General features: G+C 41.7%; 1 protein-coding gene across 1 annotated transcript; it reads left to right on the forward strand.

Annotated features, from left to right (window-relative positions):
- Nucleotides 1-7903: 7903 nt before the first annotated feature.
- EMP1 (epithelial membrane protein 1) lies at nt 7904-100721 on the forward strand. Its single transcript, XM_073592714.1, has 5 exons — nt 7904-8054; nt 68630-68740; nt 81931-82033; nt 90854-90997; nt 95531-100721. The coding sequence occupies exons 2-5, from the start codon at nt 68663-68665 to the stop codon at nt 95683-95685; spliced, it is 480 nt and encodes a 159-aa protein (XP_073448815.1). The 5' UTR covers nt 7904-8054; nt 68630-68662; the 3' UTR covers nt 95686-100721.
- The last annotated feature ends 43458 nt before the right edge of the window (nt 100722-144179 follow it).

Consider the following 144179-nt stretch of genomic DNA (forward strand, 5'->3'; position numbering starts at 1 on the left):
GGACTCAGACAAACCTGGAAAGCTAAAAGAGGGGCCAGGTAAGAAGAAAGAGTCCATCCAGGACCAGTGGACTCCACAATGCGAAGAGACCTTCAAGCGGCTGAAGTGGAGCCTTACCACTGCCCTGGTCTTAGCTTATGCAGACCCTGCCAAACCCTACGAACTGCACGTGGATGCCAGCCAAGACGGGCTGGGCAGAGTGCTTTACCAAGAACATGACGGGCATTTAAGGCCCATTGCCTATGTGAGCCAAAGTCTAGTCTCTGCTGAAAGGAACTACCCTACTCACAAACTTGAATTTCTGGCTTTGAAGTGGGCTGTGGTGGACAAGCTGAAAGACTATCTGTATGGTGCGGAGTTCGTGGTCAAGACGGACAACAACCCCCTCACATACTTGCTCACCACGGCAAAGCTGGATGCCACAGGCTACAGGTGGTTGGCTGCCCTCTCGGCATTTACCTTCAGCCTGAAGTACAGACCAGGGTTTGGTAACCGAGATGCGGATGCACTGTCAAGAAGACCTCACTGTTTTCAGGGTCACCCAGATGAGTGGACCCAATTTACCCCAGAAGGATTAAGAGCTCTTTGTGAAGGGGCAGAACAGCAAGGAAAAGGCAGAGCCAGAGCTGAAGAAGTCGGAGTGTCCGCCGCAGAAGTGCCTAAATGCTACTGTAATGTCACTCAGATCATAGAGGAGGGTCTACCCAAGCTATCCAGAAAGGACCTCCAGAGAGACCAACAGGAAGATCCACTCTGTAGCTTGGTATTGAAGGCCTTGGAGAGTCAACACCCTGATTTACTTCTCAAGAGCACTCAGAAGGAAGCTCGCACACTACATAAAGTGTGGGATAGGTTGCAGCTGCAACAGGGGGTGGTCTACCGAAGGGGCCCCTCCGAAGACTCTGAAGAGAAGTGGCAACTGTTTCTGCCTGAGAAACATAGAGAAAAGGTGCTGATTGCCTTGCATGATCACCATGGCCATCTGGAATCAGAGAGGATTCTCTAGCTGGTAAGGGACAGATTCTACTGGCCCTACATGAGGACCGAAGTGGAGAACTACTGTCATTCCTGCCTCAGGTGCATACAGAGAAAAACCTTACCCCAGCAAGCTGCCCCAATGGGCCACTTAGAGAGCCAAGGGCCAATGGATCTAGTCTGCATAGACTTCTTATGTTTGGAATCCGACCTGAGTGAGCAAGGAAACATTTTAGTGGTCACCGATCACTTCACTCGCTATGCTCTGGCGTTCTCTACTAAAGATCAGTAAGTAGTGAAGAATCTAGTGGAAAAGTTCTTCATCCACTATGGCCTACCTCGATGGATCCATTCAGACCAGGGGAGGGACTTTGAGAGTACTCTGATCAGAAGACTGTTGGATCTATTAGGTATCCAGAAGTCTAGAACTACTCCCTATCACACACAAGGAGACCCTCAACCTGAGAGGTTTAACAGAACTCTTCTCAACATACTGGAAACCTTGACCTCTGAACAAAAGCCGCATTGGAGCAAGCACATCACTGCTTTGGTACGTGCTTACAATAGCACCAAGAGTGATGCTACAGGATATTCACCATACTGGTTGATGTTTGGGCGAGAGGCCAGACTACTGGTAGACTTAGCCTTCGGAACTTCCTTGGACCACACCTCAGAGACCTCTCATCGGGGGTATGTAGATAGGTTACGAAGAAGTTTGAAGATAGCCTATGAGAAGGCCCAAGCCCCATCAGATGCCAGAGGAAGTAGGAACAAAAAGAACTTTGACTTAAAAGTACAGGTTCAGGACCTACAATCCGGTGACCGAGTCCTACTAAGAAATCTGGGCATCCCAGGCAAACACAAGTTGGCTGACCACTGGAAATCACAGCCGTATGTTGTATGCAGACAACTTCCAGGGCTCCCAGTGTATAAGATCAGACAGGAAGGGAGCACGGGACCAGTAAAGACCTGGCACCGAAACCACCTCTTACCCCTCACAGAGGCAGTCAGGATGACCTCGAAGGAAGCATTACTGTCTACATCCACTGCTGTGCATAGACCAGTAACTAGGTTTCAGCCTGGACCCTCAGTCACTGAAAATGGTGAGGAAGAAGAACTGGAAATAAGCTGGCTGTGGCCATCTGAAGTGTCAGAAGCTAAAGCAGACTTTTCATTTCACACAGGAAGAGAGGATAATGGGACCCTTCGACCAGAGGCCCCTGAGTTTGTACCTCAACACAGGTCAACAGAAGACTTAAAGGAGTCTCACGCTCCCCTGTTGGAAACAGACTCAGAGGGCCTTAATGCTGATGTCGGATCTGGAATACAAGAGGTGAAAGTGGATGTACCGGAGAGTGAAGGAGTTGAAGAAAACGCCAGTCTGCCTGAGACGCCAAAAGCTCAGAGGACGAAGAGAATAATTCACCCGCCAAAAAGACTGGTTTATGACACCTTGGGTGAATGCTCTGAAGGAACTAATTTTACTGCCAGAAGAATTTCTGAGAGGCCTGGTCCTTCTACTGCTGATTCAGAAAGACTCAACCTCATCTCACCCCTTGACACATCTGTACCAGACACCATGGTGTCAGCTGTGAGTGCACAGAACAGCTCCCATCACATGAAAATTGGTGGGAGGCTCCTCTGTCGGTATTATGCAATCGCTTAGAGGCAAAAATGTGTAATAAGAATAAGATTCTAAATATATTTGGGGACCAAGGACTCAAAGCAGGGGGAGTGTGTAGCGCTGACAATTTTTGCTTGTCTTTCTAATGTTAAAATGTTTAATGTAATGTTAAAAGTATGGACAATGCATTCTTTGGTATTTGGCACCATCTAATGGCCAAAATGTGAAATGGACTTTATTTTACATTCAGTTTTGAGAACATTGGAGGAATGTTAAACATTTTACAAAGAACTGACCTACCCACAATGCCATGTGACCTCCCATGGATACTCAGCACTGAACTGCATGCTGGGTAGGATATAAAAGGCCCCGCGCGGCCATCTTAGGTCTCTTATGGACGCGTGGCCTGCCTACAAGGACCTGTGAGGAGGTTCCCAGAGAGCGCGGCCTCCACCTGCTGCGGTGCGGCACGACCAGCGACTCTGCCTTTGTACCAGTGAGCTGGAAAGATGGTGTGACACCACTAGAAAGGATCCAGAGACACCTGTCGGAGCCATCTGAGGGTCCCGGTTCATCTTGCAGAGCGGAGTGGTGCAATGGTGCCGGCTTGCAAGGAGCAAGACCAAGTGCACCGGAGCGGAGCTGATTCGTTCTCCAGGCCTGGTTGGGTGAGAGGGCTGCCACCCATAGTTTCTTAACGCACCTTTATACACCTAGACAATTAATACAGCGTTGCTGGGACCTGTAGTCCCACAGAGAGGATCTTATTCAAGAAGGACTGAGTTTAGACAGGCCTCAAGCCTACCTTTCACTGTACTTCTGACACTGTGTTATTCAAGCCAATTGCACTGGAGACAGTTGCAGGTGTACTGCACTACAAGAATAGTTCTAACATTCATTTTCCGTTAACCCTTGTTTGTTCAACTGTCGGATTAGAATTAACACAACACAAATAACTAGCAGAAGACAGAAGACTGAAAGGACTGCATCTCTCATTGTAAGGCCTTGCATCCTACTAAAGATAAAATGAACTGCATTATAAAGTAGGGGGAGCTCCCTAGAAATTGTGTTGTGCTTTATTGATTAGCTTTACCTTCCTGTGGTTGCCAAGGTGTGCTGGAAGTGGGAAGGTGCTCAGAGTTAAGGCGTTTGTGCTCTGAACATTAGTCCCACTTGGAGACGCACTCTCATGGGTCATCTAAGACAACTTTATATGTACAAACTGTTGCGAATACCTATTGGGCTGTTGCATTACGTTTGTGTGACAGTGCAAATACTGTAATTACTATTTTATATCAGTTCCAGTAAAAATACGTTCCTGGTTAAGTACAATTGGTGTGGAGTGTTGTTCTTTTTCCAGCAGGTGGAACATTTGATACCCAGTTAATAACAAAGGTATACTATTGTTATATTGCACATTGTGGGGTTATCCTTCACTATTAGCTTCACACTAAGACTGCACCACAGCTGTGTCAAGGGGATTGAGCCAAGTTATAGGGGGTGTAAGAGCAGAGTACAGGCCCAATCAAAACCAGCAGCTCCTTCAGGGGTAAGTGCTACATATAAATCAGCTGAATACTGCTTGGGAGGTAATATTCCCAAAGAGGAAGGGGGTGGAATATATATATTCCCACTATAATATACCTTTGTTGTCCCAACGTGTATACTAAAACAACATAGCTTCCCTGCATGTCTGTATATACCTTCTCTATTAGGCCGGAAAAAGATTTATTTATTAGCACTGAAACCCCTCTCACATAGGAAGAGTAAGTAGCGTGATTTGATTTTTGAATCCATGCATTTTTAAGGTCGCTAGTTTTCCTCCCACTAGATGTGTCTCTTGAAGTAAAATCAACTGTGGGTTATATTTTCTTACATATTGGAACATCAATGCTCTTTTAAACTCAGAATTTAGACCTCGGACAGTCCAAGATATTATAGAATAGCAATTGTTTTCACCTGGCAGCAGGCTTGCACAACGGAACAAATGGAAATCTCCACAGTATCTTGAGCCATGTGGCTCCTAAAGCAAACATCAATGGGGCAACAAAACCACACCATCCCTGAACCCTTATACACCACACATCTGCACCTCCCTTTCCTCCCCCCTCCCAAACCCACCCTATCCTTTTTCACTCCCCTCCCTTATCTACAATCCCATCCATCCATGGGTGGGAGCAAAAAGGACCTTTCCCCTACCCTTGACCTCACTGACTATAGGTTCTGTTCTATACCCAGTAACAACTCCACACAAAACAACCCCCAAACTGTACCGCAACAAACCTTCCACCCAATTTGTGAGTCAGGCTCTCTAATAGATAATTTAACCCAAGAGACGGATTTGAATCTAAATTATATCTACACACCAAACATCTTGTATTCATTTCTATTGTTATTATTTTAAATCATAATCATATACTCCCATAATCACACCTCCCTATATCCCTCTTCCAAAAAAAGGGGGGGGGGAATAGAAGGCGAAAGGAAAACACCCTCCATCCTTCCCTCCCATTCCCATCACTCTCATAATCACCAATTTCCACCATTTATACTTTCTACTTTCTACTTTCCTTTTTTTTTAATCACCACATGTGCTATTATAAAATGCTGTGCTGTTATGAATATTAATAACTTGTGTTGATTTATATATGTAATCTTTCCCCTCCCACACCCCTCCCTCCCCACCCCCTAAAAAAGGGGAAAGAGAAAAAAAGGGGGGTGGAAGAAGGGGGGGGGGGGGCAGGGAGAAAAATTAGAAAAAAGGGGGGAAGAAAAGAGAAAGAAAAAAAAGAAAAAGGAAAAAACAAAAGATTTTCCTTTCCCAAAATTGTGAGGGATCTATTTATCTAGTGTCCAACCATTCTACTGCAGCCGTTGGTATCTCAAAAAAGTGGGTGTATGTTCCATCAATCACCCGCAGTTTACTAGGATATAAAAGACTGAATTTTATCCCCTTTTCTCTCAATCTTTTCCGCACTTCCGTATAGGCTCTTCTTTGTTGCTGTATTTCAGGGGAATAATCCGGAAAATCCGGCATTTTCATATTGTAAGTCTGCCCTTGTCCTGGCTGCTGACAATATACAGTCTCGATCTCTACAATTCAGTAGATGTAAAAGAAACGGACGAGGGGGGCCCTTGCTTTGGTGATTGAAAAGAAATCCTGTGTGCTCTTTCAACCACAAATGTTAAAGACATATCCAGTAGTATATTTATCAATAATTTCTCTGAAAATTCAGTTGGATTATCTCCTTCCACTCATTCTGGCAATCCTATGGTCCGCATATTATTTCTCCTCAAACCGCTTTCTGTATCGATTGCTCTGTCCTGTAGAACATTAATATATTTTCTCAGGCTATGCCATTCTCTGTCATCCATTTTTACTTTATCTTCTACCTTTGAGACAGCCTGTGCTTTTACAGTGCGTGGCTTACCTGGGGCCATCCAGACCCACTGTCAAGGGAGCCTTAAATTTCCTGAAAGTCTCCAGCTGCAAGGCAGACTCTTCATTCCCCTCACCACTTCCCCTCTTCTCCTCCTTCTGCAGCCTTCCACCCCTTCTTACGAAGCAGCTTATAGCCCACAGTCTTGTCCACAGTCCCACCCCTCCTCACCGCTTCCAGATGTGGTCTTCTCCGCTCCGCCACTTTGCCTGGCTATGCCTCCGATATCCGTCAGACCCGGAAAAAAAAGGGGAAAAGGGGTCAGAAGATGTACACCATCCACCGTCGGGAACCGCCTGGAGTTACAGTCTACAGGGGCGAATGCCGGGGACCTTCCACTGTCTGCCCGCCGTACAATCCTCACTGATCCTCTCCTCTCTCAGCCATCGCAGGAAGGAAGACAGCTGCAGCTGTCATCTCTCACTGGAACCATCGCGAGATTAGAGCCCGAATCACTATGCTCACACACTCTCACATCCTCACCCGAATGCTCTCCTCGGGACCCTTACTTTTTAATACATTTATAAATGATATAGGGTCTAGGATTAAAAGTACTATTTCAGTGTTTGCAGATGCAAACTATGCAGTGGAATAACGTCCTTACATGATGTCTCCAATGTACAAGCTGACTGACCTCAATGCACTGTTTAATTGGGCAACTATGTGACAAATTAGGTTTAGTGTTTATAAATGTAAAGTTGTGCACTTGGAGGAGAATATGCATGCATCATACATACTAGGGGGAGTACAACTGGGGACTCAATGGTGCAGAAGGATCTGGTTGTTTTGGTAGATCAGAAGCTTAATAAAGCATGCAGTGCAAAGCTGTGGTTTCCAAAGCAAGCAAAGTCCTTTCTTGTATTAAGAGAGGTATAGACTCCAGAGAGAAAGATATCATTTTGCCCCTGTACAAATCATTAGTAAGACCTCATCTGGAATATGCAGTTCAGTTTTGGGCACCTGTTCACAAAAAGGATATCAGGGAATTGGAGAAGGTACGGAGAAGAACAACCAAGCTGATAAGAGGCATGGAGGAGCTCAGCTATAAGATTAGAGGAACTGAAATTATTTTCTCTTGAGAAGAGGAGATTAAGGGGGATATGATCAACATGTATACATACATAAAGGGTCCATATAGTGAACTTGGTGGTGAGTTATTCACTTTAAGGTCATCACAGAGGAGCACTCTTTACGTCTAGTGAAAAAGAGATTTAATCTCTAAATATGGAAAGGTTTCTTCACAGTAAGAGCTGTGAAAATGTAGAATTATACTAACATTTATAGGTAAAGTTAATCCAGGGAATATCCGATTGCCCCTCAGGTGATCAGGAAGGAATTTTTTCCCCTGCTGGAGCAAATTGGATCATGCTTTGCTGGGGTGTTTTGCCTTCCTCTGTATCAACTGTGAGTATAGGATTGTGTATATGGGATTGAATGTATATATATATATATTTTTTTTTTTTTTCCCTTTTTATAGGTTGAACTAGATGTACTTGTGTCTTTTTTCAACCTGACTAACTATGTAACCTTAAAAATTAATGGTTAACTATGTAAAGAGAATCTTGTGGAAAAAAAACAGTTTCCTTTTTAACCTTGGCTCATTCCAGTACCACATGGTCACCCACACATTGTTTTTCTTCCTAGTTGTGAATCTGTGTTTTTGTAAACAAAGATGTTTCCCGATGTTTCTCTGTGCATCATTATGACATGGTTTAGTTATTCTTTTTCAGTCATTCTACCAAGAAAAATGTAGCTATGACTAAGACAGAACAGAACATATTACAGCTCTCAGTCACCTCCCAATTCTTCCATCTGTGTGACTGCCAAAAAAACAGGGTGTAGCTGAATTCTTTCTCTGCTATTTCTTTGCATATAGGTTCCTATAAAACACACACAGGCACCTCCCTAATTGCATCACAGAAATCCTATAACTGCTTGTGAAATATTACTATGAAAGTATTGTCATTTACACTAAAATAGAGTGAGGACTTCCCAGGCATTCCTAAACGTATAAGGTAAGCTTTGCAGTGTTTTTTTTTTTTTTTTATTTTATTCAATGACAAAAATGTAGTTTTTTTTTTTTTTTAATGTATTCAAGGATAGCACACTAACAGCAAAAGTCAGCAGTTTAAACAATATCATCTTTATAACTATAAATTATTTTATTGAAGCCAGATATATGAAAACAAACTAACTATTCAGAAAACCCCTAATTCAATCCAATTAGTTACATAATAAATTATAGGCCCTCTGGTAACAAAATAGTTCTGTAGTTCAGAAACCATAGGGAAGAGGAAAAAATTTAACTGTTTTGCTTCTAATACCTTAAACGGTTTCTATTTTGTCATTTTAAATGAATAACACACTAATATTAGAGTCAACTCTAGATATTATTTTCTTAAAAATAGATTTTGCAAAAAAAAAATGCTACAAATTGTACTAATAATGTTGGCATAGTTGATATAGATTAAAATGCAAAAAAGTACTTTTTCAGCGATAGATAACTAATCCTAAACAGATTTTATTATTAACTTTTGTTTTAAAAAATGGATAATTGTATTATTATCTGAATGCACAATATTTTTCTAATAAAAACACTTCTGGGCACAATGTAATCGCTTACCCCAGAATGTAATGTAGCTGCTAGTTGTTCGTGCCAATTAATGCAAGAGAAAGGTAAAATGAGTATGACTGAATCCTTAGCAGTAAAATCCAGAAGGCATTTAACTTATGATTCCACCTTTGGGCTGACAAAATTGTGACAGCTTGAGATTTTGTTGTAATGATATTCCTTGTAAAAACATACCATACCATTTTGTAAAATAGTTTGTTATAAAATTATACCTCCATGTGATTTTGCAATATTGTTTATGCTGTATATTTTCCAGCAAATAGAAGAGAGTCATTGGCTATGATTGATGAATTGTGCAAAAAGATGTGAAGTGCCCCTCTTACCTCTCTTTTGCTAGACACCCGTGCATTTAGGGTGTTTGAGGCTTTCATTTTGCAAGGAGTATGTTCACTTACCTATTATTGGCTGTTCAAATCAACACAAGTTCACCTTATTTACCAACATTCACTTTGTAAAGAGAATATTCACTCTTGTAAAGGAACAGCCTATACCTCTTTATTAAATCAACCCTAATGTTTTGTCATACATTAAATTAATGTGGCACATTTGCTATATGAATGACCTTTTTTAACCTCCAGCTTTTCAGTGAATATAGAACAAATTCTGTTGTTACAATGTCTTGGGTGCATAAAGCTCAGCTTACATTCTGAGCTATGTGGTCAAGACATCCTTTCTGGGAGTATGACTTTGCATTTAGTTACAAAAATCAGTCATCGTAATACATTAGCATTACATATGGGAGACCAAAACTTTCTGCACCCTTTAATACTATTGCTTTAATACTATCGTTCAGTCTGTCTTCTACTAGTACCCCCAGATCCAATCTGGAATCCCCTAGGGGTTCTCCCCCTAGTGAATAACTTGACATCTAGTTGCCCACTCCATTAATTTATTCAGGTCCTCTTGTAAAGTTTCTATATCCTGCTGTGATGTTATTGCCCTACTTATTTTTGTGTCGTCAGCAAAAACTGAGATTGAGCTATTTCTCCCATCCTCTATATCATTTATAAATAAATTAAACAGAATTGGTCCCAGTACAGAGCCTTGGGGTACGACACTAACCACTCTAGACCATTCTAAATACACATTACATAGTAGATGAGGTTGAAAAAAGACACAAGTCCATCAAGTCCAACCTATGTGTGTGATTATATGTCAGTATTACATTTTATATCCCTGTATGTTGCGGTCATTCAGGTGCTTATCTAATAGTTTACTTACTTAGCTTATCTAATAGCTCACAGCAGAGGTCCGGTGTGTCGCCCTTCACCGTTTCAGGTCCGATTTCAGACTAATTTTTGTCTGCATTCGGACCTGATACAGACCAAAAGACGCACAGGGCTCCTGTGCAAATTCGCACCAGAGCCGCAGCAGAGATATGTGAACCGGCTCCATAGAGAGCCGGTCAAAATCTCCTGCTATTGCGAAATTGGATGTGGGGACACCGCATCCAATTCACAATAGTGTGAACCCAGCCTAAAACAAATAGCTCTACACTTACAAACATAATCTTGGTATTTTTAATTGAAGGTAAAGATATGTTTTTTCAGTAGTAAAGATGTCCTATAAACTGCTAACTTGGCTTTAAATCTGTCTGTCATTGCTTAAGGCAGATTATCTATATAACTGGTGTCAGCAGTGATGACTTTATAACCTAAGGGCTTCTGACATTTCATTGTCATCTATTAGCAAAGGAGTGAAGGAATATTCCAGCAAGCTAGAACATGCACTGGAGTGTTATGTCAGTGTGACAAGGAGTTCTTGTACAGAATATAGAACTGTGTATGTGCATCTGTTTAGTTTTAAATTATGTTTTTTTTTTTTTAATTCTGTTGGAAAAGTGTCAAGTGCATTCTAAGGGTGTGTATGAGATACATATTTCACTGAATTTGACAGAGGCATGTGAATACTAATAAAACTAATCAAAAAAACAGTCACAGTCTAAAAACAATAAAATATGCCACAATATAGGTTGGGTTGATTAGGATTCTGTTTTGAAATATACAATGAGTCAGCCAATTGTGAATCTGCCAGCTGGGTGGGGTAGGGTCTGGTGTAATAGCTGAGATTTGGTATCACAAAATAGTTCTAAGTCATTTGCATGACCTAACTTCTTAACTTGACATATCCTTTTAAGATACCTATAGAAATTAAATGGCACGTGAAAGGTCAAGATAGCTCATGTTTGTTCAGTAGAACGAGTGTTAAAAAATCGTGCATGCTCATTTTAGCCAAGCGCATATGGTTATGTACTGGGCAAAAATCCCTGGTGCTGACCTGTTAATTAGATGAACAGCTGCAATGTACAAGAAGATTCAGTTAAAAAAATGTTTTTCCACGCCTAGATTAACTGGCCCAGTAGTGTCTGTTGTGATTGCATAGACATACACATGACTCTGCTGCCTCATAAAAAAAAAAAAAAATTAAAACAGGAGATTCCTACAAAAAGTAGAATAGTAATACTTACTGTACATGTTCCATTTCTGGTTCTTTAGATCTTCCTTCTCCTAAAAAGCTATGCAGACTCAATAACCTTCTACATCTCCATTCACTATACCTCCATACAGGGTTACCGCTGGCCCTTACAATCACCCCTACCCCCTACATGCAAAGTAGTGATGTAAAGGTCAATGGATAGAGCCAAAGAGCATAGTGGTGGAACAACCATCCAATACACCCAAAACTATGTTAGTTGCAAAAGATTAGGCAGATTGCATAGTTCTTAATCAGAGCAAAGATGTGAAGCATTGGCAAGAAAATGACTGTGTAACAATAATAATATTGATAGTATTTATAATATTTTTATTAGCTGAGATGAATGGGAGCTACTTGAAAATGTTACCAAAATTTGCAAGGTGATGGCAATATAATGCAATGGTTTAAGTAACGTAAAAAGAGTATAGATTATTGTGCTATCATCAATTGTAGAGTCCAATGATTTCATATTTCCCATGTTAAACAGACAGAATTCAGGTTTCATAAATTCATTGTATGAAAAACAATGAAAGATGATTTTAATTACTTACATTCAGTCACTACCCTTTGAATGTTGGCCTTTGCTTCACTAGAAGTAGGTTAGTACGTGTAATAAAGTCTAATTATACTGAAACCTGTTATTTCAGTTTTTGGGTGGATAATATATGACTGAGTTGCCCACCCTCTCACTAGATTTTTGGCAGATTTGGTTGATGAGATCTTGTTACTTATCTTATTCCCAGCTCCACCCAGCTGTCCCTAGCAAGAGATATCCCATTATAGGTGGCAGAAACAGTATACCATAAACAGAGTAAGGTCAAATTCTACTATACAGACACATAGTTACATAGTTAATCAGGTTGAAAAAAGTCACTAGTCCATCTAGTTCAACAAATAAAAAAAATTGTTTGTTATAAAATTATACCTCCATGTGATTTTGCAATATTGTTTATGCTGTATATTTTCCAGCAAATAGAAGAGAGTCATTGGCTATGATTGATGAATTGTGCAAAAAGATGTGAAGTGCCCCTCTTACCTCTCTTTTGCTAGACACCCGTGCATTTAGGGTGTTTGAGGCTTTCATTTTGCAAGGAGTATGTTCACTTACCTATTATTGGCTGTTCAAATCAACACAAGTTCACCTTATTTACCAACATTCACTTTGTAAAGAGAATATTCACTCTTGTAAAGGAACAGCCTATACCTCTTTATTAAATCAACCCTAATGTTTTGTCATACATTAAATGAATGTGGCACATTTGCTATATGAATGACCTTTTTTAACCTCCAGCTTTTCAGTGAATATAGAACAAATTCTGTTGTTACAATGTCTTGGGTGCATAAAGCTCAGCTTACATTCTGAGCTATGTGGTCAAGACATCCTTTCTGGGAGTATGACTTTGCATTTAGTTACAAAAATCAGTCATCGTAATACATTAGCATTACATATGGGAGACCAAAACTTTCTGCACCCTTTAATACTATTGCTTTAATACTATCGTTCAGTCTGTCTTCTACTAGTACCCCCAGATCCAATCTGGAATCCCCTAGGGGTTCTCCCCCTAGTGAATAACTTGACATCTAGTTGCCCACTCCATTAATTTATTCAGGTCCTCTTGTAAAGTTTCTATATCCTGCTGTGATGTTATTGCCCTACTTATTTTTAAACTGAGATTGAGCTATTTCTCCCATCCTCTATATCATTTATAAATAAATTATACAGAATTGGTCCCAGTACAGAGCCTTGGGGTACGACACTAACCACTCTAGACCATTCTGAGTCTGCATTACATAGTAGATGAGGTTGAAAAAAGACACAAGTCCATCAAGTCCAACCTATGTGTGTGATTATATGTCAGTATTACGTTTTATATCCCTGTATGTATCCCACTTACATCACAGCTTTGTGTCAGCATAGAAAAGTAGAAAGCAGAATGTATTCCAAGGTAGGGGGTGGGATGTAGCAGCATCAGTGAGTGATCCCAGAGCTGGCTTAGGAGGGAACCCCTACAGATGACAGCTGGTTTTCACCCTGTTTAGCGTCTGCCATCACCATTCTTCCTCATGGCTGCACTCTGCATCTGACAGGGGGCAGTACTGCGTTTCAAAGGAGTTCCTTCTTTTTCAAATCAGCCCCCTATACGGTAACGATTTTTTCTTATGAGCTCGGGAGAGAGGGGAGTGACGTGGTAACAGTAAAGCCAGCAGTGGGATGCCGATGCCAGCCTTTCTGTTACTGCCTCTCCATACTGTCCCAGGCTTATTTAAACAAGTGGTTTGAAAAAGAAGGAACTCCTTTGAAACAAGCTATCACAACCCCCCGTCAGAGGGCAACCACGAGGCAGAACGGGGTGGCAGACGCTACACATGGTGAATACCAGCTGTCATCCAGTGAGGGGGACACTCCTGAGCCAGCTCTGGGATCCCTCACTGCTGCTGCTACATTCAGCCCTTGCCTTGGAATACATTCTGTTTTCTACTTGCCCACTCTGACACAGAGCTTCTGTGATGTAAGTCCTTTTATTTGTAGTTAATAAATATGGCTATGTATTAAATGGGATCCCACGTTCTTGCCTCCCTTTTCTAAGAGAGACATTAATAGCCAATAAGTGCACACTCATTGTACAGGGGGAGGGGGAGTGTGTGTGTCTTAGCTTTGATGTTCAGGAATATGATCACTTAGATAACAAAATGAATACCCAGGGTCAAAGGGAACACAGAAAAAGTTTTTCTTGCTAACAAAGGTAATAGCAGATACTGTAGTTGCATAGTTAGTCAGGTTGAAAAAAGACACAAGCCTATCTAGTTGAATGAATAGAGAAAAAAAAGCACAAGCACATAGAAAACCTCCATATACACAATCCTATACCCACAGTTGATTCCGAAGAAGGAAGAAAGACAATGAAGCATGAACCACCAGGAGACAATCTGATATTATCTGGATCAACTACCCCTGGCCCCTGGCTACACCAAGTTCCCTATATGGACCACTTATATATTTATACATGTTGATCATACCCCCCCCCCCTTAATTTCCTTAATTTCCTCTTCTCAAGTTAGAATAAATTATTTTCCTCTAATCTTTCCTCATACCTGAGCTCCTCCATACTACTTATCAGTTTGGTTGCCATTCTCCGCACTCTCTCCAGTTCTCTGATATACTTTTTTGTGAACTGGTACCCAGAATCGAACTGCATATTCCAGATGAGGTCTTAATAATGATTTGTACAGGGGAAGGATTATGTCTCTCTCTCTCCTCAGAGTCTATACCTAATACAAGAAAGGATGTTACTTGTTTGAAAACTGCAGCTTGGCATTGTATGCTATTATTAAGCTTATGATCTACCAGAACACCCCGATTCTTGTGGTGCCTATTCTTAGCTGGAAACCTACTTTCCAAAATGTTACAATGATTGCCCATTTTACTTCAAAATACGTTTAAAATAGATAATGGGAAGCTGAGCTTGGAAGGACCAGAAGGAATGGCCCAGCCATTCAGTTGTTTCAGGTAACTCTTGAAAGCAGTTTTGAAATGAGCAAAGGAAGTAGAGCTGTATGTAATGATTGCTTCCCTTTAAAAACTTTGAAGTTAATTTACAAAAGTATTGGAAACTGTTCACCACCAAAGTGAATGCTCATTTTGGAAAGTGTATGTTCACTTTACAAAGTAAATGTTAGGGGATAGGGCGTGGCATGGAGAGCAATGGAGTAGGACACATATAGTGAGAGCTCCGCTTGCCCACACTACTGTATTCAATATCCTGCCTTAATCCTGCCTACACACCAGCAGACCTGCCCTGTTCCCTGCGCAGTCCTCAGAGCCTTCCAGCTTGTCAGAGCGCCGCTCGAGGCCGCCAGCGCAGGTCCTCTTCCTCATCCTGCATTATCTGGCAGGACAGACCGGGGATTCGGCCTAACTCCCGGAGCGGCGGCCATCTTGCTCCACCTGGCAGCAGCTCTTACAGGTTTGACTGACCTCCCTGGATGCCCTGAGCCCGGTCTCCGCTTTCTACAGCCACCGGACAGCCTGGGGCCTCTATCGTGGTGCCTCCTTCTCCTGTAGCTGCCTGAGGGATAGTCCCCGGCTTCGGCCTAGCTCCCGGAATTGCGGCCATCTTGCTCCACCCTGCAGCGGCCCTGGCAAGTAATTACAGGACTTCCCGAATATGCTGAGCCCAGTTTCCTCCTTTTACAGCCACCGGACCTCGCAGCTAGCTGATCGCTACCTACAGTTCTTACTGTGTTACTCCTAAAACACGGTGGGAGGAAGATATTGAGGATCCAGCCTAGTAGGCCATCTTGGTACAACCGGGGACCCTCCTGCCCACCTGTCAAGTATGTCTCCGCTGAAAAAAACCTCAGAGGCTGCTGACAAACTCGCCAAGTACCGCAGGCTTGGGGAAGACCAACAGGCCAAAGATGGTGCCAGCGCCTCCTCGGACACGGAACATTCCGAGGCAGCCACTAACAGGGTGCTCAATGCTATCGCCCTGTGCCAAAGCACGCTCACCACCAAAATTGAGGAGGTCAAAATTAATGTATCCCTTATCCAGCAGCATCTCTCTACCCTATGGGACCGCGTAGCATAGACGGAGACCCGGATTAGCAGAGCGGAAGTTATCTTGCACCCCCTGCAACATACTACTGCAGATGTGCGCCATCAGCTACAACAGATTAGTGTGAAACAGGACGACATGGAGAATCGCCTCCAGAGATGTTATCTCCGCTTTATCAGCCTTCCCGAGACTGTCGAGGGCAATGACCCGACAAGCTTCCTTGAAAACTTCCTGACATCCAACTTTGGCAGAGATGCATTCTCAGTGATGTTCGCGGTGGAGAGAGCCCATCGAATCCCTGCCAGTCCTCCTCCCCAAGGAGCTCTGCCGTGTACCGTGATAGCGAAATTCCTACATTTCAGAGACCGCGACAAGATTCTTCGACTGACCAGAGAAAAGGGAAATATCCCCCACACCAACACACATGTGGCCGTCTTCCCAGATTTCTCCAATGAGGTGCAATGGCAGCGGTCCAGGTTCCAGGATGTTAAGCGGCGCCTCTGCGTTCTACACCTTAAATACGCTATGCTATACCCTGCAAAGCTTCACGTGGAGTGTGATGGCCGAACCCACTTCTTTGAGGACCCCAAACTGGAATCCAATTGGATCGATCAGAGGGATCGCCAAGCCTGAACATGCCATACTGCCTGCAAGGTGTGAGTACTTTTCTCTTCCCCCCCTGCTCCCCTCTGTACCCGCAATGCTGCCCGTTTTCATCCTAATGTTTAGCTCCTTAGTGGGTGCATTGTATGTGTATGTCCCTTGGTGGAGCTGGAAATCCTCCTCTGTACTACACTGGTCCTCACAGCAAGCCTGCCGCCTTGGGGCGACCTTACTGACTTATGGTTCCCGTTCTCCCCACACCCGAGAGAGACCAGTGGAGGATAGTATACTGAACGTTGCTGAGACTTCCTCCCTTGCTTTACTTATTGCCCGATGGCAAGCGGGGCCCCCCTCCTACACAGCTACAATAGTGCTACATTTTTGTGGCTCCTACACCCCATGCACTTCTCAGAGAAGAAGTCGCCCCCCTAGGATCTTTGTGAATTTTCTTACCCCCTTGTTTACCGGATTATTATTTTTCCCCTTTTTTTTTCTTTTCATTATGGGTATCTATGCTTCCTTGAAATTAAGTCCCTTGCCTCCAATGGGTCCCACCCATTGGATGTCCCCAGTTGATACCTGGTTATGGGGTACTATGTCCATGTTGAGTTGGGGTGGCAGTGGACTGGGAGGGGAGGAAAATGTTGTGGGTATTCGTTTTCCTACACCAACGTATTTACAAATGCCTGTTTATGCTAAAGGTACTATGTTATTGTCATACATGCACTATAGATATTGGTTGTCACTGTGTTTTATGTTATCTAATGTGTTTATGTCTACTCTGCTGGTCCTGGTACAACTGCGGTCTATCATACATGCCTTATATCCGCCATGAGTTCCCTGAAGTTTCTCACTTGGAACGTTAGAGGCTTGCGCAATACGATTAAGCGTACAGCCGTCCTGACGTTCCTCAAGTCTCAGCGTGCTGATATTATCAGGCCACCTACAATATTACGGGCCACCTACAATCCTCTCTTAAAGAGCATTGGATAGGCTGGGCCTATCACGCCGCCCACACCTCATACTCCAGAGGGGTATCGGTCCTGCTTGCAAAAAGGGTTCCGTTTGATCTAGTGTTGCGCCAGACGGACCAGCAGGACAGATATGTGCTTATACATGCCATCATTAATGGATCCCCTATCCTGATACTAGCTTGCTATGTCCCCCCCATACAACTCGTTTGTAATTAAGGAGGGTCTTGCACACTAAAGTTTTCTCATGCTTCTCAGCCAGTCACAACTCGATGTCACGCATCAATTTCATTTTAATCTCAAAGTCCCTGACACCTAAACTGGGAGATGTGGGCTTTGCTCTGAGAATACTTTCAGATCACGCCCCCTACTGGGTCACGCTCCAGCTCCTGAAAGCCTCCCCTGCTCCATCTTGGCAGTTAAATTCATTTTGGCTGACAGCTCTGCAGGACCAGGATGACATCCCTGCAGAGCTGCAATACTATTTCACAGCCAACAGGGACTCAACCACATATGACATGGTATGGGAGATGTTTAAACTCCACATCCGCTCCCTCCTTTCCACGCGTATCAATAGAGATAAAAGGTCATTGAAAATTATTGTCCAACAGGCTACAGAACATCTACAGGTGTTGGAGGAGGTGTTCCATCGGGACCCCTCGCCCAGCACTGCCAATAATCTTAAAATACAGACGCGACACTTCTCCCAATTATACATCGAAAAAGCTAAGCAACGCATCTCTTTCTGTAAACAAAGGGTGTTTGAGTATGGAGAAAGATTGGGCAAACTACTTGCGTATCTTGCTCATCTAGATGCGCGTCCCCCTGTTGTGGTGTCGTTGATAGATCCGCAGGGGAACGACATTACTGATCCGCAACAAGGAGGAAGAATTTGGGAAATTCTACCGTGCACTCTACACTTCCCGAGTCACCCACACCCCCCAAGACACCAGGGACTACCTAGAGGGAGTTAAATTCCCTAGACTGACCAACGACCAGCTTGAACTCTTGGAGGCCCCTATTACTAAGGAGGATATTTCTGATATGTCCTGTTTGGCCGCATCTAAGGCCCCAGGATCAGACGGCTTACCACTCGAATTCTATGCCACCTACTCTGAAATTCTAATCCCTAAACTCTACGACCTGTAAAAATCCATATTTGATAAAGGTATTTTGCCCTCCTCCATGAGAGAGACCCAAATTGAAGTAATCCCTAAGCCCAGTAAGGATCCTAAATACAGGGAATTGTATAGACCTATTTCCCTGCTACAGGTTAACATTAAGATACTGGCTAAGATTTTAGCCTCCCGCTTTAACCAGGTCATTCTGTCACTGGTCCACCCTGACCAGACAGGCTTCATGCCAGGGAAAAATACTGCAATGAACATTTGCCGCCTATTCATGAACATTTAGGGGTCCCATGATGAAATCGGCTCGAGGGTCGTGGTGGCTCTGGATGCTGCCAAGGCCTTCGATTCTTTGGAGTGGAACTACCTGTGGGAGTGCCTCTCAGGATTTGGATTTGGCCCCAACTTTATTCGGTGGGTTCAGCTCCTATATCAATCCCCAAAGGCCAAGGTGTTTGTGAACAGCTGGCTTTCCGACCAATTCCCGCTAGAGAGAGGGACCCGACAAGGCTGTCCTCTTTCCCCCATGCTGTACGCACTGGCTGTAGAGCCATTGGCCATCATGATTTGTGAAGACACTAGCATCCGAGGCCTTAAGATAGGGAACCTGGAAGAAAAGATTGGGATGGATGCCGATGATACTCTCCTATACCTGGCGGACTTGGGTCCCTCTCTGGTTGCAGCCCTCCACTCCATAGAACGTATCGGTAGCCATGGGTTTGAGTATTAACTGGTCTAAATCCCAGATCCTTCTGATTAACCAATTTCCTTCCTCATCCACGTCCCCTCCTCTCACCCTCCCAAGGGTCTCCTTGATCAAGTACCTTGGTGTGCAGGTCACCAGATCGCTTGCAGACTACATTCTCTTGAACAATGAACCCCTGTATGCCCTGATCAAGACCAAGACTCAGTCTTGGGCCAGACTTCCCCTAGGTGTTATGGGACGCATCAGTTTAGTCAAAATGATACTCCTCCCAAAGATACTTTATTTAGTGTGGCATGCCCCCCTATATATACCACAAAAATTTTTCAAAACAATCAAATCCATTCGTAGCCTTCCTGATGGTATTCCCGAGTGTGGCTTGGGGTTAAATTTCAGCACCATTAGCGGTAACCCCGAGCCTCGGGATTGCATTGCAGGATCCTGGTGCAGGTTACTTACCTTGTCCCCAGGATCCTGAGATGTCCCCCCACGGTGTCCATGGGCTCTGTCCTCCTCCGAAGCCTCTCTGTGCCAGGTTCCATTCCCTGCGAGCGTTGGAGCGGGTGGAGCCTGGCGGCAAATTCAAAAAAATTTACAAATCATAACACATACAGTACTGTAATCTTACAGATTACAGTACTGTATGAAATCATTTCACATCCCTTTTGCCCCCAATGCTTTTTCCAATGCCTTGCATGCAATTTTATATTATATATACTGTTCTGCCTGAAAACTTGAAATTGTCCATAGCAACCAAAAAGTGTCCCTTTACATCAAAAGTGGCTTTAGACCAGCTAGAAAACAGTGATAGTAAATTAGAACACTTGCAGAATTGAGTGATAGTGAATTGTGGGGAAATTTATTTTATTATTATTATATTATTATTTTTTTTAATTATTTACATTTATTTATTGTATTATAATTTATGATTTTGTGTTTCAAACTTTATCATACCCGGGATGTCTACTAGACTCTTGCTTGGACAGATTTAAGTGTGTTATTGCTAAGAATTACAGGCCTACAATATAAAACGCCAAATTTCCATGCAAAATAATTGTAACGCTTTCAGCATCTAAAATTCAACATAATCATACCGCCAGGGAGGTTAATTAGTTTATATGCGGGCACAGTAGACATAAATTATCTTGGAAAACCCTGAAGAACCCGGTGACGCTGGGAGGAGCCGCACTTCTAGACTTTCAGGAATATTACCTTGCTTCCCAACGGTCCCATTTTTATTATTTTGACAAAAGTGAGCTACCACGATACCATTTGCTACTCTGTGAGCACCCTGATGATCTAGCACGTACCCCGCTTCAGTCCGCGTCAGTCCTCAGAGCCCCGTTGACAAGACGTTCCCCCACCACAAAACAGACATGCTGATACATCACTGGAGGGTATGGCGGGCAGCACTACAAAAACTCGGGACCCCACAGGTCCACTCCCATACACCTCTCTGGTTCAACACGCATCTACCTGAACTGTTGTCCATCCCAGACCCTGCGGTGTGGCTACGCCATGGGATCTTGTACATACACCAGGTCATGACCATTACGGGACTTAAAACATTCCAAACACTAAAGAACGAATTTTCCCTCCCCAACTGCCTTCTTTTTAGATATCTACAACTCTGCCACGCTATACAAACCCAGTTTGCTGGCTCCAAACTAATCTCCACTCTACACTCTGCCATCCATCTCCCCAGTGCCACGGCCTTGGCCTATGCTGCCAAGACAAAATGGGAGGTGGACGTTGGACTGATTAAGGATGAGGACTGGGATGAGATTTTGGAGGACGTGAAAAAAGTATCCCCCAAACTATCAGACCGCCTCACGCAGCTGTATATCATACATAGGACGTATCTAACACCCCAGAAGCGCGTTTTAAACCCATGTACAATCCAGGATGTCACCAATGCGATCACACCCCAGGCTCCTTCTACCACCTTATATGGTCCTGCCCAACTATCCAAGCATTCTGGATGCAGGTGATACGCTTCTTGCATGACCGGATGGGCTCTCCTGCTACCCTAGACCCAAAAATGTGCCTGCTCGGTCTGTTGCCGGACTTAAACGCAGACAAACCCCTCCTTATCTTTTTACATGAGACGCTATTCTTGGCGAGGAAAGCGGTGGCCCGTAAGTGGATGCAGGCCCTGCCCTCTACAATCCAATGCTGTAAAAAAGAGGTTAATGACACTCTTCCATATAAGAAGCTGATCTATGTACATAGAGGGTGTTCGCTTAAGTATGAAAAGGTCTGGAGCAGATGGTTACCAGATGGTTAAACGTGTACTTAATATGCTCACCCCTCATTTCCCCCATTCCTTTTTTGTTTTCTCCCTTTCTTTTATATATATTGTGTACTGGCTCTACCTCCATTGGGTGTTTTGCTTTATGCTACACAGATACTTCAATGTGTTCATGTATGTACTATTGTTTTGACCATGTTGGTCTATATTGATTCATGTACCATGCATACGCTTTTCAATAAAGTTGGTTTTTCCAATTAAAAAATGTTAGGGGATAGGATGAAGGTGTGTATATCCTGCATACTTAATCATGTACTAGCAAAAATCCTGTTTTTTCCCTTTGCACATGATTGGGTATTCAAAGTGAACACAGGTTCGCCCCATTCACTAACATTCACTGCTTTCTGAACTAGACCCATAAAGGCTAAGCTCACCTTCTGAACGTACTACATGTTACATCTGTATTTAGGGTGTAACATATGCAGCATACCCACCTTACTCCCTGATACACCCCTTCCCTGGAACAGCGGGCAGGGGTTTTTCTCCCCGCAGCCACTGTCACATTTTAAAGACTCCACCCATACAGCCACATCATTCATTCACAGAGATCTATGATTGACTGATCATAAGTCCTGTCTGCCACCACTGCAGATGGCTTGTAGTTTTCAATGAACTACGATCTACTAATCAGCACCCTCGTAGTTCATTCTTCCTGCAGCTTAGTAACTGTTGGCCTTTACAGAGGTACAGGCAGAGAGCTGTAGTAAGGCTGGACATACATTATACAATTTTCTTGTACAGTTTTCCTTTAGATTTACCAAAACCATATAATATGAGATCAAACCTGAACACTTTTAATTTGTATGCAGTCAGGTACTGTAGGCCTATGTACTACATAGTTAAAGGTAAATTTAAAGAAAATTGAAAAGGAAAATTGTATAATGTATGGCCAGCTTAAGTGTCTACAGGAGTTTGGCATTGCGTCCATGATCCATTGATCACAGGTGCAATTCTTTGCAGGCACCAGTGTAAAAAAAAATAATAAATGCAAAAGCAAATTTTTTTAAGTCAAATAAATGTTTATTTTGATATGACTGATTTCTGATTGGGACTCTAAAACAAAGTTAATACTGCAGCTGCAGGAACAGATTCACAGGACTCAATCACTGTGTTTAAAATGTCCGTTCAGTGAAAAATTTATTATTACATGTTATTTTATACATAGATAAGAAAGGGGTGGTGTGAGATGTTATTAAAAAGTAACAAATAGCAATATGTTATTAAAAGCTAACAAATAGAAATATATTATTAAAACCTAGCGAATAGAACAATTGCAAAAGTTAAACCTTGAAAAGGGAGGGGGGAGTAGAGAGCGTTTAGTAGGAGAAGTGTCTGTGTGTTAGGTGAAGGTTACAGAACACATTTCAACAGTGAGAACAAAATGGATTCTCTTGTGCTTAAATGAACAGTACAATGAATGTCCATGTCATTTCCCCCCTTTTGTTTATTTGACACCATTCTTCTCCGCGTTACGTTCAGCCGATTGCTGGTAACTCCTGTTACATTGGCGCAGAGAGACGGCGTCCTGTTCAGCTCTCTCCTAGCTTTCTCACAATAATGGGTTCATCAGGGCTGGTGGTACATTTGTTGGTACAGCGGGTAGTCACACAGAGGCATAGCCTGATGAGGAAGTAAATAACAAACATGAGAAATAGAAACATCACAATGTAAGCGCCTAGTTTCTGTAACCATGTTGCTATGCCATATAAAAAATCACCAAAACCTCCTAAACCCTGAAAGGGGTTCCATCCATCTTTAGCAATATCTCTGGCCTTATTCTGTAGTTCTCTTATCTTAGCAAGATGCCCTTTAATAATGTCCTCATTATCAGAAATGTATATACAACAGTCAGTGTGAAATATCTTACACATCCCACCTTGAGCTGCAGTGAGATAATTTAGCGTTAATCTGTGCTCTAATACTACTTTTTAAGCTGAGCCATTTCTTCATTTAATAAACCTATATCAGTGGTAGTAAGGTTAATAATCTCATCTACAATTCTAGTGTAATTATTTAGTCTTTTCATTGCTTCAATTCCCCATCCTGTCCAGGAAGGGAACCATGACCATGTCATGTCACCTTCAGTGAACAGCTCTCTTTTGAACACTAAAGGGTATTCTGGACTTTGATCTGGTCGCACTGTATCTTTGCGAACAGCCAAAGCAGGTACTAACTTCCCAATATAACATGTACCTGTAACATTAGTAGGAAGCCAGGCGTAAGCTTTATTTCCACATATATAATATAACCCTCTACGTATGGACGGTATGCCTGCTCCTAAAAAACTGGAAGCAATAACATGGAATCTCAGGAAACCGATATTTTCACATATTGGAAACTGTGAGCAATTTGTACTATAAAGGGTTCTATTTAGTTCTGGATCTGGGATATAATAATATTGACCATAGTCTCCTCCATAAACTGTAATTTTTGCTCCAGTGCAATCTGAATTGCCCAACCGTCTACATTTAGTGTTAAACGGGCATGTGATGTTTAAACAAATCTGTGGAGTGTTTATCTGTTTCGAAACCATCATAGTTACTGATCTGTGCTCATTGGCTGTGGAGACTATGTATGAGCCATTTATTCTGGTCCTGTTTAGATCAGTGAAATTGAGAGGCATTGCTATCATGGGTATTGTTCCTGTTTGGGGATGTAAGTGAGAACACACCCAGCAGTTACTAGCGTTGCTATGGGTTGCATACAATTTTAACATTTGGATGAAAGGGTTATTTTTCCATGTCTCAGTTCTCACAAACAACAAAAAGAAAAGAAACATTATCATCTTTTTTTCAAAGGATATCATCACTTCAGGATTTTCTTGCAGTGACTGGCGTGAATCCAGGTGGGTTTTCCTTCCAACTTGACAGCAGAACCGGTTGTCAAAAGCACCAAATGTGGTCTGTCAAATTTTGGTTCTAGTGGCTTTCTGACGTGTCGCTTGACCACCACCCAGTCACCTGGTTGGATTCTGTGAATACCTGAAACAGAATCTGGGTCGGGGATAGATTTATAAACACCTTCATGTATTTTATTCAATGTTCTTTGCAAAATCTGAACATATTCTAACAGATTAGAGTGAGAAGCCTGCAACTGTTGGGGAAAATATAGCCCTGTTTTGGGTGGCCCTCCAAATAAAATCTCATAGGGGGACAGCCCATGTGGTTGTTTAGGGGTAGTTCTTACAGAATATAGGGCTAATGGCAAAGCTTCCACCCATCCTTTTCCTGTATCTGCTTTAATTTTTGCACATCTGTTTTTCAAAATTCCATTTAGTCTCTCAACTTTACCACTACTTTGTGGATGATAAGGTGTATGGAAAGCTTGCTGTATGTGAAGTGCTTCCATTACCTCTTTCATTACTTCCCCAGTAAAATGGGTTCCTCTGTCACTCTCAATAGTTTCAGGAACTCCATATCTACAAACTATTTCATTCAAAATTTTCTTTGCTGTTGTTTTTGCATTTGCTTTGGCTACTGGCCAGCTCTCGGGCCAACCTGAAAACATGTCAACACACACTAAAGCAAACTCATAGGTGCCTATTCTGGGCATTTGAATGTAGTCTATTTGAATTCTTTGGAAAGGGAAATCTGGCTTTGGAGAATGCCTTTGGGGAACATGAACAGGCCTCCCTGCATTGTACAGAGCACAAGTGAGACATGAAGCACAAAACCTGGCTGCAAATGCACTAAATCCAGGTGCTATCCAATAGCAGTCAGTAAGTGCCACCATCGCGCCCTTAGCAAGATGACTGACGCCATGTGCCAGCTGTGCTAAAACTGGGTACAAACTCCTGGGTAGACACCACCTGTTGTCAGCGCTCCACAGGCCCTGCTGATTTTGGGTAGCATTACATTTGATCCACTTATCCTTCTCTTCATCAGGGGCCTGGTTCTGCAACTGAGTTAGAGTTTCTACATCCCACTGCTCTTGATGAGGGGAATCTGTCCCCGCTACCTGGGCGACCCCTACAGTGGATGTGACTCCAAATGCCATAAGGGCAGCATCCTTTGCCGCTTGGTCCGCTAAAGCATTTCCTCTGGCTGTCATGTCACTTCCCCTTGCATGCCCTTTTACCTTCAAGATGGCAACTTCTGCTGGTTTCTGAAAGGCCTCAAATAGCCGCTCTATGAGTTTTGCATGTCTCACTGGCTTCCCTGCACTAGTCAGAAAGTGCCGTGCTTTCCAGATAGGCCCAAAATCATTCCAAATGCATATCTGCTGTCAGTGTAGATGTTTCCCCTTTGATTCTCTAGGAGATGACATGCTTTGACTACAGCATACAACTCCGCTTCCTGTGCTGACATCTGGGGTTTCAATGCTTCCTGATGTAAAATGGTGTCTGTAGTGGTTACAGCAAACCCTGTGTGTGGCTGACCATCGTCAGTGTAAAATCTGGAACCATCTACGAATAAGTGTGTGTCACAATCTGATAAGGGCTCATCTTTTGCTGGTGTGACAGAGGCCCTTTCTACCTCCATAAGAGCCATACAATCATGAGAAAAACTCTCAGGTTCTACATCAGTACCATTTGTTGCATCTTCCTCATCAATTATAGGAAGAAGAGTAGCCGGATTTAAAGTAACACATCGTTTGATTGTTAAATTCGATGGAGCAAAAAGAGCAGACTGGTACTTGTCAAATCTACTGGCAGACACATGTGTAGTATTTACTTGATTCATGATTTCCTGTACTGCATGTGGTACATACAGGATCAGAGCAGAATCTAGTACAAGCTCCGTTACTTTGTCTAGCAGCAAAATGCAGGCTGCTATGGCTCGCATACAACTGGGGGAGCCTTTGATGACAGGGTCTAATGAGGCTGATACATACATCACAGGCCTCTGTTTGTCTCCATGTAGCTGGGTGAGTACACCTGCAGCAAATCCATTGACTTCATGACAGAACAACGAGAAAGTCTTAGTATAGTCAGGAAGTCCAATGGCGGGAGCTTCAGACAAAATTTTAATAAGCTCCTTCATCTGCAATTCATTGTCCCATGTGAGTTTGAAAGGGTTTCTAGTGGTAGCCTCATATAGAGGAGCCATAAGTTCTGATGCATTTGGAATCCAGTCCCTACAATATCCCACTAACCCCAGGAAGGCACGTAGTTGCCGGACATTTCTTGGCTTTTCAAAGTTTTGTAGAGTTTTAACTCGATCTGGGGTTAGGTGACGGATTCCATGTGAAATGCAGTGACCCAGGAAGATCACTTTCTCTTGGCAGTATTGTAGCTTATCTTTGCTAACTTTGTTGTTACTGTTATAGAGAAACATGAGAAGGCTTACTGTTTCTCTGCTACAAATGTCCTTTGTATCAGAACAAATAAGCAAATCGTCTATGTACTGAAGCAAAACTGTGTTTGGGTGTGAGGGGGACCATTGGTCCAATACTTGCTTTAACGCAGTATTATATTCAGAGGGGCTACTCACACAGCCTTGGGGCAATCTTGTCCATGCTAACTTTTGGGCATCATGGGTAAATGAAAAAAGGTGCCAGCAATCTGGGTGCAGGGGCACCGAAAAGAAAGCATTTGCAAGATCAATCACTGTAAAGCAGGTGCTGGAGGCAGGTATTCCACTTAGTAAAGTGCGGGGGTTGGGCACGATCGGGGTATCTGCCTCTATTATATTGTTAATGGCTCTCAAATCATGCACCATGCGATATGTCACCTGCCCACCCTTCTTGTCTGGCTTCTTTGCAATTGGGAACAGGGGTGTATTGACCTGGGACTTAATGGGTACAACAACCCCTGCTGCTTTCAGTTGAGTGATTTGATCCTTTATCCCCTCAGTCTGAGCAATACTCAGTGGGTACTGTTTAATCTGTGGGAGATGGGCTCCTGGTTTAATTTTTATCATGACTGGGGTGCAATCCAGCAGACCTACATCATATTTGCTGGTGGCCCATAATTCAATGGGAATCACTTTCAATTCTGGTGGAAATGACAGAGTGGAGTCTTGGATTAAAAATACTCCACAGGCAGAATTTAAAACTTCTCCTGATAGACTACTGACCACTTGGACTCCTGTAGGAGTGTAGTCTATGTTTGCTAGAATTTGGTTCAAAATGTCAGCTCCCAAAAGATTGGTAGGAACTGTGTCTGAAACTAACACTTTAGTGACAATTTCTGTTTGCTGTCCTAGCCTAAGTTTAAGTGGCTTGGACTCAACCAAATCAGTAGAGGTCCCGGTTAGGCCAACACCAGAGATAACATTTGTAGATAATAATCCTGGAGGTAAGTCCTCTATATTAAAAACACTTCGGCTTGCACCAGTGTCAATTAAACAGGTTAATTCTGTTTCTCCTCCAGGATAGGGGAGTTCTTGTAAAAATACTTTTACTCTGGCCTCGGGAACATTGTCTCCCCTATTTAACATGATTGATACTGGCATGCCATTTTCCTATGCCTGATCCACTGCTTTTGGCAGAGAACTGGGATCAGCATGAGGGGCCTCTAAGCTCTTTTCTAGTCTACGGTCAGGAAGATGGCAGAATTTGGCTATGTGTCCTTCCCCATTACAATTGTAGCATATAATTGGTCCCCGATTGCCATGATTTCTGAAATTGCCTTTGCCTCTTCCTCTTCCTTTTCCTCTCTGCTTCCCCATGTACATTACCTTGGGTTTGCTGTCTTTTTGGTTAATCCTGTTTTCTATGGACAACAGGATAGGCAGGACGTCTCGAATAGACATATTGCCTGCCTCAGGCCTTGCTGTGAACAACTTTTCTTTCAACTGGGGTATTAAACCATCAAGAAACCTTTGTTTCACCAGTTGTGTAGATGGACTTGCAGTTTCTCCCGCCTTCTCTTCCTCTATTTTAATGCCTGCTTCCTCAGCCATCTCACTTAACCGCCTCCAATAAGCCCCTGCTGCTTCCTCTTTCCCTTGCTTAGCATTCATAAATTCAGCATGTCTGGTTTGTCCATATATTTGGGGCAATTTTTCCTTCAATTTCTCACAAACCTCCCGTCCACTAACCATCTTACCTAGATTTTTGACGTCTACACCACATTCTTTAAGTATATAGCCAGACATGTTGCTTCCCACTGCTTTAATAAGAAGCTGATGAATGTCAGTAGCAGAAGCCTCATATGCTTCCTGTGCAGCACTAAGTTTGTTTGCAAACCCAATTGGATTCTTTCTAGGATCTCCCAATCCTTCTAATATGGCTCTCATATCTTGGGGACTAAAAGGTACATGCCATTTAATTTGAGACTTACTGTCAACAGCATCACCTTCAAAAACTAATTGGGTTCTGACAGGATAAACTGCAACAGATTTCTCTATGCCAGGGGCAGAAGGGCTGGCATCTCCCTTCCTTCTCTCTTCATCTTGCTGCCACAATTTGAAAATTATGGTTTGCTCTGGAAGTTCAGACTCTATCTCTCTTTCTCTGGCCAAAGCCTTAAGTTCAGAGAGATCCAGGTTTGCATATGTGCCTTTTGATTTATGCCAATCATCTGTTTCTAGGATACGAGCCAAATCCCTCTTTGTAGGTTGATATGGGGCTGTTAAACCTCTGCTCTCTACTATATTGCATAGCTCATCTTTTGTGTGTTCCATGTAATCTAATTCTTTTGCTTTTGTGCGTGGTCCCCTTAAAGCCAAACTGGCAGCCACATAAGGTGGGGGGTCCTCCTCTACAGAGTCTTCTGGCCAAACGTAGTAAATTTGGGCAGTACTTTTATTAAATATCTCCGTCAAGCCAGTTTGATTTGCTACTTTAGCTTCTGTCTCCCATGTGCAAGCTATTCTCCACGTTCCTTCACTGCACAGTAGTGGGCCATAATCATGCAGAAAAGTTTGCCATACTTTTAAATCAAAAGTCCCTTCAGATTTTAAAGGTTTAGCTGTTCCCTTTGTCCATTCTACCCATTTATCTAGGGGCTCAGTATAGGCAGAACCGTACCTTCGGTTCATATATTCTCTAGCGCTCATCTTGCGCTGGGCATTTTCTGAAGGCCTCTCTCCCTTCATTCCCTTAATTAATTTAATGCCCATAATGACTGGCCAGTCTTCTCTCTTCTCTACTTGTGCCTATACCCTCTTGCCTCTAAAACAAATAGTACAGCAAATCTGCAGATTTACAAGAATAGTCTCCACTTATCTACGTGGATAGAAGGGGTTTATGACAATAGACAAAACACTCATTAAGAGACCCTCCTCGTCTCTTCTCTTCTCTGTGAGTTTTATCTGACCCTACCATGCGCCTCTGACCCAGGTCGCCCACAAGGAGTCAACGCAGGGAACTGCAGAGGATTTTCCCTATCCACACACAGTCCAACCCGTGAAGGGGGACACAAACACATTCACACACACACACACGTTACCCAACCAGAAAGGTCCGAGAGTGGTCTGGTTTCCTTGAGAACCGACAGATAGGATACATAGGAAAAGGCAGAAATATAGCAAGCTTAAGGGCAGCTTACCTAGCCGGCATTTGAGGTCTGCGTTTCCCGATGATCCCGATCGAAGCGCGGTTCCTTCTGGAGACTCTGCCAAACTCCTGTTATGGCTCGCCAAGACTGATATGACTGATTTCTGATTGGGACTCTAAAACAAAGTTAATACTGCAGCTGCAGGAACAGATTCACAGGACTCAATCACTGTGTTTAAAATGTCCGTTCAGTGAAAAATTTATTATTACATGTTATTTTATACATAGATAAGAAAGGGGTGGTGTGAGATGTTATTAAAAAGTAACAAATAGCAATATGTTATTAAAAGCTAACAAATAGAAATATATTATTAAAACCTAGCGAATAGAACAATTGCAAAAGTTAAACCTTGAAAAGGGAGGGGGGAGTAGAGAGCGTTTAGTAGGAGAAGTGTCTGTGTGTTAGGTGAAGGTTACAGAACACATTTCAACAGTGAGAACAAAATGGATTCTCTTGTGCTTAAATGAACAGTACAATGAATGTCCATGTCAATTTAAAGATTTTAAGAGTATTACAAGGAATAGATAAACATCCCATAGTTGAAAAACATTACACTGTATTCAAAAAAATGCCAAGAATAGAATAAATGCACATTTTAACTGCAAAATCATGTGCATTTATTATATTTTTTTTTTTACTAAAGACAAACATATCCTTTAAAGTGAACTAGCATGAAGGGCATGTAATGATAAAATGAAGTGCATTTTCAAGGAAATCCCGTAATTTCAAGTCAACATTTTTTTTCCCAAGGAAATTTATCCCAGAGTATGTTTAAACTCTTTGTAAGAGTAGGGCCTCAAATAACATCTCAGCATCATTTTGTTTTAGTGTTAAGATTTTAGGCTTGGTGACATTTCTGAACATTTTGAGAGATATCAATATGTTAAAATAAATGGCTTGTTTATTATATAGAGCAGAGATTGCATAGTCATAGCAGATTTTAGCAAGGTACCTTTGATATATCTTTGGTAATTTAGCAGCTAACATTCCATCATATCATAGGTTATGTATGAATATCCAGCGCACAAATTAATTGCAACAAAGATTGAGGCTTAACGCCAAAGTAAATGGGAACTTTTAAGGTGGCATTTTGAGGATGCACCTCAAAAGTTCCCCTCCACTTTGGCATTAAACCTCAGTTTTTGTATTAACCTACCTGGAATGTGGTGGTATCCCAAAAGTCCTCAACTACTTTGGAATTAGGCCTCAATTTGTGTATATAACTACCTGGGATGGGGTACTAAGATGAAACTGAGGGGTGGGAAATTAGCATTTTGATTACTACAAAGCCCAAAATAGTATAAATGAACAATTACAATGAACACACTTGCACTTTAATTTGTTGAATTATTTGTCTAATTGTTTAATATTTATATTACTGTAGGGGTATACAGTGCCTTTTGTGCTTGCTGTTATGTACAACAGCTTGCTCTCCTGTTAACTAATTTAAAAACACAAGCATTAAGGAGACTATGGGATGAGTCATCATCATTACTCATTCTCATCAGGGTGTGGCATGTGTGGCCCATGCCAAAGAACCTGACATTGTTTCTGACAGTGAAGCTGTCTTGATACTTACCTTGAATGTGCCATGAGCACGCTCACCAATGCCTGGGACTGGGCGGGGACCTCGGTCATGTGAAAGCCTAATATTAAGGCAGTTTCCCGACTAAGAGATGAGCCGTAGTAAAGTACAGAGCTCCTCTGAAAAGTGCATTCCCATGACACACTTGGAGCTTGATGTACACTATATTCCCAAAAATATTGGGAGGCCTGCCTTTACACGCACATGAACTTTATTGGCATCCCAGTCTTAGTCCCTAGGGTTCAATATTGAGTTGACTCACCCTTTACAACTATAACAGCTTCAACTCTTCTGGGAAGGCTATCCACAAGGTTTAGGAGTGTGTTTATGGCAATGTTTGACCATTCTTCCAGAAGCGCATTTGCGAGGTCAGGTATTGATGTTGGACGATATAAACAAAGACAAGGCGCCTCTAAGTGCAGAAGTTTACATATTTTAATATCCCCACCAGGACTAAAACACTTACAAGATGGGATGATAAAAGCGGCACATCATGGAAATTCAGTATATAGCATTGGAAGGGGTCACGGCTGTAGGGAGTCCTCAGGCTTAATAACAAATATAGCGTCAGTCAGCAGCAGAGTAGTGTGTCTATCAACCTACCTAAAGGAACCAGTAAGCGTTCCAAAACGCGTCCCTTCTTGATGACCACATCCGCCCAGCGCTGCGGTCCAGGCTGGTTTGCTGTCTCTCCTGACTGACATCACTTCCAGGCTTCTTCCTCCTCTCTTTGGATGACGTCAGTTCCGCCGGCGCTTCAGCGTCCAAGACACGCTACTCTGCTGCTGACTGACGCTATATTTGTTATTAAGCCTGAGGACTGCCTCCAGCCGTGACCCCTTCCAATGCTATATACTGCATTTCCATGATGTGCCACTTTTATCATCCCATCTTGTAAGTGTTTTAGTCCCGGTGGGGATATTAAAATATGTAAACTTCTGCACTTAGAGGCGCTTTGTCTTTGTTTATGTCTCCATAGAAACTGCTTCTTTCTGCTAGCTGCTGCCATAAGTGTTGAAGAATCCTCCAATTTCTGCCATTTCCACTAATGTTGGACTTTTTTAAGAGACATTAATTTCCTTGAAGCCCTGAGCGCCCTTACCATCCACTTTTTGTACTGATGTTGGACGAGAAGGCCTAGCTCGCCACTCTAATTCATCCAAAAGGTGCTCTATCATGTTGAGGTCAGGACTCTGACAAAACAGAAGCACTATGCTGTTCAACATGCTTTAAAGGAACGGAATCTTTTTTTTGGGGGGGGGGGGTTACATCTACTTTAACCCTTTACCCCCTCAGCCTGAGCCAGCAACTACATAATACACCTGTAGGCAAGGAATATATTCTTAAAAAGTAATTGTAAAGGAAACGTATTTGAAGATATAGTAATGTGCAGTAATGAATATATAGTTTAACATAAAAATTACTTCTTCAGTAAATCACCAAACCATGTACAGTAAAAGGTGCAACTAATATCCATGGCCAGTATAGCAAACCCACACTTGGAATATGTCAGTTATACTGGGGTCTTATGATTCGGATAGCCCTGTCACAGTTGCTCCATCTACACCTCTTGAATTTGTATCCTAGGGTATAAATTGCATATATGCTGAGCAAGTCTGGAGCCACCAATTTCAGAGGAGTACAATGGATTGTCAGTGCTAATAGCAGAAAATTTGGAAGAGGCTTGTGACTACACCCTTTGCAGATGGGTGTTGGCTCACGCCAATAAATATTAGAGAGTGTTCTATGGAGCAACCAACTCTGACTAAGCAAACACATTAAGGGCGTTGAGATACAGTGTGAGTACAGAGTGGGTTTGTGCCAGCACTTGTACCCTAGACATTTCTGCACGTTTCCGTATAGTAGCTCCAAGTTTCTTCAAGTGTTTTAGAGCACTATTCAGCACATAAAAATAGACAACGCCTAAAATATCATCACACTTTTGAAAAAAAAAAACAGTTAACTGGAGGATTTTGGTTATCCAGACAGTCAGTAACAGAAGAATGTGACCTTTTTAACTTCAGGGGGCCAAGTAATTTAACTTTTACCTTGCTATATTGTAAAGAACAATTACCTGCCACTTACTTCACAAGGGTGGAAGTTGTTCCATCTTCTTTGAGCACACTTACCACATCAGCACTTTTTCCTTTGGTCAGGCACACTCTTAGGCTTCTTTCACACTGACAGTATGCTTACCGCCTTCTGAAAAGTGATCCATGCTACTGCCACCTCCTGAAGCCTCTTTTTGTTTTTTACTGCCAAATTGCACTTTTACATTGCGGACCCGCACCACAACCATAGTTGCCAACATTGTCAAAAAATTTATAGGGAGACTTTTTTGTCTGTGGGCGGAGTCTTATTATCATTAGGGGCGTAGTGGGGAAAGGAAAATGCAGCGAGCTTAGCGTGGCGCTGCAAAAAATGGGCGTGGTTTAAATGAATAATGGGTGTGGCTTAAATGAGGCGTGGCTCAAGGGGGTGTGCTTCAAGTCTGAGATGAACGAGGGATGGAGAGAGAAAGAAAGAAGTAGGGAGGGAAGGAGAGAGAAGGAAAGAAAGAAAGAGGGATGGAGGGACAACAGGCCCAGATCCTGCACCACAATAGCAATATGTGTATTTCAGGGCGGCACAGTGGTGTAGTGGGTAGCACACTCGCCTAGCAGTAAGAAGGGTCGCTGGTTCGAATCCCGACCACGACACTACCTGCCTGGAGTTTGCATGTTCTCCCTGTGTCTGCGTGGGTTTCCTCCGGGTACTCCGGTTTCCTCCCACACTCCAAAGACATGCTGGTAGGTTAATTGGATCCTGTCTAAATTGGCCCTAGTATAGGTATGAATGTGAGTTAGGGACGACCTTAGATTGTAAGTTCCTTGAGGGTATAGGGACTGATGTGAATGTATAATATATATATGTAAAGTGCTGCGTAAATTGACGGCGCTATATAAGTACCTGAAATAATAAATAAAGTTTAACAATCAGCAGATACTCTAAACACCTGGTGTTGGCGCTTCAATCATCCCATTATTGTGTCAGGATGATTGAAGCGCATTATTTCTAGTATTACATTGTAATATAAAATGAAATCATTCAACTCACCATAATGCAGAATCAGTGGAAGCCCTGAGCTTGTCACTTGCCACCATTGCCTGCCATCAGGTGTCCCCAGCAGAGTCCCTCCTTACACCAGACATTCCCAGCAGAGTCCCTTCTTACATCAGGTGTCCCCAGAAGAGTCCCTCCTTACACCAGGTGTCCCCAGCAGAGTCCCTCCTTACACCAGGCATTCCCAGCAGAGTCCCTTCTTACATCAGGTGTCCCTCGCAAAGTCCCTCCTTACACCAGGTGTCCCCAGCAAAGTCCCTCCTTACACCAGGCGTCCCCAGCAGAGTCCCTCCTTACATCAGGCGTCCCCAGCGGAGCCCCTCCTTACTACAGACGCCCCCAGTGGAGTCCCTCCTTACATCAGATGTCCCCAGCAGAGTCCCTCCTTACATCAAGTGTCCCCAGCAGAGCCCCTCCTTACATCAGGTGTCCCCAGCGGAGCCCCTCCTTACATCAGGTGTCCCCAGCGGAGCCCCTCCTTACACTAGTAGTCCCCAGCAGAGCCCCTCCTTACATCAGGTGTCCCCAGTGGAGCCCCTCCTTACATCACGTGTCCCCAGGGGAGCGCCTCCTTACACCAGTAGTCCCCAGCGGAGCCCCTCCTTACATCAGGTGTCCCCAGTGGAGCCCCTCCTTACATCACGTGTCCCCAGCAGAGCCCCTCCTTACATCAGGTGTCCCCAGCGGAGCCCCTCCTTACATCAGGTGTCCCCAGTGGAGCCCCTTCTTACATCAGGTGTCCCCAGTGGAGCCCCTTGTTTCATCTGGGGTCCCCAGCAGAGCCCCTCCTTACATTTGGTATCCCCAGCGGAGCCCCTCCATACATCAGTGTCCCCAGCGGAGCCCCTCCTTACACCAGTTTCCCCAGCAGAGCCCCTCCTTACATCTGGTGTCCCCAGCGGACCTCCTCTTTACATCAGTGTCCCCAGCGGAGCCCCTCCTTACAGCAGTGTCCCCAGCAGAGCCCCTCATTACATCAGTGTCTCCAGTGGAGCCCCTCCTTACATCAGTGTCCCCTCTCATTGGACACACAGGACAGAGGGTTGATGGCAGCTCCATTTCCCATCTTTGCCAGTGTGTTCAGTGGAGAGGGGAGCGGCTGCATGGATTGGAGGCCCCTTCCCTCCTCCACTGAACACACGGGGAAAGCCATAAAGAGATCTTGTGCCGGCCATCTTTTTGTAGCCCGCTGCGGTCTTTGCCAAAAACAGTCCCAATTCCCGGGACAAAAGCAAAATCCCGGGATTGCCATCGGGACTGACTCCGATCAAGATGAGGGTCCAAGAATCGGGATTGTCCCTGGAAAACCGGGACTGTTGGCAATTATGCACAACTGAAAGTCATATGTTTGGCTTGCGGTTGCAGTGCGGCCCCATTTATCTCAATGTGCAAGTTTGACAAGCGGTGCCTCCTGTCAATCTTTTGCAGCCCAAGTTAAAATGCTGTGGCCATGAAGCAAAGTATCACAACGGTGGCATGTGTACAGCCCTGTCAGGCTGTAATTTCAGTATTTGGGTGGGTGGCTGGGGGAGGTGGAGTCACAATCTTACTATGATCACAATCTTGACTTTTGACTAGAAATATAGATCAGCAGGCACTGTGGTTGATTTACTAAAGTGATAGAGAAGGTTTACTTAACTTGGTGAATGGTGTAATCATTTCAGTTATCTAATCATATTGAAGAAAAAAACATAATTTGTTTTGTTGTTGTTTGATTCCCTATGATATCATATGGTTTTTAAGCGATCACAGTGTCAAGGTATTTACTAAGATAAACAAAAATTATTTTTTTAATTATTTAAAATTTAACTACTTGTGTCTCTAGAGAGTGCGGGATGTTGGAGAACGTACGGGTATGACTACCCGCATCTGCGCTGTTCCCGTCTGGCCATTTATGTACAATAGTCAAACGACAGCAACGCCGAAATGGGTGGACATACCCATACATCCTCCCGCATCACCTGCTCATGTGCACTCTGTAGAAAGGATCAGTGACCCACTGTGTCCACCAGACACAGCCAATTACTGATCGCTGTACGGACCACTGTGAGTGGCCTTAGTACCAAGCAATTGTTGAAACCAATCACAGCAAGCACATGAACCATAGTAAACAATGCTGTCATTGAGCTCTGTGATTGGTCACAATGATCACATGGTACCAGTGCCAATCTCAGCGACATGGTACCATATAATAGTTGTTACCAATCATAGCATCACAGTAGTACAAAAGGTTTCACGAATACAAAACATTTACAATCTTTTACTGATTTCTTTCTGCTTAAAAAAAATAATCCTGATCACCCGCCCCCCCGAGTAGTACAGTGTCACTATGATAATACTGCACTGCTCTGGTTACAGTATGTACAAAAAATTGTATATATAAAAAAAAAATATATAGTTTTGTTTTTCATACTCTCGCCAGGCATTGTCCCTATATTGTCCCTAATCACTGCCACACCAGTTACAGTGTCCCTTATCACCATTACATCAGTTAAATTGTCCCTAATCATCGCCACACCAGTTACAGTGTGTACAATGTGTTCTGTCCTTGTGATCCAGGGCCTTCAAACATGTGATAGGTAGTCTGTAAATTAAATGTGTAATTTATGCGCCTAGAACGCCTGAAGTTGCTCTTTGGATTTTGAGCCCCTCTATGTGGCTAGGCTGTAAAAAAAGTCTGACACATGTGCTATCCCCATACTAGGGAGGAGTGACAGAATGTATTTATAAGTATGCCTATGCTGTGCATGAGAAAGAACTTGTTAAAATGACAGCTTTGTGAAAAAAATGTTTTTCTTAATTTTCCAAAAAATTGTGACAAAAATTACAACTTTAAAAAACTCACCATGCCTCTTATTAAATACTTTGGATTGTGTACTTTCATTTGGGGGGTATTTCTACTGTACAGGCATTTTAGGGCCTCAAGAAATGAGACAGTCGGTATATCAAGACTAATAGATTTTTATATATACCATAGATTGTAGACCAGGGGTCTTCAAACTACGGCCCTCCAGTTGTTCAGAAACTACAATTCCCATCATGCCTAGTCATGTCTGTGAATCTCAGAGTTTTACAATGCCTCATGGGAAGTGTAGTTCTGCAACAGCTGGAGGGCCATAGTTTGAGGATCCCTGTTGTAGACTCTATAACTTTCAAACAGATTAAATAATGTGCACTGATTTGGGTGATTTTTACCAAAGAAATGTAGCAGAATACATTTTGGCCTTAAAGTAAAAAACCCAGTGGCAATTAAATACACCAAAAGAAAGCTTTATCTGTTCCAAAAAAAACTATAAAAATGTCATTTGGGTATAGTGTTTGCATGCCTGAGTCATTCAAAGTGTGACAGTGAGTGCTGAAAGTTGAAAACTGCACTGGAGTGGAAGAGGGTGAAAGTGTCTGGACTTCAGGTGGTTAAATTGATTATAAACCTTTGTGTTGTGTAGGATGCATTAAGGTGAAAAAAAAAACCTGGCAGTGACCGGCCCCCCAGCCCCCCCGTTTTACTTACCTGAGCCCTGGCATTTCCCACGGTGGAGATGAGCTCTTCCTCTGCCCCGGGTTCTCGGCTTTTGATTGGATAGATTGATAGCAGCGCAGTCATTGACTCCCGCTACTGTCAATCAAATCCAATGACGCAGCGCCCTGGAGCGGGGCCAAGTCCTGCGTTCTGCATCTATGGACGCAAATGCTGGACTCGGGAGTGTGCCCGCAAGGTAACCCCCCCCCGGGAGAGCGCTTCTACTAGGGGGTTATACGAGGAGCTACCAGCGCCGCCGGGGGACCCCAGAAAAGGAGGTTGTGGGCCACTCTGTGCAAAATGAACCATTTGTTATTTAAAAAAAAAAAAACGTGATGCTTTACAATCACTTTAAAGCATAACTAACTTTTTTGTACATGCTTAGGAAGAGTAAATTCTTTCTCTATTCTCTGTCCAAAATCCTGTTTACTATATTAGAAAAAGTTGTTTGCTTATCCCAACTGTAACCTGTTTTTTTTGTTGTTTTTTTTAGCATTGAGTTAGGGAAAGTAAATAAGTCCTGTGGTGGACAGCAATAAAAACTCGACAGAAGGATTTATTCTTCCTAGGTCTATACAAAATAAGAATTTCAGTTGGTGTTGTGCTTTAAATGCAAAAATATACTAAAAATGATTTTATTTACTTTCAGTATTTTTTTGTTCTTTGTATCTTTTGGTATAGCATACATTCTAGGTTAAATACTGTCTGTTATACTGCTATTTAAATATATGCACTAACAGTAACATTTTCAGGACAATCACTAAGTTCTTGATACCTAACATGTAGGCCGCCAGTTCATGGCTGTGCTGTGTTTAGACACAGTACAAGCCAATCAGCGGGTGGTGCCGGCCAATATAGTCATGTACTATAAGCAAAAGTGTGACTACTCAATGAATGGGATGAATGCTGAATTTCATAAACTTTTCTGAATGGTTTGAATGTGTTCAGCAGTGGTTTGAATGAGTTCAGCAGTCCATGTTTTGTAATGTATAGCACAGTGTACATAGTACAACAGTTTGTGGTGCTTGGTGCGCCATTACTTTGATAATGGTCAGTGGAAAAATGGTTGACTGCAGGGGCACTTAGAAAAGTGCATGATTCCAGTTGCCATCAGTAGGGAAGTTTGCAGGTGCAGTTGCAGCCAGAGAAGAGTCCAAGGTTGGGTTCGAACACAGGTTCAGACTGAACCTTGGCTGTACTGGTGGTTTTGTTAGGAGCCGAACCTCATATACACCACTATTACATATGACAGTTTCCCATCTGTCAAAGGTGGCTAAGGAAGTTGCAGGTGCAGGCACCCATAAAATCCTTAGTAACCAGTGACATTACATGACCCCATTCATTTACAAGCTTGGGAATTTCCAGTCATGTAAACAAAGGAGTGGATATAGCATGACATCATCTGGGAGACCCCACACCTTTTCATCATTTTTAACAGCTGGACTTTGGAAGATGTAATTCAGAATGAGCCAGTGATGGAATCAGACAGCAGTCAGCAAGATCTTTTCTTTCAGCATGTGTTGGGCGTCGCTCCCCATGATTGACAAGGATGTACATGGTGGGACTTTTTTTTAATTAAGGGCTTGTCAAAAACTGTGTAATTGTCTTTATTTATTGTTTACTTTTTTGTGTGAATGTGTAGGGGTCCGAAGTACCACTTACTCATTTACTTGGGAGGTCTCTATCTGTAGGGCCCCATGTATTGTTTAACCATTTCAATACTGAGCCTCTTTACCCCCGTCCTGCCCAGGCAAATTTTCAGCTTTCAGTGCTGTCACCCTTTGAATGACAATTGCATTGTCATGCAACCCTGTACCCATAAGAAATTGTTATCATTTTAGGATACAGATAGACCATTATTTTGGTGGTATTTAATTAGCACTGGGTTTTTCATTTTTTTGCTAAAAAAAACAAAAAAAAGACTGAAAATGTTGAAAAAAAAATGTTTTTCTTAGTTTCCGTTATAAAACTTTGCAAATATATAATGTTTCTTCTTCACTAAAGTGCACTGAAGAGGCTGCATGGATGCCCACCCTGAACTGCGCGACCATGCTATATCCACCTTTCGACTTTAGCATGCCTCTGATCATAGGAAATGGCCATTACTGGCCATTATACAGTATTTTCTGCATCCGCACATTCAAATTGCAGAGAATATATATAGCATTCTCATGCGATTTTACCCCATTCGCACAGAGCAAAATTACATGCAATTTTGATGGATGAACAACTTTGCAATGTTTTCATAAAGACACCCCTATATATATTTTGCAAAGATACTGATGTAGTTTTCCCATAGGATATCATATATACCCATTTGTAATGCAGTTAGTTTAGCAATCAGTCATTGGCCAAGGTGGCTTTAGAAAGTAAACTGACAGATCACAGGACAGCCATTGGTACTTAATAAATAGTTAGTACAGGATTATTTGGTTTCTGAGATTAAAATGCAGTTTTCTGCACTTAACTAAAACTAGAAAATAGCTATGACAGATTAACCTACAGAAATCCACATAGAGCGAGAATGATAACAGTAGTGCCTTGGGCTTTTTTCCTGCTTAAATAACGTGTATCCTACAAAAATTATTGTAAGCTTCAAAAATGGTGACCACGTGTTTGCTATAATTAGTCTTAAACTTAAACAGCCCCGGGTTCCTTTCCCTAATTTTAAGATGAAAGGTTGGATGCCTTAGGCCACTGTGCAATGACTACTTCTGACTTAGACAGAAGAGCTCATTCACAGAACATGACAAATCACATTGCTGACCATTTTTATTGAAAAGAATTGAAAAGAAAGAAACCTTTCACAGCTCTACCATTGCTGCAAGGATGATAGTAAAGGCCATGTACTTGTTTTCTGTTCCACAATGTTTAGTGGAATAAACAAAAACAGGATGCACAATGAAACTTCTGAAAACGCTCTAAAAATGCAAGTTACACTTGGAAAACACTGTCTTCTGACTTTGCCAGAAGTTTTCCCAACTGTTTTTCAGGCACAGCGCAAGACTTGTAATTCTCTGACCTCTCTGTTTCAGCCCTGCTGGCCTCTCAGCTCAAAGATCATAAGCTTTCCACCCCTCCCTCTTTGTATGTCATTATGCTCTTATATTGGCGCAAAGGGCATAGAGCAGCCTGTCACAAAACCGTGTGGCACCTCCCAGTTCTGTACTGTGTTCTGTCTTCTCATTTGTTCACTGTTGCATTTTTTAGAACAAGTAACAAGTCTGTAATAATAGAGCAGAAGAAAGGGATGATGGGGTGGGGATACACCTGCCCTATTATACACCCAATGTATGGCAAAGAATAATTGTTTGTACAGAGAACTTCCTGTGACACAATTACATCTCTTCACTCAGATGGTGGCACTGCCCTCCTCATCTCTCTCCAATGCATAGGAACAGACTAGGCAAGATGGCATATGGATAATATGAAACATAGATAGTACAGAAAAGGGAACACAGATCACCAAGTATTCATGCATGCACATGTTTTTAAAATTTTATTTTTAGAGTGTTGGCAATAAAAAACATCATTACTTTAGTCCTGCTTTTCCAAAGTTTTACTGGCAGGGCCTTTTTTTTACTTTTTTAAACACTTGTTAAAATGCACATGGTAGGCCTGGAGATTAATAAGTTAGTTGTACGTTTTTTACTATGTGTGAAAGTGATTGGCCAGAATTACTTCCACTAGAAAGCTGACTGTCAGCTGAAATATAAATAGAATCCCAGCTGCTATAGCTGCCAGAGCTGCCAGGAGCCAGTTTACTGGCTCAGTCACTGACAAAAGCCTTACATTGGTGGCAATAAAAGTGTTAAAACCTAATTGAGCCTTCAGTTAAAAGCAGCTACAGTAAGAACATTCCAGGTGAATCAAAACAAAAGGTATTCAACGTTTTAAGGTTTGTTTCCTTTCTAAAGTCGCCGAGGGACAGAGTAGAAAAGCCCTCCCGCTGCTAGCTGCTGTAGAGTTGGGTCCTTGCTCTGTGTGTGGAAGGAGAGGTCTGATAGACCCCTTACTGAATCAGACCTATAGCTCTGCAGTTGGCAAAGCTCATGCTTCCTGCAGATTTGAGAGCTCTAGCTCTGACTCATTAGAAGATGTGTTGCATTTCTGCAGAGATATTACTGCTTACCTACAGAAAGCATGTGCCTCACTCTGTAACTTGCTGGCAAATACAGGCTTTTCTACTCAAGCTGTGTCTACTTTAGAAAGAAAACAAACTTTAGGACAATGAACGCATTTTGTTTTGATGCACCTGGAAAGTATTTAGCTGACTTAAACTGAAGGTTCAATTGGACTTTCGGTGTTTCATACATGACTGATACAAGGAGTTTCTAATACTCATAAAAGTATTATTGTCTCAGCACAGGTAAAGGCCGTCCCGGATTACAAACGAGATGGGGTCTGTAGGTTTGTTCTTAAGTTGAATCTGTTTGTAAGTCAGAACAGGTACATTTTTTAAGTGTAGCTCCAGCCAAAAAACAATTTTTAAGCGTTTTAGGTAGCATAGGGAAGGGTTAATACCCCTGTAATGTGTTTTGCTGTCTGTACCCCTGTTCAGAAGATTTCACCCCACTTTCTGCCCCAATGACATTTTGGATTTTGAAAATTTTGGGTTGTTGTGGAAACAAGGATTGGTGATAAAGCATCAGTGGAGAGTAGACGCCTTTTTCCCATAATAACTCTTACAGGAGTGAATTTCCCTTCCTAGGGGTAGATTTCCTCTCACTTCCTGTTGTTTCCCTCCATTGGTAAGTAGTAGTCATTTGTAAGTCGGATGTTTGTAACTAGGGGACCGCCTGTATTTCTGCAACTTGTGGGCGTGTTAGCCCTACAGTACCTGTATTCTTTCATGAAACCTATTTTCTCATTACCTGGAAACTCATTAAGGATAATATGGACCTCATTCCAGAACATCATATTTTTATCTGGAATTGCTGAGCTTGCACTACTTTTCCATGTTCCTGTGTGTTAAATGAACCTATTTTGTTCTCTAAATATTATTACTATTATATTATTAATATTTTCTAAATAGCAGAGACAATAACTTAAATAAATAAAATAACTTTAGCATCTGTTTAATATAAAAAAATACAATTTTGGGGTGAGATTAAACCTTGGAGAATATTTACTAAAACTAGAGCATGCAAAATCTGGTGCAGCTCTGTATGGAAACCATTTAGCTTTCAGGTTTTATTGTCAAAGCCTAACTGAACAAGCTGAAGTTAGAAGCTGATTATCTACCATGCACCGCTGTACCCGATTTTGCACTCTCCAGTTTTAGTAAATCAACCCCACTATGTTTTTTGCAATTGTTTTTAATTAGTGAATAGCAATTATATATTTAAAGCTATATTTAATGCATAGGGGTATTTCATGTCATAGAGATTTCTGTAAATAATGAAAAGAGAATTAATATACCAACCCAGGCACAGCTTGGGGAATTCCTGATGTGAAATGAGTCAGTTCAATAAAAATAAAATGACGTAGCAGAAAGTGTAGCTTATTTTAGTTTTATAGAGAGTTTTCTATCCTGGTTACAAATCAGGATAGAAAAAAGTCTAAAAAAGTCTAAAATATCTACTGACGCTTGCCACCCTTCTTGGTTCTTTACCCGATGATAAAAAGTATTGTACATAGAAAAAAAATAAAAATAAATTAAAATGCAAAATAACAAATATCTTTCATCTTGTACTTTTTTGAAGACTGAAATGGGAGAAATTTAAATCACCCAAAGACATACCCTGTGGAATTTCTGATACAAAATGATTCAGTTCATTTTAAACAGAAGAAAGGGGCTTTGTATGGTTGTGTAGACAGTTTTATAGACTGGCAACAAATGCTCTTTTCCGAACAAACCCTTCTATGTGCCATTTGTGTTGTTAAAACAGTTAAGAGATTCATTATGATTTGTTAGATAGATATATATTATATATATATATATATATATATATATATATATATATTACTAAACATAAATTAAGAGAAACATATTCAGGTTTTATAATTAGTAAGTTCAATTATTAAACTATTATACTGTTCATTGTGTTATGGTTTATTATTATAACAGTTGCTAACTTTCAGGGTTTTAAAATATCAAAGGGGTTGTAAACCCTTGTTTTTTTTTTTTAAATAACAAATTTGTCATATTTACCTCCACTGTGCAATTCGTTTTGCACAGAGTGGCCCAGATCCACCTATTCTGGAGTCCCCGGGGGGGGGGCGCTGGTATCTCATCCCCGCAACGGGTGTCCACTTCGGAGAAGCGCTCTCCTTGGTGGACACCCGGGCGGGCGCGCTCCCGAGTCCTGTTTCTGCGTGTATTCAGACAGAAAGCGGGACTCAGCCCCGCCCCCCGGCGCCTGCGTAATTGGATTTGATTGACAGCAGCGGGAGCCAATAGCTGCGCTGATATCAATCTATCAAATCAAGAGCCGAGACAATGGGCAGAGAGGTAGAGCGTGTCTCTGCCATGGGAACGAACGGGCTCAAGTGAGTAAAACGGGGGGGCTAGGTGGCTGGTTAGTGTCAGAAGTTTTTTCACCTTAATGTATCGAAAAACAGGAGGGTTTACAACCCCTTTAAGGATGCATTTCTGACTACTACTCCAAATGTTTTTTTTTATGTCCCAGTAAATTTCTGTAGCTTTGCTTCCGAAGCCAATACTGTTTGTAATGTCCTCCATTACACCAGAATCATTAAGGGCCTCTCTGTTACAGAAATCTCAATCTCCAAAACATTTATACACGAAAGATTCATAATGCTGTTTTCATAGTAATTGTATAGATGTTTCTAAATAATATGTACATTGCAAATATATTATACAATGCTATTGATACTTGCATAACACACTGTGTGTGGCCATAAAAAGTGATCTTATAATGGCCACTAATCATGTTCCAGATTGTTGGGATTTATGTATCTTAAAATGCAAAGAATGGGATCTGGAATTAATGCAGTTATCACATCTAATGTAAATACATCCTGCCAATACCGGTGTAATTTTGGACATCTCCAAAACAAGTGAAAAAAGAGCCAGGAGATTGGGAACATCTTGAACATTCAAGATTATCCTTCCTACCTATCCTATGCAGCAGCTCTGGGGTTTGATAGGACTTATGCAAGATGAAGAGTTGAGTGACTCTATGAGTTGAAGACAGCGGGGCCAACTGAACGTTCTTTATTATTTGATCCCATATGTCTCCAAGAGCCACATCAACGTACAACTCCCATTTCTGCCTACATGGTATAGGAACTTTGAAAAGCACAATCAATATCAATAGCTTATAAACTTTAGAAATTGGGCCATTTGTGTTATTAGCTTGGACTACACTGTTCAAGATGGGAGTTACAAAAAAAGGAATTCGGGACCAAACAGTGTAATTTCAGAGAATCCGGGAAACTTTAGAGATCGCTCTTTTTGACCATAATAGTGTAAATCTGGTATACCCTATAATACTCAGCAGTACGAATAGATAAGTATATTGATTAAAAGGTGGAGTAGATGAATCCAAGGCCAATAAAGTGCTACAATTGTGAAATAGAGAACTGAGTATATTATAACAGGATATATGAAGACCACCTTTTTCCAAACCTACAAGATGTTGGAGTTGGGCTAGAAAATTTAACTAGGGATTTGGTGCCGAAAGCCTCCCTTGATCATTTGATTATTGTAAATATTTCATTTTTGTAGACCTATTACCCCATATCAGGTCTTGAAAAGTCGTACCAAGTTTTCTAAAATATTTCTGTGGAATCCAGCAGGGCGAGTTATGTATAATACTTTAACAATGTTAATAATACATTAATTGTGGCATCCAAATTATTTTCAAGAGATTAGTATGGCCTGCCACAGAGATTGGCAACTTACACTATACTTTACTGTGAGATCTAAATTTCTGAAGTAGTGATAGCAAATTATGGGGGACATATTCCTTAAGATGAGTAGAGATAATCACCTCTAGAAATTCAACCGCTCCATCTACCTTAGGCTGTGATACTGCAGGAGGGAGAGGGTCCCAAAGGGGGTCCAATGGGAGTAATATAGACTTTTCCCAGTTGATATAAGACTAAAAAAAAGTACCAAACTTCTCTATAACAGATGTTGCGGTAACCAGTGAACCTTGAGTATCAGCCAGATATAGCAGCAGATCATCTGCATAGAGAGCTAGTTTCTCCTCATGTTTGCCTCTACAGAAGCCTCTCGCCTCCTCCGTTTGTCTCAACAAAGCAGCCAGAGGTGTCCCCTTCTTGTGATGCTGGCATGCAGTAGCTACATGAGAACGTACATGCTCACCCTCGTTGTCGGTCCCTGTATTCTCCAGAGATTCTGCTCCGCTCTGCGAATCCTGCTGCCCATATCCCCTTCTTGAGACACAGGCATGCAGTAGCTAGATGAGAATGTACATGCCACCGGCTGCCTTGTGTTTTGCTGTTTGTCATGTGACAAGGAGAACTACTACACAAAAAAAGGTAAATAAACAGATTTTTAGCTTTTGGGGCATACAAAGACGTTTAGTGATTGCATATGATTGCCGTGGCCCATTCATGGCATTAAGGGTTTATAATCACTTTACTTATATAATAAATACAGTATGTAACACTTAAGAACAAGTGAAAATACTCATTATTATAGGTATGGGGGAACATGTGATCATCTTCTCTTCCTCCAAATATGTAGTATACAGGCATACCCCACTTTTAATTACATAATTGGGTTTATTTACTAAAGCTGGAAAGTGCAAAATCAGGCTCACTTCTGCAGAGAAACCAATGAGTTTCCGGGTTTTATTACCAAAGCTTAATTGAACAAGCTAAGGTTAGAAGCTCATTGATTTCTATGCAGAAGTGAGCCTGATTTTGCACTTTCCAGCTTTAGTAAATAAACCCCATTGTGTACTTAAAAGTGGGGTATGCCTGTACATTACTCGAGCAGCTCACTGTCACTTGAGGGTTGGGGGAAGGTCTTTAGCCCTGTGTAAACTATGACAGAGATAAGAAGAACCATTCACTTTGCCCTGATTTGGGATGTTAGCAGGTTTGCTTTAAATTGTAATTTGGATGTACCAAATTGTCTTTAAGCAATGTGCTCTGTACAGTTTCCCAGTCTATGTCATTACAGAGTTACATGTCTTCTGTCAATGGATCATATACGATTTGTCTTTTCATTGAAGGCTGCATCTATATTGTTGTAACTTGTTTCTGTACTACTACACAACCTAACCGAGGTGTCTGCCCAGGCATGCTAACACATACAATGGTGAAAAGCAATGTTTTCATTATTATTAGGAAGGTGAGACATTAGTTTCCCACACTAGGATGTGGTAGCTTTTACTGATTAAGAGTTGATTATACAATCCTAGTCAAAATGATGACAGTGGGAGTGTCAGCAAGTAGAGTGCTCTCATTGACAAGATATTTATATTTGATTTATCCTTCCTGGGTATTGGTACATATGTAAATGAATGATAAAAAGTATGCATTTAGGTTATTTGAAGATATTAGCAGACTTTTTAAGATTTTTGTATGTTTATTGTTTCACAATGGCAATGTCAGCAGTGAATAATCAGTTTACCCAGAACATGAAGGTTTACCCAGAACATTTTTTTGCTTTTTTATTGAAAAGAAAAATCAATAAAACCAACATTGATTTACATTATTTTTTTCTTTTGGAGCAGCAGTTTTGGGGTAGCACCAGCAGATCCAGAGAACACCGTACAAAGTGATGACACATTTTTTTTTTTGCAAGCAACACATGAAGCAGCAACAAACAGAACATTAACCACTTGCTTACTGGGCACCTAAACCCCCCTCCTGCCCAGACCAATTTTCAGCTTTTAACGCTGCCACTCTTTGAACGACAATTACGCGGTCATACAACACTGTACCCAAATTACATTTTTATCATTTTTTTCCCACAAATAGAGCTTTCTTTTGGTGGTATTTGATTAAATCTGGGTTTTTAATTTTTTATTAAAAAAATTAAAAAACACAGATTTAAAAAACAAAAAAACAAAACCGTTTTATATTTTGTTAATACATTTTGCAAACAGGTAATTTTTCTCCTTCTTTGATGTTCGCTGATGAGGCTACACTGATGGGCACTGATAGGCTGCACTGATGGGCACCGATAGGCTGCACTGATGGGCACTGATAAGGCGGCACTGATGGGCACTAATAGGCGACACTGGTGGGCACTGATGAGGTGGCACTGATGGGCGGCACTGAAGGGCATTGATAGGTGGCACTGAAGGGCACTAATAGTTGGCACTGATAGCTGCCACTGATACCTGGCACTGATGGGTGGCAGTGATGAGCACTGATCGGCACTGGTAGGTGACACTGATAGGCAGCACTGCTAGGTGGCATTGATGAGGCACTGATTGGCACCACTGGTGGGCATTGATAGGTGGCACTTGTGGACACTGATAGGTGGCACTGATTGCTGGCAGTTACTACTGTGGGCACTGATTGGTGGCACTGTGGGCACTGATTTTTGGCACTGACAGGTGGCACTGGCAGGTGGCACTTGTGGGCACATATGAGGCAGCTTTGCCTCTCCCTGCTTGGGACCGATGTCCCTTCAAACAGAGGCCGGCGATCAGCTTTTTTTCTTCACACGCTGTCAGCGTGCAAAGAAAAAAAGACGATTGCCTATTTTCTGTTTACATCACGTGATCAGCTGTCATTGGCTGACAGCTGATCACGTGGTAAGGGGCCGGGATCAGGCCCTTACTCGGATCTGTGATCACCCAAGTCTCATTGACTCAGATGATCACAGCGAGCGTCGCGTGCCCCCTTCAGGGGGGCGTGGCCAGCTTGCAAAGGGGAGGACGTCTATTGACGGCCTCCCGGCAAAGCAGATACGCGTTGTAGCCGTCATTCGGTAGCTGACTGCTAAAAAAAGAAAAAAAATTCTTTATTGACAGGGAATGGTGTTCATGGACATTTAGTTATGTTTTGTTGGTATTAGAGAAGAGGTAACTGAAACACCAACAAAAGTTAAGTGTGTATTTTTCAGATACACAACGTTTTTAAAATTGTCATTTGCATTAGTCAAGTTTTTATTGAACACTGTATAAAAAAAAATCAACCCATGTGACCCAGTGCAAACTGGAGGTCTTCCGTCTATCTTTCCATGAATGCTCTCTGCTGTCTGTACAGAACCCTGTTTCGTAATCTGTATACAACGCTGCCTGCTTTCATGTCAATGGAAATCGTGAAATAGCATTGAGAGGAACACAGCTGGGTAGGGGGTGTGTGCAGTCATGTCATGGGTAAAGGGAGGGGCTGCAGTGTGAAGGAAAAAGATTAATTTTCCACTTTGTCTGACGTTAAGATTAAGTACAACTTGATGAATGTGTTGTTCATCTCTGATTCTCGTTTTAGTTCTCATTATGATCTATAAGGGCGTAACTACCTGCACATATATAGTTTGAGTACATGCACATTTTAAGCAGAGGCTGCTAATAAAGGTGGACAGAAAACAGCAGATTCAATATCACATTGATCAAAGTCTGTTCATGAGGCTCATACTTGAGTTTAATTGCAAAATCGAATTATAGAAGAATCGCAGATCACCTTAGAAATTTAGTCTGCAGGTATGAAAAATGACTCAAAATGTAGCACTGTGTTTTGTATTATTATGATCTTGATGTCCAGGGTCAGGGTTCCAATGCGACTCATGAAAATCAAATTCATCGATTGGGAAGGAGTGGCACAACAGTCCTCAGTTGGTAGTTAACATGCATGCAATTTCTGAACTTCTTATATCTCATTAAAGAAAGAATGTTCTACAGATAAATAACTACACATTAATTAAAACAAAAATGTAATACAATTTAAAAGGTATACCATATTCTGTGCATAACAAATCAACAACATTTTAAAGTTGCTATTTCAATACTTTATACTGTAGCTCTCTTTTTATTCCCTTTTCACTCAATATTTAAAGTATGTTAAAACCTCGCTGTTTCTATTCCCATGTTAAATAATGCTCTGGGTCAGGTTTGAATGGCCTTCTATGTGATTGAGGTATTTCATTCTACTGTGCACTTTTCAATGAATTTGATAGATACTCTAAAGCTATTTCAGTACTTATATTTTGCAGACACTGTCATGTAATTTTTTTTTATTATGTACAATAAATGTTTTTTTTATAGGTCAGAGCCCCCATCATATCAGAATTCTCCCAATCACATCAGAGCCCCTCCTATACATCAGTGCCCCACCCCATCACATCAGTCTCTCACGATGTCCAGCCCGTCCACCAATGTTGCCAACCGTCAGTATTTTTACTGGCAGCCAGTAAAAAACAGGCATTTTTCTCCTGCCAGTAAATGCCAGTAAAAGGAAAAAAGTTGCCAGTAAGAAATATGGCTGTGATGTTCGGCTTGGTCCAGAGCTGGCCAAGACCATCCGAGTCCCCGCTACAGTGTGTTCGGGCGGTTCTGGTGGAGTCGGTGCCCGAACGTGTCGTGTGATGTCATGGTGCAAGGGAGCCAAGCAGAGCGGCCAGAGCCTTGTGTGTGGATCTGCAGGACAGGAGCAGAGCAGGTCGGGAGCGAGACTGTCAGTGCCGTTTAGACTGGAGTGGACTGAAGGGACCAAGAGTCAACTTCATGTGTGTGTGCCTTCCTATTCTAATTTCTTGCCCTTCTGAGTCCTGTCCCTGAGCTGCTTAATTACTATATCGAAAATAAAATAAGAAATATTTTTTTTGCCCTAATATCTACCTTAAATCACATTGCTAATTGCATATTGTACTTGTTTGTAGCCTAAATACTAAAATTTGCACTTAAAACTGTAATTTTGTAACTTTTGGAAATGCCAGTAAAAACGTGGCTGTGTCAGGAAATTTTGGGTGTTGTGTCAGGAAATTTCAATCTGGTAGGTTGGCAACACTGCCGTCCACACTATGACAATTCGTGACGCTGATCCAGGGAAAGCTAGGTCCTGTACTTGCAGCAATCTGGGAAAAGTCAGATGGCACAAGGTTGAGAAACACTGATTGCCTCTCGGGGAATCAGGAAGGCATTTTTTCCCCTGCTGTAACAAATTGGAGCATGCTTTGCTGGGGTTTTTATTGCCTTCCTCTGGACCAACTGTGGGTGAAGGATTGTGTATATGGGATTGTATTTTTTATTTTTTTTGGTTGAACTAGATGGACTTGTCTCTTTTCAACCTGACTAACTATGTATGTAATCTCCAGACTATATGCAGCTTTCTTCATAAGTGTAGATAGTTTATATCATTACAGTATATAGTTTATAAGTTTGAAAAAAAGACACAGATCCATTCAGTTCTGTGTGTGCATTTATTTTCTAACAAGTCCCATAGCCCTGTATATCCTGCCTTCTGAGGAAAAGTTGTCAACACTCACAGCTAGTACCACTTCCAGGTTGAGGGAGTTCTGTTTTATTGCTCTAACAGTAAAGAACCCTTTCCACAATCTTTTATTCTACCTTTAAATTGTGGCCATGCGTCCTTTTCAGGAACCTTAGAGTAAACAATTTATTACAATTACTGGAGTCACCTTTGATATATTTGTACATTGTAGTGATGTCCCCTCCTATGCTTTTTCTACGATGCTTCAGTCTGTTCTACAACACTGTCATCTGCCATCACATGTGATCAAATCATTTTAACTTGGGACTAATTAATTCACTTTTGTGTGCAAAGCAAAGTGTTACCTTACACTCAGTTTAACATAATTATACATAATTATATTGTTGCCTCATATATTATGCAATTGTATCAATTCAATAATACATAACAGATAGTTCTCCTATATGGATAGTGTTGTTATGGCTCTTCACTTCCTTTATTTCTACTCTGTCACTGGACACACCCAGTGGAGTGGCCCTGGTGCGTTATGACAGAAACCACTGGCTTAAATCAGAACAGATACAGGCTTAGGTGTGGCATCAGTTTTCATTCAGCTCTTGTAAAAACAAGCCTACAAAACATAAGAATTGTTTTCCTCTGCTGTACATCTAATCAACTATTTACCTGGAATGTTATATTACTATGCAAAACAGTGAACATTTCTTTTTCTTTATTTTAATTCATTCGTTTTAATATAGGACAGTTGTATGCAGATTTTCTCAGTAACCATGCCAAAAGGTGTAGATAATAACAAGAGCTGTTAAAATACAACTAATCATAATTACCAGCAGGTCTGACACTCACCTATTTAGACAATGAAATAAAAATATTTCTGGAAGAGAGGTGTGAAGACATGCAAACATTGTTAAAGTATATGTGAACTCTTACCCTGTAAAACAAGTGCAAGGCAAAGAGTTTGTGTAGATAAAAAAAAAATGTATTTATAATTTTTTTTATATAAGTGATTACATGACCTCTGTGATCACCTGCATACGGGGCTTAGAGAGGAGGGAGTAGAAATTCCTTGTGACTATGGAGGGGGCCTGGCAGCAGCAGCTTCATTGGAGCACAGACGCGGTCCAGTAGAAAATACTGAGAGCAAAAATGCACAATAATGAGCTGGGCAGGGGGGGTATCAGCAGGAGACAGGGAAACAGCTGCACAGTGATCTACACTATGATTGGATGTTCAGGGGGGCATGCCAACGGAAGACCAACCACTAGGGTACAGGCAGGCTGTGCTCCCAAGTAGAATGCAAAGAAGAAACTGATCACACTGGAATGGATGTGCTTCCATGGTCAGTTTGAAATAGGAAAGGAGGGTGAATGGCAGGATCACCAGGTATTCACCAGAGACGTACAGGCAGAGGAGGCAGATGAGGCAGAGCCACACCTGCCATGAACATAAAAAAAAACTATCAAGCTTTGAGGGTCATAGCTCAGCGACCTGGGGTCAAACATTAGGGTAGGTAGCCAAACTCCTACCCCACCACTGGTCAAAATTTGGGGTTCCAAAGGGCTCCTTGTGCAGTCTGTCAGAAGCTACATACAGTGTGGCCCATTTAAATACAAGCTGGCACATGCTGTTTGCAGCAGACTGAGAGGATAAGCTCACAGTGCCTCTAACTTCTTGTCAGAGGCACTGAGCTCAATGGACAGCTTGGAGCCTTGGCCCAATGGTAAAGCACCATTGGTCCAAGCTGTCCAATAAAAATTCTGCAGTGGAGGCTCTACTCTTACTGCAGTGCATAGAAGGGGGAATGTGTCAAAAAGCCCTCCTAAAGTGATTATAAAGGCTCATTTTTTTTTCCTACAAAAATAACAAACATGTTATACTTACCTCCTATATGCAGTGGATTTGCACAGAGCAGCCTGGATCCGGGTGCCTATTCACTGCTCCTGGCCCCTCCCCCCTGTTCAGTGTCCCCACAGCAAGCAGTTTGCTATGGGGCACTTGAGCTGAGTCACAGCTTCCTGTGTCCATTCAGACACAAAGCCCCGGCCCCACCCCCTCTCTTCCCTGATTGGCTAGCTGACTTTGACAGCAGCGGGTGCCAATGGCGCAGCTACTGTGCCTCAGCCAATCAGGAAGGGGAATCTCGGGCGGCTGAGACATTTGTGGACATCGCTGGACAAAGATGGGGCTTAGGTAAGTATTAGGGGGTGCTGGGGCAGCTGCTGCACACATAGGATGTATTAAGACTAAAAAACGTCTGCCTTTACAACCCCTTATGCCGTGTACACAGGACCGGACTTTTCGACCGGACTGATCCGATGGAGCAAATCCGTCGGACAATCGGACCATGTGTGGGCTTCATCGGACCTTCAGCGGACCTTTTCTGTCGAAAATCAGACGGACTTCATATTTGGAACATGTTTCAAATCTTTCCGAAGGACTCGAGTCCGGTCGAAAAATCGGTTCGTCTGTATGCTAGTTCGATGGACTAAAACCGACACTAGGGCATCTATTGGCTACTGGCTATGAATTTCCTTATTTTAGTCCGATCGTACGTCATCACATTCTAAACGATCGGACTTTGGTGTGATCGTGTGTAGAAAGTCTGTCAAAAAGTCCTTCGGAGTTCAGTCCGTCTAAAGTCTGCTCGGGTGTACACAGCATTGAACTACAAGGACAAAACATGGGTTTATGGGTAGAAGGTTTACTCATAATCCCATGTTTTTTTCATACAGTTAAGAGGGAGAATCTGCTGCTGCTGAAAATGTACTTTTTTTTTAATCAAGCTAAATAATATATTATTTTTCTATATGTTATATAATAATCATTACATAATAATAATAATAATAATAATAATATAATTACTAATAATAATAATAATAATAATAATAATAATAATTACATAATAATAATAATAATAATAATAATAATAATAATTACATAATAATTTATTATTTATCTATTTACTGTGACATTTACTGGTTGAAGTTATAACAGTTTTTGAAAATATAGTAAATTACCTTAAAAACAATATATAATAATTATTTATATATTACTTACTTATGGTAATTAACCCCTTGCCACCCAGGCCAATTCTGACACTTCTCTCCTACATGTAATAATCATAATTTTTTTGCTAGAAAATTTCTTAGAACCCCCAAACATTATATATATATATATATATATATATATATATATATATATATATATATATATTTAGCAGACACCCAAGGGAATAAAATGGTCCAACTTTTTATGTCACACGGTATTTGCGCAGAGATTTTTTAAATGCGTTTTTTTGGGGAAAAAAAGTTTTCATGAATAAAAAAAAAAAACACGAAAGTAAGCCCGATATTTTGTATAATGTGAAAGATGATGTTGTGCTGAGTAAATAGATACCTAATATGTCACGCTTTAAAATTGCGCACACTCCTGGAATGGCGCCAAACTTCAGTACTTAAAAATCTCCATAGGCGACGCTTTAATTTTTTTTACAGGTTACATGTTTAGAGTTACATAGGAGATCTAGTACTAGAATTATTGTTCTCGCTCTAGTCCTTATGCTGTTTAAATTAGTAAACCATGAGAACTAATGAAGGTGCTACAGTGGCTCTGATACTAGCCAGTGCCTCACTAGCTACTGACCTCACCCCACGTTCCTGTTATTTACACAAATAAAGCAATTCAAACAGAACATGGTACTTTTTCATTTGAGTACATGATACAGCAGACACATATCAGGAATATGAAATGCTGGGGTATCATATACTTTAATGTCTACATTAAAGGCAGCAAGTCTACACATTGGTTGTGCTGTGTTTCCAGTGAATTACCCTAAGCCCTAACAAGCTTATATAACATATGTAATATATGTAAAATGCTTATATAATATATGTAAAATAAATATTTGAATAGTTTGAATGGTAAATCAAGGATTAATAAAGGGAACATGTGTTTACTCTGAAAACTCCACAAAACAGGATTTTATTAGCACATGATTGGTTGGTTGGAGTGAACGCAGCTTTACCTTATTTACTTTGCCCAGTGGACATTCAATTATCAAACAGTCTCCAATCCCTATACAATGATCAGCCATAACATTATGACCACTGACAGGCAAAGGGAATAACATTGATTATATCATTACAATGGCACCTGAAAGTGAGTGGGCAATATTAGGCACTAAGTGAACATGATCTCCCTGAAGTTGTTTTTGAAAGCAGAAAAAATGGGCAAGTTTAAGGATTTGAGCAATCTTGACAAGGGCCAAATTATAATGGCTAGACGATTGGGTCAGAGCATCTTCAAAACTGCACCTCTTGTGGGATTTTCCTGGTCTGCAGTGGTCAGGGCCTACCGAAAGTGGTCCAAGGAAGGAAAACCGGTGAACCATCTACAGAGTCCAGGCTCATTGATGCACGTGGGAAATAAAGGATGGTTAATGTAGTCCGTGTCAACAGAAGAGCTACTGTAGCTCAAACTGATGAAAAAGTTATTGCTGGTTCCAAAAGAAAGGTGTCAGAACACACCGTGCATTGCAGTTTATGTGTATGGGCTGTGTAGCTGCAGGCCGGTCAAGGTGCCCATGCTGACTCTTGTCCTCAGCCAAAAGTGCCTACAATGGGCACATTAGCATCAGAACTAAACCACAGGAGCAATGGAAGAAGGTGGCCTAGTCGGATGAATTCGAAAATGGTTTGAGGAACATAACAATGGGTTTGAGAAGTTGACTTGGCCTCCAAATTCTAGATTTCAATCCAATTAAACATCTGTGAGATGTGCTGGAAAAACAAGTCTGATCCATGGTGGCCCCACCTCACAACTTACAGGACTTAAAGTGGTTGTAAAGGCTCAAAAATTTTTACCTTTATGCCTTCTATGCATGAAAGAAAAAAACCTTCTGTGTGCAGCAGCCCCCCCCCCCCCCGCAGCCCCCCTTAATGTTTACTAGTTTACTAGAGCCCCATCTCTATTCAGAATTGTGCAAGGGCTCTCCCAGGTCTCTTCCTCCTTATTGGCTGAGACAGCAGTGAGAGCCACTGGCTCCTGATACTGTTAACCACAGCCAGTGAGCCAGTGAGGAGAGAGTGGGGGTGGGGCCAAACCACGCTCCATGTGAGAATGGACACACAGTGCAGCAGCTCTGGAGTGAGCCTGCTCGGGTGCCTCCATAGCAAGCCACTTGCTATTGGGGCACTTGGCAGGAGGGAGGGGCCAGGAGCACTGGTGGGGGACCAGAGAAGAGGAGGATCAGGGCTGCTCTGTGCTAAAACCACTGCACAAAGCAGGAAAGTATCACATGTTTGTTAATTAAAAAAAAAAATCTGCCTTTAATATCACTTTAAAAGATCTGCTGCTGATGGCTTTGTGCCAGATAATACAGCATACCTTTGAAGGTCTAGTGGAATTCATGCCCTGACAGGTTATAGTGGGTGATCATAATGCTATGGCTGATCAGTTTGTATATCAAGCCCACAGACTTACAAATCTTCTTGCAGTTTAAGCTGAAAGGCCCTGAGGTCATAAGACCAATTCAAAGTGCTGCTGAATCACATTTTTCTGAATCCCCTGCTTAAAGAATCATGAGAAGAACACCAACAGAAGCATAAGAGAGGTTGACAAATTTCAAAGTAACATCCTGGAACAATTCTACAAATCATGTCAGAACTGTGAACAATCCAGGATGGACTCTTTCTCCTGAAATCTAAATAATATCTGACTTCTGCCAAATACATCATCACTGCGTTTGAGGTATTCTTGCTACTCATACCACTGATGTCACATCAGATGTCTTTTTAAAGCTACATATACCTGGAGGCTTTTATCAGTAACTGAGCCATGCTGAATAATGGTTTAAGAAAGTATTGCACAAACAGAAAAGTTAGTAGGGAATTACATTTTGCTAAATACACTGAGCAAAATTATAAAAGCAACACTATTGTGTTAGCCCCTATTTATCATGAGCTGAACACAAAGATCTACGACTTTTTCTATGTTCACAAAAGGCCTATTTCTCTCAAATATTGTTCACAAATCTGTCTAAATCTGTGTTAGTGAGCACTTCTCTTTTGCCAAGATAATCCATCCACCTCACAGGTGTGGCATATCCAGATGCTAATTAGACAGCATGATTATTGCACAGGTGTGCCTTAGGCTGGCCACAATAAAATACCACTCTAAAATGTGCAGTTTTACTGTATCGGGGGATCCCAGTCAGTATCTGGTGTAACCACCATTTGCCTCACGCAGTGCAGCACATCTCCTTCACATAGAGTTGATGAGGTAATGGAGATGGCTTATGGTAGAGAAATAAATATTTAATTTAAGGGCAACAACTATGCAGTTAGCATGCCAATTGCACGCTCCCTCAAAACGCGTGAAATCTGTGGCATTGTGCTGTGTAATAAAACTGCACATTTTAGAGTGACTTTTTATTGTGGCCAGCCTAAGGCACACCTGTGCAATAATCATCCTGTCTAATCAGCATTTTGATATGCCACACCTGTGAGGTGGATGGATTATCTCAGCAAAGGAGAAGTGCTCACTAACACAGATTAAACCCTGGTTCACATTGGTACGATTTGACATGCGACTTGACATGTCAAATCGCATGTCAAATTGGTGGCAATTGCCGGCAATGGCACCGTCCTAATCGGTGCGACGCTGCATTTGCAGTTCCGCACCGATTTTAAAAAGTTGTTTCTTTACTACTTTTTGCGATTTTGGGTTGCAATATACATTGATATCTTTGCAGAAACCTGCAAAGATGTCTCTGAAATTGCAGCCAAAATTGGGACTGACGTGCGGGAGTGAAATCGTGCGAGTTCAGCTGAACTCACACGGCTTCATTCCCACAGCTTAGTGTGAACCTGGGCTTAGACAGGTTTGTGAACAATATTTGAGAGAAATAGGCCTTTTGCGTACATAGAAAAAGTCATAGATCTTTGTGTTCAGCTCATGATATAAAGGGGCAAACACAAAAGTGGTGTGTTTATAATGTTGCTCCGTGTATATTTGCAATATTTTTGAGAAAATATTGATGATTAATACTTGTGTTCTGTTATAGCAGAAATATTTATCTTTTGCCCAATTCTGCAGTAATGGATTTTGAATCTTTGCTTCATCATCTTGATTAAAATAAGGCAGATATGCAATTGCAGTCCTGCAGTAAAGTTGTATTCCTGTACATTAGGTATGGTAAGCAAATGAATCAGTATAACACAGATTAACATGCAAAGGAAGGATTGGCTGTTTTCTGATAACCTAATATGTTGGGGTTGATATACAAAAAGAGTAGACTTCACTAAAGCCCCGTACACATGGGCCGAATGCCAGGTGACATCATCGGCTGGTTCAATAAAAACCCACTGGGTTGAATGTAAAAAAAACTCATAGTGTGTACCAGGCGTTAAATGAACATTGACTTTGCTAAGTGAACAATCCTTACTTCTTTAATAAATTAGGCCCAATGTATCACCTAAACACTTTCTGGATAGGAGGTGTGCCTGCAATTTACACATACCAATGATGAAGTGATACCACCTCACCCATAAGGACACTCCTTGAGGTTGCAAGTTCAGGTGAAACTAAATCTAGGCTAGCATTCCATTAATTTGTAATATTTAGAGTGTGTAATATTTTTTCCTGTCATTTACCTACCATTTATATCTAACCACTTGCTGTTCACCCTGTTTCTCTACTTTCCTTCCTGGTCATTTTTTCTTATTTTTTTATTTATTTTTTTCGTATTTTTCCAAATCTCTTATAACCCTTTGTAATGTTCAGACAAAATTAAACTGCTTTATGTGTACATTCTTTTGTGTACCTTTTCTAATACACCACATTGGGATTGATTCAAAGGCAAATAGACTGGTAACTTTGCAAGTGCAGTTACAGAGCTTAGTAAATGAGGGGAAGCTGTTGACTTCCATCAAGCAATCATGTGCAATCAAACATTTTTTGTTTGTTTGTTTGTTTGTTTTTTATTTCCCTTACATGCAATTGGATATTGTTTGAAAAGTGAAGCTTCAGCTCATTTGCTAAGCTCTGGAGTAGGGATGAGCCGAACACCCCCCTGTTCGGTTCGCACCAGAACATGCGAACAGGAAAAAAGTTCGTTCGAACACGCAAACACCGTTAAAGTCTATGGGACACGAACATGAATAATCAAAAGTGCTAATTTTAAAGGCTTATATGTAAGTTATTGTCATAAAAAGTGTTTGGGGACCTGGGTCCTGCCCCAGAGGACATGTATCAATGCAAAAAAAAGTTTTAAAAACTGCCGTTTTTTCAGGAGCAGTGATTTTAATAATGCTTAAAGTCAAACAATAAAAGTGTAATATCCCTTTAAAGTTCGTAGCTGGGGGGTGTCTATAGTATGCCTGTAAAGGGGCGCATGTTTCCCGTGTTTAGAACAGTCTGACAGCAAAATGACATTTCAAAGGAAAAAAGTAATTTAAAACTACTCGCGGCTATTGCATTGCCGGTCCGACAATACACATAAAAGTTCATTGATAAAAACGGCATGGGAATTCCCCACAGGGGAACCCCGAACCAAAATTTAAAAAAAAATGACTTGGGGGTCCCCCTAAATTCCATACCAGGCCCTTCAGGTCTGGTATGGATTTTAAGGGGAACCCCGCGCCAAAATAAAAATAAAAAACGGCGTGGGGTCCCCCCAAAAATCCATACCAGACCCTTATCCGAGCACGCAACCTGGCAGGCCGCAGGAAAAGAGGGGGGGGCGAGAGAGCGCCCCCCCTCCTGAACCGTACCAGGCCACATGCCCTCAACATTGGGAGGGTGCTTTGGGGTAGCCCCCCAAAACCCCTTGTCCCCATGTTGATGAGGACAAGGGCCTCATCCCCACAACCCTGGCCGGTGGTTGTGGGGGTCTGCGGGCGGGGGGCTTATCAGAATCTGGAAGCCCCCTTTAACAAGGGGACCCCCAGATCCCAGCCCTCCTGTGTGAAATGGTAAGGGGGTACAAAAGTACCCCTACCATTTCACTAAAAAACTGTCAAAAATGTTAAAAATGACAAGAGACAGTTTTTGACAATTCCTTTATTTAAATGCGTCTTCTTTCTTCTTTCTTCTATCTTCCTTCATCTTCTTCTTCTTCTTCTGGTTCTTCTGGCTCTTCTGGTTCTTCCTCCGGCATTCTCGTCCAGCATCTCCTCCGCGGCATCTTCTATCTTCTTCTCCTCAGGCCGCTCCGCACCCATGGCATGGGGGAGGCTCCCACTCTTCTCTTCATTTTCTTCTCTTCTTCATCTTCTTCGTCATCTTCTTCTCTTCTTCTCTTCTTCATTTTCTTCTCCGGGCCGCTCCGCACCCATGCTGGCATGGAGGGAGGCTCCCGCTGTGGGACGCGTCTCCTCTTCTGACGGTTCTTAAATAACGGGGGCGGGGCCACCCGGTGACCCCGCCCCCCTCTGACGCATGGTGACTTGACGGGACTTCCCTGTGACGTCATGGGGAATGCCATAAGGAAGTCCCGTCATGTCCCGTGCGTCAGAGGGGGGTGGGGTCACCGGGTGGCCCCGCCCCCCGTTATTTAAGAACCGTCAGAAGAGGAGATGCTGGACGAGAACGCCGGAGGAAGAACCACAAGAGCCAGAAGAACCAGAAGAAGAAGATGAAGGAAGATAGAAGAAAGAAGAAAAAGAAGCATTTAAATAAAGGAATTGTCAAAAACTGTCTCTTGTCATTTTTAACATTTTTGACAGTTTTTTAGTGAAATGGTAGGGGTACCCTTACCATTTCACAAAGGGGGGGTGGGATCTGGGGGTCCCCTTGTTAAAGGGGGCATCCAGATTCCGATAAGCCCCCCGCCCGCAGACCCCCACAACCACCGGCCAGGGTTGTGGGGATGAGGCCCTTGTCCTCATCAACATGGGGACAAGGTGTTTTGGGGGGCTACCCCAAAGCACCCTCCCAATGTTGAGGGCATGTGGCAGGGGGGGGTGCTCTCTCGTCCCCCCTCTTTTCCTGCGGCCTGCCAGGTTGCGTACTTGGATAAGGGTCAGGTATGGAATTTAGGGGGACCCCCACGTCATTTTTTTTTAAATTTTGGCCAGGGTTCCCCTTAATATCCATACCAGACCTGAAGGGCCTGGTATGGAATTTAGGGGGACCCCCGCGTCATTTTTTTTTAAATTTTGGTTCGGGGTTCCCCTGTGGGGAATTCCCATGCCGTTTTTATCAATGAACTTTTATGTGTATTGTCGGACCGGCAATGCAATAGCCGCGAGTAGTTTTAAATGACTTTTTTTCCTTTGAAATTTAATTTTGCTGTCAGACTGTTCTAAACACGGGAAACATGCGCCCCTTTACAGACATACTATAGACACCCCCCAGCTACGAAATTTAAAGGGATATTACACTTTTATTGTTTCACTTTAAGCATTATTAAAATCACTGCTCCTGAAAAAACATCCGTTTTTAAAACTTTTTTTGCACTGATCCATGTCCCCTGAGGCAGGACCCAGGTTCCCAAACACTTTTTATGACAATAACTTGCATATAAGCCTTTAAAATTAGCACTTTAAGGGTGTTCCGTGGCATTCGAATTTGCCGCGAACACCCCAAATTGTTCGCTGTTCGGCGAACTTGCGAACAGCCAATGTTCGAGTCGAACATGAGTTCGACTCGAACTCGAAGCTCACCCCTACTCTGGAGCAAATGCCCTTGGAGAATGCAATTGAACTTGCGAAGTACACAATCTATTTGCCTTTAGTAAATCAACCCCATTGGGGCTATAGAAAACATTAACACTACAATTTCCATTGCTGTTAAATCCCAATCTACTACAATATACCATACCTAAAAATCAACAAATAATGAAAATAATACTTACCTGTTTAGAATTGTTTTAACCGTTTTGTAATCGTTACTTTGGCACATGCCCTGTCATGCAACTATGATACATTATACTACTGTCTGTTTTTAGTTTTATATAAAAGGTAGTTGTAATCCCTGCCATTAGAAAGTGCACAAACAAAACATTTGCACCTGTCATTGTTTTAGAATAAAGCAGGTCTAGGAGCTGCAACTCTGTAAAGTGGCTTAGTGATTAGAGTTCCCATCCCCATAATGTTTTTATTGTGGGACCAGTTAGTTTCATATGATCCCCATATTAAAGGAAACCTTTACTGGGAGAACATGTACATAGGGATGGCCCGAACAGACTCCTGTTCGGTTTGCACCAGAACTTTCGAACACCGCAAAAGTTCAAACCGAATAATGAACACCATTAAAGCCAATGGGACCTGAACGTCAAAAATCAAAAGTTCCCATTTTGAAGGCTTATATGCAAGTAATTGGGCATACAATGGTTATAGCAGTCCGAGTCTTGCCCTGGGGGACATGTATCAATAAAAAAAAGTTTGTGAAAAACATCATTTTTAAATGAGCAGTGGTTTTTTGATTTTTAAAGTGAAAGCATAAAAATGAAAAATTCCTTCCAAAATAGTGCCTGAGGTGTCCCCTTAGTCTACCTGTAAAATGGCAGATCTGTACCATGTCTAGAATCTGCTGCAGCAATAATTGCATTTATAAAGCCCAAAAAAATGTCATTTTCCCTGCAAGCTGCCTTTATTTTGCTCAGCAACAGCTGGGGTGCCAGTGTGTATGATGAGGCCAAAATGTAGTGCACTGGGAACAAGATTAGAGATTTCTTGGATACATTCTGGTGTCACTTTGACTTTGTATAGAAGTAACGGGTGCGTAAAAATTGGTCTTTGGGTGTCGGTGGCACCTTCCCACCATAACCCTTTAGAGGTACTCTTGATGAAAGCAAGAATTGGCCTTGCTGTAAAAAAATTGCATCATCATTACCACTGGAGACAACTTGGCAATACGCTGCGGCTGGGGGAACATGAATGCCAATTTGTCTACCAGTGTTCTCCCCTCTCTCTAGGCTAATGTTCCTGTCATCCTCAACCTCAGAACCAACATCTGAATCCAGTAATGACTGGGCATCATCAAGGGGCAAGGGGCTGACGCTGTGGTCAAATAACTCAACTATGGCAAGAACAGATGTGGACAAGGAGGCAGGTTTATCCTGGCAACTGCAGGGGACTGCACACTTGTCTCTGCTTGCACGACAGAGGATGAGGAAGGTTTAGTAAGACAGTCCACCACCTCCTCTGCATGCTCAGGCTGGATAGCACAGGCAAACTCACTAAACAGAAGAAATGATGCCCTGCCTGAGGACTGACCACCACATCCACCTTTGCCTGTGGACATATTTGTTGCTGGCCCACTTACAGTGCCAAGGGAACGTCTGCCTCTCCTTGTTGTCCTCCCAGACATTATTGGGAGGGAGAGGGTGGTGCTTAAAAGCAAATGTAAAGAAGAAATGGAAATCTGTACGTAGATGCACTTTAATCAATGTAAAGTGAAGTTTGTGGCACTTTAATTTGAGTACTCACACTACACAGACACACTCCACGGATACACTATAATATAGTGCAATATAATGCGTCAAACGTACAGTGACGCACAGGACTATATGGCATTAAACTGGCAGTAACGCACACAAAACTATATGGCGTTAAACTGGCAGTAACACACACAGAACTGTATGGCGTTAAACTGGCAGTAACGCACACAGAACTATATGGCGTTAAACTGGCAGTAACGCACAAACTATATGGTGTTAAACTGGCAGTAGCTCACACTAAAACTATATGGCGTTAAACTGGCAGTAACGCACAAAAAACCTATATGGCGATAAACTGGCAGTAATGCACAAAAAATGATATGGCGTTAAACTGGTAGTAACGCACACAGAACTATATGGCGTTAAACTGGCAGTAACGCACACAGAACTATATGGCGTTAAGCTGGCAGTAACGCACATAGAACTATATGACGTTAAACTGGCAGTAACGCACACAAAACTATATGGTGTTAAACTGGCAGTAACGCACACAAAACTATATGGCGTTAAACTGGCAGTAACACACACAAAACTATATGTCGTTAAACTGGCAGTAACGCACACAGAAGTAAATGGCGTTAAACTGGCAGTAACGCAATCAAATAGACGGTGCTTGACTGTCACTACACTGACGCTATCTGAACTGTCCCTACTCTAGCTATACAATAGTGTCAAGATTATTGACACGGTCTCACTACACTACACTGAAACTATCTGAGCTGTCCCTACTCTACGCTAATGTATGTATGAATGACACGGTCTAACTACACTACAGTGAAACTATCTTAGATGTCCCTACTCTAGCTGTACAGTATGCAAAGCTGAATGATGGTCCTCCTCACAACACTCACACTATCCCTAGACCGACACTAAACTAATATTCTACACTGACAATTGAAGCAAAACAGCACAGTATAGCACACTAACTAACTAATATCACTGAACAAAGCCCTGTTCTATCTCTGTCCACGCCAAAATCACACTGAAAATGGCTTCCATTGAAAGAACACTTTTCTACTGTGGAGCAGGAATGAGCCATGATTGGATAAATGACAGTGTCCAATCATGACTCTAACAGTGCTCTGTGCCCTGATTGGCTGAAGCTTTCACTGCTTCAGCCAATCAGGGCTTGCTTTGCAGTGTTAAGCGCCACAATGCATTGTGGTCAGTTCAGGGGGGGCGAACAAACAGCCGAACGTCCAAACAACAAAAGTTCGGCCCGAACTTATGCTCGGGCCAAACCATTCACCCATCCTTTCATGTACATTGCCATTCTCTTACTGAAAATGCTACTAGTCTGGCTATTTCAATCAAGCATGTAGCAAGAGAAGTCAAAACTGCATATATTTTTCTGAGGTGCTTATTTACTATTTTTCAGTAAGCTTTGAGGTTACTGGAGCAGAAATACAAGGATATGATACATATAGAGATAAAAATAAAGCATTGCCATAACACCCCCACATAAGAGAATAATAAGTAGCAAATAAGACCAAGAACTATAAAACAGAGAAAGAGATAAGTAAAAAAAAAAAAAAAAAAAAAAAAGAGACACTTGGAATAGACTTTAAAGTGAATGTAGAGGCTCGTTTTTTTCCCTATAAATAACAACAAACATGTTATACTTACCTGTTCTGTGCAGTGGATTTGTACAGAGCAGCCCCAATTCTCCTCTTCTTGGGTCCCTCTGCTGTGATCCTGGTCCCTCCCTCCTGTTGACTGCCCCCACAGTAAGTAGCTTGCTATGGGGGCACCCGAGCAAAGTCACAGCTCCCTGCGTCCACTCAGACACAGAGCCCCAGCCCCGCCCCCTCCCTCCCCTGATTGGCTAGATGACTTTGATTGACAGCAGCAGGAGCCAGTGGTGCCACTGCTGTGTCTCAGTCAATCAGGAAGGAGAATCTCGGACAGTTGAGACACTCGTGGACATCGCTGGACAGAGAGGGACCTCAGGTAAGTGTTAGGGGGGCTGATGGGGGCTGCTGCACACAGAAGGCTTTGTATCTTAATGCATAGAATGCATTAAGATAAAAAACCTTCTGTCTTTACAACCCCTTTAAACGTGTTTAACATTATAAAGCTGCTTACTGGATTGTTGTGTCCTACATCTGTGTCATTTTCCAAGGCACAACAGCATGATTAAAGAGCCTATGTTAAGATTTACCATTATTTTACCAAGATTTGGTGTAACGATAGCCATAGCAGCTCATGTGGCCTCTATGAAGCCTGTGGGTGGAAGGGGGCCTCATTGGGGAGCTTATGAGGAAAATTAAACCTAGAAAATTGTGCACTTGTGGAGATACACTTATTGTCAAAAGTATTGGGACACCTGCCTTTACACGCACATGAACTTTAATGGCATCCCAGTCCTGGTCCGTAGGGTTCAATATTACGTTGGCCTACCCTTTGCCGCTATAACATTCTGGAAAGGCTTTCCACAAGGTCTAATGCCCTGTACACACGGTCGGACATTGATCAGACCTTCTTGACAACAAAATCCATGGATTTTTTCCGGTGGATGTTGGCTCGAACTTGCCTTGCATACACACGGTCACACAAAGTTGTCGGAAAATCCGATCGTTCTGAACGTGGTGGCGTAAAACACGTACATCGGGACTATAAACGGGGCAGTAGCCAATAGCTTTTGTTTCTTAATTTATTCTGAGCATGCATGGCACTTTGTGTGTCGGATTTGTGTACACACGATCGGAATTTCCGACAATGGATTTTGTTGTCGGAAAATTTTATAGCAAGCTCTCAAACTTTGTGTGTCGGAAATTCCTATGGAAAATGTGTGATGGAGCCTACACACGGTCGGGATTTCCGACAACAAGGTCCTATCACACATTTTCCATCGGAAAATCCTATCGTGTGTACAGGGCATAAGAGTGTGTCTATGGGAATTTTTGACCATTCTTCTAGAAACGCATTTGTGAGGTCAGACACTGATATTGGACAAGAAGACCTGGCTTGCAGTCTCCGCTCTAATTCATCCCAAAGGTGTTCTATTGGGTTGATGTCAGGACCTTGCTTTGTGCACTGGTCTAAATCATTTGGTAGAGAGGAGGTTATGGTGTGGGGTTGTTTTTCAGGGGTTAGGCTTGGCGCCTTAGTTCCAGTGAAGGGAACTCAGCATACCAAGATATTTTGGACAATTTCATGCTCCCAACTTTGTGGGAAGAGTTTGGGGAAGGCCCCTTCCTGTTCCAGCATGACTACGCACCAGTGCACAAAGCAAGGCGAGTTTGAGGTGGAGGAACTTGACTGGTCTGGATTGCAAAGATTGTTTTTGATACTGGCCCTGTACCACCTGTAACAATTGCAAACAAGAAGAACCAACATCAGATATACAGGAGAAGATTTCAGAGTTGTTTCTCTACTCACAGATCCCTCTTTAAAGGCTGTGCATTAAAGAATTTATTTAGCTGTCTTAGTTGTGTAGCTTTATTGTCCTCAGAGCTTCGGGTCATCCCAGCACTGAAATTAACCCTGTATGCCCTAATGCAGTCTTCCTCGGGTTGTAAAAATCCTAGAGTGTCTCTTCAGGTGAAAATTAACAAGAACGTTGTTTGTAGTCCTGCAAAAAAAAAGCCACTATTTAATGCATGTGTGTTTGGGTTATAAAGTAATTGTGTGCAGGAGTACTAATAATATCATGTCATAATATAAAAAATGATTAACTACAACAGTTTATTCTGTTTTTTGTTTTTTTTTGTTTTTTTTTAACTTACTACTACACCACCTTTTTCAGCCCATGCTTGCTGCATTGGTGATAGGGGTAGGATGACTTAGAATTTACACTGTGGCCCTGATATCTGAGATGCTTAAAAAGTATAGTAAACTACTAAGGACATAGTAATTATCTGAAAAATGAGGGTGTGAAGTTGATTTTATAAACTGATGCCCCCTTCATCCCTGACAACATCAATCCACAGCACTAGAACCTAGTGGACTGACTAAGCTGATGGTTCTCCAGCTACCTCTAAATAATATCAATGATATTGGGAAGAGTATGCCCCTGCCAAAGAGCTATCAGACAAGTAAAGCACTGCATCTTATATTAGTTATATTGAGTTAATGTTTATTTTTTTAATACCATGTATATAGTTTATGAGGCAACTGTGTTTCCACATTAACATATGTGGCACCATGTTAGGTATGATCCTTCTGGTATGCTGTATGCTGTGGAGAAAAGGAACTTGTAATCCAATAGGCAGACAAACATTTTGGAGCTTCACCCATTAACTTCAGCACCTGTGTATAATTCAAAGGGGTTGATTTAGTAAGACTGGGGAGTCTTAGTCAGAGCTTCACCAGATTTTGCACTCTCCAGTTTTAGCAAATCATCCCAGTTTGCCTGTCAGTCTGGAGCAGTGCTGGGAGAAGTGATGGACTTCCTGTCTGCTCTGTAGATTATAAGGATCCTTCCAGATACCTATCAGCCAAGAAGCCCCATCACTGACTTTGTGTCATGGGTATCAATGCAAAAGGGTGGAAATGGTATGATTCAAATAAGACATTGAAACATTGAACTGCACTGAACATTGCATGCAGCATTCGATTTGTGCTATTCTGTTTATACAAGCACAGGGGTGCACCAGGAGAGCATGATCTGCATTTTCCAAACAGATCAAAATGACACTTAAATAAAAAAAATATAGTATATACAGGTAACATTTTTATATATTTTATAGGAGACATATGTACATTCATTTTACAAGTGACATGGATTTATTGAATAGTATCTGTAATAACCACTATCGATTTTATTCTTTGTAGGATCTTTAACGCTATTTTTAAGAATCCGCCAACATGTTGGTTGTGCTAGCAGCTGTGTTTGTGGTCCATATTGCCACTATGGTAATGCTATTTGTTGCCACCATTTCCAATGTAAGTATGAAAATGTTTTTTCCTTATTTTTACTCTGACAGCTATGTATAAAGCTTTAATAATTTCTCATAATATCCAAGTTTTTTTAATAAAAAAGTGTTTGTTCCTCAAAAGAATGGAAATGTATTGCATTACACTGCATATCATTGTATGTTCTATTGGCTCCCACTGCTGTCAGTCTAATCTTGTGAGGAGGGAGCCAGGGGCGGGGCTGAGCCACACTGTGTATGTCTATGAACACACACAACTCAGCTCAGAAGCATGCCCACAAGTGTGCTCTCATAGCAAACCGCTTGCTATGGGGGCACACACAGAAGAAGTGGAGTAGAGAGTACCAGTGGGGAACCCCAGAAAGGGAGGCCGCTCTGTGCAATACCATTATAAAAACATTATTGTTTTGGTTTACATACACTCTAACATACAGTGAAAAAAAGTATAGGAAATGAACAACCTAATCAAAATTAGTAAAGCTGAATTCATATAATTTAGGATTTTTCCAGCAGCAGAGTGCTCTTGGATCCTAACTTGGATCCATCTGAATACTGGACACACACCCAGTGTATGACTCATATTATGACATAGCTACTAGTTAACATGGTTAAAAAAAAGACTGAATTTAATCAAGTTTCTGGATCATTGAACTTCTGTATCTTTGCTCCAGCTTCTGTATCATTGGTCCAGAAGATGACATAAAAATGTGCACTATTGCTACTAATTTTGCTATACAAAAGGAAAAAAAAATCCTTCATGTCCAAGGTCTGTCAATGAATTTCCTTGGGTTAAAATACTGATTTAAATATTAGTTAGAGCTCTGGAAATTAGTATTTGCAAGATAATTCATACAGTCTTGTTTTAAATGACTATTTAAACATGTTAATTAAGTCACACACCTTTTTTACTAGGCTGTAATTTTTGTGCTGTTTCACTGTAAGTGAGATTTTGCATTCCTCTTAAGTAAATTCTAAGCAAAAAAGCCCCAATGACCCCATTCCCCTAATTTCTTGTACCGCTTTCCAAATGGGGTTACACACAGCATTAAAACTTCTAGAGGGAGTTCTGAATTTCACTGAATTCAAAACTGCCTTCATATTCTTAAATTGTTGTCAGTAATACAGGGAACTCATTGTTTTCAGAATATTGCTACACCTTCTGAATACACTGTTAGAAGAAGCAGTAAAGCACTGTATAGCACTATAAAGCAAGAACCTGAAACTGCTTATGTAATGAGTAAATATGGCAGCTCCAAGTATAACGGAACATTCCCTATCATATTCTTACAATACGTTTCCTTTCCTAACTTTAGTCCATTGTAGCTATGATTGGGTGTCTCGCTCTTAACTCATAGGAACCCCATTCTTATAAATCTGAGGCTGACCTAAGCCATGCAGTCCATAACTAAACTTCTCAACAAACTGGGAGGGATCCTATGCTGCCATGGAGTTACATATTTACATACATAGTTAGTCAGGTTGAAAAAAGACACAAGTCCATTTAGTTCAACCAACAGAAAAATAAATAGAATGAATGAATAGAAATCTCCATATACATGATCTATTACCCAGCTGATCCAGAGAATCGTATACCCAGCTGATCCAGAGAAAGGCAAAAATAACTATAAAGCATGGCCAATTTTACATAGTCAAGACACTAGTTCAGGACGGAGCTTAACCATGCAGTGTGATGGCTGCTTGATTCCACCTCTCTGCGGGCACAGAGGAACGACGAGCAACTTACAGCCACGGTGGCCACCTCTTACACTTCCCAGCCAGCGATCAGTGTCCCCAGACCTTCGGGCATACCTCCCAACATTTTGAGATGGGAATGAGGGACACCTACTAGAAAATGTATGTAGGCATAGGACACCCCCTGCCACACCCCCTTAAAGGAGAAATAACCCCCCAAAAAAGGTTAATTAAATCCACAAGTGCTTTTTTTTACCACTACTATTCCTTTATATTGACTTTTAAAATGTACAAATGCAGCAATTTAGAAATTGGATGAAAGGTTTAGCACTGGAAAACACTTTTTTAAAGATAAAAAGTGAATTTTATATACAGCTATATAGATCAGACCAAAATGAGGGACAAATGAGGGGGAATGAGGGACAGAGGGACATTGCTCCAAATCAGGGACAGTCCCTCGAAATTAGGGACAGTTGCGAGGTATGCCTTCGGGCACCATGTCACACAAGAAAAATCCTCAGCCCCAGAGGATCCAAGATGGCGCCGGCTCGACACAGAGATCGCTGCCTGCTTCTCCACATAGCCCTGTGTCACCCTCGACAAAAGAGATGGAATATACAGCGCCACACAACGGGACCTCCAGAGACAGCTCTAAAAGAGCAGCTTCTTCTCCATATGCCTTTCCTTCTCATTCAGCTCCTGTAAGTAAAAGAGCTATTGCTTCTTACAGTACTGACGATGATGAGGGGGGGCGGCAAACAGACCTGGCCCCCTCACTCGCACTCAGTCCTAAGTCCTAAGACTCCCAGCCTGCCCCACTTCCTGATTGGCCAGGAGGAGAAACAGGAAGACATTAGCAAATATTAATTCATTAACACAAGTGAGTGGGCTCGGGGTGCAGTGCTCTGCGCCTCGAGCCCACCCTTTTTTGAAGCCAATTAGAGCCTCAGGCTCTAATCACGTGCTTCAAAAAATAAAAAACCCACATTGAAATCCATGCGTCCGACACCTTGCATGGAGGTTAGGGGCCGGGAGCATGGATTGGGGGGGCGGCGCCCCTGCGCCCCTGCGCCCCTGCGCCCCTAATGGACGGGCCGCTACTGGATACCACTATTCTCCATCTCAAGCAGGGCTGAAGCAACTTCATAACTAGGGTCTATCCCCACCCCCAGGCTCTGACTCATCCTGTCCAAATCCCCTGATGCATGTCTCCGAAACTTGGAACACAGTTATAAACACCTCTGCATACTATTCAAAGCTTATGTGGCCTGTTATGATTTACCACAGTGGTTCCCCTGTGCAGGGTTGGTTCAATTGCCATTCTCTGATGGTTAGTTTTTTAAATTCTTTATTAGTGTTTTTGTTTCTCCACCCCGGAGTATGGGTGTGTCATGCACACCACTATGTTATCCCTTACTGTTGCTCCTTTCCTTTTTCCTTCCCTTTTCCCCCATCCTTGCTCTATTCTAAGCTGAACAATTTTGACGATTTTACTTGTTACTGTACAACTTGCAAGAGGGTCCTAACATCTCCCCTCCTGACCCGCAGGTAATTCAACACTTCCTAGACTCCATCAACCTTCCCACATTATCACCTCTGTGACCTTTCCTTCCCGTTTTCTACAGAAGTCACCAATGCGATTAAATCACTTCCCTTACACAAATCCCCAGGTCCAGATGGCTTCACAAATGAATATTACAGACTATTTATGGATCGTTTAACCCCCTTTCTTACTGACTGTGCATGCCCTATGGAATTTCTTGTATATATTACCATTGCTATTCCCAAATCTGGTAAATCAGCTGATTTCCCCTGCTAACTTCACCCTGTTTCCCACTTGAATTCAGACTTGAAGCTGTATGCTAAACTGCAGGCTGACCGCCTGACTAAACTCACCCCTTACCAATACATTTAGATCAAGTAGGGTTTGTCCTAGGTTGCCAAACTTTCTATGGCACTTGCCGATTAATAGATCTTATCCAATGGGCAGAGCACCACCGCATTCCATGTCTGTTATTATCTTTGGATGCTGAAAAAGCATTTGACAGAGTTCACTGGATGTACATGAATGAGGTGCTTCAGAAGTTTGGCTTCATGATACTTTCCTCTATCCTATATACTCGCCCCACTTCCAAAGTCTGGACCTCTGAGTTTCTGTCCTTCTCATTTTCTATCACAAATGGTACCCGACAGGGCTATCCCCTATCTCCTGTTATTTTCCCTTCATGTGGAACCCTTAGCTGAACACATCCGCACTAACTCTTTGATATCCAGAATTATTGTATGATCTGTTCAGCATAAAACTGGACTTTATGCTGCCGATGTTCTCTTAACCTTACTAGACCCAATACATTCCCTTCTGTCTTTTTGTAGCTTACTTGAATATTTTGGAACTCATTATATAAGCTTAATCACTCTAAATGTCATTCTTACCTGTATTTTTATAGCAGCCAGACTGTCCATTGCTCGTCACTGGAAGCAACCCTTATCACTAGATCCTGTTTTAGTGACATACATATAATAAACAAACATGCTCTTTATGAGTATATGTTTGCAACATCCCACCTTTCACAACAAATTTTTTTTACTACTGGCTCTCTGGCTACAACACCCTAACTGCACCCTATCCATTTAACCATTTGATTATCCCTGGATAGACCCGTATTGAGTCCCTGAAATCCTTTTGTTTATGCCTATACACATATATGGACCTATACCTTCAATATACCTGTTCCTATAATTATATTTACATGGAGTTGTTTATTGTTACATGTCATACCAGCTCCCCCACTTTACCTCACCCCTCCCTACTCCTTTCCCTTTTTCCTTTTCTTATCAGTTTTTATACATTTCAGAATGACTGGAAAATGATGGCTATATGATGTTAACGATACGAATCTATGACATGGCAAATGTTTTTTGTTTGCAATTCTTTCAATAGTGAAACTAAAAAGACACTAGTTCATCTAGTTCATTACAAGAAAATAAAAAAAATGAAAACCACCATATGCACAATCCCACCGTTGATTCAGAGAAAAGCAAAAAGAGAACTCTTATGGTCCAATTTGTTTCAGCAGGGAAAAAATAAATTCCTACATTTCCCCCCTGAAGGCAGTCTGCTATTCCCTGGATCAACAATCTCTTCTACTATTACCTAAAAATATTAAAGTGATACTAAAGGTTTGCTTTTTATTTTCTAAATATGTTCCTTTAAGCTGGTGCATTGTTGGTTCACTTACCTTTTCCTTCAATTTCCCTTCTAAATGCTTTTTTTCTTTGTGTGAATTTCTAACTGCCTGTTCCTCCTCTGTAAGCTTGCCCCCATCATCCGAGCCGTTCTGGCTGGGGGTTAGTATGCGTGCTTGCCCCCTCCCTTGGGACAACATCCCTGTGGGGAGATGCTGTGTACGTTCACAGGCACGGGGGGCAGGGGAGCCTCGGGCACGTCTAAGACGCTGTAGCTCTGCCTCCCATGCCTTGTTATTGTATTGAATGACGTTCTCAGCAGCACAGCACAGCCCTGCCTTAACTCGGCCCCCTTATTTGCTACAGTGAAAGTTGGAATAAATAATTAAATATATTGATTCGTTTTTTTGAATAGTTACTAGTAATTGTTAATACTATGGGCGTGCTGGGGAGGCGGGAATGGGCGTGTTAACTGGGCGGCGTGTGTTCAACGAAGGCAGAACTAGAAACGAGAACTAGGCTCATTCTCGTTCTGTCACACGCCGAAAAAGCGGCAGTGCGCATGTGCGATGCCGCTAAGCCTCAAGGAAACTGTAGTTCCTTTGGAGCCGTGACGTAGTTGAAGTGAAAGCGCTCGAAAACCTGGAAATTTAGGATACAGTACACAGAGGAAAGGAGGAAGTGGAGAAAAATCATACTTCTCTAAAAGGTCATTAAATCATTTTGGCTCAAACAACATCTATATTCACGATATATATATCATATAGATCACATATTCCCCCAAAAATGTTTACCTTTACAACCCCTTTAATGTCCGGTTGTATTTTGTGCATTTAGGAATTCATCCTTTTTTTTTAAACAATCTACTGGAGCTGGCCAGAACTTGTTCTTGAGACAGTCCATTTAACATTTTCACAGCACTTTCTGTGAAGAAAACTTTCACTCATTTGCACAATTAAATACTTCATTGAGGTGGGCTTGTAAGTTAGACACATTCTGTAAAAATGTTTTTCTACTACAAAGCTTGGTGCCATCCGCAAACACAAAAATTTAACTTTAAACTTTATAAGGGGAATTTATTGAAACTTGAGCAGGTGCACATGGTAACCAATCCAATCAGCTTCTATCTTTTATTTTTAAAGCATAACTGAACAAGCTGAAAATAGAAGCTGATAGGTTACTATGCATAAATGCTACAGATTCTGTCAACACTGAACCTTGGGGTACACCACTGATATCTTTAGACCATTCAGAGTAAATATCATTAAAGTAGAATACCAGCTAAAACCTAAGTGCTATTTGAAAAGTCCTCTCTCTCCCAACACCCATGTTGACTAACCTCTGTAAGAAAAATGTATATACTTACTACTTATTTTCAGCCCGCTCTGATCCGGTCATGTGACCCCCCTGTTTCAGGCAGCGGTGGCTGCGGGGGGAAGGAGCAGGGAGAGTCAACAATGGATGGACCATAGGAACCTATAGGTGAGGTCGCGACTCCCAGGCATTATCAGATGTTGTCCAGTGCTCGCTTCATTCCCCTGCTACTGACACAGGGATCATATAACAGGACCAGAATGGACTGAAATAGGTAAATGTCTATGTCTTTTTTACACAGGTTAGTCAGCATAGATGTTGAGAAGGGGAGAGAACATTTTCAAGACCAGCTAGATCTTAGCTGGAATTCTACTTGTATCACTAATCTCTGAATACAGTCATTTATCCTGTATTTTACACATTTTACAAACTGAATTTTCTAAGCCTATATAGCCATGTGTGGGTAACTGTGTCAAATGCTTTTCCAAAATCCAAGCATAATATATCCACAGCTACTCCTTGGTTTAAATTTTGGCTTACTTCATTATATATTATAAAAATAAGAAATAAATCATGAGAATAAGAATAACTTTGTCTGAACAGAATCTTAAAAAGTGCCATAACCAAATGCACCGATCTTGCAAACCCTCTCGGATGAGGTGATAGCCATTAGAAGGCTTGGATAAGACCTTAATGGAACTGGACTGACAGTGATCAAATGCAGATTGGTAAGGCAGTCTAAAATATATCTTGAAGAAGACCTAGCTCTGGATTACCCGGAAAAGTCTTTTCTTTCTCTGAAGGAATTCTGGCCTTAAGATCAGGCAGGGCAAAATGACAAAGAGCCCATTAGTCACCTGAAAAGAATAAAACCTTACCGGAACGATACCTCTTATCTTTTTGGAAAATCATAGCCACAACAGGAAGAGCAAAAAAAGGAGTAATGAGTGTACCATTTTAAAAGGTCATGAGAAAGACTGATCTTCCAAGAGTAAAATGCCATTAGAGAAGGCTTTGGTTCCCAAAAGTCAGTAACCCGAACGAGAGAAAAAAAAAATCCACAGAGTAAAGGACATAAAAATATGTTAGTCCGTCATTCATAGACACTGAGGGAATTTTAAGAGCCTGCTCAGTGGGTAATTTCACCACCTCAGCAAGAGCTGTAACCTGGATTTACTGTACATGTGCAGGAAAGGAAACTTCCCATCAAGGCAATGGCCCAGAAAACTCCTGTGCCTACGTAGGTGGGTAGCATGAACACTGACTGTACATATGTGTGCAGACACTTTTCAGCATCTGCCCACTCGGGCTGCATCCAAACTACTATGGAATGAAGAAGGCATTCGAGCCGGCCTAATCACAGCACAGTGGACAATTTAAAGCACTAACTGCTTAGTAGAACCTACTTAAGAGGGGGAAAAAGACAAAATACATAGAAAGCAAGAAGGCAGATAGAGACAAAGTGAACTAAAAGACCCAAAGGCAAAAATTTTCAACTGAAGAGCCATGGTATCACTGTGACCTCATTGCCCCGCACTCTTTCAATCAGAGAATGGTTTGCAGTTATTCAGAAAATGCAAAGCATTCTCTGAAAGGCGCTCATGCTTAAGCCCCGTACACACGATCAGAATATCATAGAAAAAATACTGCTTTCGAAGCAATACGATAATCTAATTGTTAACACACAGCTTTCGTCCAAAATTTTCTGAAGAGACAAACACAAAAATTTGTCTCGTAGTATGATATCATATCATTTTCATTTAATCAGTACAGTTTTCATTCGAAAATACAATACAAATACATTACTTCCAAATTTTTATTCAGTCGTACAAGAATTTTCGTACTTTAGTAATCTATTCATTTTCGATATGGAGACTGGCATCCAAAAAAAAACAGACAAGCATTCGTCCGATAATCTCATCATGTGTACTATGCTTTAGCAGCTGACCTCCAGAATGCATCAGAACTGGTCACCCAGCACTGGACCCAAAAGCAAGTAGAGTACACTGAAGTAGCCTTGTCTATTTCAGTAATTTATAGCTTCTAGGAGCATCAGTCAGATATGGTATACACAGTATATAGTTAAATTGGTCCAAGCTGGACCAATGTAACTATGTAAAATATACTATGTCTGGAATTTAACTTTAACACAGACGCTGTTATCCTATATTTGAATAGCTAAAGAGCCAAAGTCTATGTTCCCTTTAACCCCTGCTGAAAATATAATGTGTTTACTGCAGTTCCACAGTGCTCTTTAAAAGGAACTACAGTGCTGTGATACACAGCAGTCAAACTCCTCAAAACACTTTAACGTGTTTGCTAATGATATAGAGGTTGGAATTAAAACCTTAACTTTGGTTTTTGCTGATGATACCAAATTATGCAGGAAAGAAACTCAGCACAGGATGAGCATTACAGGAAAACCTTGAAAAAACAGGGTAATTGGCAGCTACATGGCAGATGAGGTTCATTTTGGAGAAATGGAAAGTTACCTATGCATTTAGATGTCAAAGCTACACATTAGGATAGGCTTTCCTGGGAGAATTGGTGATAAAAAAATTTGAGGGTGCTTGTAGATCACTGACTTAGCAAAAGCATGCAACACAAAGCTGCAGCTAACAAAGGTAGAAAAATAGTGTCATACATTAAAAAGGGCATACATTCCAGAGACAAATCAACAATTCTACCCCTTTACAAAACACTGGTTCGGCCTCATCTTGAATATGCAGTTCAGTTTTGGTCACCATTTCTTAGAAAAGATGATGTTAAGGCTACTTTCAGACTGGGACGGGCATTGGCGGTAAAGCAGCGCTATATTTAGTGCCACTTTACCGTCATTTTAGCGGCGCTATTCAGCCACTAGCGGGCTGTTTTAACCCCCGCTAGCGGCCCAAAATGGGTTAAAATCGCCTGCATTACCGGCGGGTTTGCGGCGCTGCCCCATTGTTTTCAATGGGAAGGGGCACTTTAGGAGCAGTGAATACACCGCTCTTATAGCGCTGCAAAGATGCGGCTTGCAGGACTTTTTTTCCTGTCCTGCAAGTTGCACTGCTCCAGTGTGACACTGGAGACACAGGAGAGGCTCTTTACAGGCGCTATGCAGGCGCTATTTTTAGTGCTGTAGTGCCTGTAAAGCGCCTCAGTGTGAAAGTAGCCTAAAGAAGTTGTAAAGTCAGAAGGTGTTTTATTTCTAATGCATTCTATGCATTAAGATAAAAAGCCTTCTTTGTGCAGCAGCCCCCCTTAGCCCCCCGAGTACTTACTTGAGCCCCATCTCTGTCTAACGATGTCCACGAGTGTCTCAGCCATCCGAGACTCTCCCACCTGATTGGCTGAGACACAGCAGTTGGGCCATCGGCTCCCACTGCTGTCAATCAAAGTCAGTCTGCCAATCAGGAGAGAGAGGGGGCGGGGCCAGGCCACAGCTCCATGTCTGAATGGACACAGAGAGCTGTGACGCAGCTTGTGTGCCTCTATAGCAAGCTGCTTGCTGTGGCGCCACTCAACAGGAGGGAGGGGCCAGGAGCACTGAAGAGGGACCCAAGAAGAGGAGGATCCAGGCTGCTCTTAGCAAATCCACTGCAACGGAGCATGTAAGTATAACATGTTTGTTATTTTTATTGAAAAAAAAAAACAAGACTTCACAATCACTTTAAATTAGAAAGAGTTTAGCGTCAAGTAATTATTAAGGGGTATGAAGGAGGCGCTTGGAGGTGGATATGATTATAATGTACAAATATGTCAAAGATGGCAGTGGTGACTGTAATAAATTCTTTATTCTAAGGTCCCTGATGAGGACATGTGGCCACATACAGATTAGAGGAAAGGAGGTTTAAGCTCAAATTCAGGAAAGGGTTCTTCATTGGTAGAGCAGTAAAAATGTGGCACTCCCCTTTCCAGGAAGTGGTTCTAGCTGAGAGTGTCGACAACATCAAAAAACTTTTAGCCCGGGTTCACACTACAACGGGCTGCAGATCGCACAGGAGCGCTGTGCGTCCCAGTTCCCCGTTTCAGGGACGAATCAGGGCCGATTCTATGCCTGAATTCGGCCCTGAAACTGAGCCAAAGACGCACAGCATTTTTGTGCAGTGCGCTCCGTAGCCGCCCCGGAGATATGTGAACCGGCTCCATAGGGAGCCAATCACATTCTCCTGCTATGCAAATTAGATGTGCGGAAACGCACATCTAATTCACATAGGTGTGAACCTGGTCTTAGATCTCTTCCTCAGAATGTAAAATATACAGGGCTATGGGAATTGTAAGAGAAAAAAAAATCACCTATACATACACACACAGAGGTTGAACTGGATGGACCTGTAACTTTTTTCAACCCTTGAAGACTTGTTCTAAAGACAATACTATAAAGTCAGGTACACACTATGAGTTTTTTCCATTCAACCCAGCTAGTTGAATGAAACAAAAACTGTCAGCTTTGGTCAGAGCCCCTGTATTAATGATCCAACGTTAGTACAGTGATCTGCCCCGCTGAGCTATTGTGTTCTGACAGCTATTGTTTTCTGGTCAGAGTGTTCTGGCATCCCCCTCCAGAACACGCTGATCAGAACTCTCAGCCTCTGGCTGAGAGCGCTTATCGGGAGTCGGCCGGCTGCTGGTTTTCCAGTATGCTTGTCCAACAGAAGCTGGGCAAACTGTCAGACTGGCTACCATACACATGGCCCGAATGTCGCCCAGCATTCGGCCTGTGTGTATGGGGCTTAAGAGAAGATTTCCTTAACTTTGGCGAGATTTCATCTCATTTTCTGTTTCTCTGAGACAGTATTTAAAGAAAAATCCCCACAACTGAAAAAAAAAAAGTAAAAGCAACAGGGCTTTTACATTGTTACACAGTTAGTCAGGTAAAAAAAAGACACAAATCTATCTAGTTCAATCAATAGAAAAGAAAAAATAAATTATATATATATATATACAGTGTATATATATATATATATTAGAGGTCGACTGATATATTGGCTGATATTTGGTGCTTTTTACTTAATCGGCATCGGCTGATTGTGCTGATAAAAGAGCCTGCCAAATCTGATAAAAAGAACCTGAAGAGATACAATGTTTACACTTATGAATGAACTGAACTCTGTGTGTAGAAGCTCTCAGTTTAACCATTTAAAGACTAAATCTTTTCTGACATTTGTTGCTTACAAGTAAAAATCCTGTATTTTCTGCTAGAAAATCACTTAGAACCCTCAAACATTATATATATATTTTTTTTTAGCAGAGACCCTAGGGAATAAAATAGCGATTGTTGCAATATTTTATGTCACACGGTATTTGCGCAGCGGTCTTTCAAACGCAATTTTTTTTGAAAAAATTCACTAATAAATTTAAAAAAAACTAAGCAGTAAAGTTATCCCATTTTTTTTCATCCAAAAGTTTTGATTACCTGTTTTTGTGTATTTAATATTTAAGTATATATATATAGTTATAGATATAGTTTTTTTTTTTTTTTTATCTAAATTCTACATACAAGTGAACTGATTGGAGGTTTGTTTTGTTTAATAAATGTTTAAATGTAAAAAATTTTCTGTATCACTTAAGGTTGCTTTCACACTGGAGCGGGCATGCTTTGACGGTAAAACGCTGCTAGTTTTAGCGGCGCTTTACCATCATTTTAGCGGCGCTATTCGGCTGCTAGCAGGGCGCTTATAACCCAGCTAGCAGCCGAGGAAGGGGTTAAATGCGCCCCTGAAGCACTGCTGCCGAAACGCTTTGCAGGCGCTTCCGCAGCAGTGCGCATTCATTTCAATGGGCAGGAGTGGTGGTATACACTGCTCCAAAGATGCTGCTTGCAGGACTTTTTTTTAACATCCTGCCAGCACATCGCCTCAGTGTGAAAGCACTCTGGCTTTCACACTGAGACTGCAGGGGAGCCGTTTAACAGGCACTTTACAGGCGCTATTGTTAGCCCAAAAGCGCCTGAAAAACGCCCCAGTGTGAAAGGGGTCTAACTGTTAGATTTTATGAGATGAAGGGGAAAAAAAAGAAAAAGAAAGAAAAAAAAAATCGGCCTAATATATCGGCCCAAAGAAATCGGCATCACATATCGGCCATCGGCCACCGCGATTTCTAAATATCGGCATCAGCATTGGCCAGAGAAAAACCCATATCGGTCGACCTCTAATATATATATACTGTATATAATTTTATACCTACAGTTTATTCAGAGAAAGGCAAATATAATAAAGCATGATCTAATTTGCTCCAGAGAGGGAAATAAATTCTTCCTGATACCCCAGAAGGCAATTGCATATTCTGTGAATCTTGGAACACTCTTGCAGTTATTACCTATAAATTTCAACAGCCAGTTATATTCTGTGCATTTAAGAATGCACAGCGTTTTTTTCCTTTAATCTACTAGCTGGGTCAGAACTAGTTCGTGAAGAACTCTTTATCATATTTTCCCAGCTCTTACCGTGAAGAAGCCTTTCCTTATGTGAGGTTAAATCTATTTTCCTTCAGATGTAATGAGTGCCCCTTTGTCCTCTGTGATGACCTGAAAGTGAGTAACTCTACACCAAGTTCAATATATGAACCACGTCTGTATTTTTACATGGTGATCATATCCCCCATTGACTGTGTCCTCTAAATAGAGAATACATTTAGTTCAGTTAATCTTATCATATCCTATATTACCCCAAAAAAAGTTTTGGCTTAAAACTATGGCACTTTCATGTACATTTTTAAAAAAGTGTAAAAATGCAGTTTAATAAACATTAAATCTATGGCACCTACTGTTTTTCATGCTCACTCTGTTAGAAAAACTGGTTTCAGATTAAATGTTCCTATCCATTGAGTGGATTATTAAGTATGAAGAATCTGAAGTCAGGTAAGGCTAAGGCAGAAATGTAGAAATGCAGAATTATGGTACAGAGTGAAGCCTTGGAAATAAAAGGGGACTCTGTAATTAGACATTAGTACTAAAGATTTGTTAGCATTGAAAAATGTAAATCAGAGGTCTGATAGGCACATGTAATGATATACATGTAATTACAGGTTTGGCTGAAGAATATCAATGGAGTGGCATCACGGGGCATTTGGATGGAATGCACTAGTGGAGCTTGTACATCTATATTTGGAGTGATTAACCCAGAAGACAGTAAGTGTTTTTTGTGTCATTAGCTGTTCCTGTGTAATTTCTTCATTAAACAATATAAGACAATCTCTTCATTAAACAATATAAGACAATAGTATTTATGTAACTATATATGAAAAAGCAAAATGATGTGTTGTAACAATATTAATCCACCAAACAACTACCAACTATTTGGCACCTTTTCTGCAGCCTGCAAAGCAAAGCAAAGCAAAAATCCATGGAGTTTAAAATTCACGGTCCTGACAAACTCATGTTGAAATTTACTAGACTGACTTTTTAGCAACTGTAAGGCATTGCCTGGCCCTTAAACTTAAAGTGGTTGTAACCCTAAAAAACAAAAACAAAAAAAAATACATGCTCCTGTCCCTTTAAGGCCGGGTTCACACTGGTACGACATACGCTCTCACTTTGGGAGCACATGTCACATGACGTGTATAAATCAATGGTTCCCGGTTTGACTTTGTCCAAGCACGCAGGTCAGGAAAGGGGGGGGGACAAGCAAATGCCCCCCCCCAATGTTAAAGGCATGTGGCCTGGTATGGTCCAGGAGGGGGGGGAGGCCTTCCTGACCATTCGGATAAGGGTCTGGTATGGATTTTGGGCGGGACCCCACACGGTTTACTTTTATTTTGGCATGGAATTTTCCTTTAAAATCTATACCAAACAGAAGGGTCTGGTCTCTACACCGTTTTTTTTTTATTCTAGTGTGGAGTTCCCCTTCAAGATCATCAGAGCACAAGTCCCATGCCAAAGTCGGATCAGTTAAGATGGTGATTCGACTTTAGTTCAACATCAATGAAATTTAATGGTCTGAAGTAGGACCAAAGGCGGACCAAATGCGGACCAAAGTAGCACAGGAACCTTTTTCAAAGTCGTACTGTTGGACCAGTTAAGACAGCTCTCATAGGGAACAATTTATTTAAACACGTCATGCGACGTGTGCTCCCAAAGTCGGAGCGTATGTCATACCAGTGTGAACCCAGCCTTAGGCATGATATATAGCACAATGCTTTTGCAGTGTCAATTGGCCACTTCCATGTTCTGCAATACTTGGTTGATCCTGCCTGTTCTTGTGTTCTCCTGTTTAAACTGACCACGGTAATTATGGCTGATGCCTCCATCATCCAACTATTTCCTCAGCGTTTCTGCATCTCAACTCCCCCCCTCCATTTCTTCATGTCACTTCCGTAGTCTGTATGTGAGCCCCTCCCCTCTCCTCTTACCTTGGTTGAGCAATGCTATCAGTGTCCTCAGTCCCCTCTGCACATCACAGTCCCTCCCTTTACATTGAAGCCCCCCTTTCACATAACAGCTTCCGCCCCTTTACGTCAAGATCCCCATTTGCATCACAGCCCCCCCCTTCACAGCAGTGTCCTCTGTCCCCTTCACATCACACCCCCTCTTCACTACAGTGTTCTCAGTCCCCCTTCACAGTAGTGTTCCCACCAGTCCTTAATATCACATCCCTCCTTCCTTCACTGTAGTGTCTTCAATCCCCCTTTACACCAACCCCTTCCAATATAGTCCCGGCGATTTTGTCATCAGAATGAGCAGAGTTGGACATGGAGCTGGACATAGGCATAACTGACACAGGAGCACCATTTCCACTTACAATGGCACAAGGAACCACTGACATCATAGGCGTGCGCACAGGGTGTGCCAGGTGTGCCTGGGCACACCCTATTTGCCTTGTGTGCTGCATATTCCCCCCTGTTTAGACCACTGATATTTCATTCCCCCCCAAAAAATGTTACACAAGCCCAAAAATTTGGGGAAAAGAAAATTAACAAAATTACACTGTCCACTGCCCTACTGACGCCATCAGTACATATACACATGCATATGTATTTGAGCTTTGGGGTGCACACCCTAATGCAAGAGGCTGCGCACACCTATGACTGACATGGAGGCAGTATTTGCACTGATTACTGATACAGGGGCATTTTGTAGTCCCACTGGCCACAATTTAGCCCATAAACATGTAATGGGCAGTGAACTGACCCTTTATTAAAGAGGTGAGGACCCTTTCTATAAAAGGAAGGGCTCACAATAGCCATTTTTGTGTGTGTTGGAAGTGTTTGGGAGAGCTGACGTCTGCAGAGATACTATACTATACAGTGCACAATACAGTTCACAATTCTATTCTATTGACCCAACAATCCATTTTAGGACTACTTTTTGGACTGTATCAATAAAAACTGCCATTTACCGCTTAGCTGCTCTGGCTCCCAGCAGCCCCGTTTTTTGTGTATTTTTTCCCTCACGTAATGTTTTTCTGTTTTAACATGTGTGTGCATGTCTGCAGAAGGCTGCGTGTAAGAGCAGCAAGGCGCTGATCAGGAATAAGCTAAGAGAGAGCTTAACTCTAGGAAATTCTTTTGGGTCTGAGGAGCAGACCTAAGGCCTAGGCCTAAGGCCTGAATCAGCCGTATGGCAAGAATGTAAGCCATTATTATTGAATGTGCAAGATACAGTAATGGTGGAACCCCCCTGCGTGGGTACTGATGTCTTTGTGAACTTTTCCGTGCTTTTAACCACTTGCCGACCGCCGCACACCGATGTACATCCTAACTTCGGCGGCTGATATTGTTGTTATGGCAGCAGCTAGCTGCCATAACCCCGGTATCCCCATTTTCGTGCGGCGGTCGGCTACAAGATAAAAGTGGTCTCAGCGGCGGATTCGCCACAAGATCATTTTTATCAGTGGCGGGAGAGGGCCCCTCCCGCCACGATCCGGTGCCCTCCGCCGCTTACCGAAGCCGTTGGTAGTGGCGGAATCGATCGTGTCTGTCCCCTTGCTGTGCCTGGAGACGAGTGGGGGGAAGATGGCGCCCACTCGTCTCCATGACACTCTAGGGCGGAAGCGACGTCAAAACGTCACTTCCGCCCATACGTCTTAAAGGCATATTTTTTTCAATGTCATTTTTTTTTTTATTGCATTTTAGTGTAAATATGAGATGTGAGGTCTTTTTGACCCCACATCTCATATTTAAGAGGACCTGTCATGCTTTTTTCTATTACAAGGGATGTTTACATTCCTTGTAATAGGAATAAAAATGACACAATTTTTTTGTTTTAAACAGTGTAAAAATAAATAAAATCATATGAAATAAATAAGAAAAAAAAAAATTTTTTTAAATGCCCCGTCCCGACGAGCTTGCGCGCAGAAGCGAACGCATACGTGAGTAGCGCCCACATATAAAAACGGTGGTCAAACCACACCTGTGAGATATCGCTGTGATCGGTAGAGCGAGAGCAATAATTCTAGCCCCAGACCTCCTCTGTAACGCAAAACATGCAACCTGTAGAATTTTTTAAACGTCGCCTATGGAGATTTTTTAGGGTAAAAGTTTGACGCCATTCCACGAGCGGGCGCAATTTTGAAGCGTGACATGTTGGGTATCAATTTACTCAGCATAACATTATCTTTCACAATATAAAAAAAAAAATTGGGCTAACTTTACTGTTGTCTTATTTTTTTTTTTATTGAATTTTTTCCAAAAAAAAGCTCGCTTGTAAGACCGCTGCGCAAATACGGTGTGAAAAAAAGTATTGCAATGACCGCCATTTTATTCTCTAGGGTGTTAGAAAAGAAACAATATATAATGTTTGGGGGTTCTAAGTAATTTTCTAGCAAAAAAAACTGTTTTAAACATGTAAACACCTAAACTCCAAAACGAGGCTGGTCCTTAAGTGGTTAAATAAAAGTGGGCTACCAAGCCCTTATAAATACAGTTTTGTACTGGTGTACTCACTGGAAAACACACCTACCATTTGAGTCCGATAACCCCAATCTTAATATATATATATATATATATATATATATATATATATATATATATATATATATATATATATATACTGGAAGCACAGCAGCAGGAGAGTGTGGTGAAGCTTTTCAGCATTCCCAAACCCTAAGCACTGTACAAGGGTGGGGTGAGCAATTGTAGAACAAAGCCGTACTCAGTGACATTGAGAATTCTGGATCCTCTGGCATAGGCGATTTGTCATATATGGCATCCTTTATGCCTTTGCAAGGACCCTTGCATCTGTGTGATCAAAGAGAAGGGCCACTATTGGGTAGCCAGTCTATTGGATCCCTGGTTCAGGGGTAAAATGACTGAACTCCTGCCACCATCCCGGAGGGATCCCAAACACAGCCCTTTGATTGTGTGCTTCTTAATAGTCTATCGCCACATTTCCTGATGATGGCAAGATACTTCAGCTGCTCAATTCTCCTTTAAGAGCAACAGTGGCAGCTTCCTGAGTTTTTCATATATTTTTTAAGCTACAGTCCTGGCTACCAATTGCAGACAGTGCCTGAACTTCATATTTTGTGACTACACTGGTTGAGTTGAGAGTTGAGTTGCATCTTGATATAGCACGGTCCTTTACCCTGTAGGGTCCTGATGCACTTAGAAACACATACACATATACACATACGAGGGCCAATTTAGAGACAGGATCTGATTAACTTGTCTTTGGAGTGTGGGAGGAAACTGGAGTACCATGGAGGAAACCCACACAGGCACAGGGAGAACATGCAAACTCCAGGTAGGTGGTGTTTGGTTGGTATGGTTGGGATTTGAACCAGCGACCCTATTGCTGCTAGGTGAGAGTGTTAACCACTACATCACTGTGCTGCCCCTGGTTCTAGGGCTGACACAGAAAAAGTAAGAAGCAAGGACCCCATGGACTACTGGGAGTTCAAGATCGTGTACTTGCTGGAGCTAGGACCATATGTACTAGATGTACTGGCTGTCCTTGCAGCAAATGTGCTCTCCCAGAGGGCCTTTGGTGTAGCAGGAAGGCCGGGCTCCACTTCCTATGTTGCGGTGGATTACTGACTGATAACGAGGCTTGGTTGACGCCTCTGAGCGCACCGCCGTCGTTATTCAGTTACACGCGTGACGTCACCGCGTTATACGATAGCGAGGCTTGGGTGACGCCTTGGAGCACACTGCCGTCGCTACCCAGCCACACGCGTGACGTCATCGCGCTCAAACGAGGCTTGATACAGAGTGTGGAGCGCAGCGGTGTCGTTGCGCTCTCACTCATTGGATGGAGACACTGATAGTGAGGTTTGGTCACGGATTTAACCATCCGGACCATTGCCAATCTATATCTGCCTCATTACTTTATCATTTAGGTCTCACATTAGAATACATGACCTGAGTGTCTAGTTTTTATAAAACAAATGGCTTTAAAATACTAAGCTTGTAATATATGCCCCTCTAACCGGAAATAAGGTCATCTGAATCACTTCCGGTTTCGGACACTTCCAGTGGGGGTCATTATCTATCTGTCTATAAATAGAGCGGTGGGGTGAGAGGGTTCCACACCCCAGAAGACGACTTTTGTAGTTGAAACATGTCGGGTGGACCCCTCACGACTGCCGCTATACGATTTACATGCTATTTTTATCTTCAAAAAATGTGAGTTTGTTTTTTATTGCTAATTTTTTAAATAAATCCAAGTTTAAACGTTATTACGCTATGTGAGTGTTTTCATCCCTCACACGCTACACGAATCTTTCGCTTGGTTTATGGTGGTACATCTACTAATGAGGAAGCCGTGCTGACCATTTCCCCCCCCTCGTTTTGTGTGATGATGACATCTGACCAGATAACACATCTAGACCTGTTGGTCATCAAGCTTTTTTGACCTGTATGGCATATGCTATTTCAGGCCACTACTTCTGGTAAGCCTCCATAATTTCTGGTGATGGTCCTGGCACTGTTTTCAACCTTCCGTGCACCTCTGGTTTTCCATGGTCCATTTATCCACCAGGCTGCCGGGTCTAAATAACCTTTCTGCACGTACAAGAAAACACCTGTTCATCATTGCCTATGCACTGCTATTATAGACTTTTTATATTTTTTTTGCTTTTCATATTTCATCCATTGGGATATGGACTTTTATATGATATTGTCTTTGATGTTTATTTGAATTGAACACACATATGTATCGCTATTTTGTTCACCAATCACTGTCACACGTGGCATCTTCCTTGTTCACATTGTAATGTTTTTGATGTCACTTACTGTTTAGGATTTTGTGTTTTATGCACAGAACAAATAGCGCCACACTTTGAATTTTCTGTAGCAGGAGGGTTTGCCTGGAGGCAGGATGGTGGACTGGCTGACTTTTATTAACCACTTTGCCTCTCACACATGTTCACCCCCTATGGGCCAGTTTTTACATTTCTGCTATGGACCTGTTTATTCGGCAATAAATTTTTCATTAATTAAGCAAACAAGGTAATATGTATATTTTTTTTTTGTAGGGACAAACAAGGCTTCTTTTCATTATATTTTCTTGCAACAATTCTTTTTTTTTCCAATCCTTAGACAATAAAACACAACAAAATTAAACTAAACACACTTTTTGCTTTTTTTTTTTTAAGCAATGTTAGTTTAAAAATACTGGTACTACACATAAAGAGAAAATCCACTGTGCGATATAATTTTGTAAAACATTTAAAATCACTCCACAAAGTATGCACTCACATATTTAAAATTATGCCAGGCTTAAAAATGTCATAATTTGCTAGTATGCACCGCATACATAGTTACCAACATTTAGGCCTCATGCACACTGGACTTTTTTACAGCAGCTGTTTGTGGCTTCAGGCGTTTTTTTCTACAGTCAATAAACTCCCCATCATGTTATTCTATGTGTCCATGCACACATAGGCTGTTATCAGCAGTTTTTGGCTGGGGCGTTTTTTGGCTTTAAAAAAAACAAAACAAAACTAGTGGGTTCTGATAGGAGTTTTTCAGCTGCTTTCAGCTGTAAAAACACTCTAACGTCAAAAAAATGTTGATAAACACCGATAAACGCTCAAAAACCGTGCTCACCAGCCTTATTTTACGTTTTTGATCCTATTGCAAGAACGTTGAAAAAGGTTGAAAAACTCACTGCAAAGCTACTGGCGTTTTTATAACGTTATTTTAACGTCCAGTGTGCATGCGACCTTAATAAAAAATTTCAGGGACACATTTTTTCTGTTGTGCATTCAGCAAGCTATTGTAGGCGGAGAATGTGCTTTAATTAGGGGTGGGGCATTCATTTAGTAGGGGCGTGGATCTACAAAAGTCAGGGTTAATGCAATGGCATACTTTAACCACCTCAGCTCTGGAACGTTTCAACGTTTGAACCCTCTTCATGATCAGCCATTTATTGCTATTTAGCACTGCGCTAATTTAACTGGTAATTGCACGGTCCTGCAACACTATAACCAAACAAAATTTGTGTTATTTTTTTACACAAATAGAGCTTTCTTTTGGTGGTATTTGATCAATATGTTTTTTATTTTTTCCAATATAAATAAAAAAACTGAAAATTTTGAAAAAAAAAACAATATTTTTTACTTTCCGCTATAAAACATATCCAATAAAAAAATGTAAGAAATCAAATTTCTTCATTAATTTTGGCCAAAATGTATTCTGCTACATGTCTTTAATAAAACAAAATCCCAATAAGTGTATATTGAATGGTTTATGTGAAAGTTATAGCATCTAGAGGGAGGTGAAGTCTTCATCAATCTACATGTATTATCCCGCCCTCATTAACATCACATTATCTAAACAGAGTGATTGGAGGATGTTTATATAGATAGGGCTGTGTGCCAGCTTGGGAGATGTCTCTCAGCTGTGGTGAAGAGCTTTGACAAAAAAAAAAACTGGGAGCTGATTGGTCTTTATGAAAAACTGCACCAGATTTTGCACTCTCCAGTTTTAATAAAGAGCAAGAGTGCAGGAGACGGGCTGGGGAGGCAGAAATTGGTTTGGAGCTTCTAAATATTTACATCGCTGGGAAGTGTACAGTATGTATTTAGAAGCAATGACACTGCTGCTGTCCCCGCAGCTCAGATTCCGAGACAAAGGGGGTTATTTACTAAAGGCAAATCCACTTTGCACTGCAAGTGCACTTGAAAGTGCACTTGGAAGTGCAGTCGCTCTAAATCTAAGGGGTAGATCTGAGAGTGGAAGCTCTGCTGATTTTATCATCCAATCATGTGCAAGGTAAAATGCTGTTTTTTATTTTCCTTGCATGTCCCCCTCGGATCTACAGTGACTTTACTTCCAAGTGCACTTGCAGTGCAAAGTGGATTTTCCTTTAGTAAATAGCCCCCATTGCCTGTATTGGCCAATTAGGGACAGTTGGCAAGTATGCGCATACTTCGTAGCACATTATGACAGGCTTACATTTCAAATGAAGCCCTCCAGCATCGCGCTGTCACCACTGTCGGTGCTTCCATCTTTACTTGGTCTTCCTTCTGGATTCATGCTTTCTGGTTGTTTGAATGACTGGGCCACAATGACATCACGCATGTGCACGGGAATCAAGATTGCCGCACAGCGCTCTGAATCAACAACACACTCAGTGTGCCCTTAATGCAGAGCACACTTCACATGCATCGGTGATGTCACCGGCTGCTGCAACTGACAATATCTCCTAAACAGCTTATGCCTTATTAAAAGCTAACCTGTAGGCACAAGTGAAAAGGCTGAGTTTCCTGTCACTTTAAGTTTCTGCTTCTTAAAAAAACCTTTTATGATTTTAACTACTGAATATTCTATGAAAAAAGATCAAGTGAAATATGTGATCTCATATGAGATCAATCTTAGAATACATAGCTCATCTGAATAAACAGGAGGTGACCCCCACATGTTCTTCATTTCACATTAACCACATTGGGGGGATTTAACTAGGACTAAAAGGAGAACATTTACATAAAAAAAAAATAGTGTTGGTCCTTAGATTGTATCATCAACTATTCCGTTTTACAGTTCATCTCTAACATATTTTTCTTTTTAGATGCTGCTATGAGAGCAGTTGAAGCTTTTATGATCTTATCCATTATCTTCTGCTGTTTTGCTCTGGTCGCGTTCATTGCACAGCTCTTTACACTGGGTAAAGGATGTCGCTTCTACATCACAGGAGCCCTCATGCTTTTCTGCTGTAAGTATCACTATTACATGTAAACTGTTCCACTGCATATGATCATAATAACAATAACAATATTCTGCTATACTTTCTAATAAAACTTGAGAACTTTGTGGTAAAATTGAGAGTACACAGCTGATCTACTGAATCACTATTTTTTACATAGCTCCTAACTGTCCCTTATTTTGAGGGACTGTCCCTGATTTGTCCTCTTCATTTGTCCCTCATTTTGGTCTGATCTATATAGTTGTATATAAAAATGCACTATTTATCCAGCAAAAAGTGTTTTTTACAGTGCTAAACCTTTAATCCAATTTATAAATGTATGCAATTCTAAATTCCAAAGCCAATTTAAAGGAATAGCAGTGGTAAAAAAAACACTTGTGGGTTTAACAAATGTTTTTTGTACAGTTCTCCTTTAAGGGGGTGTGGTAGGGGGTGTGTCCTATGCTAATAGGTGTCCCTCATTGCCATCTCAGAAAATTGAGAGGTATGGTTTTTATCCAGTTATATCCCTGTCTTTAACTGTAGCTTTTAAATGACACTTAGTCCAAATTTGTAAAAGGGCAGGCCAGTGTTTTAGGACTTCTTTGTCTCTCTGAATGCACCAAAGCTCACATGGCAGCTTTACTAAGGGTTATAAGACTTTTGTTTTGTGCAGTTTCAGGATTTAGCACTGTGGCAATTTCTGGAATTTACTGCTAGTTTACTGATTTTATTGCCTGGAGTTGCCTATTGCATTATTATTGCTTATTTTGGCAGGTTGGGTAGTCCCCCTGTCAGAATACAGTGGGGGTTATTTTCGAAAGGCAAATCCACTGAGAGTGCACTTGGAAGTAAAGTCACTGTAGATCCGAGGGGGACATGCAAGGAAAATATAAAAAACAGCATTTTAGCTTGCACATGATTGGATGATAAAAACAGCAGAGCTTCCCCTCATTTCAGATCTACCCCTCAGATTTACAGCGACTGCACTTCCAAGTGCACTTGTAGTGCAAAGTGGATTTGCCTTTCGTAAATAACCCCCAATGTCTCAGCAGGAGAGATCCCTGCATCAACATTGCTTGTGTGGTGGGTATCTGTCAGTTTATTTTCATTAAACCTGCAGGTTGAACACAAAAAAACTGTATGTGTGTACCCAGCTTGATTCTGTTATTTTCTGACTTCCCTTAAAGCAGTATTAATTCAAAAGCAAATATTTATTAAATTGTCGCTTACAAATTCTTGGATGTGATGGCTGCATTAGTTTTCTTTTTTAGACTTTCTGTACCCATATGAAATGTGTATAATTTGTTTGAGACAGATAGAGCTTTCTTTTGGTGGTATTTAATTACCACAGAGTTTTTTATTTTTTGCTAAACAAATGAAAAAAGACCAAACATTTTGGAAAAAAAAAAAAAACTTTTTTCTGCTATAAAATTTTGCAAATAATTACCTTATTTATTGGCATATAACTGAAAATCGGAGACAAATCATGTGTGCATGTTATACGCCGATTTCTGTCTGCCTTGGAGTGGAGGGAGGGGGCGTGCACCGCCGGATTACACAAAGCCGCGATCTCCTGTGTACCCGACACTCAGTCTCACACACACAGTCCCGCCTCCTGGCCCCGCATTGGACCACTGTTCTGTCTATCATAGGAGTTGGGCCAGGAGGCGGGACTGTGAGTGACTGCGAGCGTCGGGTACACAGGAGATCGCAGCTCTGTGTAATCAGGCACTGGTGAGGCTGCATTGATGGGCAAAGGCTAGGCTGCAGAAGGGCACTGAGCAGGCTGCATTAATGGTCAATGGAGAGGCTCCAGATGGGCACTGATCAGACTGCATTGATTAGGCAATGATCAGTGGCGTCACTAGGGTTGGTGTCACCTGGTGCGGTAAAACATGGTGTCCTGCATGGCAACCTGCAGGCAGCGCACGGTCACGGGGCGCACCCAAAACCAGCCCCTGTAAATGATAGTATAGGGTGGTATAGCGACAGGTTAGGGTGGTATAGGGCATGTTGGGGGTTGTCCAGGGCAGGTTGGGGTTGGTCCAGGGCAGGTTGGGGTTGGTCCAGGGCAGGTTGGGGGTGGTACAGGGCAGGTTGGGGTGGTACAGGGCAGGTTGGGGTTGGTACAGGGCAGGTTGGGGTGGCACAGGGCAGGTTGGGGGTGGTACAGGGCAGGTTGGGTGGCACAGGGCAGGTTGGGGTGGTCCAGGGCAGTTTGGGGTGGTCCAGGGCAGTTTGGGGTGGTACAGGGCAGTTTGGGGATGGTCCAGGGCAGGTTGGGGGTGGTCCAGGGCAGTTTGGGGTGGCACAGGGCAGGATGGGGATGGCACAGGGCAGGTTGGGTGGCACAGGGCAGGTTGGGGGTGGTCCAGGGCAGGTTGGGGGTGGTCCAGGGCAGTTTGGGGTGGCACAGGGCAGGATGGGGATGGTACAGGGCAGGTTGGGTGGCACAGGGCAGGTTGGGGGTGGTCCAGGGCAGTTTGGGGTGGCACAGGGCAGGATGGGTGGCACAGGGCAGGTTGGGGGTGGTCCAGGGCAGGTTGGGGTGGTACAGGGCAGTTTGGGGTGGTGCAGGGCAGTTTGGGGATGGTCCAGGGCAGGTTGGGGTGGCACAGGGCAGGATGGGGGTGGCACAGGGCAGGTTGGGGATGGTACAGGGCAGGTTGGGGTGGCACAGGGCAGGTTGGGGGTGGCACAGGGCAGGTTGGGGGTGGCACAGGGCAGGATGGGGGTGGCACAGGGCAGGTTGGGGGTGGCACAGGGCAGGTTGGGTTGGCACAGGGCAGGTTGGGTTGGCACAGGGCAGGTTTGGGATGGTACAGGGCAGGTTGGGGTTGGTACAGGGCAGGTTTGGGGTGGTACAAGGCAGGTAGGGGTGTGTGACAGACAGTGTGCTGTGCAGTAACTCATACCATACCTCATGCTTGCATACTTGCAGATGAAGACCCGGGCGGGTGGGCGGGGCTATAATATATATCCCACATTTTTTTTCAAAAAAACAAATTTTTTCCTCAGTTTAGGCCGATAAGTATTCTTCTACATATTTTTGGTTAAAAAAAAATCGCAATAAGCGTACATTGATTGGTTTGCACAAAAGTTATAGCGTCTACAAAATAGGGGATAGATTTATGGCATTTTTATTATTATTTATTTTTTTACTAGTAATAGCGGAGATCTGCCATTTTTATTGGGACTGCGATATTGCGGCGGACAAATTGGACACATTTTTGGGACCATTGACAATTATACAGCGATCAGTGCTATAAAAATGCACTGATTGCTGTATAAATGTCACTGGCAGGGAAGGGGTTAACACTAGGGGGCGATCAAGGGTTTAAATGTGTTCCCTCACTGTGTTCTGACTAAGGGGGATGGGACTTACTAGGGGAAGAGAACACACGATCAGTCTCCTCTCCCCTGAAAGAACCAGGCTGTGTGTGTACACACACAGATCCCGGTTCTCGCTGTGTCACAAGCAATCGCGGGTGCCCGGTGGTCACTTGCATCGGCTCCAACGGCGAGCCACGGGCACGTGCATGTGCCCCCGGCAGCACGCTCACCCCTAGTGGCCACAATGGGAAGCAATGTAAGGTAACATGTAAGGTAACGTCGATTTGCCCAGCCGAGCCAATCTGCCGCAGTAAAATTGCGGCGACTGGTCGGCAAGTGCTTAAAATGTAATTTTTTTTCCCTAAAACTTCCCTCCTAAAATTAAGGTGCCTGTTATACACCTGTGCATGTTATACGCTGATAAATACTGATAAATACAGTCATTTTTAAGTAATGTGCACTGATGGGCAATGGAGAGGCTGCAGATGTGCACTGATGAGGCTGCACTGATGGGCACTGATGAGGCTGCACTGATGGGCACTAATGAGGCTGCTTCCAAAGCAGAGACACTGTAAAGCCGGCCATACATGGATCGAGATTTGGGCGGATCAGCAGGGACCGGCCCAATTTTGATCCATGTGTGGGCAGGCTGGTTGTACACAAGTTGATTGATAAATTGGCTTGTGTACAACCAGCCTGTCAGGTTTTTCTGGAAGGATCAGTGCTAAAGATGGCAATACTTATCATTGTATTCTGATGGCAGGTAAGGCTCCCCAATGTCAGAATACAATACCACAGTAGGGGGATTCCCTCATCCACATCAAATGTGTGGATGGAGGAAACAAGGCATTCGCTTTCGTTCAACCCGCTGGTTGAACAAAAAAATATGCATAGTGTATAGACTGCCTAAGACATGAAGTGTGTTACTGATCAGGTCACCAGGTGAAAATAAAGGGAAAAAGCGTTAAAAAAAAAAAAATAATAATATCACTTTTACTATAGGCACCAAGTTTTTGCCTTTACAAGTGGATCCTTCCTACATCAGAATTTATATTTCTACTACTGTATTAGAAATCCCATTTAGGTGGTCTAGTCTAGCTATGAACGCCAAAATAAAGATTTTGACTCAGAAAACCCAAAAGAATGCAAGAAAATGTATGATGATTCAACCTAAACAATAAATAAATTGTTTCAGATAATTGATGTCCAATTCTTTCTCATTCACAGGGCTCTGTATCCTTATTGCAGTTTCAATCTATACAGCCAGATTTGCGAACAGTGATTCAGCATTGTACCATGCGTATTGCTTCATTTTGACATGGATCTGTTTTTGCCTTAGCTTCATACTTGGAATTCTCTATATGGTCCTGCGGAAGAAATAATCATTTTACAGATCTCTATTAACCCTATTGCCTGTGAACTGTAACTTCAAAAACAACCCCCAAGCCTGTCAGAACAAGAAGTGCTTCATCATGATGGCATAGGCCGCAGGACAAACTCTGTGGGTTATTTCTATGAGAGGCACACAAAACTTGTAAGGTTTAAAATAAATATATGACTTATTGAGCGTAAACAATAAAGCTGAAAAATTGGGCAGTTGGGCAATCACAATGTTGCTGTTTAAATCTCTTTACATACAAAACAGGCATAGCTAAAATTGTCTCCAAAGATGAAACTGCTATTTACTTTAAAAAAAAAGTATATCGATTTTAACTTATTTTAGTTGTATTTCAAACATTTTGTTAGGTAAAATGCATTAGCTTTCTCTATTAGGGACTCCGAGGGGCAGCCTCTTAGTAGTGCACATTTACTATACAAGACAACTTCATTACCAAGAGAATTGCACAGCAAAAGGGTGACTATATATTGAATTTTTTAACTTTGTCATGTTGAACCTTAATGCATTATGTAAAATCAAGAGAGACAATACAGAGGGTTAAGTGTCTTCTATATAAATATGTTTAGATAGCATTGCTAAACATTTATAAATATTAAAAATTCTACCATATGAAACACTTGTATGCTACTTTTGCATTAGTTAATGCTATAACATATATATATATATATATATATATATATATATATATATACACACAGTCATACCCTTGTTTTTTAGTGCAGATGGGCAGTAAGGCAGCAGTACCACACACACACACATATATATATATATATATATATATAGTCAGGTCCATAAATATTGGGACATCGACACAATTCTAATCTTTTTGGCTCTATACACCACCACATTGGATTTGAAATGAAACAATCAAGATGTGCTTTAACTGCAGACTTTCAGCTTGAATTTGAGGTTATTTACATCCAAATCAGGTGAACGGTGTAGGAATTACAACAGTTTGTATATGTGCCTCCCACTTTTTAAGGGACCAAAAGTAATCGGACAACTGGCTGCTCAGCTGTTCCATGGCCAGGTGTGTGTTATTCCCTCATTATCCCATTTACAAGGAGCAGATGAAAGGACCAGAGTTAATTACAAGTGTGCGATTTGCATTTGGAATCTTTTGCTGTCAACTCTCAATATAAGATCCAAAGAGCTGTCACTATCAGTGAAGCAAGCCATCATTAGGCTGAAAAAACAAAACAAACCCATCAGAGAGATAGAAAAAACATTAGGTGTGGCCAAATCAACTGTTTGGAACATCCTTAAAAAGAAAGAACGCACTGGTGAGCTCAGCAACACAAGAAGACCCGGAAGACCATGGAAAACAACTGTGATGGATGACCAAAGAATTCTTTCCCTGGTGAAGAAAACACCCTTCACAACAGTTGGCCAGATCAAGAACACTCTCCAGGAGGTAGGTGTATGTGTGTCAAAGTCAACAATCAAGAGAAGACTTCACCAGAGTGAATACAGAGGGTTCACCACAAGATGTAAACCATTGGTGAGCCTCAAAAACAGGAAGGCCAGATTAGAGTTTGCCAAACAACATCTAAAAAAGCCTTCACAGTTCTGGAACAACATCCTATGGACAGATGAGACCAAGGTCAACTTGTAGCAGAGTGATGGGAAGAGAAGAGTATGGAGAAGGAAAGGAACTGCTCATGATCCAAAGCATATCACCTCATCAGTGAAGCATGGTGGTGGTAGTGTCATGGCGTGGACATGTATGGCTGCCAATGGAACTGGTTCTCTTGTATTTATTGATAATGTGACAGCTGACAAAAGCAGCAGCATGAATTCTGAAGTGTTTCGGGCAATATTATCTGCTCATATTCAGCAAAATGCTTCAGAACTCATTGGATGGCTCTTCACAGTGCAGATGGGCAATGACCCGAAGCATACTGTGAAGGCAACCAACGAGTTATTTAAGGGAAAGAAGTGGAATGTTATGCAATGGCCAAGTCAATCACCTGACCTGAGTCCGATTGAGCATGCATTTCACTTGCTGAAGACAAAACTCAAGGGAAAATGCCCCAAGAACAAGCAGGAACTGAAGACAGTTGCAGTAGAGGCCTGGCAGAGCATCACCAGGGATGAAACCAGCATCTGGTGATGTCTATGCATTCCAGACTTCAGCCTGTAATTGACTGCAAAGGATTTGCAACCAAGTATTAAAAAGTGAAAGTTTGATGGATGATTGTTAATCTGTCCCATTACTTTTGGTCCCTTAAAAAGTGGGAGGCACATATACAAACTGTTGTAATTCCTACACCTACACCAGCTGAAAGTCTGCAGTTAAAGCAATTGTGTCAATGTCCCAATATTTATGGACCTGACTGTGTGTGTGTGTGTATATATATATATATATATATATATATATATATATATATATATATATATATATATATATATATATATATATATGTGTGTGTGTGTGTGTGTGTGTGGTACTGCTGCCTTACTGCCCATCTGCACTAAAAAACAAGGGTATAACGATCAACTTTTACAAAATGCAAGGCCCTACACATTCAGATATAGATTACTGGAATGTTCTCTTTATATGGCACTCTAAGTCATACCTGTATAGGGGGAAGATGGTGCACCTGCTTCTTGTCCCATTAGATTGGGCAGCGAGGGTAAACATCACTGAGACTTCTTTATATTCATTGGCTGCGTTGGTGTGAAATAATACCTCAAAGGGTGCATTGGGCAGTCAAGGGTTTTCCATGGGATATAAGAGAGCCCTGGTATAAATATTAGTGCCTTTTAGGCCATGTTCACATTAGCCTGCACAGTAAAGTGCAGCATTTTACCATGCGGCCAGCTGTCAGTGTGAGTCATGGGTGAGCTCCAGCAGGGAGCAGTGCATTTGTTTCAGCGCATTGCACTGCTTACTTTTATTGTTTGTTTTAACTTTATTTGAAGTGTCAACTTTTACAAAATGCAAGGCCCTACACATTCAGATATAGATTACTGGAATGTTCTCTTTATATGGCACTCTAAGTCATACCTGTATAGGGGGAAGATGGTGCACCTGCTTCTTGTCCCATTAGACGAGGGTAAACATCACTGAGACTTCTTTATATTCATTGGCTGCGTTGGTGTGAAATAATACCTCAAAGGGTGCATTGGGCAGTCAAGGGTTTTCCATGGGATATAAGAGAGCCCTGGTATAAATATTAGTGCCTTTTAGGCCATGTTCACATTAGCCTGCACAATAAAGTGCAGCATTTTGCCATGCGGCCAGCTGTCAGTGTGAGTCATGGGTGAGCTCCAGCAGGGAGCAGTGCATTTCTTTCAGCGCATTGCACTGCTTACTTTTATTGTTTGTTTTAACTTTATTTGAAGTGTCACATTTCATTCATGTCTCCGCACAGTAGCATGGTGTGTTCTGCTGTAGACACAAATGCAGACAAGAATCTCCTAGGCTACTAAAAACCCAGCATATAAGAAGAACTTTAATATCTAAATAAATAACAGAAAAGCATCATTTAAGAAAAACAAAAATCCCATGTAAGCCAAATTTTGTCAGCTTTAGTTCTTGTTCCTAAAAATTGGCATCCTATATTGACAGTTATATAGCGGTGATTTCTTATTTAGATCTGATTAGTGTAGATTTGATTTTCATGGCTGGGCACCATCACAACAAGCTCTTCCAGGCATGCTCGAATTTAAACTGAATTCACACTAGAATTTATGAAAACAATACTGGGTGCCTGCAGTGGATAAGCCTTTAGATATGTTTTTTCTGTTTAGGATGACTGAACCCCTTATAAATTTTGGTTAAGTTGACATTTAGTTTAAACTTTCTCTGCACAGCCGACAAGACTCAAAATAAATAAATATCAATGTATACAACAAGCTCCATTCTCCACACAGTATGGAGTAAGGAACACCTAGCAAGTTGTAATTCTATCTATTTTAAGGCCCCTTTCACACAGCTGTTGCAAATAGATCTGCCTGTTACTTTTTCAGGAGGATCTGACTGGAAGCTCAATGTTAGTCTATTGGACCTAAACATGATAGATTAGAGGTAAAAGGATTTAAATGGATGCACATCAGTTTAAATCCATGAAATCCATGTGCCAATAGACCTCACATGGGTCTATTAAAGTGGTTGTAAACCCCATTCATGAAATTTGATCTAGGCAAATATATCTATAGTGTTTACTTATCTCCCTCCAAAGCTCTAAGTGCCGTGTCTCTTTCTGCTGCTCCATTCCTCTGTTATCAGCAGTCACTTCTGGCAAGTTCTCCAACACACAAGATAACAGCAGCTGAAAGTTTGTGTTGGGGAGGGAGCTTAAAGGTAAATAAGCAGAGAGGTTGTCTATTCAGACTACAACTCTGCATGTTCCTTCATTCCTCTGCCTATGTGGAGGGGGGTGTGCCTTTCCTCCAATCAGCTCTCACACAGTGTAAGCCCAAACTTCACACCCACTGCTGAATGAGGAAACAAGATTTCTAACACGATCTGCACTTTCCAAAGAGTGTAGAATGGGAAAGACAGCAGGTATACATGTACAACTGTAGGGAGATTTGTTTCATCTCTGTGTATCATCTGAGGCTATTCACATCACTGGGTATAGGAGAGGGTTTACATCCACGTTAAGCCCCATTTTTTTCCTTCATCACAAGATGGAAGAAGAGTCTGAACAGACACAGATGTCACATAAGTTTACGGATCTTCTACTGCTCAGAATGGACACCACCTATGTTAAAGGACCCCAGTGCAGAAGAACTACCAGCTACAACCCCAATTCTCTAGATATATCCCTGCAGTGTGCAAGTATTAAAATATTTTTCTCCCAATATCACCAAAGTTCTCACTTATATAGGTATACCTGGGATTTTCCTTTCTCATTATACTGTATATTCCTACTAATGAGTATTGTATATTGTATGAGGGCTATTGCTTCTTTTGGAATGGAAATCAACCTACTTAATGCACTAACTGTAAATATTTTGATACAGCATTAAAAAATCTCCATAGAACACAGTTTGCTTTATTCAGAACAATGTGCCGTGTTTTTATTTTTCTTCTATGTGATTGTTTCTTTGTTTTTCCAAAACCAGTGTTTTTCAGTGAAGTGTTAAATGCTAATATAGCACAAGCCTAGCTAGCTTTAAAATACTCTATGTATAAAAACTGCAGGAAAATGAAATGCACCAGCAGGCAATTCCAAACTTGTAAATCATTTTTGGTATACAGGCATAACCGCTCTGAATAATGATATCCAAGTAACAGGTAACAGGTATGCAGCAGCACACCCAAGCCCAGGTGCTCTCAGGCTCAGGATGCCCTTCTCACATCCAAAAAATGAAAACGGAGAAAATCAAATGGAAAAGCCGGCACTTCTGGATGTTTCATCTGTGATCTTTATTTGAGCATAACCAAGTTTAAAAAGACAGGCTGACACGTTTCAGCACAAGCCTTGTTCACAGCACAGTGACAAACAGAACATATATATGTACAAAATAATGCATGCCACCCCCTCCAATCAATTAATTAATTGAATGATGTCATCAATTAAGTCAGACAAGAAACATCGCTGTATGGTTTCTTAGGGAGTGCAACACATATTGTAACACTATAATGAAGAAAATACATGTAGAACTAACAAGAGGAAAATGGATTAGGGATGGGCCGCACCATAACTTCCGAACACCACGAAAGTTTGCGAACCCCATTAAAGTCAATGGGTCCCGAACGTCAAAAATCAAAAGTGCCCATTTTGAAGGTCTATATGCAAGTAATTAGGCATACAATGGTTATAGGGGTTCGGGTCCTGCCCTTAGGGACATTTTATCATTAAAAAAAAGTTTGTGAAAAACACCATTTTTAAATGAGCAGTGATTTTTTTATTTTTAAAGTGAAAGCCTAAAAATGGAAAATACCTTCCAATATGGTGCCTGGGGGGTCCCCTTAGTCTACCTGTAAAGTGGCAGATCTGTACCATGTCTAGAATCTGCTGCAACAATAATTGCATTTATAAATCCAAAAAAATGACATTTTCCCTGCAAGCTGCCTTTATTTTGCTCAGCAACAGCTGGAGAGCCAGTGTGTATGATGAGACATTCTGGATACATTCTGGTGTCACTTTGACTTTGTATAGAAGTAACGGGTGTGTAAAAATTGGTCTTTGGGTGTTAATTGTGCTCATGAAACCTTTACCAAAAACATTCTTCCAGATGAAATGTTTGAACACCCTCAAAGCTAGGCAGCATCTAAATTCTGCAGAGATTCCACATCCCAAAAAGACTTAATCAGTGACATAGGCTTCAGGGGCTTCATAGCTGGTAATTCAGGACTGATTAATTTTTAAAAAGTCAAACGGTCCACGGAGTCTGTGGACAGATGTGTTCTATAATCAGTAACAAAACCTCCTGCAGCACTGAATGCCAGTTCGGAAAACACGCTGGATGCAGGGCAGCCCAATAACTCAATAGCATGAGCAAGTTCTGGCCAGTGGTCTATTCTCATGACCCAGTAAGTCAGTGGATCGTCAGCTGGAAAGCTCTTCATCTCTGTTTTGGCCCTGAGGTAATCATCCACCATGTGATGCAGACGTTGCCGATGGGATTTGGAAGCTGACAGCCCAGGGCGGCGAGAACTAAAAACATTCCGAAATGCCTCACTTAGGTGGATGCCTTCTCCAACGCTCCTCTCTTGACCAACAGAAGACTCAAAACAACGTTTTCCACGACACTGTAACCTACTAGAGTCAGGAAAAACGTTCAATAAAATCCTCTTTAACGTGTCCTCAAGAGATTTTATCTTCTGCACTCTCTGTGGGGATGGGATGAGTTCTGAGACCTTCCCCTTATAACGGTGGTCAAGGAGGGTTGCCAACCAGTAATCATCCTTCTTCTTTATGCCACATATTCTTGGGTCCTTTCGCAGGCTTTGAAGCATGAGGTTGCCCATGCGCCTCAAATTTGCAGAGGCTTGAGAAGCAGACTCCTTGGGGTCAATCAGGATGACAGCATCTGGAACTTCCTCCTCCCAGCCACGTACTACTCCCAAGGGTCCTGGGATTGGAAAGCCATCACTTACAGATTGACGCATGTTTTCCTCTTCTTCTTTTTTTTTTAAATTATTTATTCTTTATTCATTATTTGCTTCCAATACAAAATATCCTAAAAACATTACAGACATTTCAGACAGAGTATTCATCCATTATAATTTCTCTCCTAGCATTGTTATGTTTCCCAGCAAGCTTGTCCCATTCTCCCTCCCCCTCTCCCCCCCCCCCCTTCCCCATTACAGGGGATATTTACTGTCTGTATATAACAATGTTGAGTTTCTAGTTTTATCTTTCTTTCACTGCTGTGTTACACCGGTTCTTATCTTAATTTTTAGATTGTGTTATGATATTTGGTATTTCCTCCTGCTAGTATTCATTTATCCAGAGAATTCTTCCAAACGTATCCTTTTTAATAGTTCATACATAGTTCTTGCTCTAAGTTTAGTCTTCTTAGGGGGGGAAACCCATTCTCACCATCCACATTCTCCACATCTTTTCAAATTCCCTAAGATTCCCTCTCTTTATATAAGTTACTTTTTCTTTCCATATAGTTTCGTATATTGTATTAATCCATTCATTTACTGAAGGGGGTTTCCTCGAGTGCCATCCCAGCGCAATCAGTTTTCTAGCCTGGAATAAGCATCTTACTATTGCGACTGTCACACTCTGACCCTCACCTGAATTCTTCTTATATCCCAGTACACAGAGCTTAACCTCCGGACTCAAGGACGTACCATAGATCCCATTTATAGTATCCAGAACCCCCTCCCAGTAGTGAAACAGCTTTGGGCATCTCCACATCATATGTATGAGGTCCCCGCTCTCCTGGCACCTGGGACATTTGGCATCAGCTCTCCTACTGTACATGAATAACTTCTTAGGGGAGTAATAGGCTCTGTGTATCAGCATCAGATGAGACACTTTCTGTGAGTGGGATACTGATATCCTAGGGTCCATCGCCAATATTCTCTTCCACTGTTCATTTGTTATTTCTCCAATATTCACTTCCCATCTCTCCTTGTTATTATTACGGAGATCTAACCTGGACGTTTCTCCTTTACGCAACTGACCATATATTTCTGAAATAAGCCCCTTGGTTGTCTGTGTTTTAAATATTTAAAAAAAAAATGGGGTTTTACTCCATACCAATACTTGGGTCTTAAATTGGGCTTCTAAGGCGTGCCTAATCTGTAAGTATCTATAAAAGAAGTGATAAGGTATATTGTATTCCCTTCTTAATTCCAAGAAGGTTTTTAAAACATTCCCTTTATATAACTGAATCAGTCTATTTATGCCCTGTATTTCCCACTCTTTAACCTTTCCTATTTGGAGCAACTCCTGTAAATTCTTATTATTCCAAAGGGGGGTATATTCCAGTATCCCTAAATATCTCATCAATTTCTTAGTTGTTTTCCAGACTTTTATCATCATTTTATTGTTGCATTCTTGTAATAAAAAGATTCCACTTCCAGCGCTTCCACTAGTGTGTTATGTAATGCTCCTGATAGAATTATTCCCCCATTTATCCCCCCTTTTATATTATCACCTCCTATCAACTGTTGCAACTGTGCGGCCAGATAGTAACTCTCTGGATGGGGTACCGCCAAGCCCCCTTCCCCGGTCGGGAGCTGCAACTTTTGCAACCGGATTCGAGCTTGTCCTCTCTTCCAGATTAATTATCTGAAAAGGGATTCAATTTTTTAAAACCATTTTTTACATATCCACACTGGGGAATTATGTAGAACTTACATTAATTGTGGCATCCATATCATTTTTATCAAGCTACATCGACCTGCTACTGACAAAGGGAGCCACTTCCAAATTTTTATTTTTTGTTTAAATTTTGTCAATAATGGTATTATATTATTACTAATATACTGATTAGGATCTTTCGTTAGTAGTATCCCCAGATATTTCAGTGTATCTACTACCATTAATTGGGGCATTCCAGAAATAGTTGGATTGCTCATAGGGTCCACCGGTAAAAGCTCCGACATCTCCCAATTTATTACTAATCCGGAAAAAATTCAGAAGTCCTCCACAATATTCATAGCTTTATTTAACCACTTAAGGACCGCCTAACGCCGATTTACGTCGGCAAGGCGGCACGGGCAGGCAAAATCACGTACATGTACGTGATTTGCCTCTCGCGGGTGGGGGGTCCGATCGGACCCCCCCCCGGTGCCCGAAGCGGTCCCGTTCTGTTCCCCGGCGATCCGAGATGAGGGGGAGGCCATCCGTTCGTGGCCCCCCCCTCGCGATCGCCGCCGGCCAATGGGAACACTCCTTTGCTGCTGTATGCTAAACAGCAGCAAAGGAAATGATGTCATCTCCCCTCGGCTCGGTATTTTCCGTTCCAGCGCCGAGGGGAGAAGACATCAATGTGAGTGCACAACACACTACACACACAGTAGAACATGCCAGGCATACAAAACACCCCGATCCCCCCCCCGATCGCCCCCCGATCCCCCCCCAATCACCCCCCCCCCCTGTCACAAACTGACACCAGCAGGTTTTTTTTTTTTTTTTTTTTTTTTTTTTCTGATTACTGCATAGTGTCAGTTTGTGACAGTTACAGTGTTGGGACAGTTAGTATTACCCCCCTTTAGGTCTAGGGTACCCCCCTAACCCCCCCTAATAAAGTTTTAACCCCTTGATCACCCCCTGTCACCAGTGTTGCTAAGCGATCATTTTTCTGATCGCTGTATTAGTGTCGCTGGTGACGCTAGTTAGTGAGGTAAATATTTAGGTTCGCCGTCAGCGTTTTATAGTGACAGGGACCCCCATATACTACCTAATAAATGTTTTAACCCCTTGATTGCCCCCTAGTTAACCCTTTCACCACTGATCACCGTATAACTGTTACGGGTGACGCTGGTTAGTTCGTTTATTTTTTATAGTGTCAGGGCACCCGCCGTTTATTACCTAATAAAGGTTTAGCCCCCTGATCGCCCGGCGGTGATATGCGTCGCCCCAGGCAGCGTCAGATTAGCGCCAGTACCGCTAACACCCACGCACGCAGCATGCGCCTCCCTTAGTGGTATAGTATCTGATCGGATCAATATCTGATCTGATCAGATCTATACTAGCGTCCCCAGCAGTTTAGGGTTCCCAAAAACACAGTGTTAGCGGGATCAGCCCAGATACCCGCTAGCACCTGCGTTTTGCCCCTCCGCCCAGCCCACCCAAGTGCAGTATCGATCGATCACTGTCACTTACAAAACACTAAACGCATAACTGCAGCGTTCGCAGAGTCAGGCCTGATCCCTGCGATCGCTAACAGTTTTTTTGGTAGCATTTTGGTGAACTGGCAAGCAAGCACCAGGCAGCGTCAGGTTAGCGCCAGTAGCGCTAACACCCACGCACGCACCGTACACCTCCCTTAGTGGTATAGTATCTGATCGGATCAATATCTGATCCGATCAGATCTATACTAGCGTCCCCAGCAGTTTAGGGTTCCCAAAAACGCAGTGTTAGCGGGATCAGCCCAGATACCTGCTAGCACCTGCGTTGTGCCCCTCCGCCCGGCCCAGCCCAGCCCACCCAAGTGCAGTATCGATCGATCACTGACACTTACAAGGCACTAAACGCATAACTGCAGCGTTCGCAGAGTCAGGCCTGATCCCTGCGATCGCTAACAGTTTTTTTGGTAGCATTTTGGTGAACTAGCAAGCACCGGCCCCAGGCAGCGTCAGGTTAGCGCCAGTACCGCTAACACCCACGCACGCAGCATACGCCTCCTTTAGTGGTATAGTATCTGAACGGATCAATATCTGATCCGATCAGATCAGATCTATACTAGCGTCCCCAGCAGTTTAGGGTTCCCAAAAACGCAGTGTTAGCGGGATCAACCCAGATACCTGCTAGCACCTGCGTTTTGCCCCTCCGCCCGGCCCAGTCCAGCCCACCCAAGTGCAGTATCGATCGATCACTGTCACTTACAAAACACTAAACGCATTACTGCAGCGTTCGCAGAGTCAGGCCTGATCCCTGCGATCGCTAACAGTTTTTTTGGAAGCTTTTTATTGAACTGGCAAGCACCAGCGGCCTAGTACACCCCGGTCGTAGTCAAACCAGCGCTGCAGTAACACTTGGTGACGTGGCGAGTCCCATAAGTGCAGTTCAAGCTGGTGAGGTGACAAGCACAAGTAGTGTCCCGCTGCCACCAAGAAGAAGACAAACACAGGCCCGTAGTGCCCATAGTGCCCTTCCTGCTGCATTCGCCAATCCTAATTGGGAACCCACCACTTCTGCAGCGCCCGTACTTCCCCCATTCACATCCCCCAACGAAATGCAGTCGGCTGCATGAGAGGCATTTTTATGTGCTCCCGAGTACCCCTACCCAACGAACCCCCCCCAAAAAGATGTTGTGTCTGCAGCAAACGCGGATATAGGCGTGACACCCGCTATTATTGTCCCTTCTGTCCTGACAATCCTGGTCTTTGCATTGGTGAATGTTTTGAACGCTACCATACACTAGTTGAGTATTAGCGTAGGGTACAGCATTGCACAGACTAGGCACACTTTCACAGGGTCTCCCAAGATGCCATCGCATTTTGAGAGACCCGAACCTGGAACCGGTTACAGTTATAAAAGTTAGTTACAAAAAAAGTGTAAAAAAAAAAAAAAATATATATAAAATAAAAAAAAATAGTTGTCGTTTTATTGTTCTCTCTCTCTATTCTCTCTCTCTATTGTTCTGCTCTTTTTTTACTGTATTCTATTCTGCAGTGTTGTTATTGTTATTGTTATTGTTATTATGTTTTATCATGTTTGTTTTTCAGGTATGTAATTATTTATACTTTATTGTTTACTGTGCTTTATTGTTAACCATTTTTTTGTCTTCAGGTACGCCATTCACAACTTTGAGTGGTTATACCAGAATGATGCCTGCAGGTTTAGGTATCATCTTGGTATCATTCTTTTCAGCCAGCGGTCGGCTTTCATGTAAAAGCAATCCTAGCGGCTAATTAGCCTCTAGACTGCCTTTACAAGCCGTGGGAGGGAATGCCCCCCCCCCCCCCACCGTCTTCCGTGTTTTTCTCTGGCTCTCCTGTCTCAACAGGGAACCTGAGAATGCAGCCGGTGATTCAGCCAGCTGACCATAGAGCTGATCAGAGACAAGAGTGGCTCCAAACATCTCTATGGCCTAAGAAACCGGAAGCTACGAGCATTTTATGACTTAGATTTCGCCGGATGTAAATAGCGCCATTGGGAAATTGGGGAAGCATTTTATCACACCGATCTTGGTGTGGTCAGATGCTTTGAGGGCAGAGGAGAGATCTAGGGTCTAATAGACCCCAATTTTTTCAAAAAAGAGTACCTGTCACTACCTATTGCTATCATAGGGGATATTTACATTCCCCGAGATAACAATAAAAATGATTTAAAAAAAAAAAAATGAAAGGAACAGTTTAAAAATAAGATAAAAAAGCAAAAAAATAATAAAGAAAAAAAAAAAAAAAAAAAAGCACCCCTGTCGCCCCCTGCTCTTGCGCTAAGGCGAACGCAAGCGGCGGTCTGTCGTCAAACGTAAACAGCAATTGCACCATGCATGTGAGGTATCGCCGCGAAGGTCAGATCGAGGGCAGTAATTTTTGCAGTAGACCTCCTCTGTAGATCTAAAGTGGTAACCTGTAAAGACTTTTAAAGGCTTTTAAAAATGTATTTATTTTGTTGCCACTGCACGTTTGTGCGCAATTGTAAAGCATGTCATGTTTGGTATCCATGTACTCGGTCTAAGATCATCTTTTTTATTTCATCAAACATTTGGGCAATATAGTGTGTTTTAGTGCATTAAAATTTAAAAAAGTGTGTTTTTTCCCCAAAAAATGCGTTTGAAAAATCGCTGCGCAAATACTGTGTGAAAAAAAAAAATGAAACACCCACCATTTTAATCTGTAGGGCATTTGCTTTAAAAAAATATATAATGTTTGGGGGTTCAAAGTAATTTTCTTGCAAAAAAAAAAAAACTTTTTCATGTAAAAAATAAGTGTCAGAAAGGGCTTTGTCTTCAAGTGGTTAGAAGAGTGGGTGATGTGTGACATAAGCTTCTAAATGTTGTGCATAAAATGCCAGGACAGTTCAAAACCCCCCCAAATGACCCCATTTTGGAAAGTAGACACCCCAAGCTATTTGCTGAGAGGCATGTCGAGTCCATGGAATATTTTATATTGCGACACAAGTTGCGGGAAAGAGACAAATTTTTTTTTTTTTTTTTTTGCACAAAGTTGTCACTAAATGATATATTGCTCAAACATGCCATGGGAATATGTGAAATTACACCCCAAAATACATTCTGCTGCTTCTCCTGAGTACGGGGATACCACATGTGTGAGACTTTTTGGGAGCCTAGCCGCGTACGGGACCCCGAAAACCAAGCACCGCCTTCAGGCTTTCTAAGGGGCGTGAATTTTTGATTTCACTCTTCACTGCCTATCACAGTTTCGGAGGCCATGGAATGCCCAGGTGGCACAAAACCCCCCCAAATGACCCCATTTTGGAAAGTAGACACCCCAAGCTATTTGCTGAGAGGTATAGTGAGTATTTTGCAGACCTCACTTTTTGTCACAAAGTTTTGAAATTTGAAAAAAGAAAAAAAAAAAAAGTTTTTTCTTGTCTTTCTTCATTTTCAAAAACAAATGAGAGCTGCAAAATACTCACCATGCCTCTCAGCAAATAGCTTGGGGTGTCTACTTTCCAAAATGGGGTCATTTGGGGGGGGTTTGTGCCACCTGGGCATTCCATGGCCTCCGAAAGGGTGTTAGGCAGTGAAGAGTAAAATCAAAAATTCACGCCCTTAAAAACGCTGAAGGCGGTGATTGGTTTTCGGGGCCCCGTACGCGGCTAGGCTCCCAAAAAGTCCCACACATGTGGTATCCCCATACTCAGGAGAAGCAGCTAAATGTATTTTGGGGTGCAATTCCACATAGGCCCATGGCCTGTGTGAGCAATATATCATTTAGTGACAACTTTGTGCAAAAAAAAAAAAAAAAAAAAAAAAAGTGTCACTTTCCCGCAACTTGTGTCAAAATATAAAATATTCCATGGACTCAATATGCCTCTCAGCAAATAGCTTGGGGTGTCTACTTTCCAAAATGGGGTCATTTGGGGGGGGGTTGTGCCACCTGGGCATTCCATGGCCTCCGAAACTGTGATAGGCAGTGAAGAGTGAAATCAAAAAGTTACACCCTTAGAAATCCTGAAGGCGGTGATTGGTTTTCGGGGTCCCATACGCGGCTAGGCTCCCAAAAAGTCCCACACATGTGGTATCCCCGTACTCAGGAGAAGTAGCTGAATATATTTTGGGGTGCAATTCCACATAGGCCCATGGCCTGTGTGAGCAATATATCATTTAGTGACAACTTTTTGTAAATATTTTTTTTTTTTTTTTTTTTTGTCATTATTCAATCACTTGGGACAAAAAAAATAAATATTCAATGGGTTCAACATGCCTATCAGCAATTTCCTTGGGGTGTCTACTTTCCAAAATGGGGTCATTTGGGGGGGTTTTGTACTGCCCTGCCATTTTAGCACCTCAAGAAATGACATAGGCAGTCATAAACTAAAAGCTGTGTAAATTCCAGAAAATGTACCCTAGTTTGTAGACGCTATAACTTTTGCGCAAACCAATAAATATACGCTTATTGACATTTTTTTTACCAAAGACATGTGGCCGAATACATTTTGGCCTAAATGTATGACTAAAATTGAGTTTATTGGATTTTTTTTATAACAAAAAGTAGAAAATATCATTTTTTTTCAAAATTTTCGGTCTTTTTCCGTTTATAGCGCAAAAAATAAAAACTGCAGAAGTGATCAAATACCATCAAAAGAAAGCTCTATTTGTGGGAAGAAAAGGACGCAAATTTCGTTTGGGTACAGCATTGCATAACCGCGCAATTAGCAGTTAAAGCGACGCAGTGCCAAATTTGAAAAAGACCTCTGGTCCTTAGGCAGCATAATGGTCCGGGGCTCAAGTGGTTAAAGACTGCCCAGTGTCTCCCAAGAAAAGAAGAACATTGTCCGCATACAATGCTATCCTTTCCTCCCCTGTGCTCCTCAGGAATCCTTTTATATCTGGCCTTGATCTTATTGCTATCGCCAGCGGTTCCATTGCGTGAGCAAAGATCAGGGGAGACAATGGGCAGCCCTGCCTAGTCCTTCTCTTTAATTGAATCCTTTCCGAATATTCGTTATTAATCCTAATTTTTGCGCTCAGATTATTATATAGCATTTTTATCCAACCTACAAAGGAGGGCCCAAATCCAAATACCTCCAGAACCCGCCAGACATATGCCCATTCCAGGCTATCAAAAGCTTTAATCACACCCAGTGACAATACAGCTCTTGCTCCCTCATTGTCTGACGGGGTCTGCAGGTTCAGAAATGTCCTTCTAATATTCATACTGGTAGATCTGTTTGCAGCAAATCCCGTTTGATCTGGATGAATCATTTTTGGGACTATCCTGTTCAGCCTGGCCGCCAAGACCTTAGCTATTATTTTAGCGTCAGAACATAACAAGGAGATTGGTCTATATGAGGATACATCCAGTGGGTCTTTCCCCTCTTTATGTATCACTATAATAGTCGCTCTGAGCATCGAGGGCGGAAGCCTCCCCTCCTCCGCTACCCCCCCCCATCGCTCTAAAAAATTCTGGAAGTAATTTTTCTCCATAATATTTGTATATCTCTGCTGGGAGCCCATCAGAACCAGGAGATTTCTGGTTCGCCATCCCGGCTACTGCCTGCTGTAGTTCTCCGATAGCTATTGGAGCCACCAGAACCTCTCTGTCTTCTTGTGAAATGGGCGGTATCACCAAATTCCTCAGGAATTTATCAATCTCACCCTCCTGTCCCCTCCTCTGTGAGGTATACAGTTTTCTATAATAGTCATTAAATGTGTCTATAATCTCTGAGGTTAATGATGTTATCCTTTCTCCTATCAGCTTAATTGTTGGTATGGTAGAGGGGGGAGAGTTAGATTTCACCAATTGTGCCAACATTCGGCCCACCTTTTCCCCTTCTCCAAAAGAGCACTGTTTCTGGAAAAGTCTTCTATTTTCAGCTTTCCTCATAGTAGCTAATTTATAATCTTGTTGTCTATGTATCCACATTTCCTTTTTCCCCGGTGATGGATCACTTACATAGTTGTTTTCAGCCATCATTACCTCTCTAATACTTTCCTCCCATTCCCTTGATTCCCTATTGGCTTTTGCCACCTGTTGAATCAGCACCCCTTTAAGGAATGCCTTTAGAGTGCCCCAAAGGATCCCAGCTGAAGCTGTACCTTTGTTGTACTTCACTAACTCTCTCAGTTTAGGGAGGACCTCATCTGATTTCTTAATCATTTCCAGCCAGTATGGGCTTATTCTCCAGGTCCTTGAAATTCTTTTTCCCCCTAGATTCAGTACCAAAACCAAGGGTGAGTGGTCCGAGACCCCTCTTGGTAAATACCATATACTCTTAATGGTTTGTAGCATTCTCATTTTTCCTAAAGTCATGTCGATCCTGGAGAGTGTGGAGTGGGTACCTGAAAAACAAGAATACTGTCGGGTGCCTGGATTTCGCACTCTCCAGACATCCATCAACTCCACTTCCTCCAGGAACTGACTTAGACAACTCTTTCCTGTGTTCACCGGGCACACCCCAGAGGGAAACCTGACGATCTTTTTATCTAATAACTATATTAATACTACTACGAATATCTATATTAATTCCATTAATCTATACATAACATCCATTTTAAAGGGTGGAGGAATATATATATTTGCCAAAACATACATTTTATTTTCTATTAGACATTGGAGAAAAACAAATCTACCAATCTTATCAATGCTGACCTGTATGCAAGAAAAGACCACCCCCGTTCTCACCATAACACTCACCCCCCTAGAATAGGAAGAATACATTGAATGGTATATTATCTGATACCTCCTACTCTTTAGTTGTGAGACTGTGGTGGTTATTTACGAAAGGCAAATCCACTTTGCACTATAAGTGCACTTGGAAGTGCAGTCGCTGTAAATCTGAGGGGGACATGCAAGGAAAATAAAAAACAGCATTTTAGCTTGCACATGATTGGATGATAAAATCAGCAGAGCTTCCCCTCATTTCAGATCTACCCCTCAGATTTACAGCGATTGCACTTCCAAGTGCACTTGCAGTGGAAAGTGGATTTGCCTTTTGTAAATAACCCCCTGTGTGTCTCATTAGGTGTGTCTCCTGCAAACAGGCCGGCCCTATGCTATGTCTATCCAGCGTGGCATGCACTGCCGCTTTTTTAAATGGGTTGCCCAATCTCCTGACATTCCAGGAGCAAATATTAAGTGTTTTAGCCTGCATCTAAAGTCAAGGGAAGTGTTGATATCAATTGCAAATAAAAAAATAATAATAAATTCTTATGAAATTTAAATCTTCTCTGTTTGTTTCTACCATTAGTTCCAAGTGCATTATATTGTGGCCTCTGTGTAACTTTCTCTAATATATTGTTTTCAAGTGTATACTCCCTTATTAGTGTAACTTTCAATTTACAATCCAGTTCTATTTGTGAGTAAACTATTCCTCTATTCCCACCCCCCTCCCTTCTTCTATCCCCCCCAAGCACCAACCCTCCCCTCAATAGCCCCCCCGCCCACCCACCCACCCCCACCCCCACGTTGCTGCTCCAGTTGGGGTATCAAAAATCTATATTCCTCCCAGTGCTACTATTCGCAGCCGTGCCAGATAAAGCAGTGCATATGTTATCCTAAATTTTTGTAAAGAGCGTTTTAACGCAATAAAACCTGCTCTGCGCTTCTGCAGATCAGGCGAGAAGTCTGAGTAGAACGAAACTTTGGTTCCCTTATAGGAGATATTCCCCTCCTCCCTTGCCTTCCGTAGAAGTATCACTTTGTCTTTATAATTAAGGGATTTCATCAGAATTGGTCTTGGGTATCCTCCTGGTGGTGGTGCCCTAAAAGGAACTCTATGTGCTCTCTCAATTGAGAACAGCGAGAATGTCTCTTTTCCAAATACTTCTATAAACCATTTCTCTAAAAATTCTATAGTGTCCGAGCCTTCGGTCCTTTCTGGCAGTCCCACTCAACCATTTTTAAAGTGTATGTACTCATCCAATCTTTCAATTTTTTAACATCGATTTTTAATGAATTCATATCATCTTCTATTTGACTTATTCTTCCTTCCAAGACTGTTGTTCTTTCTGACGTTTTCTGAAGATCGTGTCTGACCAGCACCAAATCCTCCTTTACCCCCTTCATTTGGTCACATAATTCCTTTAATGAAAATTTACATGCATTTACAGCCAGGAGTACATCCTTCAATGACGGTTCTTTCTCAAAACTAAGACTGGGATCAGAGAGTAACTCTTCAGATTGCTCTGTCGGGCCTATACGCTTGCTGCTCCCTGTTTTTGTTATTGAAACAGCTGATACTAGGACTGATGGGTAGCCCTAAATTTTCCTGTCCGCTGGTGCCCCTGTTGTGTTTTAACCCGTTGAACCCCTTTTATAGGTGTCTGCTCTGGGGTATGGACGAACCTTTCTAATTTTGCTGCAGCCACAACAGCTGCAGTCACCTGCTGGGGTTTTTTTCCTTTGAGAAAAGTAATTGTTGTGTCCCCACATTCTCCGGCTGCGTTTGCTCTTCACCTCTTCTTCTCGTTGTTGCCATTATTCACAAATCAAATAAATAATTTTACCTTTAACTCCCAAATTCCTACCACAATTTATGACCTGTCCCCCTGGTACCATACCCACCTCATTTTTAAGGTCTGGGCTACCAGGTAATTGCAGGTATGCCAGCTACTTGTTGGCCAGGTTCAATAGGAAACTATTTGTATTTGCTGCCTTTTGGATTAGGCATTTTTTTCTATTTTTATTTCTATTTTTATTATTTTTAAATTTCTATAGGTGCTTGTATCTTTATTTTTAATTCTATGTTTACCTTCATTCTCATTTTACCCTTAACCCTACTCTGTGCCACTTTTTACACCCTACGGGCCAAAGGGCTTCAGTAATCAGCGATGGTTGATGGGTATTTAGACAGTTTTAATGGGTAATATCTGGCTTTGCTCTCTTACTAAGTTTATCCTTAAGATTTTATCCTTAGCCACTAGGGAGACTCTGGAGCAATTAAACTATATACTAAATTGTACAAATTTATCTCACACTACTATATTTACCCCGGTCTGTGTATTAACTGATTTTATTTAGGGTCTGGGCTACCAGGTAATTGGAGGTATGCCAGTTAATTGTTGAGCCAGGTTTTATTTTTATTTCTATATCTCTATAGGTACTTTTTTCCTTTATTCGTAATTCTATGTTTACCTTTATTTTCATTTTATCCTTAACCCTACTCTGTGTCACTTTTTACACCTTATGGGCCAAAGGGCTTGAGTAATCAGTAATGGTTGATGGGTATTTAGACAGTTTTACTGGTAATATCTGGCTTTGCTCTCTTACTAAGTTTATCCTTAAGATTTTATCCTTAGCCACTAGGGGGATTCTGGAGCAATTAGATTATATACTAATGGTACAAATTTATCTTATACTGCTATATTTACCCCGGTCTCTGTATTACCTGATTTGTGTTTATGAAGTTTATGGTGTTATCAAGGGAGAGCAGGTGTATTATTATCTACCTTCACCTGAAACCATATTTGGTCCGCCCTGGGATGGGCACCTATTTAACATCTTTATGCGATGCATGGGTTTCCTGATTCCCAGTATTAGCTGGGCGGGTCGGTGTTAAGTGGGCGGGGTTACAAGCCGCTCTCCCTTATAAAATACGTGATGTGCAGTGGTAAGACATCGCAGCTGAAGACGTCTATGACAAAACGTGTATGGCGTCAATACGCACATCACGTGACTTTCAGGAAGCTGAGCGAGTGGGTGGAACGCAACCAGAGTGCATGCTGTCCACCTATAGCTCGGTTGCCTATGCTTTATACTGGCAAGTGTAGCCCCTATGGGACTAGGCATTACGCTGCATGAACTGCATTTTTTGTCTGTTTGCTTTTATACATTTTTTTAAAATAATCTTTTAATAAACGGAAATTTGGTTATACTGCACTATGGGAGCCAATTTCTCTTTTTTATGAGTATTATGAAAATTACATCTATCACAACCCAGATATCCCAAGGCTGCTCGAGGAACTGCAAAGGGTGACACCAGTGGTTACCTGCCAACCTAAGTAGCTACAAGCCTTTTACCCCTGTAGGGGTAGTAGGATTGGTGAGTGGGGACCCTTGAGGGGGAGCACGCAAGTCACCTGTCAAGATTCTGTGATCACTAAAGTCACCTGCTACAATTCCTCTAAACACGAACAGTCACCTTCATTAGGATGAATGCACCTATGTTTTCTTTGTACACGGTGCAATAAACTGCATCTTGGTGTAATTTTTAATTTTGGTGCGATCTTTGCATTTTTTCTGTTTTTTGGTGCGATTTTTTTGCATTTTTTTTTTTTGCATCTTGGGTTTATATACACCTTGATTTTATGATTGGGACACTATATGTATACACTTATATGTTTTTGTATATGGTGCGATAATTACATTTTGGTGTGAGTTTGGTGCAATTTTTTATAACTTTTTTGTTTTTTTTTGTGCGATTCTTTGCATTTATATTTGGATTTGGTTTTTGGGTTTACTCACATCCTGTATTTTGGGTTTGGACATATACGCACTGTTACAAGCAGAGGATCACTATACTATCATGATATTCATGTCTGGATGTTTTATACACTAATTTGTAAGCCATTACATTTTTGGTGATAACTTCTCCTGTGTAGGATTGGTGTCCACACCTAGAGGGTTTTAGTACTCACCTACTAGGGTAGGTGAGGTGTGATAGCTATTACACTATCACCTTTATGGAAACTGTTTTGTTATAATTTATTCCACAATAACACTGTGTCTTTTAATACTTAGCCACTATAGAGTGATTTGGTAGAGCACTATTTGACATATAGGTAGCGCCACTCGCCCCTACACATCTTCTTTCTTTCTATATTCTAGAGCCCTCTTACAGGGTTTTTTTTGGGGAGGCTGCACCCTTCACACACGTCCTAAGCGAAGACCTTCCTAATTAATTTATATACTGGTAAAAAAAATCAGCATTGCCATTGATTACACCCTCCCCTCCCCCCAGTACTGCCACTGATCAGGGCCGTCTTTAAGGCAGGGCAAAAGGGGCAGCTGCCCTGGGCCCTGTCATTGTTGTGGGGCCCAAAGCAGCTGCCTCATACTTGGCAACTATTCCAGTTTAAATTCCCTTGTCTTTTGAAGTTTTAGCCCTGTGCTGTGTCACAATATCTCAGTGTAAAGTGCTGGTACTAATACTGCCCAGCTCTGCCTTATTGTTGTGTACAGATGACTCACCTGCAGACCCTGTGTTTACATGTAAATAACCGGCATTCATATGTAAATAGCGGCGGCATTACTAAATAAATAGCTACGGCCGGTAGCAATGATATGTAAATAAAGGCGGAATTCATATGTATTTCATGCCCCCCTGCAGTGAGGAGATGATGTGCTGTAACCTCTAGCAACCAATCAGTGAGCAGTAAAACTGTACAGTAATCTCTAGCAACCAATTAACAAGCAGAAATCATTTGCTGTAACCTCTAGCAACTAATCAGTGAGCCGTAATGTGTGCTGTAACCTCTAGGAACCAGTCAGTAAGCAGTAATGATATGCTGTAATCGCTGGCAACCAATTGCAATTGGTGCCTGATCTGATATAGTAAACTGATTTTAAGTCTAGCTGCTATTTATTGTATGTCTCAGAGCAGGTGGAGAGTGAAATTGAAGGGGGGGGGGGGGCAAGAAAATTTTTGCCCAGGGTCCAATCAATATTAAAGACGGCCCTGCCACTGATCCCAGGAGTCCAAGGATCCCTAGGAGTTTTCTGTCTATTAATGAGTCCCCTCACCTCCCCAGTCCATGGTGTGCAGGCGGTGAGGAGATTATGTGCTGTAACCTCTAGCAACCAATCAGAAAGCAGTAATGATGTGCAGTAACCTCTAGCAACTAATCAGTGAGCCAAAATGTTTGCTGTAACCTCTAGAAACCAGTCAGTGAGTGGTAATGATACATGGTAACCTCCGGGAACCAATCGCAGTCGCTGTCTGATCTGATTCAGTAAACTGATTTTGAGTCTAGCTGCTATTTATTGTATGTCTCAGAGCAGATGGAGAGAAAAACTGCATGGGGGGGGCAAGAAAATTTTTGCCCATGGTCCAATCAATATTAAAGACAGCCCTGCATCCAGTGCTGACATTCCATCTTCTCCCCATTTTCTTTTGAGTTCAGTAGTCTTCAGCTACTTCGATCAGCTGGGATGACTTAGCTCTGAAACATACAGATGCCATGGCAAAAATGGGCATGGCTAAATTGCACTGAATATTGGCCGCAGCTTACAGGAGCATGGTTACATGAAGTCTGGACCTACAGTCGGCGGTCCTTGTATCCACAGAACACTCGACAGACACTGAGCTATGAGTGACCCTAACTTGCATAAACTTAAAGGATCAACTAAAAAAATTACACAGAAAGCTGACATTTTGTCTGATCCTTCCTTAAAGAAGAATTTCATTTTAAAAAGTAGAAAACTACACAGCAACAAACAATATCTCTTGTATATTTCTTATACAATATAGCTAGCCTATGAGAACCTACATGTTAGGAATCGGAACACATACCATAGCTTTCAGGAAAAGAAAATACTAAATGGACAAAGGCAGGTAAAGAGGAAACTTTGCTGCTCCGCACCGATTCCCAAAAGTAGTTTCTGTACTACTTTTGACGACTTCGGGGGGCCATTTGAATAGAAATCTGTGCAGGAACCCACACAGATGTCTGTCAAATCCCCCCGAAGTCGGACTGTATTGCCGGTTTGAAATTGCGCGAGTTCAGCAGAACTCACACGATTTCAATCCTGCATCAGTGCGAGAAGAAAGTCAGATGTAGGTGTGGCGCTATTCTGGTATCAGGCAAGGTACCATACCTCTGTGCTTATCACCTGCTAATAGACCAGTGTGAGGTTTTTGGGATGACTTGAATTCCCGAAACACTTTATCCCGAAAAAACAAAACAATAAATAATATTAATAAAAAATATATGAAAATATTGCGTGAATGATTTCCTTTAGATAGTGGCTGACTAATCTTGCTCACCATCTACCAAGTGGGACTACTTAGCAAAGTGTACAGTTGTTACATACATTCATCAAAATGTCCATGAGGGAGGGGGAAGGGGGAGAGGGGAGGGGGGGAAGGAGAGTGGAGGGTGGAGGAAAAATGGAGGAGAAGGGAGAAGAAGGAATATGAGGTCCAGGCAGTGATAAAATGACTTGTGCTCAAAAGCAGGTGGTGATCCAAAAAACAAAAAAACAAATATTGTTTTAAATAGTCCAAATTCGAAAGGCCCAGGTTATGCTATGCCTGCAAACTTTTTCCTCTTGGTAAAACAATATTGTGAAAAACAATCTTCTTATTCCAGTGTGCTTTCGTGACTGTGCCTTTAAAATGTGCTACTACTGTGCAAACACTCACCGGATACTGTCACCCCTGCAGGGGTATTGCGCGGTCACAGTTTGTGCCACTGTGCAGCAGTCTTTGGCTTGCCGGATCGTGTTTATGTTAACATAAAAAAGAAGGGGTGCCCATAGCGTAAAAACGTTTAAAACTTTTATTCAAAGATAAATAGAATGGTACTCACATTATGAAAATGTCAATATAGCATGAAAGATCTGAATTTGAACCGTCAAAAATCCTAGGTACGATCTGTTTAGGAAATGATGCAAGACGTTGGTCAGGCCACGCCCTACGCGTTTCGTCGTTGGACGTCTACGGGAGCGTATCAGTGCATCAGTGCGAACCTAGACTTAAAGCGGAGTTCCGCCCAAAAGTGGAACGTCCGCTCATTGTACTCCTCCCCCTCCTTTTACAGGTATGCTTTCCACACTTCCAGGAGCCTCAGCCACGGGTATTGACGTCACGGCTGGGGCTCCTTCCTCCTCCCCTGGTCGCTGGGCCAGTAGGAGAGAGGAGCGGAGCTTCGCTCATGCGCAGTAGGGTTCCTGGCGTGAAGCCGAAAGGCTACACTGCCGGGTTTCCTTACTTGCAATTGAGGCGCCATGCACCCGACAGCTGATGGAAACATTAGATGTCGGTGCCAACATGGCTGGACTCCAGGACAGGTAAGTGTCCGATTATTAAAAGTCAGCAGCTTAATTTTAATTTTTGCAGCGGTGGGCGGACCTCCGCTTTAAGGTCAAAGGCAACACAGATGTCAAGGTTGAATGGTGCAAAGACAAGGCTTGTAGCCAAATGATACTCACAAAACTTTGGAGAGTCCAAAATTATGGACTAGTATGCAAACTCCAATAAAAAGCCTACCGTATGTGGTCTGAAACAAACTGCTACAGCATGAAACACCAAAATAAATGAAGTACCTACAAAGAAGAATTTCCAGAGAGACAACCAAACCCCTTTTTGTACACAAAGAGACAGAAAAAAGGTGGATACTTGTATAAATCTATGTGGATGACATGCTAGTTTCAAGCAAAAAGCAGATGAAACCAGAATACTGCAATCCCTTAATCAAGACTTCAAGACAAAAGACCTTGGAAACATTAAAGCATTACTTCGGGCGTCAATTGAGGGAGAAGTAAATTGAAGTTTCTTTTCCCCCAAAGATACATAATTAAGTTGTAGCACCCTGGTGTTCAGGCAGGGTTGCTCCTAAATTTACCTGCCAGGTGTAGTTAACTTGGTCTATTGTTAGAGATCAATTGATTTCACACTAAGTCTGTACTTGCTGCACTTTTGTCTTCTGCCGCTAGGTGGCCGGGTACTTGGTGGCATTAGATATGAGAAGGGCACTGCAAGGTCAGATTATGGGTATATGGGGTATCTCTGCCAATGGGCAGGGGTTTTCTTAAATCCCTTGGCCTGCTGGGAGAACCTATATATCTAGGTGGAGTCAGGTGATCAGGGTGCTGTGCAAGCTAGACGGCTGTCTGGGTGGACGTGTGTTGTATTGCCCGGGCTGCTAGGCCGGAGATTGGGCCTATCCCGGGCACATCTGGCTGCTAGGCTGTCTGAGGGCCTATCCAGAAGCAAGAGAGCAGTGCAGAGTTGGGACTGCGGCTTGCAGTCAAACCAGTAGGGACGGTTCTGTCGGCCAGAGAACCTGTCGTGGTCGGAGGTAGAGGGGAAGCTGTTGCCAGTAAAGGACTATCCGCCTTATTAACAGGGACCACAATGAGTAACTGAAGCAAGTACCGGAGCAGCATTCTCACCAACTGGAGACGGTGAAGAATTGGGAAACTTCAGTGGGTATCAAGCCAGGGACCCAGCTATTGGAAGTGACGATTCCAGAGCAGCCTTGTGTGTCAAGCCAGGGACTGAGCAGGCCAGTGGGGGTGAAGCTTGAGAGGTATCTTGAGTGCCAAGCTAGGGACCCAACAGAGACGCGGGGGTGACGCTTGAGGAAGATGCAACCGTGAAGACTGGAGGAGCTCAAGGGATTCAGTGGCAGTGAATCAGTGGATCTAGTGAAAAACCGGGAGCTCAGTGGGCTGAAGAACTACAAGGAGTGATTGTAGTGAAAGAGAAAGGAACTGTTACTTTTGTGCTAGCAAGTGTTAAAGACTGTTGCCATAGGAGACAGCATTGCTGCACATGCAGATGTGATGCCTTGCTGGATGCCTTTCCCTGCATGGCTGTCCTCCTATTGAAGTCTCGGAGTCTGTCAATTAATCTTGCAACTACCTAAGGGTGTCCTGGCCCTAAACCTCTCTACCCAAAAAGTTTACAAAAAATAAACTTTCTTTTGCATTCAAGAACTACTCTGCACCCACCATGCCTCACAAACCACTACATACAGAAAGATGTCAGCTATCCCTGGCCCTGGAGGTTCTCATTAGATCAAAGGAGGCCTGGGACCTTGCTACACAGTAAATAAATGAATCTTTGGGGATAAAAAAATGCTAAACCAGTCAAATGAATGAACTGAATGGTATCTTGTTTGCCAATAATCATCAGTACCGAAAGACAATATAAAACCAGTCTACAAATATCACTATTGGTACAAGACCTGAAAATGTATTAGCAGTAGAAATCCTATGCAGAAAGGTCTCAAACCCATGTCAAAAGATTGAAAAAACTTCATTATCTGAAGAGAACTTTGAATTTCCAGTTCATGTTGCCAGCAGACAGCAAGTATAAACTAGTTGGATATTTTGATGCGGATTGAAAGTCCACAGGTGAGTAGGTATTACATATTTCTTGTCAAAAGAAGTTTATTGAGTATACAATGTTATAAAGATACATAAAGTAAGTTTACAAGGATCTATAAAGTAAGCTCATTGTTTTACAATAGGGTTTATATAGGTAAATATCATGAAATTTCAAATATTAAACATTGGGTTCACGTAAACCTAAATTAAAGATATATATAATTTCCTTAGTTACTTTTGTAGGTATTTAAATGATTTATACCTACTATACATATTGTTTACAAGTAGAGTGTATATAGGTCAAATAAATTCTGATAATGAGCTTTAATCGTAAGGTGGAGAAAAGGAAAGAGAAAGAAGAAAAAGGGTTGAAAGGTAGAGGTATGGTCCACAAGGTCGTCCCGCTCGTCAGTTTATTATTCTTTTTAGTTCTCTTTGAAGCCTTAGAATGGGTGTCTCTGTAAGTCATTTAATCTGTTACCATGGCAACAGGACAGAGTCATTGAAGTTTGACAGGAACTGTTGTTTTATCCAAGGATGCCAAAGTTTTTCAAATTTTGGAATTTGATTTTGATCGATGGCTACCATCTTAGCATGGGACATTGTATTATTCATTCTGTGAATTGTTTCTGCTAGTACCAATGTAGGAGATTTCCATGCCTTGGCCACTGTTTGTTTTGCAGCCGTTATTAGTTGGATCATAAGTTTGAATTGAGAGAGTGTTAACCATTCCGGTTTTAGATTAAGTAAAGTTAAATATGGATCTGGTTGTATTATTTTTTTAAATATTTTAGATGCAATCACGAAGACTTCCTTCCAGAAGGTTTGGATTACTGGGCACGTCCACCATATGTGTAAATATGTGCCTATTTCTGGGCATCCTCGAAAACAAAGAGCTGAGGTACTAGGTGAATATTTTGCCACTCTAGCGGGTACAAGGTACCAGCGAGTTAGGACTTTATAATTTGTCTCCAGTGTTAAGATGTTGGGTGAAGATGACTTAGATGTGAGCCATATGTTAGACCAGTCCGTGTCTTCTAAAGTTCGTCCCAGGTCCTCCTCCCACCTCTGAACGTAAGAGGGTCTATTAAGATTTGCTACTCCATATAATTGATTATAAAGTGATGAAATTGTACCTTTAGCAAATGGATCTTTTGTACAGATTGATTCAAAAATGGATAATTGGGATAATGGTGTATCCCCCTTTAGGAATGGTGTATAGAAATTTTTGATTTGGAGATATCTAAATATCTCAGAGTTTGGTAGATCATATTTTTCTCTAAGCGATGGGAATGAAAGGAATGATTTAGATGTTATGAAGTCATTTAGTGTCTGAATGCCTGATGTTGTCCAAGCTTTAAAAGAATTTGGGTAGATACATGCCGGATAAAAGGCCGGATTTCTGATAAAAGAAAGGAGAGGATTGTGTGGAGATTGTAACTGATATTTGGTTTTTAGTTTATCCCAGAGAGATAAGAAGTGTTTAGTTATGGGATTATGAATTTTAAAGCGGTCTTTAGGATCAAGCCATAATAAATTTGATATTAATAGAGGGTCATTTTCTGAAGCCTCTATAAATACCCATAATGGGATTTCCTGTTTTGCATGGTATTTGGACAGACTGGCCAAATGTGCTGCTCTGTAGTAGTTAGTAAAATTAGGGTATCCCAGGCCTCCTTTATTTTTGGGAAGATGTAGTGTGTGTATAGGTATACGTGGTTTAGAAGAGCCCCATATAAACGAAGTTGCTCTTTTTTGTACTATTCTCAAAAAATAGGAAGGAATTGGAATAGGGAGGACTCTGAATAGATAAAGCAATTTGGGTAGAATAGTCATTTTGATTGCATTAATCTTCCCTATCCAGGATAAAGGAAGTTGCGACCATTGTTTTATTAGATTTGTGATCTGTCTTAATACAGGAGGATAATTGGTTGAGAATAAGTCAGAATGAGATGCTGTTAAATGAATTCTAAGATATGGGATTGATTTTTCTGCCCATGTGAATGGGAGTGCAGCCCTAGCCGGGATCAATTCCATGTTTGTGAGTGAAATATTAAGCACTAGGCATTTCTTAGGATTAATCATAAGGCCGGATAGGGCTGCAAATCCATCAAGAGCTGGTATTAAGTTAGGACCAGAGACCTGTGGTGATGATAGAAAAAGTAATATATCGTCTGCAAATATACATAATTTGTGTGTAATACCTCCTACTTCAATGCCAGTTATAGTTTGGTTTGTTCTGATGTATTGGGCCATGGGAGATAATGGGCAACCCTGTCGGGTACCTCTTTCGATATTAAAGGCTTCAGATTTGTATCCAGCATATTTTATATAGGCTTTGGGTTTATTATATAATGCTTTGATCCATGTTAAAAAGTGGGGTCCAAAACCCCATTTTTGTAATGAATATTGCATATATTGCCAGGATACTGTGTCAAATGCCCTCTTAATATCGAGAGATAGAAAACATAAAGGGATTTTCCGTTTTTTAGCAATATGTGCCAATAACACTGCCCTGCGTATATTATCGCCTGCCTATCTATTTGGCATGAAGCCTACTTGATCTCTATGTATTAATTTTCCTATAATGCTATTGAGGCGTTTTGCTATTATTTTTGCTAATAATTTAATATCGAGGTTTAACAGAGAGATAGGCCGATAATTCACACAGGAAGTATCATCAGAAAGGGGTTTTGGGATCATACAAACAATTGCCATTAGTGTTTCTTGCCGAAAAGAATGTCCATCTAGAAGTTTGTTAAAAGTTTCAGTGAGAATGGGAGAGAGTATTTCTGAGAATGTTTTATAGTATAAAGCCGAGTAGCCGTCTGGGCCTGGTCTTTTGTTAAGTTTTAGGTCTTTTATGGCGTTAGCAACTTCATCTATAGTTTTTTTATTAATGGAACTTAACCATAATGGTTAAAATAGGAGCTGTGCTACAGGAGATAACACAAATGAAGCTGGCACAAGTATTATACAATGATCAAGCGCTAAAATAGGATGATAATCCTGACGCGTTTCGACCCCGTTGGGTCATCTTCAGAGGATTGAGGCGCTGTGACAAAATTTGCGTATTAGAGTTCATGGATGTGACCATAAAAATACAATATAATATATATATGTTTAACAGTATAATTACCAATCACATTGTGTTTGAGCAATTTCTCCTGAGCTTGTAGGTCTCCGACGTCTCCCCCACCGGGTCCCGACAGGAGTCGGGAGAAATTGCTCAAACACAATGTGATTGGTAATTATACTGTTAAACATATATATATTATATTGTATTTTTATGGTCACATCCATGAACTCTAATACGCAAATTTTGTCACAGCGCCTCAATCCTCTGAAGATGACCCAACGGGGTCGAAACGCGTCAGGATTATCATCCTATTTTAGCGCTTGATCATTGTATAATACTTGTGCCAGCTTCATTTGTGTTATCTCCTGTAGCACAGCTCCTATTTTAACCATTATGGTTAAGTTCCATTAATAAAAAAACTCTTTCAAGTAACAACCTATTATTTTCATAATTTTTTGCTGCTTTAAAACCCCACGGGGGATACCTTCTTTTTCTTTTTGACATTAATCGGGGTGTGCAGCACTTTATATCTTCTCAGTATGTGTCTCTCCCCTTTTCATCTATAGTTATAGGCTCATCCAAACTGCTTTTTTGATTCTGAGATAACTCAGGTAAGGTTATTTTTGAGAAGAAGGATTCAACCTCTGTAGGATTAAATTCATTGTTTGTCTTGTATAAAGTTGCAAGATGTGAGTGAAATTTATGGACTATTTTACCTGGATTACAAGTGTAAACATTTTTTGATAATTTCAAACGTATTGGTTTGAAAGATTTGTTAGTTGAATTTAATGCCCGAGCCAAATATGTACCTGGTTTGTTTGTATTCATGTAGAAATTGTGTTTGGAGCGTTTGAGGGATTTATCAACTGACTCAGTGAGAAATAGATCGTATTCCAATCTAGATTTTTCCAGATGAGATTTTGTACTCTGAGATGGATTATCTTGAAATGGTATGTAGGCTGCATTAAAATTGAGTTCTAGTTTTTTTGCTAGATTTTTGCGTTCCCGTTTAAATAGTGCCATTTGTCTTTGTATTGTACCACGCAAGACAGGCTTATGAGCTTCCCACAGTGTTATTGGGGAGATGTCTGTTGTATTATTAATTGATATGTATTCCTTTAAAGCTTGTTCAATGGCCATCTGATGTAGTGGGTGTTTGAGCATTATGTCCGGTAAGTACCACGTTGGGTCATGCGTTTTTGGTATGGTTGAGGCTATAGTAGTGTATACTGCATTATGGTCAGACCACGGAATCGGAATTATATCTGATGCAATAATTTCTGGTATCATTCCTATTGTTAGAAAAATATGATCTATTCTGGTGAAGGTTTGATGAGGGTGCGAGAAATAAGTGAATTTCTTTTTCATTGGGTTACTTTCTCTCCACGAATCTACCAGATTGTATTTGGAAAGAAGTTGAGAAAAAGGTAATCTAGAGGTTATTTTGGATGGTGTAAAAGGTGATTTATCAAGAAATGGGAGGAGGACCTGGTTCGAATCCCCACACATTATCACTGTTCCTATTTTGTGTGTATTAATCACTTGTAATATATGTGAGAGGAATGGTGTAGGTTGTTTGTTAGGAGCGTAGTAGGAAATCACCGTGATTGCTGTATCCATTATATAACCCATAAGTATCAGGTATCTACCTTCTGGGTCTTTAATTTCTGATGATAAGGTGAATGGTGTGGATCGGTGAAATGCAATTAGAGTTCCCCTTTGCTTGGTACAGGCAGAAGCCGTGTAAATTTGTTGATAAAAAGGAGAAATATATTTTGGAGTAGAATCTTTGGTGAAGTGTGTTTCTTGGAGGCATACTATGTGAGCCTTCTTGTTATGGAAAGTACGGAAGGCTTTGGTCCTTTTTTGAGGGACATTTATTCCCTGAACATTCAGGGAAAGTATATTCAGTGGTGCCATGGCAACAGATCAAATAGTTTTGACTTACTTTTTGTTATGCAGAGCTGACTGCGCAGATCAACCTGTGTGGACTGAAGAGATGAATAGATAGAAAAGAAACCAGTGAATTCTGGAGTAAAGAGTAAACAAAAAACATATGAGATTAGATGATACATTGTATAAATTATTTTTTGCAAGTAATCACAATTTACCCGTGAAAGAGAATAAATATCTCTCTCAGGGGAATAAGTGCCTTCGTCACACTCCCACATAATATGGTTGGGAGAATGAGGAGGGCTAATGGGGGTACACGGATCTTCCGCTTACAGGAGAGAAGTGCTATGTCAAAAGACATCAAAATGATGTTTCATTAATTGGAGTGCAGAATATAGTTTTTGTTGAAATTATTTATTCCAGGGTGGTTGTATATGGTTAGTCTTGCCCTAGGCTAAATAATTCAGTTAGAAAGGTACTGTTAATAACTTTGGTATTGATGAAGATAGTTTGAATTATTTTGGGATTTTAACCCTTTTAGAGTAAACAATTACCTATTTTATTCATATGTAACTGTTTAGATATGTTAACTCATAAAATTGAGGTTGTATTGCTTCAGATTAGAATAAACAAAAACATAATTCTAGGAACTAGTTAGGTAATAATATATTTGTTTTAAGAAAAGAAAGAAAAAGCTTCCATTACTTCTGGATTATTGAACATATTTGTCCTAAAAAGTAATAAATCTATTGTTATTACCTGATAATATATAACTGAACAAGAATTTCCTTATTTCACTTATATATTCTAAGGCTATATGAATCAGAAGTAATAAGAAATATAACTGGAATGTAACATGATCCCACACAGTGTGTGACTATCAGAATGCAGTTACATTCAGTTATAAATACAGGTTTTTTATAGAGAACCATCTCTTAGTATAATAAATGAAGAGATATCAGGAATTAGGATGTCAGTCCATTGAATCTTCTTGGTCCATGGATGATGTGGCATAACGGCCTCTTTTGTGAGAATGATGATTCCCATTTTGTTCTGAAATTTTCTGAGTGCTGCCTGAAGGTGAAGATGATGCCATTCTTCTGCATGTGGGAGAGTTGCTGCTTGTGGGTTCTGTCAGATTTAATTTTAAAAGGGTTTGTTGTAGTTCATCTGCTGATTTGCTTCTGTAAATTGTACCTTGGTAGTTAAATCTGACTGAAAAGGGGAAGCCCCATTGATACATAATGTTGTGGCGTTGCAGTTCCATTAGTTGGGGTTTCATGGATCGTCTTTTAGTAATAGTAAGTTGGGATAGGTCAGCAAAAATTTGATAATTGTGTCCTTGAAAATTAAGTTCCTTTTTTTCTCTTGCAGCAATTAGTATTTGTTCTTTCATTCTGTAATAATGAAATTTTGTGATTATATCACGTGGGGGTCCATCTTTCTTTTTGGCTGTGAGTGCTCTGTGTACTCTGTCCAGTTCTAAACGTTCAATAGGGATATCTGGCTTTAGTTCTTGTAATAGAGCAGTAATAGTAGATTGCAGGTCTGTCACAGTTTCAGGTATTCCCCTTATGCGCAAGTTTGAACGTCTGGCTCTATTTTCGTAATCTTCGAGCTTAGTTTGAAGTATTAAATTCTCTTCTTTTAATTGTTCCAATTCTGTTATATTTACTTGGGTTGTAATTTCAATTTCATCCATTTTTATTTCTAAGGCTGCGGTGCGGTTTCCCAGCTCTCTTATTTCTTTGGTTAGGCTTTTTGTTATTTGGTCTGAGGTTTGTTTTAAATCCTTATGAAGCATCTTTTCAAATTGTAATAATATTACTGGGGACGCTGAGGAGGCTTGTGGAGAAGTTTGTGAGAGGATTTGTTCTGTATCTGACTCAAATGGAGAGTCTTGCTGTGACATTTTCTGTCTGTGAGAGCGCCCTGATGCTGTATCTTGTGAGGTGACTGGAGCTGCTTTAGTTGCAGTGAGTGCCTGTGAGCTCTTTGTGAGGTGATTTTTATTTCTGCCACGGTTTCCTCCCAGTACCATATTTCCTGCCCAAACTTTCACAGTTTGTTCCCTGGGGCAAAAAGGTTCAAATGGATACCTTTTGAGCCTGCAGGCTCCGCTTTGTCCTTCTCTTCTCTCCTCAGCGGTGCGGAGCTCTAACAATGCATGTCTGCTCCGCTAGGCTCCGCCCATCTCCCTCTCGGTATTACATATTTCTACTTGGTGAAAGACCAATAAATTGGACTAGCAGAAAACAGGTAGTTATAACATGTGTCAACAGAGACAGAAATTGTTGCAGCAGTACAGGCAAGAGGTATAACCTACTCAGATCTTCAAGGCTAACCAAGAATTTCAAGAATTTCAGAGCAAATTAGCCAAAAAAAAACCAAGCATGTTGTTTCTTGAGAGATCTGCAAGAGCAGACACTTTTTGACTTACAATACAGCACAAATGACACATAGTTGCCAACATTGTCAAAAAAAGTATAGCCACTTCAGCCCCGAACCATTTGGCTGGCCAAAGGCCAGAGCACTTTTTGCGATTCAGCACTGCGTCGCTTTAACTGACAATTGCGCGGTTGTGCGACGTGGCTCCCAAACAAAACTGACATCCTTTTTTTCCAACAACTAGAGCTTTCTTTTGGTGGCATTTGATCACCTTTGCGGTTTTTGTTTTTTGCGCTATAAACAAAAAAAGAGCGACAACTTTGAAAAAATGCATTATTTTTTACTTTTTGCTATAATAAATATCCCCAAAAAACATTTTTTTTTCCTCAGTTTAGGTCGATACATTTTCTTCTACATATTTTTGGTAAAAAAAAAAAAAAATCACAATAAGCGTTTATTGATTGGTTTGCGCAAAAGTTATAGCGTCTACAAAATTGGGGATAGTTTTATGGCATTTTTAATAATATATATTTTTTTTACTAGTAATGGCAGCGATCAGCGATTTTTATTGTGACTGCGACATTATGGCGGACATATCGGACAATTTTGACACATTTTTGGGACCATTCACATTTATACAGTGATCAGTGCGATTAAAAATGCATTGATTACTAGGTAAATGTGACTGGCAGTGAAGGGGTTAACACTAGGTGGTGCTGTAGGGGTTAAGTGTGTCCTAGGGAGTGATTATAACTGTGGGGGGGAGGGGCTATGTGTGACACATCACTGATCACCGTTCCCGATTACAGGGAGCTGTGATCAGTGACAGTGTCACTAGGCAGAACGGGGAAATGCTTGTTTACGTTAGCATTTCCCCGTTCTTCCTCTCTGTGAGATGATCGCGGGTTTCCCCGTGGACATTGAGTCCGCGGGACCCACGATCCTACTCACAGAGCTAGCGGCGGGTGCGCGTGAACAGCCGACGGCACGCACGTGATGGCACGGGACATACAGGTACGCCCATTTGCGCAGCCGTGCCATTCTGTTGACGTATATCTACATGCGGCGGTCGGGAACCAGATAGGGACACTTTTTTGTCTGTAGGTGCAGTGTTATTATAATTAGGGGGCGGGACATTTATTTTTAAGTAGGCCGTAGCAGGGGAAAAATGTGGTGTCCAGAAAAATGGGCATGGTTTAAACTACACAGTGGGTGTGGCTTAAAGAGGGCATGGATCAATGGGGTGTGGTTTGATTCTGAGATGAACGATGAATGGAGGGAGAAAGAAAGAAAGAAATAGGAAGAGAAGGAGAGAGAAGGAAGGAAAGAAAGAGGGATGGAGGGACAGCAGGCCCAGATCCTACACCACAATAGAAATATGTCCATTCTATAAAGTTTAACAATCAGCAGATAAAGATACTCCAAAAACTTGGTGTTAGCGCTTCAATCACACCATCACCATGGTTGTTATGGTGTCAGGATGATTGAAGCACATTATTTCTATTTTTCAGGGTGAACAAATATCTGCGCTAACTAAAAAAAGAAAAAGAAAAGCAGCCAGCACAGTTTGTTGATGCATCAAACACAAATATAAAAAGTCCAAAATGCAGCGCTTCAATAAAGCAAAATTTATAAATTCATGTGATAGTCCATGTAATAAATCAATATAAGATAGAGATGACGTAGAGCCTCCACCAAACTTCAATGTGCAAAAGAAAAGCACTCCACACCCATGTGCTATCAATCTGCTTACCAGAAAGATATGAAAACAAACACTGTAATCATATGATGCAAGAGGTCAGTAATGGATTCGAATGGCACACTCCAAACTAGATAGGCAGGTCATAGAAATATCCAGGTTCATCAATATCAGAAAGACATCAGGACTCACACAAGAAGATGGATATATTGTGCGATCACCAACAGGATGTAAACCCAATAAGGAGAAAAAGCAACAATAGTAAAGCCCATAGAGGTAAAACACACGTTTTTTATTGTAGTCTACTTACAGGTAAAAAGGAACATCATGACATATAAAAACTCTGCGGCTCACAGCGTGCTTGCATCGGCCAGCCTAAGGATGCATTAAGGTGAAAAAACACAAGGGTTTACAACCCCTTTAAGCAGTACACACACACCACTGACCACCACCACTGCACTCCGTAACATGCATTACATAGTCCTTACCCCTGCACCACTGCACTGTATATGCTATGTTAAAGTTATTGTAAACGTAAGAATTGCATCCAGATACAGAAAAACAGTCCTTGAGCTTTGTTTTTGTTGTTTTATTGAGGGGATGATAACTTGGATGGAGTAAGGATTATGGGATGCCTAACCTAACAGTAGCAGAAAAATCCAGGGACAACTACCTCCCTATTTACAGCTTCCACTTCTTCCTCCTGCACAAATCTTGCTCCTTTGCACAGTTCTGCTGGTTTAACTCCCTGGAGAACTAACAGTCTCTCATTAGCTCAGCAACAGCCCATTACAGGCTTGGAACTTTCAGCCCCTTGTGGAAAATAGCACATGTGGAGTGAACTGCATCCTGCATCACCTTCTGCTTTCCTGTAGACACTGGTCCCAGCTCTACTTCCTGCAGAAAAGCTAGCCCATCCGACTGACACACACACTGTAAACTTCCCAGGGCAAGGTTAGTCTAGATGAAGATTTGGCACACCTCTGTCATCAAGAGAGACCTGCTACAGCTGGCAGTCTCTCCCTTTGTGTGTCTCTGCACCGTGCTGATCTACTCACTCTGTCTCTCTTTGCTCCTGCTGCTTCTTCAGAAAGTTTTCCACCAACTGCCTATTGTGGTAAGAGACTCCCAGGCCAGGCTCCCAAGCTCCAGCCCAAAGTAACCCCCACTCCCCCCGTCAGGGGTCCCACAAGGGCCACCGGCAGCCTCCCTCAGCATTGCTTCTCCATCTTCCATCTGACTCCCCTGCTGGCATGGCCCAGGTATATTTAAGGGCTCCTTAGTTCCCTGCCAGCCCCATTCCTGGGGATTCGCCAAGGGCCTCCAAATATGCAGAACAGCACCTCCTCACCTCTGCCCACTAGTATCTAGAATGTTCTCCAACTTTCCAGATCCAAGAAGAGGCAACAGAGGCTGTCTGTTTGAGTCATCCAGCCTAACCTCTAATAACCCTGACCCAATTACAGACTCAGATGCTAAGCACGAGTCAGAGTATAGTTACATAGTTACATAGTAGGTGAGGTTGAAAAAATACACAAGTCCATCCTATGTGTGTGATTATATGCCAGTATTACATTGCATATCCCTGTATGTTGTGGTCATTCAGGTGCTTATCTAATAGCTTTTTGAAACTCGATGCCCCCTGCTGAGACCACAGCCTGTGGAAGGGAATTCCACATCCTTGCTGCTCTTACAGTAAAGAACCCTCTACGTAGTTTAAGGTTAAACCTCTTTTCTTCTAATTTTATTGAGTGGCCATGTGTCTTGTTAAACTCCCTCCCAGTACGGTATTTGTAAATTAAAATCATATCCCCTCTCAAGTGTCTCTTCTCCAGAGAGAATAAGTTCAGTGCTCGCAACCTTTCGTCATAACTAATATCCTCCAGACCCTTTATTAGCTTTGTTGCCCTTCTTTGTACTCGCTCCAGTTCTAGCACATCCTTCCTGAGGACTGGTGCCCAGAACTGGAGAGCATACTCTAGGTGCGGCCGGACCAGAGTCTTGTAGAGTGGGAGATTTATCATTTTATCTCTGGAGTTAATCCCCTTTTTAATGCATGCCAATATTCTGTCTGCTTTGCTTGCAGCTGCTTGGCATTGCATGCCATTGCTGAGTCTGTCATCTACTAGGACCCCCAGGTCCTTCTTCATCCTAGATTTCCCCACAGGTTCTCCCTCAGGGAGTAGATTGCATTCATATTTTTGCCACCCAAATGCATTTTTTTAAATGTTTCCACATTAAACCTCATTTGCCATGTAGTTGCCCACCCCATTAATTTGTTCAGATCTTCTTGCAAGGTTTCCACCACCTTAAGAGAAGTTATTGCCCTGCTTAGTTTCGTATCGTCCGCAAATACAGAGATTGAACTGTTTATCCCATCCTCCAGGTCGTTAATGAATAAATTAAATAGGATTGGTCCCAGGACACTACCCTGAGGGAATCCACTTTCCACCCTCTGAACTCGCCCTTGTAGCCAGTTTTCAATCCATGTACTCACCCTATGGTCCATGCCAACGGACCTTACTTTGTACAGTAAACGTTTATGGGGAACTGTATCAAATGCTTTTGCAAAATCCAGATACACCATGTCTACGGGCCTTCCTTTAGCTAGATGGCAGCTCACCTCCTCTTAGAAAGTTAATAGATTGCTTTAGCAAGAACAATTCTTCATGAATCCATGCTGATTACTGTTAATGATACCGTTGTCATTACTAAACTCTTGTATATAGTCCCTTATCATCCCCTCCAAGAGATTGCATACAATTGATGTTAAGCTAACTGGTCTGTAATTTCCAAGGATGTATCTTGGCCCTTTTTTAAATATTGCTGCTACATTGGCTTTCCTCCAATCAACTGGTACCATTCCAGTCAGTAGACTGTTCATAAAAATTAGGAACAATGGTCTGGCAATTACTTGACTGAGTTCCTTAAGGACCCTTGGGTGCAAGCCATCTGGTCCCGGTGACTTATTAATGTAGTCAAAAAAAAGTTTTTCGAGTCTATTTCTAATTCTGTCCTCTGTTAGCCATGAGGGTGCTTCCTGTGACATGTCAGGAGGATAAACATTTCAGTTTTGGTTACTGAAGCCCCCCAATTCCCTCGTGAAGACTGAGGAGAAGAATAAATTCAATACCTTCGCCATCTCTCCATCCTTAGTAACCAGATTCCCTTCATCATTCTTTATGGGACCAATATGATCTGACCACCCTTTCTTACTATTTATGTACTTAAAGAATTTCTTTGGATTTTTCTTACTCTCCTCCGCTATGTGCCTATTGTGTTCTATCTTAGGCGCCCTGATTTTCACCCTTACATTTCTTGTTGTATTCTTTGTAAAGTTGAAATGCTGATGATGATTCATCAGCCTTGCATTTTTTGAAGGCCTTTGCTTTTACTTGAGATTGGGGCGAAGGTTCACCTTCTAGCAGGACAACGACCCTAAACATACAGCCAGAGCTACAATGGAATGGTTTAGATCAAAGCATATTCATTTGTTAGAATGGCCCAGTCAAGGTCCAGACCTAAATCCAATTGAGAATCTGTGGCAAGACTTGAACATTGCTGTTCACAGAGGCTCTCCATCCAATCTGACAGAGCTTGAGCTATTTTGTAAAGAAGAATGGGCTAAAATATCACCGTCAGGTTTTTATAGCATCAGGTACCCCCATATACTACCTAATAAAGGTTTTAACCCCCTGATTGCTCCCTAGTTAACCCTTTCACCCCGTCACCAGTGATCACCATATTAGTGTTACGGGTGACGCTGGTTTGTTAGTTTGTTTTTTATAGCGTCAGGGCACCCGCTGTATATTACCCAATAAAGGTTTAATCCCCTGATCGCCCGGCGGGTGACATCAGTTAGGTTTTAGCATCAGTTAGGGTCTGCGTCGCCCCAGGCAGTGTCAGATTAGTGCCAGTAGCACTAACACCCATGCACGCACCATACACCTCCCTTAGTAGTATAGTGTCTGAACAGATCAATATTTGATCTTATCAGATCTATACTAGAATCCCCAGTAATTTAGGGTTCCCAAAAATGCAGCGTTAGCGGGATCAGCCCAGATACCTGCTAGCACCTGCGTTTAGCCCCTCCATCCAGCCCAGTCCAGCAAGTGCAGTATTAATCGATCACTGTCACTTACAAAAACACAGCACACATAACTGCAGCATTCGCAGAGTCAGGCCTGATCCCTGCGAATGCTAACAGTTGTTTTGGTAGCGTTTGAAGCAGTCTCTGACAGTCAGGTGCTCTTTTTTCCTGCGAGTCTTACCAGTTGTACCAGTAAATTTAGAGGCCAAAATGTCCAATCGAAGGTACACTAGTGAAGAGGCCTACACGTTTCTGAGCATGACAGATGAGAGTGAAGAGGAAGTCACCCATCCTTCAGATTCAGGCTCAGTATTCACACCTGTAGACAGCAGCGGCACCCTGACAGATAGCTCTGATGACGGAGTAGTGTTTTATCATTATTATGTTTTATCATGTTTGCTTTTTCAGGTATTTCATTATTTTATACTTTACTGTTAACTATGTTTTATTGTTAACCATTTTTTTGTTTTCAGGTACGCCATTCAGCTACAGCACTGATTTATTTATCTTGACAGCAACAGCATTTGCTCCAACGATACATAAATCAGCAACTCCAGCACTGTAGGAGGTGATTTCACTATCACAGTTAAAAAAAGAAAGAGCATATATGCCGAAGCATGGGGGCAGAGGTGGAGGGGAGATCTGCCCCTAACATTAGGGGCAGATTGCCCCCATGCTTTGTTGTGGAAAATGTTATTAATGTATGTTGTCAGATGCCCCCCAGTGTCAGTTTTGCTGCAATACTCTCATGTGAGGGTATTCGCACATACAGACGCTGGTGGAAGACCATTGGACGTGGAAACCTTCCCGTGGACGCGGAAGATCTGTTGCTCTTTTAGGGATGTTAGATTATGCATTCATCAAGAGCTTGGCCACCTCATGGCGACTGCATTAATGACTCCGAGCATACATGTCTGCGTACATGGGAACTATAGCATAACTATATGAAAGTTATGGCTCACTGACTCATGGTTTTGTATGGTTCGCATCACTGGTAACAGTGGGAGCGTGCACACAGTTGTGTTCAAAGCCATGTGCTTGCCACATGGTTTTGCACACCACCGTCTGCACACATCACTACTGTATTCCTATTTTGAATGTATACATGTCTTTGATTGGTTCTGTTTTTGACCCTGTTGGAAGGGTGTCTGTGTTCTCACATCCTGTTACATCCTTATATGGTCATTCACATCCTGTGTTCATTTCCTGTGATGTCACTTGCAATGTAAGAAGTGATTGGCTGTTGGAACCATCACTTCCTGTTTGTGAAAGCTTTTGAGGTAATAAAAGGGCATGCGAGCTGGAAAAATTCAGTCATACTGAGCTGAGAATGTAAGAAGGAGCTGATGTCTGTTTACTTGGAATGCGTGGGTTTTTAGGTAAGATGCATTTATTTCATTAGATGAAATTATATCATAAGATGGAAATGGGTGCTTATTAGCACAGGAGATATGGCTGTGTGCATAGCTCACAGCCAAATTTCCATGTCAAGATGGCAGGCCAGGTACTTTATGGAGCAGACAGAACCCCCCTCCACATCGACAAGAAAAGGGGGGAGAACGGATCCCAGTCCAGGACATCTCTTTCTGATGTGTTGGGGAGCCTCTGCTCTGCAAAAGAGCTAATTTTTCGTCTTTTGAAATAATGCTGGAAGTTTGATCGTTTGTCTGGTGTGTGCCTGCGTGTGTGTGTGATTTGTATCTCGAATGTTTGTGCAAGGATACTGTGTGCTGTGTGTATGTGTGAGTAACTGTATGTTGTGTAATAAGTATATGAGAAATAGAAATGTATGATTATTTGCAGCCTGCAATGTGGGTGTGACTGATGCTGTGTAACAAGTTTGTAATGCATGTGAGAAATGGATGAATTGTAATTATTACTTATGTACGGGACAAGTAGATTTCATGACTTTTGTAGAGTGTTTAATTGTCTCAAGACACAGACTTTGTTGAAGATGGCTGCTGCATTTTCAGGTGGGCATGCGGCCTGGGGGGAGGGGCGGCCAAGCATTTTACAATGGTGAAAAGTTGGCTGCTCCCTGTGGACAATAGAAAGGTTTTGTTTTGGGATGAAAAGAACATGCAAGCATTCACTGTCTGTATTTCTCAATGTCTTGTTCCTGTGAAAGCTGAGTTTGAGAAGAGAGGGTATTTTTTCAGCTGTGTAATTGTGGGTTATGTGGCTTGGTTGTTTCATTGGATAGCATGTGTTCCTACGTTGTGCTTTTTCGTAACTCTAACACTTTTTTTAAATGTTTGTCTAAGTGTTCATTTAGTATCTGAAATGTGTAATTTTGTGGGGAGAAATTTTTAGTTTTGGCGGGAAAATGCACAATTTTTTTGTGGTCTGGCTTTTGTTGGAGTCACTATGTGGATCGCGAACATTTTGAAGACCTGTGGGCATTTCCTACAGGGGAAACTGCTCCATTTTGTATTCCTTTGTGTGTGCAAAGCCATGTGGTATAAGCTGCCATCTTGTTTTTAGACTCCTTGTGTGTGCAAAGCCATGTGCTATAAGCTACAATCTGGCTTCTAGGCACCATTTTGTTTCCCTTTTTAAGTGAATTCTATTTTTGTACTGTTTACATACTTTTCAAGGAAGCTATTGCGTTTTCTGTATTGAATATTGGATTTGAGTGAAATCTCTACTTTGCACTGAATTTCAATGGATAACAAGACTAGCTTTAACTGTGAGTTTCTTTTACTTTTAGCGGTGTGTGTTTAATTTTTATTTGTTTTGCGTCTTTAGCTGAGGGTTGTATTGTATAGCCTGCAATTTATGAAACTAGGCTTACCCTCCCCTCCCTTTTCCTGTACATTGATATGTAAATAAACCAGTTTGAGGGGTTTTAGAGCTGGGCATGCAACAGGAAGCTCTTTTCAGCATTTTATGTATCCACAGGAAGTTGGGGGGGGGAGCTTGGGGTATCACACAAGCAAATGAGATTTGTGCTTGGAAAGACAGTGGGAAAATACTGGCGCTCGAAAGTGTTTTAAATATCTCCCAGCTGTCTTTTTAGTTTTATACTGTAATACAGTTTTCGGTAGAAAGCAAACAGGAGGCATCCATGTTATTGAGGTACAGAGAGAAGCCGCAGTGTTTTGTAAAAGAAGCAAGCAAAAGTGCTCTGTGTAGATTCGTCTGGCGACGCAATGCGCTTGTGTATGCATACACTGTGAGGGGTAGAGACATAATTCGGGGGTTGATCTGTGGTTGTTGGCGAATCATTTGGCATAGTTAATAGTTGGTAGTTAAGAGTGGTACTCTGTAGTTCCGTGCCAAAAGTGTTGGGACAACAAGCCATAGAGTTGATGCCTTGTTTTAGTGTTTCTAGTTGAGTGACTAATAGTGGTAGTCAGTCAATCCACCGTGTAAGAAGACACCGGGCGGTGGTCTCCGAAAATGGTGCAAGGGTTTCTCTGGGGTAAGACGATAAGCCGATTCTAATCGCCATGGGCAATGGCAGTCCATGCAAGGGATGGAATGCGAGGCTTCCCACAGTCAAACGGATGCACAAGAGCATGGAGTCTAGTTCTGAGGAAAAAGGCCATTAAACCCCAGAAAGATTGACATAGGTGGTCTAAGGATACTATTTTGGATATCCCTCTGGAGTTGATGTAGCGCGACTGCGGCTTCAGAAATCTGTAATGTTGAGTGAGTTGATGGATGCCTAGTACACGTTTGTGTGATTAAAAATACACAGGCCTGTTTTTGAACTTTGTGTGGCTGGTGGCTGGTCCATGCAAAGATTTCAAAATGCTCTCGTGCCTTTCAAATTGTATACTTTTTCTAACGCTAAAAGAGTGAAGGCAGCATTCCATCTGGTCGTTTTTATTTTTTTTTCATTTTCATTTTTGGGAACTATGAAATATCTCCCCCACATTTGTATCTAAATGTTTGTCTCATTGTTTGTATGTGGTAACAAGATGTTTGAACCTACCGCAACAGCCCTCTTGCGTGTCGCAGCTGTTGTATTTTAGTAAAATTGTGAAAGTAAGAGTTACAGAGGGTTTAGTTATTATCGGTTTTGTGGAATGTCAAGTGACAATTTGCCAATGTACACGAATGTTGTATTGTTTACCATTCTTTGAAGGATAGAGTTAATAACCTTTGTTTATAAGTATCTTTTCAGGACCAAAGAGTTTCTGAAAGTGTGTGTACAGGTGTATAAGAAGGTAAAAGTATCATAGGCTATTTCACAGTTTTGTTCTGCACCATTCTAAATCCTACATGTCTTCCTCCAGTTCGTAATGAGGAGGGAAGAAAAGGGGGGATGATAGTGGTGAGAATGACAATTTTTCAAACCAATAATACTAACCTTTGTAATTCTAATCAAGTTTGTGCCAATATTGTTTTTCTTTGATAGAATTTGAATCAGCAAGCAGCAGTCTGGTGAAAGAGGCTCCCATCCCAGATGCTAAGAACCTTTTTGTCACTGGTTCCAGGTATTACACCCCAGATGGTAAGCCACGCACAGGTTATGCAGTGACCACAGTCCTGATGTCTGGGTTATTGTCATATGAGGCTTGCTTGAAGGTCAACCAAAACCAGAGTTGTACTTTCCTCATTAGCTGTCACCTACATTCCCATTTGATGGGGTGGGTGCAATCACTGTAACATGAACTGCAAAAGGTCCACCACAGGGTTCACAAGTCCATCCTGGACCCTGACACAATAACCAGTTTACATTCTTTCCAACCAGGTGACTGGGTCATTGTAAAGAAGCTTGAGGGATGAGACCACGCCAGCCACTGCAAGAAGCGGATCAACTACACCAAAGGGATGAGGAGTATCTTTGTTTATTTATATTTTTAAAGTGTATTTTCCAACTAGCTAAGAAAGAGAACAGGACACATGGTTGGGTCTACTAGTGCCCCAGCGATGATGGCAGTACATGATATATGTGACGTTCATATTGGTGTGAGGAGTTTTGACAGACTAGCAAAATCCAAACAGACACCTGTCAATGGAACTTAACAAAACATTTAAGTGCGTACATGGGAACTATAGCATAACACGTCACTACTGCATTCCTATTTTGAATGTATACAGGTCTTTGATCGGTTCTGTTTTTGACCCTGTTGGAAGGGTTTCTGTGTTCTCACATCCTGTTACATCCTTATATGGTCATTTACATCCTGTGTTCATTTCCTGTGATGTCACTTGCAATGTAAGAAGTGATTGGCTGTTGGAACCATCACTTCCTGTTTGTGAAAGCTTTTGAGGTAATAAAAGGGCATGCGAGCTGGAGAAATTCAGTCATGCTGAGCTGAGAATGTAAGAAGGAGCTGATGTCTGTTTACTTGGAATGCGTGGGTTTTTAGGTAAGATGCATTTATTTCATTAGACGAAATTGGTATTATATCATAAGATGGAAATGGGTGCTTATTAGCACAGGAGATATGGCTGTGTGCATAGCTCACAGCCAAATTTCCATGTCAGCTTCGGCGTATATTTTTTTTTAGCACAGATTGTTGTTTTATTGAGTTAATGTTTTATTGTTACCATTGTTTGCTTTTCAGGTACACCATTCAGCTGCAACACTGATTTATTTATCTTGACAGCAACAGCATTTGCTCTCATTATACATGAATTAGCGACTCCAGCGCTGAAGGAAGTGATTTCACCACCACAGTTAAAAAAAACGGTGCATGTATGCCCATCATTAGAAGTGGGTGGATGCAAGGCGGTATTCTAATGGTGGGCATACCCACCGATCAATATCTTTTTTTCGTTCAGCCCACAGGCTGCATGAAAAAAAAAAAAATTACAATATATGCCAAACAAGGACCAGCAACGTACTGGTATGTTGCTGGACTTTGAGTGGTTATACCAGAATGATGCCTGCAGGTTTAGGTATCATCTTGATATCGTTCTTTTCAGCCAGCGGTCGACTTTCATGTAAAAGCAATCCTAGTGGTTAATTAGCTGCAAGACTGCTTTAACAAGCAGTGAGAGGGAATCCTCCAGCCAGCGATCCCATATATTGGAGAATTTTTGCGGGCGACCTCTGTGGGTATATATCATTTTTCTATAGGGAAGGGTATCATTTATATCTTTTTTCCAATTTTGTATTGTTGGGGGCACTGCCTGCATCCAAGCCTTAGCTATTACTTTCCTTGCAAGGAATAACGTTTCATATATAAATACAGCTAAATATTTATCTACATCAGTGTCAGGTAGTAAACCTAGGAGACATAGTTTCGGATCAAGACCCACAGGTGAGCCCATAATGTCATGTAGAAACTGTACTACCTGTAACCAGTAGGATTGTATGTTCGAGCAGCTCCATATTAAATGGTAAAATGAACCCAGAACCAATAGACACATAGGGCACATGAGACTTCGATTTTGTTGAAACGTCGCCAATTTTATTGGTGTAATGTATGTGCGATGCACAATATTTAGTTGTGTAAGTCTATCTGATAATTTAGGGGATGCCATCTTAACTCCCTCCAAGATTTCTACCCATTCTGTGTTATCAATTGGGCCTATGTCTTGTTCCCATTTTTCTTTTGCTGATTGGGAGATTTTATGCGATCTATGGAGTCTAAGGGCATAATACAGATTTGAGATAAGCTTAATTGAGTCTGCCCCAAGTATAATACCGACAACCGGCGGGGTGTCAAGAGTAATATTAGTGGAAGCCATCTGCGCTCTAAGCACATGTCTGAGCTGTAAGTACCTAAACAGTAATTGATTTGGAAGTGAAAATTTTTCCTTGAGTGACTGGAAGCTTATAGGCCCATCCACAGTGCAGACATGCGACAGATAAAGGACACCATACGCCGCCCAGATCTGGGGATCAGGTACCGTTTTCAGCGCAGGTAAGTGATCATTTAACCACAACGGGGTGTGCGAATGTATATTGGACTGATTTTGTTTCTTAGTTGCCATTTCCCAAATTTTCTGATGATGTTTCAACATGCCTGTGTTGAGACGTGCAGTATTATGTTGATATTTTTCCCTTTATAAAAATTGATTGAATAGGGGTAAGCAGTAACTTTCCCGGCCCATCACACACCAAAGACCTATATCTCTGAGCTTCAGAAGTATTAAAGTAGTATATGTGCGACAGTTGTGAGGCCACATAATAATCATGGATATCAGGGAGAGAACATCCTCTCTCAAGAGTGGGATTTTTAAGAATATGCCATGCTTTCTTATGTCTCCCTTGACCCCATACAAAGGAGTTCAAGATGGCTTCCATTTGTTTAAATATTTTAAGTGGGATATACAAGGGAGCATGCCATATTATATATAAAATTTTGGGCAGCAGAATCATTTTTATTAAGTTGATTCTGCCCATTACCCCCAAAGGTAATCTTGACCAGATTTTTGTTTTGGATTTAAGCACCGAGAATAAGGATTCTACATTTAGGGCTACATATTCTCTAAGATTTCTGGTAACTATTACCCAGATATTTAATTTCCGCTACCCTCTGTAGAGGAAGCACAACTGCTGTAGGGGGGAATTGATCTATGGGGAGAATTTGTGATTTCTCCCAATTAATTCGCAGGCCATAGTATTTCCCCATTGTCTCTATAATTCTCAATGCTGCTTGTAATGAGGGACCCTGATCCGCCAGGTACAGTATTGTGTCGTCTGCATAGAGACCTATCTTTTCCCAAGAGTCTCCGCGCCTAAGGCCCACTACCTCCGGGCTCTCTCTAATTACCATAGCCAGGGGTTCGGCAGCAAGGGCATATAACAAAGGTGACAGAGGGTAGCCCTGCCTCATGCCCCTCTCCAGGGAAATTTGGTCGGATAACCACCCATTCACAAACACCCTCACCTTTTGTGTCTGGTAAAGAAGCTGTACCCATTTTATAAAATTGGGGCCAAATCCATAACAACGTAGGCATTCCCACAGGTAGGCCCATTCGACAGAATCGAACGCCTTAGCTGTGTCGAGTGCCACCACCACTCTAGTTCCTGCATTATCATGTTGGGCCTGTAGGTTCATGAACAATCTCCGGATGTTCATTGCCATGTTCTTCCCCGGAATGAACCCAGTTTGATCCGGGTGGATTAAGGATAGGATGACTGATTTTAATCTAGAGGATAGGATCTTAGCTAATATTTTAATGTCTACTGGCAATAAGGAAATGAGGCGGTATGACTCTGGGTAGTGAGGGTCTTTACCTGGTTTGGGGAGGACTATAATTTGGGCTTCCTGCATTGATGGGGGGAGCACTCCTATTTCAGAAATTGAACGCAAAAGGGTCTTCAACTTTAGAGTAAGTGTTTCCAAGTACGTGGTATAAAACTCTAGGGGTAAACCATCTAATCCTGGGGCTTTGGATTTTGCCAATTGGGAAATTGCTATATCGAAACCCTAGGTAGTTATGGGGGCCTCTAATGTCTGAAATTGTTCTAAATTTAGTCGTGGAAACTGTATCATGTGCAGGTATGTTCGAATCTCTTGGGGAGTGTAGTTACATTTGGAACTATAGAGTTCCCCAAAAAAATCGTAAGAACTTTGTGGCCACTAGTGTGGGGTCTGTGACAATCATGCCATCTGGTTCACGCAAGGATACTACTATTGGCAGTTTGTCCTCTAGGTGTGCAAGATAGGCCAGCATTTTCCCTGCCCTTTCACCATGTTCGTATATTCTTGTCTTACAGAAAAACAAGCGCTGCTTGGCTTTTTCCATCTGTAATTGTGACACCACCCGTTCTTGCAATTTGACTTTGTTGAGATTGTCAGGAGAAGGATGAGTGTTATACGCCTCTTCCAAGTCCCGCAGTGTGTTTTCCGTCAGACGCACTATCATTTTAGCGGACGTTTTAAGTCTATTAATCCTACCATCCAATACTCGTCTTGCATGCATTTTAAAATCGTCCCATTGCATGTTAAATGATAGGAGGTTTTGATCTGTTGGGAAAAAAAAATTCAGTTTTCTTTCTATAGAGCTGTGGTCCGTCAAAGCAGACAACCAAAATGGATTAAGTCTCTCTCTCTCTATATAATATATATATATATATATATATATATATATATATATATATATATATATATGAACCATACTGAGCATAGACATCTGTATCCAAC

The sequence above is a fragment of the Aquarana catesbeiana genome, linkage group LG07 (assembly GCF_042186555.1).
Source record: "Aquarana catesbeiana isolate 2022-GZ linkage group LG07, ASM4218655v1, whole genome shotgun sequence".
Lineage (NCBI taxonomy): Eukaryota > Metazoa > Chordata > Amphibia > Anura > Ranidae > Aquarana > Aquarana catesbeiana.

Coding starts and splice junctions, on each gene's coding strand:
- EMP1 (XM_073592714.1), top strand. CDS start 68,663: ATGTTGGTTGTGCTAGCAGCTGTGTTTGTGGTCCATATTGCCACTATG. Junction 68,741..81,930: donor TTGTTGCCACCATTTCCAAT/GTAAGTATGAAA, acceptor ATGTAATTACAG/GTTTGGCTGAAGAATATCAA. Junction 90,998..95,530: donor AGCCCTCATGCTTTTCTGCT/GTAAGTATCACT, acceptor TCTCATTCACAG/GGCTCTGTATCCTTATTGCA.